Below are 120,955 nucleotides of genomic sequence, written 5' to 3' on the forward strand. Positions count from 1 at the left end.
TGAGCCATGAATTTTTGGAATTTATGTGTAGATAGATGGTAATGTGCACAAATGGTATAATATTCACAAAAATTTTGTAAAGCTTTAACTTTGTTTGGAAAAGCTCTCCTTTTTTCTTTTTCTTTTTTTTTTACTTCAAAGTTCAAAGACATTTCCATTGATGAATTTTGTTTAAAATGGCTCAATTTGTTTGTTACATAATGCTTTGGATATTTGCTCATGCTCTATTATCTTATTTATTTTCCATTTTTTTCAAAGATTTTATATTCGTTGAATAACTTAAACCAAATCTTTGAAATTAATATAAATAATAAAATTAGTTTTTTGAGAACTAGTTCAAGTATTTGGAAAAAGCCCAAACTATTTCCCTTGCGTCTATAATGCCTGAAATGTAATTTGTAATTTAATAAGTGGATGCTACTTGTCAATATCTCAGCCAAAGTGACAATACTTGGCAGTATATGAGTAAATGTAAAAATGAGCTGAATAGTAGAAGTCATTAGCCATTGACACTTTGCACGAAGAAAAATAATTGATTTGAACTTCTAGAGTTTCTCTTGTACTATGAATATATAAAACTAGCTTAATACATCTATAAATAGATATCCTGTGTAATGAACTAGTAATGGGCAATGGGACAAACAAACAATATCTCATAAATTTTGACCCAAAGTGTTGGTGAGAAGTGCGATTAAAAAATCTAAGACGATCATCAAACTTTAACAATATCAATTGGAAAAGTGCTAGAAGAGACAAAAATCCGCTTAAGGAACATATTTTATAATATGCTCATTTTATTTTATATTTTATTTTATATGAATGCTCTTTTTACTAACATTGGTTAAATTTTGGTAAAAATAATCTTTTAAAAAGTTGAAATATTCTGTTATTAATATTAATAGAAGGGGGAGTGTTATTTTTTTCAAATCTCAAAGGAAGGAAGTGTTTTTTCCGTTCAAATTTGAGGGTGAGTATCATTTCCCCAAACCTTAAGAGAATGGAGTGTAATTTGCCCTAATTTTAATATAGTAAACTATAAATAGTGAGTCTATTTGAAAGTGTCAAACTACTATCCACAATCTGCCCTATAGGATTCGTATTATGGGCCGAAACAATGAACCTATTTGAAGTGACTTATTTCGTACCAGAAAAGCCTATGTAGTGGGTCTGATCTCCTAGTCAGTAATATTATACCAGGAATACTGCGGCCTTTGAGCAAACTAGATGGGCCAAAATTCAAGATTAAGAAACAACTTATAGAACAACAAACAAAATCATTGATTCTTTAGAAAAAATATTACAACAGCAGAATTAAGATGCTATAGCAACGGTTATAGGAAGTATTTTTCTTATCAGTAATTACACAAACAACCCATGCTTCTTAAACCCACGATCTTACACTCTACCTTGTTCTTACAATGCAAGGAACAGCTATATGAAGCATTATATAGGTCAAATATCTAAATGTTGGACACAATCATTCCACTTATAGATATCAAGTAATAAGCTTTCTTCTAAACTGACTAACTCCAAACACTTCAACTGATAGAAAATTACATAATCAAAAAATATATATTAGTCCTGTTCAATGTCTTAGGCAGCCTACTGCAATGTGAATCTAACCAGTTTGAGAACAGAGCGCCTGAAAACCAAATCTAAGAAATAAAAATAAAAAATAAATGGCAGTGATATTGGAGGAAAGAAAGCCACATTGCATATTTATGTCTAGCACAATGTTAAGTTTTCACAGACACAAAATTAAGCACACAAGTAACCCGCTAGAGAGGGAGGACAAAAAGTCAATTTCTGCAGCCCCATTTTGGCATAGATCAGCAAGTCCACATTTTTCTTATAAAGTAAGCAAATCAGGTAAAATGAATTTCCTTTTACTAATTCTCAATTCCATTGTATGACAGAGCAAACTTAGAACACCAAAAAAAATAAGGGACTTAGAATCCCAATCAAAATGTTTTCTCACACTTTCTCAGCCACCAGACACAGCAGAACTTAATGATATCACCCAATCCCGATGCATAGATCCTATCAATTGCAAAACTTTCCTCACTGATCTCTACCAAATACATCAAAATCAACAAGACCCATATGAATTTTCTCAACCATATCACAGAATTTGAGAGATCAAAAGTTATAACTCCTAAATTAGAACTAATATCCAAATGGGTTTTCCGAATCCAATCCAAAAGACCCATTTGCAAGTCAGAATCGATAAGTCCTCCAAAACCTTCATTATGAATGTTTTAAGCAAATGGGGTTTTGAAGTATGAAGGAAAATTGAACCAAACAAGAGTGAGAAAATTAGAAATGAGAAAACTTGGGCATACCCTTGAACATTCCTGAGGGTCTGGTTGAATCTGGAATCAAGGCTTGTGAGAGTGCTCTCTTTCTTCCTCTGATCTTCTGGGCTGTTATTGTTGTTGTTGGTGTTGGTGTTCCTCATGGTTGCTATGCAAAAACGATGCTCTGTATTTCTGTTTGTGCTTGTATTTATTAGTCCATATTTTTGTTCTCTCACGACCAAAGAATAAGAAAGCCTCAACAACAGGCGTTAATAATAATAAAAAAAAGCAAATGATGTACTTGACTTTAATAATGATTTTTTATATGTATTATTGGAAATAATAATTATTGAGAGAAGATGTTTTTGTTAGATTAGATATATCTGAATTATGTTCATAAAAAAAAAATATATATATATATATATATATCTGAATTATAGAGAATGGGGGAAACTTTAAATTAAGCAAAAAAAAGAAAAAAGAAAATCTTTTTTGTTCTTTCAGGGTTTAGTGTAAATTATTTATATTGACTTCTTTTGCTTAAAAATAGAGTTTTATCCAAAATAGAAAGATTTAAAAAAATTATACATAAACATCACATTTGTGTTAAAAAATAAGGAAAATAAATGAAAAAGAAATGCGTATACAATATGTGAATAATTATCCTAGCTCTGTCAAAATTTTATAATCAAAATGTATTATATTTGACAAGAAATTATAGAGAGGAATCCTAATACTCAAGGGTTCGACCAAAGATGGAGTTGTAATGTGATTATAAATTCATGAACAGTTCTTTGACTCCTATAGTTCTATGTAGATGATTAACTAAACTAGACTGTAAGTTCGAAGTTATGGTACATGCTTAAAAAATGAACATCTAAGGCCCTGTTTGGATTTTATTTTTTTATTACTCATCACTTCTCACTCAATTTTCGTTACTCATCACTCATTACTCAAAATACCCCATCACTCTACACAAGCCTATTTGGCTACCATTACTCAACTTATCATTACTCAATATTTTTTAACTATTTGTGGGCCACATACCTGTCACTTGGTGTAGCTTTTACTTTTTCTTTTTTTTCCTTCAACCCCCAGTACTTAAACTCACCCAACCCAGTGAAAAAAAAAAAAAAAAAAAACCTAGCCAACGGAGACCAGTGAAAGAAGAAGGAAAAAAAACTGAGCGAAGACCAAAAATATTATGTGATGAAGAACAAAAAAAAAAAAAAAAGGAAGAACGAACTGACAAGAGCGAAAAGGAAGAAAAAAGAAAAGAAAAGAAGAAAGAACAACGAAAGAACAATGGAGAAGAAAGAAAACTGGGGAAAAAAATTGAGCGAAGATCAAAAATATTATGTGATGAAGAACAAAAAAAAAAAAAAGAAGGAAGAACGAATTGACAAGAGCGAAAAGTAAGAAAAAAAAGAAGAAGAAGAAGAAGAAGAAGAAGAAAGAACAACGGAAGAACAATGGAGAAGAAAGAAAAGTGGAGAAAAAATTAAAAGGTCAAAAGTTGCGGCTGACCCTAACTAGTGGGTCCCTCCGTGTGTGTTTAATTACCAAAATGTCATTGGAAACTGAGTTTTGGAAACTGAAAACACCTAAAATGTGTTTTCAGTTTCTATAACTCATAACTCAAAAATCAGAGAATTGAGTGATGGAAACAAAAACTAGAAATAGAGTTATAAAAATCTAAACAAGCTTTTGAGTCATGGGTCCCACTATTTTTGAGTTATGAGTTATGAGTTATGAAAACAGAGTTATGAGTTATGGAAACTAGAAATCCAAACACTCCCTAAGTTTGCATAATCTAGGGGTTGTTTGGTAGACTTGTTTAAACACATGTTTTCAGTTTTTAAATAACATTATACATATTTCCACATACTTTTTCACTTATACATATTTTCACACGTTTTCAAACAACAAAACACTTGTTTTCAAACATATGTACCAAATACCCCCTTAATGGCCCAAATTCCAGTTATACCTCTTAACCATATTCTAAATAAGCATCCCCCTAAATGTGATCTATCCTAAATATACATAATATTTTTAAATAAACAGATTAAATAGTCACTCAAAGTTTCACCTAAATGTTGGGGTTTATACCCTAAAATCCAACTTATTGGCATGCCATAAATAATTAAATTGTTTAATTATATGAAACTGTTTATAAATGAATTAATGGGACATTATCACAGTCCATGAGATACATTGTATGTGATTTAGTCACATAATATGTAAATCACAAGTTCTTTGTAAACTCAAAATGTAGTTCGTAGTCAGTGATGAAATTAGGCGTTTTATCTGCGAAGACTAGAATACATCAACTAAGATGATTTGTCTTGATCATGGAAATGGAGACTTCTAGTTGATGTGTCTTAAGAGTTAAGACATATTGAACTGGATCGTTGTGAGATTAGTTATTCAATCAACAACTGTCATCTGAATAATTAATCTCACGACTTCTAATTTCATAGACTCTCAATCTTGAGAGGGTAGTAAACCCGATCATGAAATGTAGGTTACTTTGATATATCAGGAGTGAGATCTAATATCCACAGTCAAAATCTCAGTATGTTGGGTAACCACACGTAATGTTAAGGGAACACATATTCTCAAGATGGAATCCATAATTTCTTTTTGTAGAGACATGAAATATCCTCTTGAGATAAGTTTAATGGGAACTAGTTATTTAGGGCGTCTACTTTAATAAGGAGTTACTAAAACTTATATTTATTAAAATTAGATTTCAATAAATGTGAATAACTAAAAGATTAAATTGGGTACTCAAGGATAAAATAGTTGTTTATAAAGTGACAGTTTATTATGACTTTGTTCACTATGGATATTTCATGGAGGGGTCAAATGATATTATTAGAGACTTGAGATATAATTTATTTATAAGGCCTAAAGTGCAATTATATTTATATAGTGGTATTAAATATAATTAATGGTAACTTTGGACTTGTCAAGAGTTAATATAAAAGCCCAAAATCCATTGGAACTAATGTCTTATTGGTCCTTTTTGGTCCCAATCCAAACCACACACTAAAGCCCAATTGGAAAGGCCCAACAAGCTAGCCCAATTAGATAATCAATTAGTTATAAATGGAGAAACATAAAGAATTTTTTTATTAGAAAAATACATCATTGTGAAATGGTGTGTATGTGTGGTTAGAAGCCATTCAATTATTCTCCCTTGGAAACTGATTGAGAGACCATACTTCTTGAACATAAAGTGGAATTGGAGTGAAGATTAAAAGTGTTCCTAAGTACTTCTAATATTTTGTTTTGAATTTCACAACACTAAGGTACGCTATCTTGTTCTTAAATTCTGAAATTTACATGGTGCATGTTATCAATCATGAATGAAATAGATCCATGTTTGTTGTTTCTGCTATGTGTTTTGTATGAGATACAAAACCAGATTTTTCAACACTAAAAACTAACGTTATTAGGGTGGGTGTTCCTAATTCTAGTGCTCAACCTCTTTTTTTTTTAGGGGATAATTCTAGGGCTCATCCTAGTTGTATGTGTTTATCATTTTTAAACATTTACCTTAAGCATGTGATTGTACAATAATTAAAAAGAAGGAATTGGGAACATACATGTGATCAAAATATTAAAATGGAAAAATCAATAAAATATGAGAGCATTCACATTGGGTATAGCCAAATTGGCAACTCAAAACACTATTTTATCCGTTTTAACACTCCACTTTATAATACGCCCAACATCAAAGGTTTTATTTTAATATTCAACACATTAAAATAATATAAACAATAAATTAAAATAATATATCCAACACAACAACCACGACCATCAACACATTACAATACTATTTTTTTTAACACCCCTGTGGGGTCATGGATTTTGGGATTTGGCCGAGAGCATGTGGTTTTGGCTGAGAAGTATGGGTGGTCCGAGTCCGAGGAGTACTATCTCCTCGGATAAAACTAAACGCAAATATGGTATAGATCCTAATGATTAAGGATGACCTTTCAGGAAATTCTAATGATATCAACAAGCATCATGAACGTACAAGAGGGATAAGGACTCAAAAATATCTAAGGGAAAGCTGCTACCACCGCATTAATGAGGAAGTGACCTCTGAACAGTATTATGGTAGCCTTACAGCCACCCCAAAAGACTTTTAAAGGGGGCTGATGGGACAAGTATCAGCATAAACCATCAACTGTCCACATGTAGTCCACGTGTAGGGTAAAAATGAAGGGAGAGATGTAATATAAATAAGGGTAGAGATCCCAGAGAAAGGGGGGGATGAAAAAAGGAGAAGAGAAAGCACTATAGCAATCTCAACAACTCCTGTAACCATTTTTATCCAATATATACTAGAACAGAGCTCCTCGGACTGTGTCGAGGACAAACTTTCTCGCACAAACCGGGTTCAATTTTTGTTGGCTCATTATCTACAACCATATTAACTGTTATCCATGCACTAAACCCTAGTTCTTTGACTCACTCTCTACAAATTTATTGTTCTGGGTTCACTGGGCCAAGATCCCTTACATTTTGGGCTTGATCTGAAAATCGTGTCCCTACAACCCCACATTTATTTATTTTTATTTTTTTGCGTTTTAAGCTACAGTAAGCAGCTAGAGATAGTAGCTCACTATAGCTCAAGCTCAATTTTTTTTTAAACTTTGGCTTCTTTGCTGTGAATGCTCTTAGTAGTTACTATAGCAACTAGTTAAACATAAACCTAATTTTTTAATTTAATTTTCTCTCTCTCTTTCATGCATAAAGAAAGAATATTTAAATAAATTGTTAAAAGAATAGAGTATGAGAAGTAGGGTGTATTGTTAAGTAGTATGCTAAAATAGGTAAAATAGATTTTAGATGTATTAAATTTTAAATTTTTTAACGCATCGAATGTGTTTGTGGGCTTTAGTCTTTAGTGGGAATTCTTTTTCATTTCTTGTTTATTTTCTGAGAGGACTATTAGCAGGACTTTTTTTTTTTTTTTGGGAGAAGAGGCAGGAATTAATTCTAAATTGACTACATTAAACTGTACACTTTTCTACTATACTCAAACATAAAGGAACGAAAACAAAGCAGAAAAACTAAAAATAAAAACTTATAGACCGAAAATAAAGAAAAAAGTTTGAAAACTAAAGACAAAATGTTAAAGCCTGATATTAAAAAATAAAAAATAAAAAAATATTGAAACTAAATAAAGAGACTCACCCAGATGATTTCACTGATACTCTAAGTATCAGAGAAGAACCTCCTTACTAATTATAGCACAATAATGCAAGAAAAGAAAATTTTAAATAAAATGATAAAAATCATGTCTGAAACGATTGTAAGCACTAAGGTTGTCAAGTCTTCACTCTTAATTAAACATTTTTTATTCGCTTTATCTATGAATTTTGCATCAATTTTCGTGGTTTTCGTCAAAAAATTCCTGTGTAGGGATTTTTGGCCAACAGCTACTTATGCAAGATTATGAGTTCTTAAAATATTTTGCCCATCTTGTGTCCCTTTTTTTTTTTTTTTGAAAGGGGCCCATCTTGTGTCCTGTTTGGCTGATGCTTGCTCCTTTAATGTTGTCATTAAGGATCAATAACTTAAGTTATAAGGTGTATGTGGTTGTTCCTTTATTGACTTTGCTCGTGAATATAAGTCAAAATCCTAAAGAGACAATGGCTCAAAAAAAAAAAAAAAAAAAAAAAAATCCTAAAGAGACAAACCATTTTATTCAACCTGCTGCGGCTTGAGCCCACACACTTGCACAATAAGGATACCAAGCACACATGGGGCTTAGTGCTAGCAACATGTCACATGTTAAGTCACTTGCTAGGGGAAAATAAGCCACTTCTTGGGTTGAATAGAAAAATAGTCCCCGACTCACTTCTCAAATTGTGGAGAGAGAGAAAATTCTAACAATTCAAGGTTTAATTTGTAGGTGAATTCTAAGGATGTAGTTCAAGGCACTGCAACAAACAAGACTTATGGTGATGAAACTTTTTCATCACAAAATGTTTTTATTTCGTCATCTAAGACATATGGTGACGAAATATCATTCATTACGTGATCTAGGCCACAAAATGTCTTGGTGGTGAAAATTTTCGTCACTAATTTGTTTAATTTATTTTAATAAAAAAATTAAAGTTGATGAAATAATATTGTCACCTAATATCTTCCCCACTTATTTTTAATTTGTAATTTCTTTTTATTTGACCATATTAGGTGACAAAATATTTCCTCACCAATTTCTGTTTATATTCAAAGTTCAACCTATTGGTGACAAAAAATTTCATCACCATTTGTTTTTTAATTTATTTACAATCTTTACATTAACTGGTTATTACATTACATTAACTTGTTCATTTCCAATCACATTTATAATTAAACAAATCATTCATACAATCTTTTCTAGCCACATTCATAAAAAAATCATCCATACAATCTAAAAATTAAATAAAAAATCATTATACTATTAAATCCATTAAAATCGTTTACAAAACAATTACAAAAATATATAGATGAAAGATGTCTTCCATACATTAAAAAAAAAATTAGTGAATAAATAAAATTTGAGTTCGAGTAGCACCACAAAAAATGTTTTTTTGCCACCAATCTCATATCTGCACACACACACACACACACACACACACATATATATTTTTAAAAAAACATCAATACCTTCAAGCAAAAACATTAATTATGTTCGACGACTCATAAAAGCTAAGTTGCATAAAACAAATATATATTTTCAAGTATTATGTAATTCACACTTACATCTAACTCTCTAACCGTGAGTTCTATTAATTTTAACCATTCATGGTGTAATTCCTTAAAGGTATAATGCAAGGGTGGATTCTAACCATCTAAGCCACTAAGGTGTAATTTAAGAGTGGATTTAATCATTTAATGTATCCTTGTCTTGTGCTCTCAAAGGATGCCCAGGCTACTGGTCTTATTGATCACAAGGCATATTAGTGATGTATGGATTTGATTGAAGAAGCCTTTGGCCATTATGAGGCACTGTTGATCTGAAGCATTCCCATGAGTTACTGGTGACGAAGGGAGATATTGATTTGGCTTGGCACGGCTAACAAATTGTTTGTTATGAAGAGAACATTTGGTTCGCCGTGATATTACATTAGGCCGTAATAGTACATTATTGTAATCTTATATTAATATAATCTCAATATAAGAATATAACATTACATTATTTAATTAGGAAGGTGATGAGATTAAAATGATGTGATATATTTTGTAATTTAAAATTATGGTAATGTTAGAAAAAATAAAATGAACCAAAAACCTTAATGTCACATCATCATAATATGCATCACATTAAGAGCACATCACAACGAATCAAACGTTCCCTGAGAGTGCTTAATATTTTATGATGGACAAAGTTTAGGTATAGTACCTTAAGTGCTGTTCCTTAAGTTCCCCTTCTTAAGATTTAGCCATATGGTTATTTAATTAAAAAATACACTTAATTTCATTCTATAAGAAAAAATCCAAATGATAAACTCTTAAAAAAGAAATTTAAGGAACAACACCTAAGTACTATACCTAAGTTTTGCCCTTTTATGATAGAGGAAAGGCAGCATTGATTATGTGTAAATTAATTGTGGGCATTATGAAACAATAATTTTCTGGGGAACTTTTACCATATTGACCGATGAGATATGGTTGAAAGAGTGTATCACTTATTTATACCAAAATGTATTGTTGTAAATGTCTCATGATGACTACCTTTTACTAGCTCCTACCAATTAGCCGAGTCACCAAAGTTAAAAAAAATAGTCTGTTTGTAGATTTGTTATAATAAAATGTGTGATATGAATAATTTATGAGATATATATACATATAATAAAAAGTTTTTAACCTTTTATTGGCATCTTTTAATATTGTCACATAATTTTTTTGAAAATTCACATTTTTTTTAATGTCATCATTAAAAAAAAAAAACTCTCACTTTCAAATTTTTAAATAACAAATAGTGCAAAACTATAGTTTTTGAGAGGAAACAGTTGTAGACTTTATTCATTCAATATCACGGTATACAACGGGGAAAGAAAAGTGGTTCAAAACAATGGTCTCTTCATTCTCTTTTGCAAGTTGCAACACTAGTAAGAGCTAGAGCAATATAATTACATCTTAAAAGAAACAAAAAAAAAATAAAAAATAAATAAATACTAACAAACTGTTCGCAAATCAGCTTAATATCCTTCAAGATCCAGCCAACCTCTTCCAAAGAATACAATCTAATCTTGATTGTATTGACCTCCATGAACTCCATAGTGTAAGTAGTAGTACGAGACCATAGACTTCAAAGATCAATTCATTTAACTTCTAAAAACTAAACATACATGACCGGCCTAAATGAATTCCAATTAGGAGCATGAAGCCAAACGACTTGTGCGAAGGAACATTCTCATAGCAAATGTATACATGATTCAGTTGGATTAGAGGTTGAAGTCATGTTGTCTTTGGAAGCATCATCAATGGTTGTGAAGTCTAGTTTTCAATTTTTTTTCTCTTTTTTTTTCATTTATTTTTTTCAATTTTTTTTATGAACAAATCTAGTTTTCACATAGAAACAAAACTTGGAGACTTTCTTCAGTTGATAAACAACAAAAGTTCTAAAACTACCTTTGGGATCCCAAGCCATGGTAGTTGAGGCCGAGAATTTTCATGGATTGGATTGGGGTTGAGTACCAACCCTAGTGATGGGAACAACCGAATGGATGCTAAGTGAGTTTGTAGCTTCTACAGTCAAAGACTAATGAGAGCCTAAGAGAGAGAAGTTAACATTGAGGAGATTAATAAAAATAATTATAGGTTTTTTAAGGTTTGTTATTAACTTATTATTAACATATTTGCTACTTTTTGGTTGAGTGATTAATTAAAATAATGTGTAATTTAAATTAGAAAAATGCAATTTGAATAAAAACGTGTCCTAGAATTTCTGTAAGTTGATCATGTGCCTATCACTTGACAAACTTTCCCTCATAAAAATAAAAAAATCTCTTTCTCTCTCTCTCCCTCTCTCTTAGGGATGGCAATAGGGCAGGGCGGGGCTGAAGGATGGGATTTTCATCCCCGTCCCGTATGATTTTGTCTTGCCCCATCCCTGCCCCGCCCTGCGTGACAGGGAAAATTTTCTCATCTCATCCCCGCCCCTTGGGGCCCCGTGAAGCCCAGCTCCACCCCGTAAAACTCTACTTTTTGTTAATTTGCCCTACAACTAGTACAATTGTTTTAATGAAACCTATTTCATTAATAAAAATATACTTGAAATTACAACTAAATTTATCTCATCAAATCAAATCAAATAAATTTTTAGAAAAAAAAAATTGAATAATACATCCAAGTATTTAACAAGACAATCATAAAAAAAAAAAAAAAAAAAAAATCTCATAGTATAACACATAACAAAATAAAGGCAAAGAACCACATTGGGTAGAAAAAATAAGCTACTATTGATATGATTGTTTAAATAGTAGGGTTTTAAGGTATGAAAAATTTACAATTATAACCCTTAATAATGCGGGGTGGGGCGGGGACGGGGAGGGGCAGGGCGGGGCGGGAAAAAATTGCCATCCCTACTCTCTCTCTCCCTCTCCTAAACCCAATTATTGCCATCATAGCCAATCAGAGCCCATAGCTTTGAAAGAAAACCTATATCCTTACCTTCTCAATTTTTTTCTCTATTTGTTCTATATCTCTTTGCCATTGTTATTGTTAATGATTCTACCAAAGTACTTTTCTTTGTTAGGGTTTTTCTTTTGAGAAGAACCATGACGACACTTAAAACAATGTTCAATTTCACAACTTGCTTAGGTGTCATTTTGTGATTAGATTTCAACACTTACACATGAGACCTATGTAGGAACTTAATAAAAAATATATATTTAGGTGCACCAATCACAAAGTGACACTGAAACATGTTATGGATTTGGGCATGGAGTTGGGTGCGTCCCCTAGACTTTCTTTCTTTTCTTTTCTTTTTTCCTTTCAAGCCAAACCATGGCTTTGGATAGTACGTACCTACATTGATCAATCCCACAAGCCATATTACTCTCGTCAATCCAGTCCAAAAGAAAAAAAATACAAGTCCGATAAGAAGAAGAAGAACCACAATTTTCTAAGAATTACAAGAAGACTAGCACTTGAAGCATTTATGGCTTGAGACAAGTCTACCAAAGTGGAGAGATATTTGATTAAATTTGACAGTCTGCAAATTTTTTTTGTGAGGCTTGATTCATTTCAAAGGCAAGGTGGAGATTTATCAAGTACGACTTGAATTGCACGCCTCTATTAGATGCAAGATCAGATTTGTTTCTCCACACTTGTGTTGCACACCTTTATAAACTGCAAGATTAAATTTTTATGTTAAGACTTAAGGTTAAATGCTTGACTTTCTTGCATGGATCATTTTGCTGACATTGGTTAGGTTCTTTTTTTTTTTTTTTTTTGGGGGGGGGGGTAGTATATATATAAGATGTAGCTTGTTATTCTGAGCGTGTGTAGAGAGCTGAATATTAATTTGTATTTAACTTGGTTTGTTGGTTGAGTTAGAGAAAAATTATTTGGGTATATCTTTGGGTTTTGGTAAAGTACCTTTACATCATTTTGTATTCTTTAAATTTGCTAGTGAAATTTCTTCTTATTCTCATTGCTATCCATGAAGGTGCTAAAAGCGGACCATATAAATCTTTGGTGTTCTGTTATGTGTGTCCTAATTTATTTTTAAGTTTTCTTTGTTTTTATTATTTGTTTGAAGGTTTTTCTAAAGCCATAATATTTTCACAATCAATCTCATGCAAGAGTGACATTCAGAGGTATTTTTCTACCACAACTGGTAGAAAAATAAAGACATATAATGAAGAACTCTGAAAAAATGTATATATTGTATAATATATGATAGATTGACTCGGTAATTAGCTAACTAGCCTAAACCATTTTCCTGCATTTATGGAGGGGTGGCATCGGATCATATATACACCTGCCTATGTTACAGCAATTGTCAATTAATTAATTACAAAATTGCTCATAGTTGCTCAAACATTTGATAATCAAAATTATTCTTATTAAATAACCACACTGAGTCAACAGAATTTAAATAGTCTTACAAGGAACAATTTGAAAAATTAATCAAAGCGTGAGGATGCAATAACTGAAACAGTTGTACCAACTACCAAGTAAGTAATAGTCTCCGGATGCTACACTGGCTCGCAAGCACGTGGAAATGGAAAAACTAAATCCGTCTACAGAAATTTAAAATATACTTACAAAAGACCAAGCAAGCAATGGCAATATGATCACCAATGATACAATCACCAATGATACAATCACCAATGATACAATCACAAATGCCATCGCAACGATCGGCAATACAATTAGAGAAATGCGACAACCTGCAAAAAATCCAATACGAACCAATTCTCAATATTTCGAGTAAATAACGTGAACATCCAATACTTACGAAAAAGAGGGGGATGAAGAAGAACAATCCGATGACAGAATTGGCAATGGCAAGACCCAATGAATGCATTAACACAGCGTATGTGCCCATAACAAATGCCAGCACCATTGCTCCCATGGCAGATATGGAAAGGCAGAAGGCCAGTGAGGCAAGTAGGAAAGAAAAGTCTCCAGGATCTTTGTCCTGAAACAATAGTGGCATGAATAGTTGGATAAAGGCAGCAGAACAAGATTGCACCATGGCAATGGTATTTGTAATAATAAATGCTTTGAAAGTAGTGTTTCTCATCAGAACTGGAGAGCCTAAGTGTGGGCCGTCTTGACCTATGAAACCCCCAGGCATGGTAATACCAGCGGTAAAAGTCACGGTTGCAATGAGTGTGTCCACTACCAAATGGTATTGGGATGTTTCTTTCATGATAGAAACAAATCGGTCTTTACGGACTCTCCATTCAGCTTGGAAGGCTTTCAATTCATCTTCATAATCTTTTCTCTTTGGAAGGATATCATCTCCAAAGGGTTTTCGTAATCCCGCACGACAACGGTTGTCAATAAATGCACGTGTAATCTGCATAAACTGTGCAACATGTAGAACACTAATAATTAGGATTTGAGAAAGGGAGTAGCCAGCAAAGGACAAGAATGCACACATTTTAAAGGATGAGGTTTGACTGCTGCCTTGAGTGCCAGAATTATTCTTGCAGCTCCTAATATGGCAGCAACTCAGTGCTCCGCCTTAATATTGGGATACAGGGTCACATAGTTTTAACATTTTTTTAATTTCTTTCTTTGCTAAATTACAAATGACACCATTCAACATTAATCTATTTATAATTTAGACTTTTTTTAAAATATATATATTTTTCTCATTTCAATTTTCTAGCTTTAATTTATTTTCAAGTTATTCTTTCCATTTAGTGTTCCGTCAAATCTTCCCATTAATTTTAGGATCTTATACTTTGCAAAATAACATAGTTTTGGTGAGCTTAACAATACATATTGATATTGAATGAAAGTACATGGAAGGGTTACATTTAAAAATTATGAAAGTTAAAGGTATAGGACTGAATTGAAAATAAGTCAAGTCAAAAGAAGTTATTTGGCATTTATATCTCTTTTATATAATATCTTAATTGATTTGTTTAATAAATATAAATAAGAAATAAATATGCAACATCGGAAAGGAAAAAAAGATGCAATGTCCTCATAGTTTCCGTTAGAAAAAAATATCCCATGAAATAAAGTAAAATTTTCTTTTACCTTTTTATCTGATAATTCTTCACTAGTTAAAGCGATGTCGTAAGCATTGAGGTTTTGTTTGTTGAAGGCCATCCGATCAACTCTATTGTTACACATGACATCCTTTAAATAATGCAATGATTTGGAATGGTGATGGAGAGGTGTATTCCCGCGGGCATCCTTTTCATTTAAAAGATTGCTGAGTAATGATGTCTTTAGGATGCTCTCACTTCCATACTTAGCCCAAAAACTACTATCATACTTTGCCCACTTACTACTAGATGAGTTCACGACAAAATGGAGTGCATTCCAGCCTCTCTCATCAACTAGTTCGCAACAATCAGGACAATATTCTAAAATACGTTCCATTACCCAATGATGGCCTCGATGAGCTGCAATGTGAAGAGCCGTCATGCCCTTTGCATCTTTCATGTATGCAATAGATCTATCAACTTTCAACAATTCTCTTGTTCCTATACAATTGAAGTATGCTGCACAATGAAGCGGAGTCCAACGTTGTTTGTCAACTTGTTTAATCAAAGCACTTTTTTGTTCTTGTGTTTTCCCTTCCAGAATTTTTTGTATCATTCCTAAGAGAATTTAAATATGTTAGACATAATAATTTTCTAAAAGATACAAGGAAGACATTTAGAAGACAGAAAAAGCATTCATAAGGATAATTGAGTGAGTATATAATGAAAATCCATTTTATGCTTTACGTACTAATCGCAGTCTATTGCACATTCATTTATTTTTTCTTACAAAATAGCAAAATTTTTATCACAAAAAAAAAAAAAAAAAAAAAACCCACACATGATATACTATAATTGGAGCATAAAATGTAACATTAAAAATGAGTTCGATGATTTTATTTTGGTTTCTTTACTTTCTTTGTATAAGTGAAATCAACAATCGCACACATGTAACAATTTTACTCAAACCATTTGCAAGTAAAATTATATGACTTCCTTTAGTATTATACATCTTTTACATGAGTTTAAATGTTTAAGTGGAAAGGAAAATGTAAAGCAAGATGACATAAAGTTTAACTTAAATCTTAATTTAGTTGATAAATATGATTAGTAAAATGGTGTATAACATTGCTTTTTCACTTATTAATATTCACTCACCATATCAGAAAATTGTAAAAAAGTTTGTAACTTTAGCATTGGAGCTGTTTCATCTATTTTGGGAATGATGTTCTTTTCCTTTCTACTCATATTTTTTTTTCAAGAACTTCTAGGAATGACTCTGTTACATAGATTCAAACTCAAATAACAATTAGCATTAGTAATTAATTAGGACTTTTTAAATTTCAATAACTTTTAAGTCAAATAACATTTTCTTTTTAACTAAGACATTTATAATAAAAAATTTTCCATCCACTTTTCAATTAAAATGTATTCAAAAAAGAAAATATATAGTTTAGGATTTGAACTTTGGTCCATGATAATTTTCCTCATCACCAAGGCAAGAGGCCTAAGACACGAGTGAGATTTTTTTGGTATAGGCAAGAAAAATTAATTAAGAATTTAAGGCTTAAAAGAGGTGTCATTCCCCATTGCACCCGTGATAGTGAATCATTGCACCCGTGATAGTGAAATAATTTATAGAGTTGTAGTCCATTGTTGTCATTTTATTAGCAATAGAAATTCTTGTATAATAATTTTTGTAAGAGAGAAATATATCATATCATTCTCCATCGGTGACATAACTATTATTAAACTAACGGAACCATAGTCCCAGAATTTGAAGAAAAAAAAAAAAACTCAAGCTTAAATGTATGGTTGGTTCCTAAAATTAGTCCACGAGTAATTTTATTCCCTAATATTTAAGTGATCACTATTATTGAGTTGTCTTATTATCAACTTGTTTATAGTATGATTAAACTTGTACTTACTCTTTTAGTTCTACAAAACTACAAAATGAAATTTTTTGTTATGAATATTGTCTAAACTTGAATTCATGAGAAAATGTAAGATGATTTTTAACAGAATTTTTGACTTTGTACATTGAAAGGAAAATTTCCACAAAATACAATAAATAATCAATCATAAAATATTTTAGAGTTTCAAAAAACATCAAATTTTATTTTGATAGAACATAAGTGATTGAATTGAAATGTATTATGACATAGTTTTTTAGTGCTTCTTTATTTGTTTTATATTTTGTTAGTACTGAATTGATGTTAATTAGTTTTATTTTTCGCATATTAATTTGATTTTTGAGTTTTAGTATATTTCTTATTTTTGAATGATCAATTATTTTATTCATGATTTAACGTCCCAAACTAAAATTCTAGTTCAATCCCATTCTTGACTTCACTTCTATAATCACATATAAGGATTAATTGCATATTTCACTTTGATCATTATTAATAAATAGTTATAATGTTACTGAGAGTACAAAAGTTGAGTAATCCAAGCCTTAATTTGTAAATATATATAAAAATTTTGTTATATATATCTATATATCTATCTTACTATCTATAATAAGATCCACTCTTTGTTCTAGACTTTTTTGAAGGCCATAAATTCTCTTCAATAACCAATAACTTCTTCTACAAATGTTTTAAGAATAGTTAATAATGTCACAAGATTTCCTATAAAATTCTCTTTCTTGTACTGGACTTTTATGCGGTTTAGAAATACTCTTAAATCTTACGATTAAGTAGGAACAAAACTTGGAGATAAATACGGAAAATAAAGCCCACTAATCCCACTACATCACTTTCAAATACACGTCAAATCTATATAAAAAAATACACATTTAAAAAAAAAACCGTTTTACAATTCAATCCATTTGAATTCAATGTCTGTGTCCTATTTAAATTCAAATACCAAGCCTTTACTTACTGCTCCTTTAAATTCAATCTCCTATTCTTTAAACTTACCCAAAATTTTATCAACTCTAAAAAACAGTGCACTTGTGTTATTGTTTTTGGGGGAAAAAAGCGCACCACCTAAAATCCATCCACCTCTTTACCCATGTACAACTTTAAACTCTCCATGTATCTAGCACACACTTCTTTGATCAACTCCTTTATTTGAATTCAAATTTCTTATCTCATCCCCTATAACTTAGTTACAAATTTACAGTGCACTTAGTTACAAATTTTTCCCCTATATCTCATCCCCTATAACTTAGTTACAAATTTTATCAACTCTAAAAAACAGTTACAAATTTTTATAATTCCAAAGATTACTCCTATAACTTGGTTACAAATTTATTTAATTGTTTTTTTTATGAGAATTTTTATTTAATTGTTGAATTGTCATTTTAGAATATATTACACATTCTTATATTTACAGATCTGATCGAAATACAAAATACATAATCTTCGGGTGTCGAATTTATTATAAAAATATGATAAATCTTTGGCTGTCGCATTTTACGTTTGGTTCCACTAGTTTTCATCAATCTTATAATGTATATCTAACTTTATATTTATATAATAATATAAAATAAAAGTTTGATTTTTATTGATTTGTTCTAATATTTGTCACATGAATGTTTGGAAGCCATATTTATTCACATCATCATTCTATTAAATATTTTTTATTTTTAGAATTACAAATAATAATAAATTATATATATTTAAATTAATTAGTTAGAACACAAACTTTGTTTTAATGGTATAAAAAAATCCAATAATTAATAAATTCTTATTAAATTAGGTTTGATCATTATGTAAATTTTAATTAAATTGAGTGTTATTTTCTATAAATTTTCAATTTGATTTTTTTTATTAATACTTTTTAAATAAATATATTTCACAGGAAAAAATATGATATCAAACTTCTTGTATATTAAATAGTCGATTGCTAATAGCAAAATTTATGGCATTACTTTCTACTCAACTATGCATGCTGGAATGTTGAAAAAAATAAATAGACATTACCATGATCATTTATTGCAGCATGCAACATTGTTCTAACAAAATTCTTATTAAATTAGGTTTTATCATTAAATAAATTTTAATTAAATTGAGAGTGTTATTTTTTTACAAATTTCCAATTTGATTTTATTTATTTATTAATACTTTATAAATAAATATATTTCACAGAAAAATATATGTTATCAAACTTCTTGTATATTAAATAGGCGATTATTGACAGCAAAATCTATGGCGTTACTTTCTACTCAACCATGCATGCTGGAGTATTGAAAAAAATAAATAGACATTACCGCAATTGTGTACAGTTACTGCAGCATGCAACGTTGTTCTACCAAGGGGACCATCATGAGCCGGTGATGAACAGGTTTCCAAAATGTGAAACGCCACTTCTTTAAATCCTCTCTCCACAGCCATGTAAAGTGGAGTCTCACCGGCATCATTCTGAGAATATGAAAAATCTGGGCCCTTTTCAATCAACCGTTTCACTACCTCAAGATGATTACCACGTACAGCCTCATGCAATGCCGTATCTTTTTCATTATTCGTCATCTCCAGCATCTCCTTGACTGTTTTATCAAACCCACTTTCGAGATCCTGTCGGGGAGCATTTGCACGTCCAATTAAAACATCCACGATGACAGCATGCCCATACCTTGCAGCGATATGCAAGGGAGTTTCACCTTTGACATTAGCTTGCCATAGCAGTGATGGACACTTTTTAAGAATTCCTTCGACGAAGTCTGTTGATGATTTTGAATCTCTTGATTTTGAGTCTTTTGCGTGGAAGAAAATACATGCATCTTTTGATTTTGAGTCTTTTGATTCTGACTCTTTTAGGCTTGTGAGGTAAATATGAAGGACTGTGTTTCTATTTGGGGTTAGTAGTTGGTCAAGAGGATTTGGAATATCTTTGAAGTCCCCGATATCGCCTTTTGCTGCAGCGTGATAGTACTTAGCCTCCATGCCAATGTTGACCTCTGCTTGAGCAGGCTCACCAGATTCTGATTTTGAATCTTCTGATATTTCAATTGGGCTAGTGAGGTGAGTATGAAGGACTGTGTTTTTATTTGGCGTTGAAAGTTGGTTAAGAGGCTTTGGAATATCTTCTATTTCGATTTTTGCTGCAGCGTTGTAAGAAACAAGTTCCATGCCAATGTTGTCCTTTGTTTGCGAAGACTGACCAGATGCTTGATCAGCTTCAAACGAACCGGAGGGTTCCATTCTCTCTCAGTGGCTCCAATATTTCTCTCTTTAAACAATATGACGGTCTACCTCGTTTTGATATTTTTGAGAGAGCGAGGAGAGAGTAAAGATAAAGGCAACTAACGCGTTAGAACAAAGGGGCTTTATAAATCGGAGGAGCCAATTAAATCCTGCCATGTACAAACTCTTGTCTATGTACCACGTTTCTATGCCATAGGGCCATAGGGCCCTTAACAGCTACCTGGCTTTCGCTTCGATGAAGCTAGGGGAATGCGCAGTGGGACAGAGACAATAAATTATAAATGAGCCTTAATTAAAAGTAGGCAACATGCTTCTCAAAAAAAAAAAAATAATAATAAAATAAAAGTAGGCAACATTTGTTATTTTCTATGCTCCTGACACACTTCAATTAAGTGGTGTTTTTCTTGATTTCTCAATTAAAGTAGAGCTAATTTAGTAAAATCATGCAGACTTATGCGTGCTGTCCAGCACTATTTTTTCACTTTTTTGGATTATTGGTTGACTAGCATAGTGTAGATGGTATGATTTGTGCCTTCGAGGCTTTCACGTGATCTGCATCTCCTTCTCCCTTTTTTGGGAGGTGTAAACGGGTACCGTGTGCGTTCGCATCTCCTTCTCCCTTTTTGGGACGTGTGAATACCCAGCGTTTTTGCGTCTTTTTATCAGACGTGGGTCAGCTTTATAGGAAAAAAGAAAAATGAATAAAGACACCAAAATACCCTTTTTCACGTCTCTCCCAACTCAAGCCTAGTCAAGCGTCTCACACAGGAAAATTTGAAAACTCATGCTTCTTTCACAGGAAAACACCAAACATCTTACAGAACAGAAAAAACTGAAATCACAATCCTCTCACAGGAAACAACCAACATATAAAAAAAAATAAAAATAAAAAAAAAACTAAAATCACAATCCTCAGAAAACAACGAAGTATCAGTAGATCCCAAAAAAAAAAACCCTTCCTTTGTTTGCGAAGACTGACCAAATGCTTGATCAGCTACAAACGAACCGGAGGGATCCATTCTCTCTGTGTCTCCAATATTTCTCTCTTTAAACAATATGACGGTCTACCACATTTTGATATTTTTGAGAGAAAGAGGAGAGAGTAAAGATAAAGGTAGGGGTGTGCAAAAAACCGAAGAACCGAACAAACCGATTAAAACCGACCGAACTGTTGCCAAAATTTCGGTTTGGTTTCGGTGCGGTTCGGTTTTGGTTTCATTTTTTAAAAACCGAAATTTTCGGTTTCAGTTTCGGTGCTAGATTTTTTACCTCGAAACCAACCGAACCGAACCGATATATATATATATATATATATATATATTTACGTAACTTTAAAACATAATTTTTCAGTGGCTTAGTGGTATGCTCCTTAAGTTTTGGCTAGCAGTTCCAGAGATCGAGTCTTCGCGTGAGCGTGAGTGATTTTTTTGCTATTTAATTTTTTAAAACCCTAGAACTATAGCATGATATAAATATCCCTACTTTCTTCTTCTTTTTCATTTCTTTCCAGCCGCCCCTATCCCTAATTTCTTCTTCTCTTTTCTTTTTTTCCAGCCGCCCCTATCCTTCTTAATTTCTTCTTCTCTTTTCTTTTTTTCCAGCCGCCCCTATCCTCCCTAATTTCTTCTTCTCTTTTCTTTTTTTCCAGCCGCCCCTATTCTTCTTAATTTCTTCTTCTCTTTTCTTTTTTTCCAGCCGCCCCTATCCTCCCTATTTTCTTCTTTTCTTTTCTTTTCATCAGCCCTTCTCACGTCTACCTCAGCCTCCCCATTTTTTTCATTTCTTTTTGTTCTCTATGAGTCCCATGGACCATGGCCATGCCTTTCTCTTCTCTCTGAGTCACATCTCTATACAGAGAATGAAAAATCACTGGTAGGCTCAAGCATGGTGGTAGGCTCTTGCTATGGTGTGGTAAAATTCAATTTTTTTTGTTTGAATCTATGTGTAAATTGTTGAACAAATATTGTTGGAAATTTTTCTTTCTTTGTCGTTCTGATTTGTTCAATAGCTCCCTCTCTGTTGCTCTATTTATTTGTTTTTTTATATGTGATTAAAGTTAGGATTTTGAAAATCTCAATAACTCTTTCTTTGAAAAACTGAAAACCGACCGAAACCGAAATACACCGAAACCATTCAGATTCCAGCCATTTCGGTCGGTTTCGGTTGAGAATTTCACAAACCGAAATATTCAGTTTCGATTGGCCATACCCATAAAAACTGACCGAAATCGAACTGAAACACCCCTAGATAAAGGCAACTAACGCGTAAGAACAAAGAGGCTTTATAAATCGGAGGAGCCAATTAAATCCTGCCATGTACAAACTCTTGTCTATGTACCACGTTTCTATGCCATAGGGCCCTTGACAGCTACCTGGCTTTGGCTTCAATGAAGCTAGGGGAATGCGCAGTGGGACAGAGGCAATTAATTATAAATGAGCCTTAAATTTACTTAACGCGTCAAAACAAAGGGACCTTATAAATCTGAGGAGCCAATTAAATCACGCCACGTACAAACACTTATCTATGTTACTATGCCATAACAGCTACCTTGGCTTTAGCTTCATTCACGCCATGTCCACACACTTTTCTTTCGATGCATTGGAGTTGTCACATTCAAACGCTTTATCTACATTACTGTGGTAACAACTACCTTGGCTAGATGCTTGATCAGCTATAAACAAAGTGGAGGCATCCATTCTTTATTAGCGGCTCCCATATGCCTCTCTCCAAAACATATGATCCTTGGATGAATTGGAAGTTCCAACTTCCTATTCGTCGTTTCATACTGACTTGACCTTGTTTTGATGTTTTTGAGAGATAGGAGAGACCGAGGGAGATGAGATGAAGGCAACTTACGTGTCACAACAAGGGGACTTACAAATATGAGAAACGAATATAAGTTTTTAAGCCAATATGGGAAGCCAATAAATTAAACCATACCACGTTCAAAATCTTATCTATCCATATATGTCTACCTACACATACCCAAACTTACACCCAATTTCATATAACATGCTTGAGTGTTAATTAGCAATTAGAGTTCAGCACTTACATAAGAGACCACTACAGGCACTTGCTAAAAAAAAAAAAAAAAAGGCACCAATCACAATATAATACTTGAGTCTACTGTGAATTAATTTGAGTGTATTACTATTATTTCTCATTTAATATCCATCATTTCAAGTTGATTCACCAGTAAAAAGTACCTCGTATATTCAATCGAATTTATATCACATGTGGAATAATGACAAATGCAAGTTACAAAGACAATTCTATATACAAAGTCGCAAGTTGCAATTCGATAAGTATGGAGTTGTTATTGGCTAGAAAAGATGTGTTCTCAATGGTGGACTAAGTCAAAACCAGTAAAAGTTTGTTATTTATTATGAAAATTATTATCTAAGACATAAATTATTGTGAATTGTTATACATTTAACATTACTCTTTCAATATACAAAAAATTTGTATACCTAATAGGATTTTGTTAACAAATTAATGTGCAGTAGTTAAAATGCATTTAAACTTTATTAAAAAATATTTTGGAAAAGTTAATGAATACCCTAAAGACATTAATTTATGTAATATTTTTAGAAAATTTTGATGGGAAAAGAAAAAAAAATTTAATAATATTCTATATTTCACATAAAAGTGGCATAAAAAATTTCCTAAAATAGTTCATTCACAAATACCCCTAAGGGCTTCTTGATCCATAATATATATATATATATATATATTTATTTTAAAGTCAAACCATACACGTATATCCAAAAAGACAACCACAATATGTGTGTGTTAGCCAATGAATCATTAATATGTGTATTTTATTTTTTGAAAAAAGTGTGCATTACAATTTATAATTAAGCATTTATTAATCTTTGACCAATGCCCTTTGGACACTCAATAAAAAAAAAAAACCCCCTTCATAATAAGGCAAAGACTCTTATATGGCATCCACATGGCATCATTCATGGTGAAATGACAAAATACATCTAAAAATATATATATAACTATCATCATACTTAATTAAACAGTGATATTTCCATAATTATGGAAACAGATTAAGTACCAATTTAATGTAACTTTGTATACCAAAACATCAAGAAACTGGCTAAGAGAAACCTTAACTTCATTGAATACTTGGCACGAGTCTACAGTGCCAGAAGCTTCCCCCCCAAGAGATGGAGGGAAAAAGGGAAATGAGACATGTAGAACTAGCTGAAGGACACAAGACCCATAATCTTACTGCAGGTAGCATATACGCATAACCATTAGCTATATTTGTCTACGTATAACTGTGAATGACTATGAAACAAAAATTATGTGTTTTGGGCCTATGTCCATTCAACCCTATACACACAACTCACAGGCAAGGGAAAAACCAAGCCTAGAATATAAGTATAATGGCGTAAAGCAGTTAATATCACACAAAGAAAGGGTCTCTAGATAAAGTGTTACTATCAATCCGCCTGACTAATTCCTTCAATTTAAACACAAGCCTCTGAATTCCCGGTGGAGCAAAAGTGTAATGGTCTTGCATACCATCAAGCAACTTCGATAGACACCAGTAGCAAACAGCCTCTAAGTTAGAGATATTTTCCAAAGATAAATCAGAGATTGACCAGTTATCCGCACCCCCTTCTAAGTATTCTGACAAGAAAACAACTAGAAAGGGTGTAGCCAGATCATTTATTCCCTGAACATATCCACTTGCAGGATGCCGAATGGCCCTGGAAAGAAATCAGGAAAGATAGTAAAGATATAGACAATTAATTCAATCAAAATATAAGGAAACTATTCTAATGATAACACTTACACAACCCTACACCACATCCCCTTTTTTTCCCTTCTTAAAGTAGTAATTGTGGGATATAAAAAAATTTCAGCCCAAGGTATGCAAATTAACAAAAATATACAATGACTTATGGATGTGGAATATGGTAATTCCAAAAAATATGGACACAGGATTAAAATTATATGTATTTTGACATATAGGATTAGAACAATAAATTTTCTTTTAATAAATAAAATACTTTATTGAAACCAAAGATAAGAAACCTACCAATCATATCAAATTAAAATTGGAGATTCAACAATTCAATGAATTCTAAAAAAGATACAAATGGGAAAGTGCCTAAGGCATTCATCCAATCATACAATGAGCTCAAAAAGGATAGTTTGATAACATGAATGAGATGTTCAACACCATCAAAAGTTCTACTATTCCTTTCTCACCATATGAGTTATGACCACATGATAAATAAAGGCCTTCTTTACAAGCTTTTACACCCTGGTGATTATAAAACCTACCATGCCAACAAGCCAACAGTTCACGTACTGACTTGGCATAACTCAAGATACTCTAAATAAAGAAAACACCAAAGACCAAGATCTCTATACACAAAGCAAAATGGTAAAAGATGTCCACTGTCTCTCCAAGTTCTTATCAAAACAACACCAACCCAAATCACCATACGACGCTTCCACAGATTACCAATAGTCAAAATCTTGCACAAGGCTGGTGTCCAAGTGAAAAAAGTGATCTTACAAGGCACTCTAGCACCCAAATGCTTTGCCAAAGAAAGGAATATTCCTTGAACTCCTCAATTCATCATAAGATTTAACATCACATTTTCCATTCTTTCTTAAGGTCCATGGTAATCTATTCTCACCTTGAGTAGAGGGGAATTTAGAATACAGCAAGTCAAATAAACAAATCAGGAAACAAATATTTAAGGCAAGAATCTCCACAGTCCACGCCATTTGTCATACCAAAACAGAACCCTAGTGCCATTCCCATTCCCCATGCCAAAAGTAACATTTCTAGAAAAGGAATCCCATCCTTCTCTAATACTCATCCGAAGACCCGTGCAATGAGAACCTCACACCACCTTTGCTGAACATCACCCCAATCCTGCCCATATTTGATGGATATAACACATCTCCAAAAGTGGGTGTAGGAAAAGCTAAAACAATGCACATTAAAATTGAAAAACAGAAAATTAAAGATAGAGAACCTTGGGGTTAGGACCAAGGCCTGCTTGAAGTAAGCACCAAGAAACCCTCTAGGAGTTAGCATCTAGGGTTGGCTGGAGTTAGTGTCATACCATTGGGACAATTGCAATTAGAAATTTTATTTGTCAAAATAATCCCCCACAATAGGAGTACGATACTTTGCTTGTACAGACTTCTAAACTCTAATCTTGACTATCATAGGAAACCCTAATTCTAATAGACTTGGGAAATCCCAATAATTGAATTACAAAAATATCTGACTCTAATAAAATAATAACCTAATTAAATACTAGGGCCTAAAAATAAAATAAAATAAAATAAAATACAATTTACTCCAAAATCAAATAAAACTTAATCAAATAAAGTGTCTATGTAACTTTTCCAATCAGTTAGCTTTATGGATGGGTATAGCGAAAAGAGACATAAATTTCACAAAATATCTTTTGTTGGTGACCAGAAAAGTGTTGATAAGAGGTGCCATTAGTGTCATGTCCACAAATTTTTCCATATTGAAGAAATTTCCCTAGAAATAATAGAAAACATACAATGAAAAAGTCATCAAGTCAATGCATCTTTGCATACTGAACTTGAGCAGGAGATGATGCATGTAGTATATGTTGTTGTTCTGCCATAATTCTGAGAACTCTTCACAATATAATTTGAGTTACAGTGCTAGAACAGGAAAGTGGCAAACAATTCATGGCGGCTACAAAGAGAGCTTTGTCATGATGTCACTGCCTATCATCCATATTTACACATTTCATAGGTCAAGTCCAGTCATTCAAATCCCATGGAAGATCACCCGTAGACCCAAAAACCATCCTGATCAGCCAATCCCACATCTCTAATTCGTCATAAAGTTTGAGTCGAAAAGAAAACAATCTAGGTAACAAAGATGTTCCATTAAGTGGCAACCACGGTGGGAGTTCTTTTGTCAATCACATCCTACCCTGGGAATATATAAAACAAAATATCATATGACAACAAAAGTTAACAACCTTAATTATGCAACAGGCCAGGCCGGTCCGTTTAGTTGAAACTGGGAACTACTCAGAAAACCTACATAAAGGAGACAGAAATTCAATGAACCACTTCAACAAATTCAATGGATTGAATGTTCTGCAGTAAACAATACACCTACTGGTTTAGACTATTGGATGATTCAAGCTGAGCACAACAGAAAGGATTACAGGAAATTTATATTCCACAGAGGCACCAAAAAGCAGTAAAAATTTTTTTTTTTTTTAAATCAAATACAGGTTGTGCTATCAACAGAGAATCCCAGGTGCAAAACCAGCAACAGATACAAAAGGTCCAAGTTCAAAAACTCTATCTAAGACTACTGACCCCATCAGTTCTCTCTCCCTCCTCAAACTTTCCAATTTACTTTTAAGTATATAGATTCTGGAACTAAAACGGTATGTTGGTATCAAAAGCAAATTCTTGAACTAACAATATATTTTATTAATTTGTTAAGCATAGGAAACAAAATATAAACACATGATATTAATACTTTGATATGATTAACAGGAAATTTAGCTGAATGTAACTGACAAAGCATTCAGCAGAAGAAATCACAAACAATGGAGTGGTGACTATTCTACCTATATTTGGAAATGTAGCAAAGCAGTAATCCAATTCAAAAGCAAAAATTATGTCATAAAATTATTGACTAAATAGTCTAAATTGATTGATAAATAATTTAAGCTTAACCTAGTGCAATCTAGTTTGATACAACTGGTGCATTCATTTCTTCCTTACCCTCAGATGCACATATTACTTGACATATATTTCTTCCAAGGATTTCTGAACTTGTGGTTCTAGGAAGAAAGAGACATCTGCTACGGTGCATGGACAATAATCAACGGCAATCTAACATGAATGTCATCAGCAATTCATCAAGAATTGGGCAGAAGAGATTTATAAAAATCAAGATGAGAATTCAATAGACACAAAAATACCTGGCAAAGAATATTGATCTCGTCATCCGATCTTTCTGTATCTGGAATGTCATAATACTGAGAAACACAGCCAAGATACTCAAGGAGCTTCCTTCTTAAGACTCCCTCCTTTCTATCTGAATTAGGTGGTGCATATCCCTGTTGTCAGTTCATTTTAAATTTCAAACAAGCAACAAACTTGATTTCAATAGGAGAATTCAGGGGACAAGCCAGATTTGCTTAGCCTCTGATCTTAGATGTGATGGTCCATCCAATGCATGCACTACAAATGAGACTTTTTGTTCCAAGCAATAGATAGATGACAACTTAAACCCCATGGATTTAAAAAAGGATAAAAAACACATGTAAAGCTTGTCCAATCGACATAGTAATTTCTTCCAACTCAAGACTCAGCCCCACTTAGATTAGGTTGGTCTCTGAACTTAAATTTGATGGTCCATCCAATAAATGCACTAAAAAGAGCTTTTTTGTGATATAAGACAACTGAAACCACATTGGGTAAAAGGGGGAACTAACAAATACATAAACCCTGTGAAATCCATTTGGTAATTTCTTCCTACTCAAGATTCAGTCCCACAGAGACAAATAGAAAAAAGGCAACACATGCTAAAAGCAAATAAGATAAACGATAAATCTCAGACTGTAGATTCACTAAAACATTCCAAATCTCACAATGTTTCCCAATGTTACTCATAAATGTGTCCACCAGTGTTTGCGTTAATGTGTTTATCAAGCTCACTGGCTCTTAAAAATTTTACTTAAGAAGGTAACTACCTACCAGAAAAAAGAAAGTTCTTATAATAAATTACAGGGTAAAATACTATTTTGGTCCCTAAGCTTTACCAAAAGTTTGTTTTTGGTCCCCAAACTTTAAAAAGTTCTTTTGGTAAAGTTTAGGGACCAAAATAGTATTTTACCCTAAATTATATAACAACAACAATGCCTTAGTCCCAAAACTATGGAGTGAGCTATGGATTATCAATAGACTAATCAAGGTTGTTTACATGTATTCTTTTATGCCATTCTATCCAATCAAAAATCATACTCTTAGTTACCCCCTTATTAACAGATCCTTTTTTACTACTTCTACTAGCGTAAAGTTTTTCAAATAAATGATCTTCAGCAAAATTGGATAAGGATAGAAGCATGATCAACAAAAGGTGCCATCACATAAGAAATAAAGGAGCATTTACTAGCCATATTATAACTTTATAAGGCAAAAACAAGGTCTAAACTTTTGTAACATAAGAATGAAGGGAGCATTTAATAGCTAATATTACCCTTTGTGAATTATCATCTATGTAGCACTAACATCTTCTATAAAAATGTTTTCATTATCAGTCTAATAAAACCAAAAAATTTTAAATCCAATTTGAAAGCTTTCCACTGAAACCAACATCTCTAATTGTACACCAAGAAACATTTGATTATAAGTCTGAAATTTACTTCTAAGACTAAGCAACTTTGAATTACAAGCCCTATATTTCCAGTCATCATGCTTTTTAAAACTTATAGCTAATATTAGAGAACTCAAACTTACCAAAAGAAGCCTCCACACATCAGGGCGCATATAATCTGGTATTCCACTCCAAGCTAACTCACGTAACTTCTCTACAAAATGAATTTCAAAAAGGAAATGTTATAGCTCTCAAATTGTACTTAACATTAAAATTATGGAACTTCTAAACCCCACAAGCAAGAGAGAGGGAAAATTAGAGAGATCCTAACCTCTATTATAACCAAATTGAAATTTCTACAGGTATTTCGTACAAAAATTCAAAATAGAAACATCCGCTTCCCAGAAAATTACAATTTGAAATTTAAGAAATCAAAGTCTACAAAAGAGGAGATGGTGGCAGTGCTATGAGTGCTCAATCACCAGTAAACTGTGCACAACAACAATAAACTCAAGCTCAAACAGAGGCAACTGTACAATTTCAAATGTACAGTAACAAGTATGCCAAAAAGTGTAATGTTAAGATAAAGAGAATGTCACTATCTATTAAGATGGGATTGTGTTAATGACATTTGTGTTATTATTTGGCTTGCTAATACTCTGGGCTTCTTCCTACATTACGAGTAAAATTCAAACTTATTAAATTCTCAATAATTAAACTTTTATACATCGTGTGTTTAAAAAATAAAAATATAAATAAAGAGCACAAGAATGAGGGAAAATGGATGTCACTATTACCTCTGCTGCCTTGGCCAAGCAATCACTTAGCCAGCTTCATTGTATGAGAAGCTCCTTTCATACTCTGTAGACTGTTCCTGTGAGCTTGAGTCATCTAGTGGATCTGATCTCCTAGTCAGTAATATTTTAACAGGATTACTGCAGCCTTTGAGCAGCCTAGATCGGCCAAAAATTAAAGATTAAGAAACAACTTATAGAACAACAAACAAAATCATTGATTCTTTAGAAAAAAAATTACAACATCAGAATTGAGATACTAAAGCAACAGTTTTATGAAGTATTTCTTATCAGGAATTACACAAACAACCAATGCTTCTTAAACCCACCATCTTACCCTCTACCTTGTTGTTACAATGCAAGGAACAGCTATATGAAGCATTTTTTTTTTTTTTTTTTTTTGATAGGTAATCAGAAAAAATAATATTAATGAAAAAACAATATGAGAAAAGTACAAGATGTTCATGATGGAAAAAAAAAAAAAAAAAAAAAAGAGCAAACAGCACAACACAAAGAGGGGAATCAGGAAACTAAACTGATTCCATTTATATGAAGCATTATATGGGTAAAATATCCAAATATTAGACACAATCATTCCATTTATAGATATCAAGTAATAAGCTTTCTTCCTAAACTGACTAACTCCAAACACTTAAACTGATTGAAAATTACATAATCAAAAATATGAGTCCTGTTCAATGTCTTAGGCAGCCTACTCCAATGTGAATCTAACCAGTTTGAGAACAGAGCGCATGAAAACCAAATCTAAGAAATAAAAACAAATAAATAAATGGCAGTGATATTGGAGGAAAGAAATATGCATTGCATATTTATGTCAAGCATAATGGTAAGTTTTCACAGAAACTCAAAATTAAGCACACAAGTAACCCACTAGAGAGAGGATAAAAAGTCAATTTCTGCAGCCCCATTTTGGCATAGATCAGCAAGTCCACATTTTTCTTATAAAGTAAGCAAATCAGGTAAAATGAATTTCCTATAACTAATTCTCAATTCCATTATATGACAGAGCGAACTTAGAACACCAAGAAAAATAAGGGACCTAGAATCCCAATCAAAATGTTTTCTCACACTTTCTCAGCAACCAGACACAGCAGAAGTTAATGATATCACCCAATGCCAATGCATAGAACCTATCAATTGCAAAACTTTCCTCACTGATCTCTACCAAATACATCAAAATCAACAAGACCCACATGAATTTTCTCAACCATATCACAGAATTTGAGAGATCAAAAGTTATAACTCATAAATTAAAACTAATATCCAAATGGGTTTTCCGAATCCAATACAAAAGACCCATTTGCAAGTCAGAATCGATAAGTCCCCGAAAACCTTCATTATGAATGTTTTAAGCAAATAGGGTTTTGAAATATGAAGGTAAATTGAACCAAATAAGAGTGAGAAAATTAGAAATGAGAAAACTTGGGCATACCCTTGAACATTCCCGAGGGTCTGGTTGAATCTGGAATCAAGGCTTGTGAGAGTGCTCTCTTTCTTTCTCTGATCTTCTGGGTTGTTGCTGAGCAAAAACTGCTGTGCAAAAACCATGCTCTCTATTTCTGTTTTGCCTTGTATTTTTTTTTTTTTTTTTTAAGAAATAATTACAAGGTGCTGCTAACAGCTGCTCTAGCCCTTTCTCCTAGAGCCCTTTCTCCTAGATCCAAGTGCTTTCTGCATAAGGAAGATAAGTACTTTGTCTATGTATGGGAATGTGACAATTCATCTTCAAGCTTTTGGCTTTTGGCTTGTATTTATTAGTCCATATTTTAGTTTTCTCTTACGACCAAAGAATAAGAAAGCCTCAACAACATGCGGTAATAAACTAATAATAAAAATAAAAAAAAGCAAATGATGTACTTGACTTTAATAATGATTTTTTATGTGTATTATTGGAAATAATAATTATTGAGAGAAGATGTTTTTGTTAGATTAGATACATTTGAATTATAGAGAATGGGGAAACTTTAAATTAAGCAAAAAAGAAAATCTTTTTTGCTCTTTTAGAGTTTAGTGTAAATTATTTTCATTGATTTATTTTGCTTAATAATAGAGTTTTATCCAAAATAAAATTAAAAAAAATAAAAGTTATACATAAACATCACGTTGTGTTAAAAAATAGGGAAGATAAATGAAAAAGAAATGCCTATATAATATGTGAATAATTCTCCTAGTTTTATCAAAATTAAGTAAATCTCAAACAGATCCTTTATAATCAAAATATATTATATTTGACAAGAAATTATAGAGAGGAGTCCTAATACTCAAGGGTTTGGGCAAAGATGGAGTTGTCACGTGATTATAAATTCATGAACTGTTCTTTGACTCCCATAGTTCTATGTAGAGGTTTAATTTAACTAGACTGTAAGTCCGAAGTTATAGTACATGCTTAAAAAATGAACATCTGAGTTTGCATTATCTAATGGCCCAGATTCTAGTTATACCTCTTAACCATATTCTAAATAAGCATCCCCCTAAATGTGATCTTTCCTAAATATACATAATATTTTTATATAAACAAACTAAATAGTCACTCAAAGTTTTACCTAAAAACTAACATTATTTGGGTGGGTGTTCCTAATTCTAGGGCTCATCCTCTTTTTTTTAGGGGATAATTCTAGGGCTCAAACCTAGTTGTATGTGTTTATCATTTATTAAACATTTACCTTAAGCATGTGATTGTTCAATAATTAAAATGAAGGAATTGGAAATATACACGTGACCAAAATATTAAAATGGAAAAATCAATTAAATATGAGAGCATTTACATTGAATGTGCCAAAATAGCCAAAACACTATTTTAGCAACTGAAACACTAAAAAAAGATCTACATCCAATGAGCTATATCTAAAAAATTTTAACAACCCACTGTAGTAAACTACTAGCTTTAGTGCTATAGTAAACTACTACCTCATCTGCAATAGGGTTGTTAAATTGACTTTTTAGTCAATTTAGCAACCAATACTAAACAACTTCTACAGCAAAGAAGCCAAAATTTTAAAAACATTTTGAGTTTGAGCTACAATGAGCTACTATCTCTAGCAGTTTACTGTAGCTTAAAACACAAAACAAAAAAATAATTTTTTAATGTGGGGTGTTAAAAAAATAGTATTGTAATGTGTTGATGGTCGTGATTGTTGTTTATTGTGTTAAATATATTATATTATTATATTATTAATATTATTTTAATGTGTTGGATATTAAAATAAAACATTTGATATTTGTTGTATTATAAAGTGAGATGTTAAAATAGATAAAGTGATGTTTTGAGTTACTAAAAACTATATTTTTTAGCAACTTTGCTATGAATGCTCTTAGTAATTACTATAGCAACAAGTTAAACATAAACCTAATTTTTTTTATTTAATTTTCTCTCTCTCTTTCATGCATAAAGAAGGAATAGTTAAATGAAATGGTAAAATAATAGAGTATAAGAAGTAGGGTGTATTGTTTTTTTTTTTTTTTTTTTTTTTTATACAAGATAGAATTCTACTTTATCCTAATCTAAGTGTATATGTGTGTGAAGCTCCCTCTTGGAGACTTGAACTCCGGCCCTTGCCCCCTACACTCCACAAGTATAACCCCACAAGTACTTATACTTGTGGAGTGACTATCGCACCAAGGATGTACTGTTAATAGTATGCTAAACTAGATAAAATAGCTTTTAAGTGTATTAAATGTTAAATTTTTTAACACATTGAATGTGTTTGTGGGCTTAGTCTTAAGTAGGAATTCTTTTTCGATTCTTGTTTCTTTTTTGAGAGGACTATTAAAAGGATTTTTTTTTGGGAGAAGAAGCAGGAATTAATTCTAAATTACTACATTAAACTAGACACTTTACTACTATACTCAAACATAAAGGAACGAAAACAAAGCAGAAAAACTAAAGATAAAAGCTTAAAGACCAAAAATAAAGAAAAAGTTTGAAAACTAAAGACAAAATATTAAAGCCTAAAATAAAATAAAAATAAATATAAATATTGAAACTAAATAAAGAGACACACCCAGATGATTTCAATGATACTCTTGGTGTGCATTTGGTTGAGGATAAAAAATGAAAAAAATTTCACTATTCAGTTTATTTTTACTACTATTTATGAGTTCCATTGCATTTTTTGGCACTATTTATGAGCAACCCCACTACATTATTTCAACTAATTTTTACTTTTATCTACAGTATTTTTAGCAATAATTTTTCAATTTTAGCAAAATAAACAATATTTAGGCCTCATAGAAGAACCTCTTTACCAATTATAGCGCAATAATGCATGAAAAGAAAATTTTAAATAAAATGACAAAAATCATGTTTGAAACTATTGTAAGCACTAAGAACATTCACATCAAGAATGCTAAAAACTATAGCCTTTAATAATTTAAAAGCTTACTTTATTTATTTTAACACTTTATTTTACAATATACCTAAAGGTTTTTTATTTACCCCCTTCATTAAAATATTATTTCTTTATTTATTTTTATTCTCAATGCATTTCTTCCTCTCTCTTTCTCTGTGCATTTGTCTTCTCCCTAACAAAAACAACCAACCACCACATACGGCTACTGCCAACCACAACCGTCATCGGAAAACCCAAGCCACCATCAAAAAACCCAAGCCACTACAAAACAGAAACCCATTGCAAAACTGAGACCATCGAAACCCAATCCACTGCAAAATCGAAACCCACTGCCACTGCCCACACCCACTGCCACTACCACCACCACCTACAACCTCAAACCCCAACCACTAAAATCACAAACAATTCACAAACCCAAAACCAAATCACAAACCTAAAACCAAATCATAAAACTCAAACCCACAACCGCCGAACCAACTAAGAACAAACAAATCACAAACTCAGATCCACGAAGAATAGAAAAAACAAAAACAAAAACATCAAAATGCATGAAGCACCACGGTGAGAGAGAGGGACAAGCTAGAGAACCAATTGGTCAACGATAGGTGGTGAGGCCAAGTGGAGTCATTGGGATATGGCGCCTCTGCCGGGTTTTGATTCGGAGTCTAAGTTCTTCAGGTGGACTGGAGCTTTGAGAAGATTGAGAGAGAGAGGCATGGGTTGAGGGGAAGAAGAGCGTTGGTGGCGTGAGTTGAGGGAGACGCAACAAAAAAAAAGAGGACACTCAGCTACCGTTGAGAGATTAAAATATATTATTTGGTTTTAACTCTCAGCTACCGTGAGTTGCTAAAGATAGCAGCTCAGTATAGCTCAGTGTCAAAATTTTTAAAATTTAAAATCTTTGATGTAATGCTGTTTTTAGTGGGTTGGGTGCTATTATAGATTTTTAACACTTTTTAGCATTCTTAACGTGAATGCTCTTGTACTCAAGATTATGAGTTCTTAAAAATATTTTGGCCATTTTGTGTCCTGTTTGGCTGATGCTTGCTCCTTTTAATGTTGTCATTAAGGATCAGTAACTTAAGTTATAAGGTGTATACATTTGTTCCTCTATTGACTATATATGCTCGTAAATATAAGTCAAAATCCTAAAGAGAAACCATTTTATTCAACCAGCTACGGCTTGAGCCCACACACTTGCACAATAAGGATACCAAGCACACATGGGACTTAGTGCTAGCAACATGTTACATGTTACATGTTTTTTTTTTTTTTTAAATTTTTTTTTTACAAGATAAAAATTCTATTTTATCTTAATCTAAGTGTATATGCGTGTGAAGTTTTTTCCTAGAGACTTGAACTCCGGTCCTTGTTCCCCTCACACTCCACAATCACTTATACTTGTGGAGTGACCATCGCATTAAGGGTGTGCGATTGTACAGCATGTCACATGTTAAGTCACTTGCTAGGTGAAAATAAAGCCTTTTCTCGGGTTGGATAGAAAATAAAATAGTCCCCAACTCACTTCTCAGATTGTGGAGAGAGAGAGAGAGAGAGAGAGAGAAAATTCTAACTATTCAAGGTTTAATTTGTAGGTGAATTCTAAGGATGTAGTTCAAAGCATTGCAACAAACAAGACCTATGGTGACGAAACTTTTTCATCACAAAAATGTTCTTATTTCGTCACCTAAGACATATGGTGACGAAATGTCATTCACCACAAGATCTTGGTCACAAAATGTCCTGTGGCGAAAATTTTTGCCACTAACTTGTCTAATTGTTTTTAATAAAAATTATAGGTGATGAAATTATTTTGTCACTTAATATATTTTTCACTACATTATATTCAGAGATGAAATAAATTCATCACCAATTATTTTTAATTTGTAATTTTTTTATTTGACCATATTAGGTGATGAAATATTTCCTCATCAATTTCTGTTTATATTCAGAGTTCAACCTATTGGTGACAAAAAATTCCGTAACCATTTAAAAAAAAAATTTATGTTCTTTATGTTAACGGGTCATTACATTAAATTAACTTGTTCATTTTCAATCACATTCATAAATAAATCATTCATACAATCTTTCCAGCCTCATTCATAAACAAATCATCCATACAATCTAAAAAGTAAATAAAAAATAATTATACTATTAAATCCATTAAAATTGTTTACAAAACAATTACAACAATATATATATATATATATATATATATATATATATATATATATATATATATATATATATATGTGGGGGGCAAAAAGATCCTGATGGGAACGTGGGCCTTTTGGGCCGTGTTAAGGAAGGCCGACCTGATCCTGGGTTTAGAAATTGTTAGTACTATGGGTCGGCCCATACGCCGAGGATCCGAGGATCCAGCCGAGGGTGACCTTATCCTCAGATGAACACCGAAGAATTCGGGATTTCATAGTAAAGATTAGGGGATGACATGGTTAAGACCAATGGTTAAAAGAAGGAACCCTAGAACGCCCCAGAAGTACCGATGTTGAAGAAATGTCAAAGATAAAGGCTACTACCTCCACATTAAAGACCCTGCACCTACCACCCTGGCCGCATTTATGGGAAAATGACACCTGAACAGTAGAAGAGAAGCTTCTGGTTACTATTCAAAGGCACTGAGAAGGGAAATATCTAGGCTAAGGGGGAGGTGGGGCAACACGTGTACAAAGTGTTCAAAAGAGGAGTATTTAAGGAGGAACCTGGAAGAGAAATAGGGAGACTTTTTGTAACCTAAAAAGAAAGAAAAGACTAAGAAAGGGATATAATATAAGAACAGCTCTCGGCTTACGTCCGAGGAGGCCAATTTACAATATTCCTTATTGTTTCCAAGTATTCACAATCCTTAGTTTGTCATTTAATCCCCACATACTTCTAACCTGGGTTTCAAGCCCACACTCTACAAATTCATATTGTTTAAGGCTCATTGGGCCTGGGCCCGTAACTGTTCTTGGGGCCAGGTGCACTTGTGCACTTACAATTGGCGCCGTCTGTGGGAATCTAGTCTAGAAGAGGTAGGGATATTATGGCAGGCTTAGGCTCTCACCATGCAGAGCCACAAGGATCACAACCGGAAGATCATTTCCAACGTCTTGAACATCGTAGGGATCTTGAGGGAAGCGTCCATACAGAATACCCAGGGGCTAGCCATACTCATGGAGGGGGTAGCACTACCCATGATGGGGTTCTAAATCCATGCAGAGGGAAATCAATCGTTTGAAGAGGAAGTTACGCCGCGCGAAACGTAAGGTTTCCCCGTCCTCGTCTAGTTCTTCTTCAGAGAAGGATAGGGGACCTGGCTACAGTTCAAGGTCATGTTCCCCCACCAGCGCAACATCCTCCGGTGAGGAGGACGACCAGCCAACCCGCAGACGTAAGAAGCTTCGTTCTAGGGGCTTAGGCAATGATACCATGAGTAGGGCGTTGCACCAACTCTCTAGATCTCCGTTTTCACGGAGGATTGAGAGGGGGAGGCTTCCCAGGAGGTTCACCCAGCCCACCTTTACCATATACAATGGCCGGACTGATCCGGTGGAGCACGTGAGTCACTTCAACCAGAGGATGGCAGTGCACTCTCACAACGAGACTTTGATGTGTAAAGTCTTCCCCTCTAGCTTGGGACCTGTGGCTATGAGATGGTTTAACGGTCTCAAATCAGGATCTGTAGGCTCATTTGGGGAGCTAACTAGGGCATTTGCTTCGCGGTTCATTACGTGTAGCAGAGTCCCTCGGCCATTGGACTCGTTGCTATCCATGGTCATGAAGGAAGGGGAGACACTGAAAGCATACTCCGACCGATACTGGGAGATGTTTAATGAAATAGACGGCGACTTTGATGAGGTGGCGCTTAATACCTTTAAGGTGGGTCTCCCTACTGATCACGACCTAAGAAAGTCCTTGACGAAAAAGCCTGTCCGCAGCGTACGTCGTCTTATGGATCGTATTGATGAATATAAAAGGGTAGAGGAAGACCAGCAGCAGGGAAAAGGAAAGGAGAAGGTTATCCCACAGGAGAGAAGGGATTTCAGGTCGGACAGATATCACAACAACAAGCCGATGAGGGATTATTTCGGACAATCCGGCTCGGCAGCACCTCAGGCTGTAAATACTATGTTCCGAGAACCAGTGCATCAGTTATTAGAAAAGGTTCGTAAGGAACCCTTCTTCAAATGGCCCGGCAAGATGGCAGGGGACCCTGCGAGAAGAAATCAAAACCTTTTCTGTCAGTATCATCAGGATGTGGGTCACACTACTGAGAACTGTCGGACCCTGTGGAACCATCTAGAGCAGCTCGTCGGTGAGGAAAAGTTAAAGCAGCACTTGTGTCAGCCCACTGGGCAGGTCAGTCAAGTTGGTTCAAACAACCAGAGGAACAGTTCATCTCAGCCAGCATTGGGGACAATTAATGTTATCTTCGCTGCACCTGGTAGGACCGGCTCAGGTCCCACTAGGGTGATGGCGGTTTCCCATCCGCAGGCCGAGGATGGGGGTAGCAGGCCGAAGAGATTAAAGGGCACTTTACCTGTCTTGGGTTTCTCCGAGGAGGACAAAGTAGGGACTATCCAGCCCCATGACGATGCTCTTGTGGTTACCCTCAGGATAGGAAACTATGATGTGAGGAGGGTGATGATAGATCAGGGCAGCGGTGCAGATATCATGTACCCCGATCTATTTAAAGGGCTAAGATTGGAGTTGGAAGATTTAACCCCTTACGACTCCCCACTTATAAGCTTCGAAGGAAGGGCCGTTGTGCCGAAGGGACAGATCCGTTTACCCGTTCAATCCGGCACAGAAACGGTTGAGGTAGATTTCATTGTGGTTGACGCGTACTCTCCATATACAGCCATCCTCGCCAGGCCATGGCTGCACGCTTTGGGAGCTGTCTCCTCTACCTTACATGTTAAGGTGAAATTCCCCTCGGGGGAGCATGTTAAGGAAATCCTCGGCAGCCAGGTAGTGGCTAGGCAATGCATATCGGCTGCGGTGCTTCGTCAGTCGGAAATTGAGTCATCAACCTTGCCCAACCAGGAGTCATAGCAATTAACAGCTCCGGAGGCATCTGGAGCGATGACAGGAGACGAGGCTGTTTGTGAGGAGTTAGAGAAGTTTATAATAACAGACGATCCAGAGAGGTTCTTCCAAGTTGGCATACTTTTGCCACACTAAGAGAAGATGGAGTTGTTGAAATTTCTGAAGGATAATTTAGATGTTTTTGCGTGGGACCCCTATGAGGCTCCAGGCGTAGATCCGAATTTTATTTGTCATCGATTAAACGTCAATCCTGCCGTCGTTCCGAGAAGGCAGCCACCTCGGCGATCTTCCCGAGAACATTCTGAGGCTGTGAAGGAAGAGGTTCTTAAACTCAAAAGGGCGGGGGCTATCAAAGAGGTTTTCTACCCTGAATGGTTGGCTCATACTGTTGTTGTTAAAAAGAAGAACGGCAAATGGAGAGTATGTGTGGACTTTACTGATCTGAACAAGGCCTGTCCTAAAGATTCGTTCCCAATGCCACGGATTGATCAACTGGTAGATGCTACTGTTGGACACCCTCGGATGAGTTTCTTGGACGCCTTCCAGGGTTACCACCAAATTCCCTTGGCGTTAGAGGATCAGGAGAAGACTGCTTTCATTACTCCAACCGGGAACTATCATTATAAGGTCATGCCATTTGGATTAAAAAATGCTGGGGCTACTTATCAAAGAATGATGACCCGAATGTTTGAACAGCAACTGGGGAAAACCATCGAAGTGTACGTGGATGATATGGTGGTGAAGAGTAAGACAGTACCTTCGCACATGACAGATCTGGCCGACACCTTCTAGATGCTAAGGAAGTATAAATTGCGCCTTAACGCCTCCAAGTGTTCTTTTGGCGTGGGATCTGGGAAGTTCTTGGGATTTATGATTACTCATAGGGGCATAGAGGTAAACCCAGTGCAAGTTAAGGCTATTCAGAATTTGCAACCGCCTAGGAACCCAAAAGAGATTCAGAAATTGACTGAAATGATTGCTGCGTTGAATAGATTTATTTCTCGGTCAGCTGACCGGTGTCGTTCTTTCTTTCAGTTGTTGCACAAGTGGAAAGGATTTCAATGGACCGAGGACTGCGAATTAGCTTTCCAACAGCTTAAGCAATATCTTTCTCGGCCACCTATTTTATCTCGCCCTGAGATGGACGAGGTTTTATTCGCTTATCTGGCCGTGGCTATTCACGCGGTGAGCTTAGTCCTTATAAGGAATGAAAGCGGAGTACAGAGACCGATCTACTACGTTAGTAAGTCCTTGAATGAGGCCGAGGTGCGCTATCTGCCCTTGGAAAAAGCACTTCTGGCTGTAGTCCACGCCACGCGCAAACTTACTCATTATTTCCAATCTCATACTGTGGTTGTTTTGACCCAGTTGCCTCTTAAGGCTGTGTTGCGTAGTGCTGATTATTCTGGCAGGGTGGCAAAATGGGGAACCATTTTGGGAGCCTTTGATGTTAAATACAGGCCTCGCACATCGGTAAAGGGACAGGTCCTCGCTGATTTGGTGGCAGAGTTTACTGAACCATTGTTAGAAGAAACTTCAAAAGAAGCACACATGGGTGAAAAATCAGTTGGTGTGATCACAGACGTATCGCCCTCGGTTTGGAGAGTTTATGTGGATGGGGCTGCTAATCAAAAAGGGTCTGGTGTTGGACTTGTTCTAATGTCCCCTGAAGGAATTGTCTTCGAAAAATCTTTGAGATTGGCCTTCTCGGCTACTAATAACGAGGCCGAGTATGAAGCAGTCTTGGTAGGCATGCAAATGGTACATAAGTTGGGTGGCAAGGAAATCCACGTGTTCTCGGACTCTCAGTTAGTGGTCGGCCAGGTCATGGGAACCATGGAGGCTAGAGACCCCAGAATGCAGGAATATTTGGCCCAGGTCAAACGCCAGCAGGCTGAATTTGACTCCTTTGCCTTAGCTCACGTTTCTAGGAGTGGAAACACTCATGCAGATTCCTTGGCTACGTTGGTAACATCCTCGGCTCAAGGTTTACCAAGGGTTATCCTCGTTCAGGATTTGGTAGAACTTTCTCTTGTAACTGCTAACGCACCTCGCATCCATCTAATAAAGCCTGGTCCTAGTTGGATGGATTCGATCATATCTTTTCTTAAAAATGACATTCTTCCCGAAGCCAAGGTTGAAGCAGAAAAGGTACGTCGAAAGGCGCCGCGTTTCTGGTTGTCCGAGGATCAGAAGCTATACAAACGATCCTTTTCAGGACCGTACTTGTTGTGTGTACACCCTGAATCAACAGAAGCATTACTGGAGGAATTGCATGAGGGAATTTGTGGGAGCCACACTGGGGGAAGGTCCTTAGCCCATAGAGCCCTGACTCAGGGTTATTGGTGGCCCAATATGCAGAGGGAGGCTCAGGACTATGCCAGAAAATGTGATCAATGTCAGAGGTTCGCCCCTAATATCCACCAACCTGGAGGGGTTCTTAACCCTCTCTCCAGCCCTTGGCCTTTCGCACAATGGGGCTTGGACATTGTAGGGCCATTTCCGAGAGCTGCTGGCAACAAAAGATGGTTGCTCGTGGGAACAGACTACTTCACTAAATGGGTTGAAGCTGAGCCCTTAGCCAATATACGAGATGTTGATTCCAAGAAATTTATATGGAAAAATATTGTCACTAGATTCGGAATACCACACACACTCATCTCTGATAATGGTGTCCAGTTCGATAGTAGGGCTTTTAGGAAGTATTGTGGTGACATGGGTATCATAAACAGCTATTCCACCCCAGTTTACCCTCAAGAAAATGGACAAGCCGAGGCAGTTAACAAGGTCATAGTTAACGGGCTCAAGAAGAGGTTGGACGATGCGAAAGGCAGATGGGTAGAAGATCTCCCTCATGTCCTGTGGACGTATCGGACCACACCGCGCAGGTCCACTGGAGAAACGCCATTCTCTATGACGTATGGTGCCGAGGCGGTGATACCATTGGAATCTGGTTTTCCTACTCTAAAGACAAGTTCTTTTAGCCCAGAGAATAACAAGGGACTTCTAGAGAAAGATCTTGATTTACCTGAGGAACGACGTGAGGCAGCTATGGTCCAAATGACTTATTATCAGCAGAAGCTAAAACGAGGATATGATGCCCATGTGAAGCTAAGACCACTTGCACCTGGTGATCTTGTATTAAGGAAAGTTGTAGGCACTTCTAAGAACCCAGCTTGGGGTAAGCTGGGACCTAACTGGGAAGGCCCCTATCGCATTGTTTCAGTAGCAGGCATAGGGTCATATAGGCTAGCTGATCTAGACGAACGAATTGTGCCACGTCCATGGAATGTAAATAATCTTAGAAGGTATTATTATTAATGAAATGAGCTTTTGTCAGTTCGTATTTCAAAGTTATGAGTAGCTCTGACGCTCGCAGTTATCAATTTTAAGAATCAAACAGAAACTTGGTTAAGTGCAGTCCTCGGACCACAAACCTTGTGGAAATTGATGTCTTGTCATTTGTTAAACAGAACCTTAGTTATGTCGGGTCTTCGGACCTCCTACTTTGGGAAAATTAACGTTTGAAGTTACAATTTTAAGAATCAAACAGAAACTTGGTTAAGTGCAGTCCTCGGACCACAAACCTTGTGGAAATTGATGTCTTGTCATTTGTTAAACAGAACCTTAGTTATGTCGGGTCTTCGGACCTCCTACTTTGGGAAAATTAACATTTGAAGTTACAATTTTTAGAATCAAACAGAAACTTGGTTAAGTGCAGTCCTCGGACCACAAACCTTGTGGAAATTGATGTCTTGTCATTTGTTAAACAGAACCTTAGTTATGTCGGGTCTTCGGACCTCCTACTTTGGGAAAATTAACATTTGAAGTTACAATTTTAAGAATCAAACGAAACTTGGTTAAGTGCAGTCCTCGGACCACAAACCTTGTGGAAATTGATGTCTTGTCATTTGTTAAACAGAACCTTAGTTATGTCGGGTCTTCGGACCTCCTACTTTGGGAAAATTAACGTTTGAAGTTACAATTTTAAGAATCAAACAGAAACTTGGTTAAGTGCAGTCCTCGGACCACAAACCTTGTGGAAATTGATGTCTTGTCATTTGTTAAACAGAACCTTAGTTATGTCGGGTCTTCGGACCTCCTACTTTGGGAAAATTAACGTTTGAAGTTACAATTTTTAGAATCAAACAGAAACTTGGTTAAGTGCAGTCCTCGGACCACAAACCTTGTGGAAATTGATGTCTTGTCATTTGTTAAACAGAACCTTAGTTATGTCGGGTCTTCGGACCTCCTACTTTGGGAAAATTAACATTTGAAGTTACAATTTTTAGAATCAAACAGAAACTTGGTTAAGTGCAGTCCTCGGACCACAAACCTTGTGAAAATTGATGTCTTGTCATTTGTTAAACAGAACCTTAGTTATGTCGGGTCTTCGGACCTCCTACTTTGGGAAAATTAACGTTTGAAGTTACAATTTTAAGAATCAAACAGAAACTTGGTTAAGTGCAGTCCTCGGACCACAAACCTTGTGGAAATTGATGTCTTGTCATTTGTTAAACAGAACCTTAGTTATGTCGGGTCTTCGGACCTCCTACTTTGGGAAAATTAACATTTGAAGTTACAATTTTTAGAATCAAACAGAAACTTGGTTAAGTGCAGTCCTCGGACCACAAACCTTGTGGAAATTGATGTCTTGTCATTTGTTAAACAGAACCTTAGTTATGTCGGGTCTTCGGACCTCCTACTTTGGGAAAATTAACATTTGAAGTTACAATTTTTAGAATCAAACAGAAACTTGGTTAAGTGCAGTCCTCGGACCACAAACCTTTTGGAAATTGGTGCCTTGTCATGTGTTAAACAGAACCTCAGTTATGTTGGGTCTTCGGACCTCCTACTTTGGGGAATTTTACTTTTGAAGTTATAACCTTTAATAATCAAATGGAGAATTGATTGAGTCTTATTTTCTGACCACAACTTTTATCAAAGTCATTCCCTTATTATGTCTGGATGTTAATGCGTTACTGTTTATTAACTCGGATCTTACATCTTACTAGAAACAGAGCTACGCATTACAAGGGTTTAATCGTTATATGAGGCCCTCTCTTCTTCTTAATCGAGGCATTGTTCAAATATATTAACCATGTCACCTTTTATTGAATCTTTAATAATATACGCATGATTATGTGGAAGTTATGATTGTGCAATCCTTGGAGTTAGATTTGTGTACTCTGAGAAACTTTTGCTATGACTTAATGAGAAGCTTTTGTAATAAGTACAAAAAGAATAAAGTAAAAATAGATATAACCCAAGTGAAAAGCAAACGAAATTGTTCTTCATTAATCTGTTAACTGTACATTACATATATAATTCAAAAATGGAAAAAGAGAAGCCCTAAGCTAAAGTCCTAAGCTTGTGGAGGAGGATCTTGCTGAGAGGTACTGGTGCCCTCGGTCTTTCTCAACTCCAGCTCAAAGGGAGTCAAGACTTGCTTTCCCTTATCTGCTGTCTTCGTTGAAAGGACGTTGGGTTCCGCTGTCTGGCTCAAGTCTTTCTCTGCATCCCCTCCTCCTTCCTTCTCTTTGTGGGAACCAGAGGGTTCTGTAGGATCAGGAATCTGCTGTGGGACCACCGGAGGAAGGGCAGAAAGAGTTGTCTCGGGGGTAGGAGTTGCAGCAGGAGCCTCTTCAATCTCCTGTATTTCCAGAGGAAGCCAAACGTTCTCGGACTTCCTCAGATCCGAAGATGGAGGAACTCCTGCTACGTTTAAAACTTCCCCCCATACTTTTTGACAGTATTCCCGGCATAAAGCCGCGAATTCCTCTGTCAGCTGCTCCTCTGCGGTTGCTACCCCTTTATCGAAACTTGCCTGCTTGGCAGCTTGAAGAGAGAGTTGGAAGGAACTGGCTTCTTCCTTCATCAGCGCCAGTTGCTTTTTCAGATCCGAGCACTCCCTTTGAGCTTGGGAGAGCTCTTCATCTCTTTCACGAAGGAGCTGGCGCTGTCCTTCTATCTGGGTCTTCATGGTCTTCAAGTTTGACTCGACCCCATTTTTCTCTCTCCTCAGATCAGCCACCTCCGAGGTCAACTTCTCATTCTCAGCAAGGGCTGTGCCTAAGGACTTCTCAGTTTCCATCCTGATTTCGAGCTCAGTTCTGGCTATTTTCCGAGTGTCTTCAATAAACTTCTCAGCTACGAAGACCTCCTGAATAGCCTGTAATAAGTATGATGGAGTTAGGAACAGTAAAAAACAAATTTACTTATAAATATTGTTAAAAGGAGAAACACTTACCAGCGCTAAGTCTCTTTTTAGGGAGAGGAATAGTTGTGGCTGGCCCATTTTTTCCAAGGTCTCCATGTCCTTGGGCAGCAAGAGAGGGCGTTCCAGGACCTCGGCCAGGTGGTGGGCATGGCCTTGTTGAACCGCCCTTATACTGGACTGGCAGGAGATGGGTGCGCCGTCCAGTCTTAGATCGGGGGACCAGGTGGTCGGTGCTCGGCGCACTTCAGCCTCGTCCCTGAATTCCCCGATTTCAACCGAGCGGGCCCTACCCTTGCCCTTGTCCACCTTCTGCTGCTGGGCCGGGGGGAGTTGTTGTCGTGATTTCTTGGGGTCTTTATTAATCGTTCCCTCGTTGTCCCCCTTCCTCTTCTTCTTTGGATCCTCGGCTGGAAATTTTGGCTCAGCTGGAGGAGGGGGAGGTGGTAAGGATGGGGGAACTTGGGACGTCCCCTTCTTTTTCTCTGCCACTTTAGCAGCCCTATTCGTAAGGAGACCCTCCATTCTTCCCATGTCTTCTTCAAATTCGTCCTCGGGAAGGGCAACCACAAACCCTGCAATTCCAGAGGCCTCGGTGGCTTCTTCCTCCTCGTCGAAAAGTACCACAAACTGGTTCCCGCGAGGTCTCTCGGTGTCTTCGAGATGGAATTGATCTATCTCGTCGTCAAGTGTGTGTGAAGAAGACACCTGCTCTTCTGGAATGACAGTTGCTTGTGAGTGCACAGCAAGGGGGACTGCTGCTATTGGCCGGTTGTACAAAATGGTGTTAGGAGCGTCCGGGAGGTCGCGGTCGTCCAGAAAGTGGGGCCGAGCTACGTTTATTTTCCTTCGTCTTCGGTCGCCCGTAATTATGGCGTTCTCTATCTCCTGGAAGTCTTTGGAAAGGGGGGTGTACCCTAGAATAAGGTGAGCAGCCCGGAGTTGTAGGTCTTCACTAACGAACACCTCGGAGCGAAGTACTCGGTTTAGATCAGCGATGCTATAGTGACTCAGACGAGGACGCACGTGCTGCTTATCTGCAAAAAAGACGTCAAAACAAACAAACCTGGTCAGATTCACACAAATATTTAACAAATTTAAGTAAGTACGAATACGCATTTCTGTGTGTGTTAGGAGAAGTTGTGTTGTGGGGAGATTAATCCTACGGCGTCGCACCTGGATCCCCCCACTCAACTGGGCAGTGGAAGCCGTCGTGCCAGTTCCCAGACACGATCAAGTAGTCGTCCTTCATGCCTTTGTTTGATTTGGGCAGACAGGAGATTAGCCTAACGGTGCTGGACCGAGATTTAATGTAATAACCTACTTTAGAAAGTTTATGGGACTCATATAGGAACACGACATCGTGCCATGTGAGGTTTAAACCCATCTGCTCGTTTAGAGCATCTACACTACCTAGAACTCTAAAAACGTTTGGGAGGCATTGATCGGGACACAACCGGTGGTTGCGAAGGTACTCCCTAGTTACAGGTTTCATTGGAAGGGTCATCCCACCCTCTAGAAAGGCTATCATAGGAATGATAACCTCTCCCTCTTTCCTAGAACCGGCCACGGCTGTTGCCGGGCAGTATTTTAGTCCTACATCGCTGGGAATACGGTATTTGGCCCTAAAGCCTTCCATCCCAGTGGCGGTATCAACTAGACACTTAAACTTACCCATTGGAAAAGAACGAAATGTTAAACTCTAAAGGGGAGAGTGTTTACGAAGACAGCCGAGGACTGTATCCGAGGAGAAAGGGTTAAGAATAGAGAGAGCAAGAACTTACAAAGTTGAAGGTACAGATTTCCACGGTTTTCTGCTGGTAAAGGATGATTGTTGGTGTTTTGATGGGATTGATCCCTGAGGAATTAAATGAAGGCGCAGGTTCCCGAAGCGTCACGACGTGCGAAAAGGCGGCCTCAAAATTATATTTGTCCCGCCTAAAATTTCGTGGAGTAATGAGGGCCGTTGGATGCCCATCTCACCGTTGAACGTGAGGGACAAAGTGTAACTGGCAGTATTAAATACGCGCGTTGTTCAAAATAAAACCGCCAAATGGCATCTTCTGGGACGCGAAACGATTTCCACACGTGCCATTACTCACAAAATGATGGGAGTAGGTTCTCGTCGGATCAAAACCCTATTTTTCTCCTCGGACGTTGAAAATTAGAGTTTTGAGGGGCTATTGTGGGGGGCAAAAAGATCCTGATGGGAACGTGGGCCTTTTGGGCCGTGTTAAGGAAGGCCGACCTGATCCTGGGTTTAGAAATTGTTAGTACTATGGGTCGGCCCATACGCCGAGGATCCGAGGATCCAGCCGAGGGTGACCTTATCTTGGGATGAACACTGAAGAACTCGGGATTTCATAGTAAAGATTAGGGGATGACATGGTTAAGGCCAATGGTTAAAAGGGGGGAACTCTAGAACGCCCCAGAAGTACCGATGTTGAAGAAATGTCAAAGATAAAGGCTGCTACCTCCACATTAAAGACCCTGCACCTACCACCCTGGCCGCATTTATGGGGAAGTGACACCTGAACAGTAGAAGAGAAACTTCTGGTTACTATTCAAAGGCACTGAGAAGGGAAATATCTAGGCTAAGGGGGAGGTGGGGCAACACGTGTACAAAGTGTTCAAAAGAGGAGTATTTAAGGAGGAACCTGGAATAGAAAGAGGGGGACTTTTTGTAACCTAAAAAGAAAGAAAAGACTAAGAAAGGGATATAATATAAGAACAGCTCTCGGCTTACGTCCGAGGAGGCCAATTTACAAGATTCCTTATTGTTTCCAAGTATTCGCAATCCTTAGTTTGTCATTTAATCCCCACATACTTCTAACCTGGGTTTCAAGCCCACACTCTACAAATTCATATTGTTTAAGGCTCATTGGGCCTGGGCCCGTAACTATTCTGGGGGCCAGGTGCACTTGTGCACTTACAATATATATGAAAGATGTCTTCCATATATTACCAAAAAAAAAAAAAAGAGTTTATAGTGCCACTAAAAATGTCTTTTCGCCACCAATCTCATATCTGCACAAATATAAAAATAAAAAAACATCAATACCTTCAAGCAAAAACATTAATTATGTTCGACAACTCATAAAAGCTAAGTTGCATAAAGCAAATATATATTTCCAAGTATTATGTAATGCACACTTAAATCTAACTCTCTAACCGGAAGTTTTACTAATTTTAACCATATCATGGTGTAATCCCTTGGAGGTGTAATTCAAGGGTGGATTCTAACCATCTAACCCACTAAGGTGTAATTTAAGGGTTAACCGTCTAATGTATCCTTGTCATGTGCTTTGCCTCTCAAAGGATGCCCAGGCTACTGGTCTTATTGATCGCAAGGCATATCAGTGATGTATGGATTTGATTGAAGAAGCCTTTGGTCATTATGAGGCACTGTTGATCTGAAGCATTCACATGAGTTACTGGCTACCAAGGGAGACATTGATTTGGATTGGCATGGCGAACAAAATGTTTGTCATTAAGAGTGCTTAATATTTTATGATAGAGGAAAGGTAGCATGGACTGTAAATTAATTGTGGGCATTGTGAAAAAATAATTTTCTGGGGGACTTCTACCATATTGACAGTCGAGATATATGGTTGAAAGAGAGTTTCACTTATTTATACCAAAATGTATTGTTGTAAATGTTCCATGATGACTACCTTTTACTAGCTACCAATTAGCCGAGTCACCAAAGTTAAAAAAAAATAGTTTGTTTGTGAAGCTATATTTGTTATAATAAAATGTGTGATATGAATAATTTATAAGATATATATCTATATAATAAAAGCGCGAATGCGTGTAGCTACAGTTCCTTCGCACGTAGCTACAGTGCCCTTTGGCTTGTTCAATTGGCATCTATATAATAAATGGCAATTTTTTATAGGTTGAAATAAAATAATAAAATATAAGACTGTGATCAACCACAATAGAAAATAAATATTTTGTGAAAATGTTGTGATACTTGTTATGTGAGTGTATAAAAGCTACGTTACTTTTGGTTTGTTCAATATGTATTGTTCATCACTTCTTTGGCTTTTTTTTTTTTTTTGGTTCAGGCATCGGTTTGAGTTTTTTTTTTTTTTTTTTAAGTATTTATATGTTTTGGCATATATATATATATATATATATATATTGTTATTTTGACACAAGAAAACATTTTTTTTTTAGTCATTGGTTTGTGCTTTTTTTTTCTTTTGAATATTTATATGAGTTAGCATATATACTGTTATACTGACACAACAAATTTCACAATTATTGATATGTCAATTTCTTATAGGTTGAAATAAAATATGAGATTGTGATCAACCACAACTAAAAATAAATTTTTTTGTGAAAATATTGTAACGTGATGTGAATGTTTAAAAACTACCGTTCTTTTTGGTTTGTTCAAATAGTTCCTTTCACCACCTCATTGCATTTTTTTTTAGTCATTAGTTTGTGTTTTTGTTTTAATATTTATATGAACTGACATATATATTGTTATACTAACACAACAATTTTTATCAGTTTGTGTTTTTTTTTTCTCCTTTTAAATATTTATATGAGCTGACATATATATTGGTATACTAGCACAACAAATTTCATAATTATTGAGGTGTCAATTTCTTATAAGTCGAAATAAAATAATAAAATATAAGACTGTGACCAATCACAATTGAAAATAAATATTTTGTGAAAATGTTATAATACTTGTGTGTGAATGTGTAAAAGCTACAATACTTTTTAGTTTGTTCAATATGTACTGTTTATCACTTCATTAGTTTTTTTTTTAGTCATTGGTTTGTGCAATTTTTTTTATTTAATATTTATATGAGCTGACATATATATTGTTATACTGGCACAACAAATTTCACAATATTTTCACAATTATTAAGGTGTCAATTACTTATAGGTCGAAATAAAATAATAAAATATGAGACTATGACCAACTACAACTGAAAATAAATGTTTTGTGAATATGTTATAACACTTTTTGTTATCACAATATTTTCATAATTGTTGAAATCTCAGTTTCTTATATATCAAATAAAAAAAATGCTAAGTCCACAACATTTTCTCATTAATTTCACAACCAATAATAGGTAAGCTACTATTGATGGATAAAAAATTGATATTAGTCGTGGATCCATTTTAAAATCAGTAACAATTGCCATTTAGAATTTGTTATGAAAATATTATGGAGATAACATTTCTATAAAATAAATAATAATATATCAAACTGAGACTTACCATGGTTGAAAATAAAGGTATTGTGAAAAAATTGTGACATTTTTGTGTTCCTAGACTTCTTTTTTGGTTTAGTCAAATTTGGTGAGCAAAAATTCACTATTTTTAGGCACAATTTTCTTCTGCTGGTTTATTGTCTGTTGTTTTTTTTTTTTTTTTTTAATGCATAGTTTAAAGTAGTTGTCCCAATTAAAACCAATAACAATTTACCACCTTAGATTTTTTGTGAAAATGTTGTGAATGTAGCATTACTCTAAAATAATATTATATAATATCATACCAAAGCCCACCATATGTCATAGTGAAATTATAAAATAATTGTAGGTATTTAATTTGATGAAGAGTTTCAATTGTATCATATGTCATTATTTATTGTGAAAATTTAAATATTATGATAATATTTTATAAAAAATTAGTTATTTATTGTTGGAAGATGACGACATTTGTTACCATTCTTAGTAGAATTTTTTTGTAAATAGATACTGTTTTTGATAAATAGGTTCTAAGAAATGAAAACGTATTTTAAATCAAATGATACCACGTCATCTATATCAAATCCAATGAACAAGAGACATGTGTGCAAAAAAAAAAAAAAAAAACTTATCCACTAACACATGTCTTTCAATTGTTAGCGTGTTAATTATTTTTTGCTGACATATCTCACATTTATTATATTTTGATTCCGTTGACATGGTGTTTTTTTTAAAATTTATTTATTTATTTTATACAAGATAAAATTTCTACTCTACCTTAATCTAAGTGTATATATGTGTGAAACTCCCTCCTGGAGACATGAACCCCGGCTCTTACCCCCCACACTCCACAAGCATTATATACTTGCGGAGTGACCATCGCATCAAGGGTGTGCGGTGGTGACATGGTGTTTTATTTGATACCAAATACATTCTCCTAAGAAATTATTATACTAAATAGATAGTCATATGTTAAATAAATATTCTAAATTTAAATACATGGTTTGATATTACTTCAAAAAAAAATTCTATTTTAAATTTTCTCACTCAAGGGGCAGCACATGCAACCCTTGCTAGTATATATATATATATATATATATATATATATATATATATACACACACACACACATAAAATAAATAAATATATATGTATATATATACACACACATAAAATAAAAAAGGTTTTAACCTTTTATTGGCATCTTTTAATGTTGTCACATAATTCTTTTGAAAATTCACATTTTTTTTAATGTCATCATTATTATTTTTTTTAAATCATCATTATTTTTTTTATAAAATAACTTTCACTTTTAACTTTTAAAATTACAAACAGTGCAAAACTGTATTAGTTTAAACTAATCAGAATTCATCTTCTCTTTAAATATAGCAATCGCACACTAAACAAATTTAATAAAAAATCTAACTATAAAAATATTTTAAAAAAATTTATCAAGAAAAATCCTTCCTTCAGGTCAAGGGAGGATAAATTTCTATGTGAAAATGGCTTTTCTTGAACAAATTGCATGATCTTCTACCACATATTCTTTCAATAAGTACTAATCAACAAACTTTTTGAATATTGATTACTATTATTTTCCTTAATAACTCCCCTTCCCCTGGGCAAAAAAAAAAAAAATTAATAGGTTTTTTAGGGTTTTTTATTACTCCGTATTAACATATTTGCTTCTTTTTGTTGTGTGATTAATTAAAATGATGTGGAATATAAATTAAAAAAATGCAATTTGAATAAAAGCGTGTCCTAGAATTTCTGTAAGTTGATCATGTGCCCATCACTTGACAAACTTTCCCTCATAAAAATAACAAAATGTCTCTTTCTCTCCCTCCTAAACCCAATTATTGCCACCATAGCCAATCGGAGCCGCCCATAGCTTTGAAAGAAATCCTATATCCTTCCCTTCTCAATTTTTTCTCTATTCGCTGTATATCTCTCTGCCATTGTTATTGTAAATGATTCCACTAATTACTTTTCTTTGTTAGGGTTTTTCTTTTGAGAAGAACCATGACCACACTCAAACTCATGCTCAATTTCAAAATTTACTTGGGTGTCATTTTGTGATTGGATTTTAGCACTTACTCATGAGACCTATATAGGAACTTAATAATAACAAATCTTAGGTGCATCAATCATAAGGTGAAACTTAAGCATGTTGTGAATTTGGGTATGGAGTTGGGTGTGTCGGGTGTCCCTAAACTTTCTCTTTTCTTTTCCTTTTTCCTTTCAAACCAAACCATGGCTTTGGATAGTACCAACATTGATCAATCCCACAAGTCATATTACTCTCGTGAATTCCGTCCAAAAGAAAAAAAGAAAAAAGGCAGATAAGAAGAAGAAGAATCACAATTTTCTAAGAATTACAAGAAGACTAGCACTTGAGGCATTTATGGCTTGAGACAAGTCTACCAAAGTGGAGAGAAATTTGATTAAATTTGATAGTCTGCAAATTTTGTTTGTGAGGCTTGATTCATTTCAAAGGCAAGGTGGAGATTTATCAAGTATGACTTGAATTGTACGCCTCTATTAGATGCAAGATCAGATTTGTTTCTCCACACTTGTGTTGCACACCTCTATAAAATGCAAGATTAAATTTTTATGTTCAGACTTAGGTTAAATGCTTGACTTTCTTGCATGGATCATTTTGCTGACATTGGTTAGGTTTTTTTTTTTTTTTTTGGAGGGGGGTGTAGTATATATATAAGATGTAGCTTGTGAAAAGCTTTGAACTAAGCTTGTAAACACTATAACAATGGAGATTTTACAGTAAACACTCAAAGAAAAGAAAAGGATTTGGAGAGAAAGGTTAGAGAGAAACAAAGAGAGAATTGGAACTTTTCTGAGATAATACTCACATAATGATTTCATTATACACTAGAATCTTTATATATACAGCCTAAGCTTGTGTTAATTACCTAACTAACAATCTGTAACTTACGGAATTGATCTATAAAGAGTGGAACTAAACTAGAGATAAATAACAGACTAATGCCTAAACACAGTTAAGCAAGCACCCAAGCACTATGAGGAGAAACGACAGGGTTCTAACTTAAATTCAAAAACACATCAGCTCTTAAGGTAGAACGACACCGTTTCCTTTAATGAATTAAAAACAATCCTAGCCGTTGAGGGAAACTAGCCGTTGCTCTTTAATACTCTGTGATTGCTCCTTTCCCTTAACAGCTTGTTATTCTGAGCATGTGTAGCTAGAGAGCTGAGAATTAATTTGTATTTAACTTGGTTTGTTGGTTGAGTTAGAGAAAAATTATTTGGGTATATCTTTGGGTTTTGGTAGTGTGCCTTTACTTCATTTTGTATTCTTTAAATTTGCTTGTGAAATTTCTTCTTATTCTCATTGCTATCCATGAAGGTAGGCTAAAAGTGAACTATGTAAATCTTTGGTGATCTATTGTATGTGTCTCTAATTTATTTTTAAGTTCTCTTTGTTTTTATTATTTGTTTGGAGGTTTTTCTAAAGTCATAATATTTTCGCAATCAATCTCTACCAAGAGTGACATCCAAAGGTATTATCCTACCACAACTGGTAGAAAAATAAAGACATATATAATAAAGAACTCTGAAAAATGTATATATTGTATAATATATGATAGATTGACTCGGTAATTAGCTAAGTAGGCTAAACCATTTTCCTGCATTTATGGAGGGGTGGCATCGGATCATATATAGTATATACCCTGCCTATGTTACAGCACTCAATTAATTAATTAATTATAAAATTGCTCATAGTTGCTCAAACATTTGATAATCAAAATTATTCTTATTAAATAACCACACCGAGTCAACAGAATTTAAATAGTCTTACAAGGAACAATTTGAAAAATTAATCAAAGAGTGAGGATGCAATAACTGGAACAGTTGTACCAAAGTACGTAACAGTCTCCAGATACTACATTGGTTCGCCAGCACGTGTAAATGAAAAAACTAATTCCGTCTACAGCGATTAAAAATATCGTCAATACGATAACGAATTTAGTCGCAACCTTCAAGAATACAGTCAAGAGCAATACCAAGGAAATCCTTGAAATCGCACAACCAAGACAAACCCACTCTCAATATTTCGAGTAAATAACGTGAACATCCAATACTTACAAAAAAGAGGGGTGATGAAGCAGTATCTCGTTGATTTGCTTGGATTCGTCCAGACGACTCCTGTAAGTACTCTGACGACCCTGTGGAGGCAGGAATTTACTCAAATGGTCACCGGTGTGGTGCCTGCCACAACGCCTCCGATGATAAAGTCAGTATTGAAGAAGATAATGATTGAAATACCAGAAAAAATGACTCAGGTGGTGATGTTGTTTTTTTGTGCCTTGTATTGGTGTTGTGAGGGTTTTATATACCCTTGGGGATTGTAGCCGTTGGAGTGTTAATGCCTCCCTGATAACGTCTCTGGTGGAGTTATGGACTTTAATGTGTTCCCGTCGGTTCGTCCAGCTGGTCCTGTAACGGTTGGAGCTTTATTGGCAGCATTGAATGGCATTAATTCTTTTTGATGACGCAGATATTGGTCATGTTCGTCCGTGAAGGCAACTTCGTCTATAATTATACTCGTCAGCTACGTATTCGTCAGTACCATCAAGGGGGATGAAGAACAACAATCCGATGACAGAATTGGCGATGGCAAGACCCAATGAATGCATTAACACAGCGTATGTGCCCAAAACAAATGCCAGCATCATTGCTCCCATGGCAGATATGGAAGCGAAGAAGGCCATTGAGACCACTAGGAAAGAAAAGTCTCCAAGATTCTGTTCGTGAAACAATAGTGGCATGAATAGGTGGATTAAGGCAGCAGAACAAGATTGCCCCGTGGCTATGGTATTTGTAATAATAAATGCTTTGAAAGCAGTATTTCTCATCAGAACTGGAGAGCCTGAGTGTGGGCCTTCTTGACCTATGAAACCCCCAGGCATTGTAAATTTGTAATACCTGCTGTAAAAGCCACGGTTGCAATGAGTGTGTCCACTACCAAATGGTATTGGGAGGCTTCTTTCATGATAGAAACAAATCGGTCTTTACGGAATTTCCATTCAGTTTCATAATCTTTTCTCTTTGGTAGGATATCATCTCCTACGCGTCTTCGAAGGTCCATAAACTGTGCAACATGTAGAACACTAATAATTAGCATTTGAGAAAGGGTATAGCCAGCAAGGCACAGGAATGCACACATTTTGAAAGGATGAGGTTTGACTGCTGCCGTGAGTGCCAGAATTATTAACGTACGTGGCAGCAACTCAGTACTCCACATTAATATTGGCATATATGCAGGGTCACATAGTTTTAACATTTTTTTTAATTCCTTTTTTTTGCTCAATTACAAATGACACCATATTCAGCGTTAATCTATTTTTAATTTAGTCTTTCTTTTTAGCTCTATTTTTCTCATGTTAGTTTTCTAAATTTAATTTATTTTCAAGTCAATCTTTCCATTTAGTGTTCCGACCAATCTTCCTATAAATTTTAGGATCTTATACTTTGCAAAATAACATAGTTTAATTTGGTGGACTTAACAATACATATTGATATTGAATGAAAGTAGATGGAAGGATTATATTGAAGAATTATAAAAGTTAAAGTTATAAGACTAAATTGAAAACAAGTCTCTCAAAAAAAAAAATTGAAAACAAGTCAAAATAAAAAAAATAGTTATTTGTAATTTATATCTCTTTTATATAATATCTTAATTGATTTTTTTAATAATTATAAATAAGAAATAAATGTGTAACACCTGGAAGCCAAAAAAAAAAGGATACAATGTCCTCATAATTTCTGTTAGAAAAAAATATACCATGAAATAAAATGAAATTTTCCTTTACCTTTTTATCAGATAATTCTTCACTAGTTAAAGCGACGTCGTAAGCATTGAGGTTTTGTTTGTTGAAGGCCATCTTAGCAACTCTATCATGACACATGACTTCCTTTATATAATGCAATGATTTGGAATGGTGATGGAGAGGTGTGTTCCCGTCGGCGTCCTTTTCATTTAAAAGGTTGCTGATTGATGATTTCTTTAGGATGTTCCTCAGTCTATACTTAGCCCAATAACTACCAGATGAGTTCACGACAAAATGGAGTGCATTCCAACCTCTCTCGTCAACTAATTCGCAACAATCAGGACAATATTCTAAAATACATTTCATTACCACTTTATGGCATCGATGGGCTGCAATGTGAAGAGCCGTCATGCCCTTTGCATCTTTCATGTATGCTATAGATCTATCAACTTCCAGCAACACTTTTGTGATATTATAAGTACTACCAAAGTATGCAGCACAATGAAGCGGAGTCCAATATTGTTTGTCAACTTGTTTAATCAAAGCACTTTGTTCTTGTTGTGCGATCCTTTTCAGAATTTTTTGTAACATTTCTAAAAGAATTTAAATATGTTAGACATAATAATATTTTAAAAGATACAAGGAAGACACGTGTTTAGAAGACAGAAAAAAGCATTCATAAGGATAATTGAATGAGTTTATTATGTTGAATGAAAATCCATTTTGTGCTCTATTTATCAATTGTAGTTTGTCACACGTTCATTTATTTTTTTCTTATAAAGTAACAAAATTTTAAAATCACAAAAAATAAAAAACTACACATGATATACTATAATTGGAGCATAAAGTGTAACATTAAAAATGGGTCTGGCGATTTTATTCTGGTTTCACTACTTTCTTTGTATAAGTGAAATAAAAAATCATACACATGCGGCAATTTTACTCAAGCTATTTGCAAGTAAAATTATATGAATTTCCTTCAGTATTATACATTTTTTCCATGAGTTTAACTGTTTGAGTGCAAAAGGAAAATGCAAAGCAAGATGACATAAAGTTTAACTTAAACATTAATTTAGTTGATAAATAAGATTAGTAAAATAGCATATAACATCGTGTTTTCACTTATCATATCCACTCATCACATTAGAAATTTGTAACCTTAGCATTTTCTATTATTATATTGTTACTAGTATTATCATCATCCATTATTGAGTGCGTAGATGTGATTTGTATTTTTAAGGAAATAACTATTTTTCTTTTACTTACTAATTTGCAACTAGTGGAGCTGTTTTATCCATTTTGGGAATGATGTTCTTTTTCTTTCTATTCTTTTTTTTTTTCCAAGAACTTTTGGGAATGACTCTATGTTAAATAGATTCAAACTCAAATAACATTTAGTATTGATAATTAATAGGACTTTTTTAAGTTTTTCCAAAAACTTTTAAGTCAAAGAACATTATCTTTTTAACGAATTAGACATTCAGGATTTAAATTCTCCCTCCATTTTCAATTAGAATGTATCCAAAAACGAAAATATGTAGGTTAGAATTTGAATCAATGACATTTGATCCATGATAATTTCCCTTATCACCAAGGCAAGAGGCCTAAGACACAAATGAGATTTTTTTGGTATAGGCAAGAAAAATTAATTAAGAATTTAAGGCTTAAAAGAGGTGTCATTCCCCATTAAGAAGTCATTTTTAATTGCACCCATAATAGTGAAATAATGTAAAGAGAGAGCCGTAGTTCATTGTTGTCATTTTATTAGAAATAGAAATTCTTGTATCACACACACAAAAAAAAAAAAAAAAAAAAAATATATATATATATATATATAAATGTATGGTTGGTTCTTAAAATTAGTCCATGAGTAATTTTATTCCCTAATATTTAAGTGATCACTTTTAGTTACTTAGATGACACGATCAAAATAAAAAGAAACAATTGACAAATCACCACTCCATTATGAAATTTGACTAGTTCTCATATATTTAGCAAGTTCCTTACGGGGTTATTCCCCTTGGTAAACACAAAAATCAGGTTTGGTCAATGAATTACCGGAAATAATCGTTAAAACAACTAATCTTATTATCCAACTAAGAACAAAGCTTAAGGTTGCCATTTTTTTAAACATCTAACAACCAAAAGCTTTGATTCTTATGAAGAGATGGATAATAAGTTCATCCCTAATATGTTAGAAATCCCAAAACATGGAATCAAAGAGGGGGAGAATTCAATTCAACTCTCAATTCTTGAAATTAACTCAATAACCATATTTACTACTTTGACTTGGGAAATAGTACGTACACATGAATCTATATTAACCATATTAACTCAACACAGTAGTGGTACGATTAATGTCTATTAATCACCTCCCTCGTTCTCCCCACTTTGTTATGTAGCATTGAAGAAAATTATATGTACCATTTGCTCAATACTTTAATGGATATTCTCTTTGCCTTTATTATGAATCTATATCCTTGCATTTCTTTCTTTTGCACCACTAGCCTCTAATTAATACTAGAGTGAGTTGTGGGCTTAAATCCCCTTTATTTTGATCCTGGGTTAGTAGGCCCAAACAATAGCAATTATATGGTTATTGTATTTTTATAAACAATTTTGCAGGCTTAACATAGACGATTTTTTTTTATAAGAACTAAAATCGTTCAGGGGTTAAAATTTAGGAACTAACATTGTATTTTCCCCAAAATTTTAGTCGTATGTTGTGTTTATATATATATAAGACATATGAAATTCAGCCCAAAAATCCCAAATATAAAATAGCCAGATGACAACTTAATTATATCTATGCTTGACGGAACACTTTGACATTTGTTTGCTGTTTGGAACCCAAAATTAAAATAGTTTAGTACTTTGCAATTTGGGTGTTATCGAGTTGTCTGATTCTACCTAAAGAATTGTTTGGTGCTTCTATTTTTTTTTTAAGAGTTATTTTGTATGTGTTTAGATTTTTTTAACAATTTTTATTTAGATTATCTACAAGACTTTAAAAATCATGAGAAAAATACTTATGAAAATAAAACTTCGCTATTATAAGGTTCAACATTTGAACTTCAAAAAATTTTCAAAGATTTTTTAATTGTGCTAGTGTCCGTTAAGGATTAGAAAATCAATAGTTCATCAACTTGTTTATATTATGGTTATACTTGTACTTACTTTTTTTATTTCTACAAAACTACAAAATGAAAATTTTTGTTATATATAAATATTTTCTAATTAAACTAGGATTCATGAGAAAATGTAAGATGATTTTTAACAGAATTTTTGAGTTTGTACATTGAATGGAAAATTTCCACAAAATACAATCCAAAATCAATCATAATATATTTAGAGTTTCAAAAAACATCAAATTTTATTTTGATAGAACATAAGTGATTGAATTGAAATGTATTATGACATAGTTTTTTAGTGTTTTTTTTTAATTTGTTTTATATTTTGTTAGTACTTAATTGATGTTAGTTTTATTTTTAACATATTAATTTGATTTTTAATTTTAGTATATTTCTTATTTTTGAATGGTCAATTCTTTTATTCGTGATTTAAAGTCTCAAACTAAAATTCTAGTTCAATCTCATTCTTCACTTCACTTCTATAACCACATAAGGATTAATCGAAAACTTTCACTTTGATCATTATTAATAAATAGCACCACCGCACACTCTTGGTGTGATGGTCACTTCACAAATATAAGTGCTTGTGGAGTGTGGGGGTAAGGGCCGGAGTTTAAGTCTCCAAGAGGGAGCTTCACACACATATACACGTAGATTAGGCTGAGTAGAAATTCTATCTTGTATAAAAAAAAAAAAAAAAAGCTATAATGTTACTGAGCGTAAAAAAGTTGAGTAATCCATAACCTTAATTTATTAATATATATTAGAAAATTGTTGTGGATATATGATATAAGATTACTCCTAAAACTCAGTTACAAATTTATTTAATTTTTGAATTGCATTTAGAAGATATTACACATTCTTATATTTTAGATCTGAAAGATAAAGTGCATAATCTTTGGGTGTTGTATTCATTATAAAAATATGATAAATCTTTGGCTGTCACCTATCGCATATCACGATTTGGTTCCACTAGTTTTTATCAATCTTATAATGTATATATAACTTTATATTTATATATATAGTTTCTCCAAAAAAAAAAAACTTTATATCTATATAATAATATAAAATTAAAATTTGATTTTTATTGATTTTTTTCTAATGTTTGTCAGATAAAATTTTGGAAGCCAATATTTATTCACATCATCATTGTATTAAATATTTTTAAAATTTTATTTTTAGAATTACAAATAATAATAAATTATATAAATTTAAATTAGTCAGAACACAAATTTTTTTTTTTGGACGAAAAAAAATTCAATACTTACTAAATTCTTAATATATTAGGTCTGATCATTAAATAAATTTTAATTAAATTGATTGTGTTATTTTCTATAAATTTTTAATTTGATTTTATCAAACTTCTTGTATATTAAATAGGCGATTATTGACAGAAAAATTTATGGCCTTACTTTCTACTCAACCATGCATGCTGGAGTATTGAAAAAAATAAATAGACATTACCGCAATTGTGTACAATCACTGCAGCATGCAACGTTGTTCTGCCAAGGGGACCATGATGAGCCGGTGATGTACAGGTTTCCAAAATGTGAAATGCCACTTCTTCATAATTTCTCTCAACAGCGATGTAAAGTGGAGTCTTACTAGCATCATTACGAGAATATGAAAAATCTGGGCCCTCTTTAATCAACCGTTCCACTACCTTAAGATGCTTACCACGTACAGCCTCATGCAACGCGGTATCCTTTTCATTATTCATCATCTCCAGCATCTTTTGGACCCCATTTTCGAGGTCTTCTCTCGCACGTTTAATTAAAACATCCACGATGGCAGCATGCCCATACCTTGCTGCGATATGCAAGGGAGTTTCACCTTTGACATTAGCTTGCCATAGCAGTGATGGACACTTTTTAAGAATTTCTTCGACGAAGTCTGTTGATGATTTTGAGTCTTTTGATTCTGACTCTTTTAGGCTTGTGAGGTAAATATGAAGGACTGTGTTTCTATTTGGGGTTAGTAATTGGTCAAGAGGCTCTGGAATATCTTTGAAGACCCCGATTTGACCATTTGCTGCACCGATGCAGTAATCAGCCTTCATGCCAATGTTGACCTCTGCTTGAGCAGGCTCACTAGATTTTGATTTTGAATCTTCTGATATTTTAATTGGGCCAGTGAGGTGAATATGAAGGACTGTGTTTCTATTTGGGGTTAGAAGTTGGTTAAGAGGCTTTGGAATATCTTTTAAGACCCCAATTTCGATTTTTGCTGCAGCGTTGTAATAAACAGGTTCCATGCCAATGCTGTCCTTTGTTTGCAAAGACTGACCAGATGCTTGATCAGCTCCAAACGAACCAGAAGGATCCATTCTCTCTCAGTACCAATATTTCTCTCTCTAAACAATGACACTCTACCTTATTTTGATATTTTTGAATGAGAGGTGAAAGTAAAGATATAGGCAACATAACGCGTAAAAACAAAGGGACTTTATAAATTCGAGGAGCCAATTAAATCATGCCACGTACCAACTCTTGTCTATGTTAGTATGCCATTAGTAGCAGCTACCTTGGCTTTAGCTTCAATGATGCTATGGGGGCCACCGGCCATGGTGCCCTGAGTTTTTGAAACTTCCGTTAACAGAGGCAATAAATCATAAATGGGCCTTAAATTTACTTACTGCCCCTCCTAAGATTTTGGGAAAAATTAATTCCTCTCTAAATTCATTTGGGCTTCCTCATATTTGAAAATTGATTAAAAAAAATAACCCAAAAGAAAATTTAGATACAAATCCCTCCAAAAGCAAATCCTTATTCAATATAAATATATAGCTCATAACTTTCCTTTACTTAAAAAAAATCTCCCCTTGTGCCGACGGATGTGCAAATCTGGTCCAACCATAGGTCACCACCCCGATTGGTTGTTTGTTGTCCATTCAAATCTACCCCTTGCCGTACAATCAGCTCTAGATGATGACCAGTGTCGCTGTCGAACTCCCTCCAGATATGATGTTGTGCCGCTTTGAGCAGTGCTATTTTTCTCTCAATCTCTCCCTCTCTATGCGACTGTGTTTATTGAGGATCTATGGTATTAAGTCTCTTACCTGAGCTATATGATTTGGTTCTGTAGTTGTTTCCAGAAGCTAACAAAAGGTCCCAAAAAAAAAAAAAAAGGCTAATGGTTTACAAATTGCTCACACTTGACTTAAGAATTTTTTTTTAAAGTATTAGAGGTGTCACTGTTTAGCTTCTTCTTTTTTTTTTTTTTTTTTTTAAGTATTAGAGAGGTCACGGTTTACCTTTTTGCTAGTTTCATTTGAAGTGACCAAATAAAAACAAAATTATATTAAAGTGTTATCAATAAATAAAGGAAATTAATCAATCATCTAGAGCTGATTGTACGGCAAGGGGTAGATTTGAATGGACAATAAACAACCAATCGGGCTGGTGACCTATGGTTGGACTTGGAGCAGATTTGCAAATCCGTCGGCATAAGGGGAGATTTTTTTTAAGTAAAGGAAAGTTATGAGCTATATATTTATATTGAATAAGGATTTGCTTTTGGAGGGATTTTTTTTATATGGAATTTTTATATGGAAATTTATGGGAAAAAAATTAAAAAAAAGAAAAAGATTTGCGGAATGTATTTGGAGGGACTATGGGTATATGCTAATCAATACTTTAGAGACACTAATTTAAGAATTCTGTTTCTCAAAAAAAAAAAAAATTTAAGAATTCTTTATGAAACTAACGTTTTTTATAGTATTTTTTTTAATATATATTTATCATAAAAACAATATTAAATTTTTTTTACAATTACCCAGTAACAAATGTCTTAAAAGTTATCCAACTCGTTTTATACTCACTTTATCACCTCATTTGACTTTTGGAGAGACAGGGAGAGAAAAGATGATAGCAATTTTTTTTTTTTTTTTTGGGCGGAGGCAATCTAACTGCATATATTTAATATCGTGTCCGTAAAGAGTTAATTTACCGGTGAAAAGTACCCCGTACGTTCAGGCAAATTTATTATATCACTTGTCGTCTAATTACAAATGTTGGTTACACGATTATCAAAAAAAAAAAAAAATGTTGGTTACACGACAATTTTATTTACAAGTTGAAAGTTACAAATTGCAATTCAGTAAAGGTGGAGTTGTCATATATTAGCTGGCAAAATGTCCTCTCAACGATGGACTTTTAAGTCAATACCGATAAAAGCTTGTTATTGTTAGGAAAAAAATTATTGTGTATGTACTATGTAGCATTTCACATTACAATTTCTTTCTATACATTATTATGAGTACGTAGACTATTTTGGCGTCCATATGTCATCATTCATTCATTCATTCATTTATGTGTGGATTGCACTAAAAAGAAAAAAATTTGCCTATTTTAAACGTCGATCTATGCATTTTTTACGGGACTAACAAATATGAAAAAATATAAAAATTAAGTTAAAACTGGGTTCTATGATACTATTCACATATTTAAAAATTATTTTACTACAGTGTTTTTAATTTTTAATAATAAATGGTATCCAAATAGACCCATAACAAATTAGTGACTTGGTTGTCATGAATTCTCAAACCTACACCCGCCAACCTCCAACTACCACCTTAAAATCTAGAAAAATTCTACTTCTATCATCTTTTTGCGTTATAACTCTACCCACAATTTTAATATAGTAGACTAAAAATAGTGAATGCATATATTTGAAAGTAACAAATAACTAATCATAATCTGCCACATAAAATAGTTGTGAAAAAAATATAACAAAATTATGATCCAATAATAACTCTAAAACCTATGCAAGGAAACTGGTTTGTAAAAATTTAAGCGATATATTAGACATATTAGCATAATAGCATAAGTCTAAACTCATTCTACTTTATGTATAAGACAAGTCTAAACCTTAAATTAAAAGTTTAGGATTTAGCATACTATATATGCTCATGTATGGTTCTTTTTTTTTTTGCTAAATTAAAAATGGGTAGGGTGCGACTTGAGTAAACTGGCTTGTAAAAATTTAATACAGGATTTGTACTACACTTTCATATAATAAAGATATATTTCTTAAGAATTTTCTCTATGGATATATATAGGTTGCTAGACTAAACCACATAATCCTCGTATTTTTGTATTCTCTATTTTATGATTTCACTTCCATATATATTTTAGCATATTCAACACTACCCGTAGGAAACTGGCCTGTAAAAATATAAGCGATTATTTCATTAAATCCATTATAGTTCGTGGATGAATCTTTAGATATCATAATTTTTTTTTTTTTTTTTTATTTCACAACACATGATTACTATGGAACTCTAACCAATGCAAAAAAAAAAAAAAAAAAAAAAAAAAAAAAAAAAAAATTGCTCATTTTGTCCTACAACGTTAAAGGTTGTGTGACACTTAAAGTGAAATATTGATAGCATTTTCAATGCTTGCATTATGCGCTTGTGTCTATCAGTGGGTTCCGTACACTGTTTACGAGACCCACAAACCTCTTTTTTCAGCAAATTTTTTATTAAAAATGGGTTCCACAACATTATTCACACATTTAAAATTTATTTTGTTACACCGTTTTCAGTTTTTAGCAATAAGCGGTATCCAAACAGATCCTTAACGCACGATAAATTTCTCCCAAAAATTAGTTATCTTACTATATAATTTTTGTTGTTATCACATTGATTAATGGTTAAAATTTTTGTTTTTATTTGATGGATTAAAAATTTTATGCATTTTATGCTAGGCATATTATATACATATTTTTATATTATGTTTCAAGTTGATCATTGATTCTTATAAAAAATTTTCCTTTGAAGAATTTGGATTAAACATAGTATTACTTAATTATATTTTACATGATATAAACATTTGTTCATTTAATGTTAATATATATCTCTGGCATAGATAATGTCCAAATTTTCAAAACTTGAATTCATTGCCCTTATATTTCAAGTAAGAATTATTAATCATGGATCCTTGATGCTGAGATCAATCTTGAGTCAATAAACTTCGGAAATATTCTCAAAGATGGCAACAAAGCATCATAATAGAATTACACAAAAGCAATGATTTCTATATGCCTTCGACTCTATGAAGAATTAAAAATTGAATAACTTGTCATAAAATTAAGATCTCAAACTCGATTCATCTCAAACTCGGATTGAAATTTGAGTTGAAATAAATTTGTTCCCACCTCAGCAATCTGGACAGCTTCCTCCAATCCCCATGCCCTCTTTAAAGTATTTATGGCTGCCTTCTTATTGAAGGGACGACCAGTAAGGAATTTCCCAATTAAACTGAGTGCACAACTCTCCAGCCCTTCTTTTCTTCCCTCATCCGGAATCTCAATAATCTCCTCTTCCTCCGAAGTCAATCTCATGTTTTCCAGTGTACTCGTAACATCATCTGCCATGATAGCTAAACTATGAAAAGAAAAGGAAAAAAAAACAAAACGCAAACCCTTAGAAGAACCTAAGGGAGGATATCTGGTAAAAACGAGAGAGAGAACTCCTACTAGCGAGGAGAGTTGTCTTACAAATTGTTAGCCGTATATTCAAAAGAATTCAACTGCGGTTGCGCTTAGGTTGCTTTAACCATGCAGGCTGCAGCCTGCAGCTGGGATAGTAAAGAAAATCAAGCTGGCTTGGTCTACCCTCCAATATCTTCAAGAAGACAGCTCTTATCAAGGACATGTTTACTTTTCAAATCTCGAAATAACTCGGTTTGAAGTTGCAGCTATTCGAACTGTCAGCGGGATCCTGGTCAGGTTAAGAAGGTATGCTTTTTTAATGAAGAACTTGTATTCATATTGTTTCATTCAGAATTGTCCTCTTAGACTAAAATGCTATATCAATATAAAGAAGTATTTTACCTTTTAAATTAGATTATTCAAAATAAGCATTGCCAACCTTTATTTAATTTCTACTGGGAAGTTTTTATGTAACAGTGATTACAGATCAATATATGGATGCACTACTCATAGTTGATGTCTAGGCAATATGTGGATATAAAAAGGTATTAGCATGGCTGTTGTTATACCCTAGAGAAGGGATTGAGAGGTGTGCCTTTGCTTTGAGGATAAGATGAAGATGAGTGACATTGTTTTCTTTTGTGTATGGACTCAAATCCTGGCAATCTGCTCTCCCGTTTGCGTCTAAGGCTAAGGATATACCTGGTTGGAAATGTCCTCTTCTTGAAAATAGAAGACTAGCTGTTGTCATGGAGCATCATGAGCAAAAAGTTCATGCTCTTGCTCAACATCTTAAATTGTCATGGAGCCTCATGAGCAAAAAATCAATAATACCCTGTTACATATCATTGATGATGAAAGCATATTCATTTTAAGCAACTGTTTAGTGCTATTTGAAATGAAAATTTGCCTAAGAAGGTTGAAAGTATTTCGTGTTCATAACTCTGGCGTTTGCAGATTAAGAAGCGAAAGCTTAAGGAAGAAAAGAGGAGAGGAAGGAACATTCCGAGAAATTGGGAGCAGGAGAAGTTGTTTAACATGCAATTGCTGTCGTGGTTTAGTGGCCCCTACACTGCAATTCCATAATTACTTGTAATGTTTGATTGTTTATAATATTTTTTTTAGCCAATTAGTAATTGCAAATACCTGCCATAGTTTTGATAATTGATACAGAGATTTACAAAATCAGTTAGAACTTGTTGCAAACTTAAAGTTAATTAGTAATTTCTATCTTTCAACTTGGCCATCGTAGAGTTGATTTCTAGGGAAATAAACTCAAAAGAGGATATATTTTGTGGCTGGCAATGATAATGGGAGCTTTTGGGCCCACACATGTTATGAGGTGATGTTTTATGAGTCTATTTCATAAAATAATTTTTCTAATTACTTTGAATAAGGTCCTCTTTATTTCAATTGAAATATAGAAAATTTTGAATTTTATATTTCGGATCATGTAACGGTACACTGTCATATTATTTGAATTTTGAATAATTGAATCGATGAGGCACACAATGACAAATCCATTAAAGCATTTATTATAATTTGAAATTATTACATTTTTCAATCACAAAAAAATCTAAGAATGTGATGAATAAATTATTTCATCCAAAATGCAAAACACTCATCACACTACTATGTATTTCTATGATTGAAATACATAGAGAAACATATCAAACCACACACATAAAGAAAAACGTAAACCAAAAGGAAATAATTATTTTTTCTACCAAAACAGATAATAATAATAATTATTTACAAAGGTAATAGTTTATCCCAAAAAAACCACCAAAGTAATAAGTATTTAGAATGTAAGAACTATGAACAACCTCAACCAAACATAAAGAAAAAAGAAAAATAAAGTACCAAATATATAATACTAATTCTGTTGCTACTCAAACTACTGCTGCTAGTCAATCCCTTTGTCTCCTAATCCTACTTGGAACACCACAATGATGTGGTGATTTGGTGTTGCACGCAGGCCACTGGTAAAGCTGAGATATTTCATATTCATTTCTGAATAGGTTTTAAATATGGGCTTCCTGTATCTAATTCTGCTGTGAATGTAGCACTTTCAGAAAACCAAAAGCAATCCTGATAAAAAAGAAGAAGAAATTATCAAAGAATTACGTGTAAATATTAGTGTAAAATTTAACTATTACTTAAATTTATTGAAAATACATACCTCCTGTCCCGAGCAATACTCCTCTTCAAGCTTCAAAGTTTTCCACAATTGTCAAAATCGAAAATGAATTTAACGTGGAAGTTGGATAATAAGCGTTGTGTTTTTGGTTAACTGCTTGTTGTGGTTGATTTATCAGATTGACTTTTATGTGAATAAAGTAATTTGAAAACCAACAGGAAAGTGATCTTATTTTGTAGGCAATATTTTAGTAAGAGTTAGACATGTATTTTTATCAAACTATCCTTTAGTTTTGTCTCTACTTAAACTTAGGGGTGTAGGGGCATTTTGGAATAAAAAAATCCGGTCCAAGCAGGTGCAGCCGCTTAAATAGTAGTATAGATAAAAAAACAATTATTTTTTATCTGTTAACAACTAGACTCATTCTATACTCACTTAATTATCTCGTTTTGATTTTTTGAGAGACTGGAGAGAAAGAGAGAAGATGAAGGCAAGAAGACACAGGGAATGGGGAAAGAGGGGTGGAAAGACAAGACTTACAAAAATAGTACTTACAAAATGACCTAACATTTATAAGTATTAGTGAGACTTATAAACCAAAGACCATGATTTTGAAACCTAAACCGTTTAATGAACCAGAAAAGGGAGAGGTTTAAAGATTTTGAGGTCGAATCGAAGTTCAACCGAAGTCAGACCATGACGTATCATTTAATATTTTTAATATATTTGATACTTAAATTGGTTTATATTTATTAATTTTTTATTCCTGACCAACAAGATATACGTGACCCAATGGTTTGCATGCTGGAGATGTTATTTTACTTGCTGACAGAAAATTCCAGTCCTGCTAGCAGCATATTTTCATCAATATTTACCAAAATAATGACATAGATGAAATAAGTTCTTATAGATATGGTCTAAGGACCGGTTTTTAGTTAACCCGGTTGGACTAATTAAAGCATGTCACGTTAAAACTCCTATCTATCCATATATTTAATATTGTGTACGTGTAACATATTTTCATCAATTTTTACCAAAATAATGACCTAGATGAAATAAGTTCTTATAAAACCGATCTAAGGACCAATTCTTGATTAACCTAGTTGGACCAATTAAAAGCATGTCACGGTAAAACTCCGATCTATCAATATATTTAATATTGTGTACGTGTCGAGTTAATTTACCCGTGAAAGGTACCTTGTACGTTCAGGCAAATTTATATCCGACTAATGACAGATGCAGGTTACAACCACAATTTTATTTACAAGTTGCAATTCAATAAATAAAGGTAGATTTGTCACACATTGGCTGGAAAAATGTTCTCTCAACAGTGGACTTTTAAGTCATTCAGCAAAACAAAAAAAAAACGGTGGACTTTTAACTTCTAAGTCAATACCAACAAAAACTTGTTATTGTTACGAAAGTTGAGTATGTACTATGTAGCATTTCTCATTACAATCTCTATATATTATTATGAGTAGGTAGACTATGGCATCCATCTGTCATCATTCACAGCCAATCAATGAATTTCGTTGCCATCAATTCCCAAACTTACCCGCCAACCTCCAACTACGGCATTAAGGGTCCGTTTAGATAGAATTTATTGCTGAAAATTAAAAACTGAAAACACTGTAGCAAAATAATTTTTAAATATGTAAATAGTGCTGCGAGACCCATTTTTAATAAAAAATTGCTAAAAAAGTACATGAACAATGCGCGCACTGCGCGCTTGTCCCCCGCAGCAGTGAAATAATAATAAAAAAAAACAGCAAAACGTGGACGCAGCAACTTTAAGCTGAATCCAAACGCCCTCTAAAAGTTGTAGATTTAAGTACAGAATTAACTCTCTCTTTTTTTTTTCTTTTTTTTAATTTCACAAAAATTCATTTCGTTCTCTAATTTACTTTTGGTTAATTCATTTTGTTAAGTACCTATTTAATATCAGCTTATTTAGTTAAAATTAAAAACATTTTACTGAAAGTACTGTAAATAAAGGTAAAAATTAACTAAATAATATAATAAAATTCATGAATAATAGTAAAAATAAATTGAAATTGCAAATAAATGTGTGTTTAAATACCGTTTATTTTGCTGAAACTGAAAAATTATTAATGAAAGTAATGTAAATAAAGATAAAAAATAGTTGAAATAGTATAATAAAGTCCATAAATAGTGCCAAAAAGTGCAGTAAAACCTATAAATAGTAGTAAAAATAAACTGAGTAGTGAAATAATTTTAATTTTTATTTTACACTAAGTTGAAAATTTCAAATTGTCCCAAACGGACACTAAGTTTCAAAAGTGTTCAATTTAGGTTTTTCACAAGTTATATTGCTATTTTTAGCACCATTAAATACCAAAACATGGCTACATTAGTTGAACCTTTGGCTCCGCAGCTACTGTACACAGCCAAAAATAACAGTATACTGTAGCTCATATGTAAAAAGATATATTATTAAATTATTATGCTCACACTGCTTTTAAATAGAAAAATTTCTTTTGATTGTGTTCCCACGGCTTTTTACTGAATTTTTTTTATAGTGTTTTAATCAAATAGCTAAAAATATAAATTTATTGATTTTGGAGTACTGTAAAAAAAATTTTATAGCGTTTTAATCAAATAGCTAAAAATATAAATTTATTGATGTTGGAATATTGTAAAGTGAGAATGTAAAATAAACAAAGTAATTTTTTTGTGAAACCAGCTAAATTTATGGCACCTATGTGGACGCTCTAACTTCCGCCAATGCTATGACGTTAAGTCCTTTTTTTTTTTTTCCCATTTTTCTATATTAAAAATTGCAAAAAGGTCATTTAAAATTTTTAAAAAAAATTTAAGAAATAACACACAGCAAACCCAGCACACCAACAACAAAAAAAATTATTTACATCGATCGCAACCAATAATGGCATTGATATACAAAATTTCAATACACAAATTCAGAACAGAGCACAACAACCCGAAAAAGATGATCAACATCAACCATCAGTACCCATACAATTTACAAATTCGCTACCCACAAACAATGATTATTTATTAAACAATGAAGTTCTGATACAACGTTTCTGAGTTTTTCTTTTTTGCGGTTCATTTGGTTTTTACAAACAAAATCATCAGAAGTAAGAAAAGATTTGTCTAAAAATTGAACTTGAACCCAAATCAGATCAGTGAGAGAAAGAATCCAAGGAGACCCAGATTTGATTGGAGAGAAATAATCCAGAGACCCAAAGAAGATCGGAGAGAGAGCTTAACCGGGTTGTTCAACAAATCCAAAAAACTCTGAAACCAACCAAAACAAACAACCAAACACAACAGCCCAGCCGTGGGTTGAAACTCCGATGAGGGTTTGACGTGAAAACGGAGAGAGAGGGAGATTGGCCTAGTTGAACCGAGCTAAGAGAAGACGACCACCGCCGAGCAATGACAATTAACAGTGATAGGTGAGGAGTGGAGAGCGGCTGACCTTGGTTGTCGGCCATGAACGAAGCTTGCAAAGGAGCTCCTTGGGTCCGGCCTAGAGAGAGAGTGAGAGATTATAGAAAGAGGGGAGAGAGAGGAGAAGATGAGAACTGAGATAGATTAGGATTTCTTAAGGAATTTTTTAAACGGAGAAATTAACAAAAAAAAAAAATTAAAAAAAATATGAAACTAACTGTGTAGTTGACAGAATCAAACGGAAGAACTTGATTGAATATTTTTTAAATTTATAGGACTGAATTGATTGAACTTAAAATTAGAGGACTGCAATGAATTTTGGTGAAACTTAAAAGGTCAGTTTTGCATTTTGATCAAAATTGTACGATTATAATCTTTTGTGTCATAATTCATTTTAGAATAATAAGGGCAAATAACATTCTCATCTTTTGAGGTTTAGAAAAATGACACTCAACCCTAAACTCAATAAAATAAAATAAAAAATTCCCTCTTTGACATTTATTTGACTAAACTCTATTAAATTGAGGTTAAAAACATTATGTACTAACCTATCCTTTGGTTTAAAACATATTTTCAAAATTACACTCCATATATTCTTAAAAGTTTTACAAAACCCAAAATTTTGGCAGCCATCCCTTCTCGCCCATCCTTTCCCACTTCTTTGAAAACCTAGATTGATGTTGAGGACTTTTATTTACAAATTCACATTAACACATACATCTCAATTGGTCCCCCACAACTTTCCATCCCATGGCCCAACAATGATTCCACAGTGAATACAACAAAAGCTAAATACCCAAATAAATGCCAACAAAACCCTCAAAATTTCTTGTATTTTAACCTAACTGAGCCATGAATTTTTGGAATTTATGTGTAGATAGATTGTAATGTGCACAAATGGTATAATATTCACAAAAAATTTGTAAAGCTTTAACTTTGTTTGGAAAAGCTCTCTTTCTTTTTCTTTTTTTTTTTTACTTCAAAGTTCAAAGACATTTCCATTGATGAATTTTGTTTAAAATGGCTCGATTTGTTTGTTACATAATGCTTTGGAATTTGCTCATGCTCTATTATCTTATTTCTTTTCCATTTTTTTCAAAGATTTTATATTCGTTGAATAACTTAAACCAAATCTTTGAAATTAATATAAATAATAAAATTAGTTTTTTGAGAACTAGTTCAAGTATTTGGAAAAAGCCCAAACTATTTCCCTTGCGTCTATAATGCCTGAAATGTAATTTGCAATTTAATAAGTGGATGCTACTTGTCAATATCTCAGCCAAAGTGACAATACTTGGCAGTAAATGAGTAAATGTAAAAATGAGCTGGATAGTAAAAGTCATTAGCCATTGACACTTTGCACAAAGAAAAATAATTTATTTGTACTTCTAGAGTTTCTCTTGTACTATGAATATATAAAACTAGCTTAATACATCTATAAATAGATATCCTGTGTAATGAACTAGTAATGGGCAATGGGACAAACAAACAATATCTCATAAATTTTGACCCAAAGTGTTGGTGAGAAGTGTGATTCAAAAATCTAAGATGATCATCAAACTTTAACAATATCAATTGGAAAAGTGCTAGAAGAGACAAAAATCCGCTTAAGGAACATATTTTATAATATGCTCTTTTTATTTTTTATTTTATTTTATATGAATGATCTTTTTACTAACCTTGGTTAAATTTTGGTAAAAATAATCTTTTAAAAAGTTGGAATATTTTGTTATTAATATTAATAGAAGGGGGAGTGTTATTTTTTTCAAATCTCAAAGGAAGGAAGTGTTTTTTCCTTTCAAATTTGAGGGTGAGTATCATTTCCCCAAACCTTAAGAGAATGGAGTGTAATTTGTCCTAATTTTAATATAGTAAACTATAAACAGTGAGTCTATTTGAAAGTGACAAACTACTATTCACAATTTGCCCTATAGGAATCATATTATGGGCCGCAGCAATGAACCTATTTGAAGTGGCTTTATTTCGTACCAGAAAAGCCTATGTAGTGGGTCTAATCTCCTAGTCAGTAATATTATACCAGGAATACTGCGGCCTTTGAGCAAACTAGATGGGCCGAAATTCAGGATTAAGAAACAACTTATAGAACAACAAACAAAATCATTGATTCTTTAGAAAAAATATTACAACAGCAGAATTGAGATGCTATAGCAACGGTTATAGGAAGTATTTTTCTTATCAGTAATTACACAAACAACCCATGCTTCTTAAACCCACGATCTTACACTCTACCTTGTCCTTACAATGCAAGGAACAGCTATATGAAGCATTATATAGGTAAAATATCTAAATGTTGGACACAATCATTCCACTTATAGATATCAAGTAATAAGCTTTCTTCCTAAACTGACCAACTCCAAACACTTCAACTGATAGAAAATTACATAATCAAAAAATATATATTAGTCCTGTTCAATGTCTTAGGCAGCCTACTGCAATGTGAATCTAAACAGTTTGAGAACAGAGCGCCTGAAAACCAAATCTAAGAAATAAAAATTAAAAATAAATGGCAGTGATATTGGAGGAAAGAAAGCCACATTGCATATTTATGTCTAGCACAATGTTTAGTTTTCACAGACACACAAAATTAAGCACACAAGTAACCCGCTAGAGAGAGAGGACAAAAAGTCAAATTCTGCAGCCCCATTTTGGCATAGATCCGCAAGTCCACATTTTTCTTATAAAGTAAGCAAATCAGGTAAAATGAATTTCCCTTTACTAATTCTCAATTCCATTGTATGACAGAGCAAACTTAGAACACCAAAAAAATATAAGGGACTTAGAATCCCAATCAAAATGTTTTCTCACACTTTCTCAGCCACCAGACACAGCAGAACTTAATGATATCACCCAATCCCGATGCATAGATCCTATCAATTGCAAAACTTTCCTCACTGATCTCTACCAAATACATCAAAATCAACAAGACCCACATGAATTTTCTCAACCATATCACAGAATTTGAGAGATCAAAAGTTATAACTCCTAAATTAGAACTAATATCCAAATGGGTTTTCCGAATCCAATCCAAAAGACCCATTTGCAAGTCAGAATCGATAAGTCCTCGAAAACCTTCATTATGAATGTTTTAAGCAAATGGGGTTCTGAAATATGAAGGAAAATTGAACCAAACAAGAGTGAGAAAATTAGAAATGAGAAAACTTGGGCATACCCTTGAACATTCCTGAGGGTCTGGTTGAATCTGGAATCAAGGCTTGTGAGAGTGCTCTCTTTCTTCCTCTGATCTTCTGGGCTGTTATTGTTGTTGTTGTTGGTGGTGTTCCTCATGGTTGTTGCTATGCAAAAACCATGCTCTGTATTTCTGTTTGTGCTTGTATTTATTAGTCCATATTTTTGTTTTCAAAGAATAAGAAAGCCTCAACGACATGCGGTAATAATAATCAAAAAAAGCAAATGATGTACTTGACTTTAATAATGATTTTTTATATGTATTATTGAGAGAAGATGTTTTTGTTAAATTAGATATATCTCTCATCAAAAAAAAAAAAAAAAAGATATAACTGAATTATAGAGAATGGGGAAACTTAAAAAAAATAAAAATAAAAAACTTTTTTGTTCTTTCATGTTTTGGGTCTAGTGTAAATTATTTTTATTGACTAATTTTACTTAAAAATAGAGTTTTATCCCCATTTTTTTTTTTAATTATACATAAACATCATGTTTGTGTTAAAACTTAAGAAAGATAAATGAAAAGAAATGCGTATACAATATGTGAATAATTCTCCTAGCTCTATCAAAATTTTATAATCAAAATATATTATATTTCAAAAGAAATTATGGAGAGGAATTCTAATACTCTAGGGTTCGGGCAAAGATGGAGTTGTCATGTGATTATAAATTCATGAACTGTTCTTTGACTCCTATAGTTCTATGTAGAGGTTTAACTAAACTAGACTGTAAGTCCGAAGTTATGGTACATGTTTAAAAAATGAACATCCAAGTTTGCATAATCTAATGACCCAGACTACCTCTTAACCATATTCTAAATAAGCATCCCCTAAATGTGATCTTTCCTAAATATACATAATATTTTTAAATAAAATAAATAAATAGTCAATCAAAGTTTCACCTAAAAACTAATGTTATTGAGGTGGGTGTTCCTAATTCTAGGGCTCAACCTCTTTTTTTTTTTTTTTTTTTTTTTTTTTTGAGGGAATAATTCTAGGGCTCATCCTAGTTGTATGTGTTTATCATTTTTAAACATTTACCTTAAGCATGTGATTGTTCAATAATTAAAATGAAGGAATTCGGAACATACATGTGATCGAATTATTAAAATGGAAAAATCAATGAAATATGAGAGCATTCACATTGGGTGTGCTAAAATAGCCAAAACGCTATTTTAGCACCTCAAATACTAAAAAAAGATCTACATCCAATAAGCTATATCTAAAAATTTTTAACAACCCACTATAGTAAACTACTACCTTTAGTGCTACTACTACCTTTAGAGCATCTACAATAAGGTTGCTAAATTGACTTTTTAGTCAATTTAGCAACCAATACCCTAAAAACAACTTCTATAGCAAAGAAGCCAAAGTAAATTTTTTTTGAGTTTGAGCTACAATGATGAGAATCAACAAGCATTCAAGGATCCATTGCATGTTCCTGTTGGGCCCATTACAAGAGCAAGATCCAAGAAGATCAAAGAAGCACTTAGTGGGCTGATTCAAGAGATTTGGGCTGATTCTAACGCAGGACATTCCAAGCTTGGCCCAAAGGAAGCTGAAAACGTAATAAATTTAATTCAAGCTATTTAGGGCTGATCTGGCTTAATTGCGAGTGATTTATGGCTTGAATTAATGGCTGATTGACTTTCCAGCTCTATATCAGTTAAGGCAGATTTTTTCTTATTTTGGATCTGCTAATTTCAGACCAAATCAACTTTTATTTAGGGTTTTATTATTTAGTATGTTTTTTAGGTATTTTCCTTGTTTTTAGGTGCATTTAATGTTTTTTAGGTCAAATTTGATTCTTGATATGGTAAGGTATTAATTAGGAGTTATTTTAGACTATATTTTCTTGTCTATCAAGTTTTATGAAGCCCTTAAATAGGTTCTGAAGTTTGTAAACGTTTTTATAGAATATTATTGAATAGAAATCAGAAAATGTGAGGCTTTGCTCTCTTTTGGTTCTTCAAGAACTGTGAACTTATCAAGGATTCTTCCTTGTGGCGTTCAAACTTTATACCTTTGGTTCGTGATTCTTTATAATCATTGGGTCAAGGTCAACTTATACCTTTGGTTCGCGTTTCAATTATAAACGTTGGGTCAGGGTTTCTATCAAAAATCTGAATTTTAGCTTTCTTGGGCAAGTATTCCAATATTTTTGTTGGGTCTCAAAGCGTGTCGATTGAGGTTCGCATCATACAATGAGCTGCTATCTTTGGCAGCTTATTGTAGCTTAAAACGCAAATAATAATAATAATAATAATAATAATAAAATATTGTGGGGTGTTAAAAAAATAGTATTGTAATGTGTCAAAGTTCGTAGTTGTTGTTTATTGTGTTGGATATATTATTTTATTTTATTATTTATATTATTTTAATGTGTTGAATATTAAAATAAAATCTTTGATGTTGGGTGTATTATAAAGTGGAGTATTAAAACAGATAAAGTAGTATTTTGAATTGCCAAAAACTATATTTTTTAGCAACTTTGCTGTGAATGCTCATAGTAGTTACTGTGCGGAGTAAAAAGACCTTGATAGGAATATGGGCTGTTGGGTCATGCTAAGGAAGGCCGACCTGCTCTTGGGTTTAGGACTTGTTAGTACTATGGGTCGGCCCATACGCCGAGGGTCCGAGGATCCAGCCGAGGATGATTTTTCCCTTTGGAGTTAGGAAAGGACACGGACAAAACTAATGGTTGAAGGGGGTGAACCCTTGAATGTCCTAGAAGCACCGTTGTTGGAAAAATGTCAAAGATAAAGGCTGCTACCTCCACATTAAAGATCCTGCACCTACCACCCTGGCCGCATTAATGGGGAAGTGACACTTAAACAGTGGAAGGGAAACTTCTAGTTACTGTTCAAAGGCACTAAGAAAAGAAATATCGAGGCTAAGGGAGGAGTTGGGGCGACACGTGTACAAAGTATTAAAAAGAGGAGTATTTAAGGAGGAAACTGGAACAGAAACAGGGACGGACTTTTTGTAACCTAAAAAGAAAAAAGACAAAGAGAAAGATATAATATAAGAACAGCTCTCGGCTTACATCCGAGGAGGCCGATTTACAATATTCCTTGTTGTTTCCAAGTATTTGCAATCTTTAGTTTGTCATTTAATCCCCACACACTTCTAACCTGGGTTTCAAGCCCACACTCTACAAATTCATATTGTTTAAGGCTCATTGGGCCTGGGCCCATAACTGATCTTGGGGTCAGGTGCACTTGTGCACTTACAATTGGCGCCGTCTGTGGGAATCTAGTCTAGAAGAAGTAGGGATATTATGGCAGGCTTAGGCTCTCACCATGCAGAGTCACAAGGATCACAACCGGAAGATCATTTCGAACGTCTTGAACATCGTAGGGATCGTGAGGGAAGCGTCCATACAGACTACCCAGGGGCTAGCCATACTCATGGAGGGGGTAGCGCTACCCACGATGAGGGTTCTAAATCCATGCAGAAGGAAATCAATCGTTTGAAGAGGAAGTTACGCCGTGCTAAACGTAAGGTTTCCCCGTCCTCGTCTAGTTCTTCCTCAGAGAAGGATAGGGGACTTGGGTACAGTTCAAGGTCATATTCCCCCACCAGCGCAACATCCTCCGGTGAGGAGGACGACCAGCCAACCCGCAGACGTAAGAAGCTTCGTTCTAGGGGCTTAGGCAACGATACCATGAGTAGGGCGTTGCACCAACTCTCTAAATCTCCGTTTTCACGGAGGATTGAGAGGGGGAGGCTTCCCAGGAGGTTCACCCAGCCCACCTTTACCATCTATAATGGCCGGACTGATCCGGTGGAGCACGTGAGTCACTTCAACCAGAGGATGGCAGTGCACTCTCACAACGAGACTTTGATGTGTAAAGTCTTCCCCTCCAGCTTGGGACCTGTGGCTATGAGATGGTTTAACGGTCTCAAATCGGGATCTGTAGGCTCATTTGGGGAACTAACTAGGGCATTTGCTTCGCGGTTCATTACGTGTAGCAGAGTCCCTCGGCCATTGGACTCGTTGCTATCCATGGCCATGAAGGAAGGGGAGACACTGAAAGCATACTCCGACCGATACTGGGAGATGTTTAATGAAATAGACGGCGACTTTGATGAGGTGGCGCTTAATACCTTTAAGGTGGGTCTCCCTACTGATCACGACCTAAGAAAGTCTTTGACGAAAAAGCCCGTCCGCAGCGTACGCCGTCTTATGGATCGTATTGATGAATACAAAAGGGTAGAGGAAGACCAGCAGCAGGGGAAAGGAAAGGAGAAGGTTATCCCGCAGGAGAGAAGGGATTTCAGGTCGGACAGATATCACAACAACAAGCCGAGGAGGGATTACTTCGGACAATCCGGCTCGGCAGCACCTCAGGCTGTAAATACTGTGTTCCGAGAGCCAGTGCATCAGTTATTAGAAAAAGTTCGTAAAGAGCCCTTCTTCAGATGGCCCGGCAAGATGGCAGGGGACCCTGCGAGAAGAAATCAAAACCTTTTCTGTCAGTATCATCAGGATGTGGGCCACATTACTGAGAACTGTCGGACCCTGTGGAACCATCTAGAGCAGCTCGTCGGTGAGGGAAAGTTAAAGCAGCACTTGTGTCAGCCCACTGGGCAGGTCAGTCAAGTTGGTTCAAACAACCAGAGGACCAGTTCATCTCGGCCAGCATTGGGAACAATTAATGTTATCTTCGCTGCACCTGGTAGAACCAGCTCAGGTCCCACTAGGGTGATGGCGGTTTCCCATCCGCAGGCCGAGGATGTGGGTAGCAGGCCGAAGAGATTAAAGGGCACTTTACCTGTCTTGGGTTTCTCCGAGGAGGATAAAGTAGGGACTATCCAGCCCCATGACGATGCTCTTGTGGTTACCCTCAGGATAGGGAATTATGATGTGAAAAGGGTGATGATAGATCAGGGCAGCGGTGTAGATATCATGTACCCTGATCTATTTAAAGGGCTAAGATTGGAGTTGGAAGATCTAACTCCTTACGATTCCCCACTTATAAGCTTCGAAGGAAGGGCCGTTGTGCCGAAGGGACAGATCCGTTTACCCGTTCAATCCGGCACAGAAACGGTTGAGGTAGATTTCATTGTGGTTGACGCGTACTCTCCATATACAGCCATCCTCGCCAGGCCATGGCTGCACGCTTTGGGAGCTGTCTCCTCTACCTTACATGTTAAGGTGAAATTCCCCTCGGGGGAGCATGTTGAGGAAATCCTCGGCAGCCAGGTAGTGGCTAGGCAATGCATATCGGCTGCGGTGCTTCGTCAGTCAGAAATTGAGTCATCAACCTTGCCCATCCAGGAGTCATAGCAATTAACAGCTCCGGAGGCACTTGGAGCGATGACAGGAGACGAGGCTGTTTGTGAGGAGTTAGAGAAGTTTGTAATAACAGATGATCCAGAGAGGTTCTTCCAAGTTGGCATACTTTTGCCACACCAAGAGAAGATGGAGTTGTTGAAATTTCTGAAGGATAATTTAGATGTCTTTGCGTGGGACCCCTATGAGGCTCCAGGCGTAGATCCGAACTTTATTTGTCATCGTTTAAACGTTAATCCTGCCATTTTTCTGAGGAGGCAGCCACCTCGGCGATCTTCCCGAGAACATTCTGAGGCTGTGAAGGAAGAGGTTCTTAAACTCAAAAGGGCGGGGGCTATCAAAGAAGTTTTCTACCCTGAATGGTTGGCTCATACTGTTGTTGTTAAAAAGAAGAACGGCAAGTGGAGAGTATGTGTAGACTTTACTGATCTGAACAAGGCCTGTCCTAAAGATTCGTTCCCAATGCCACGGATTGATCAACTGGTAGATGCTACTGTTGGACATCCTCGGATGAGTTTCTTGGACGCCTTCCAGGGTTACCACCAAATTCCCTTGGCGTTAGAGGATCAGGAGAAGACTGCTTTCATTACTCCAACCGAGAATCATCATTATAAGGTCATGCCATTTGGATTAAAAAATGCTGGGGCTACTTATCAAAGAATGATGACCCGAATGTTTGAACAAAGAATCGGGGAAAACCATCGAAATATACGTGGATGATATGGTGGTGAAGAGTAAGACAGTACCTTCACACATGACAGATCTGGCCGACACCTTCCAGATGCTAAGGAAGTATAAGTTGCGCCTTAACGCCTCCAAGTGTTCTTTTGGCGTGGGATCTGGAAAGTTCTTGGGATATATGATTACTCATAGGGGCATAGAGGTAAACCCAGTGCAGGTTAAGGCTATTCAGAATTTGCAGCCGCCTAGGAACCCAAAAGAGATTCAAAAATTGACTGGAATGATTGCTGCGTTGAATAGATTTATTTCTCGATCAGCTGACCGGTGCCGTCCTTTCTTTCAGCTGTTGAACAAGTGGAAAGGGTTTCAATGGACCGAGGACTGCGAGTTAGCTTTCCAACAGCTTAAGCTATATCTTTCTCGGCCACCTATTTTATCTCGCCCTGAGGTGGACGAGGTTTTATTCGCTTATCTGGCTGTGGCTATTCACGCGGTGAGCTTAGTCCTTATAAGGAATGAAAGCGGAGTACAGAGACCAATCTACTACGTTAGTAAGTCCTTGAATGAGGCCGAGGTGCGCTATCTGCCCTTGGAAAAAGCACTTCTGGCTGTAGTCCACGCCACGCGCAAACTTCCTCATTATTTCCAATCTCATACTGTGGTTGTTTTGACCCAGTTGCCTCTTAAGGCTGTGTTGCGTAGTGCTGATTATTCTCGGTGGTGGCAAAATGGGGAACCATTTTGGGAGCCTTTGATGTTAAATACAAGCCTCGCACTTCGGTAAAGGGACAGGTCCTCGCTGATTTGGTGGCAGAGTTTACTGAACCATTGTTAGAAGAAACTTCAAGAGAAGCACACATGGGTCAAAAATCAGTTGGTGTGATCACAGCCGTATCGCCCTCGGCTTGGAGAGTTTATGTGGATGGGGCTGCTAATCAAAAAGGGTCTGGTGTTGGACTTGTTCTAATGTCCCCTGAAGGAATTGTCTTCGAAAAATCTTTGAGATTGGCCTTCTCGGCCACTAATAATGAGGCCGAGTATGAAGCAGTCTTGGTAGGCATGCAAATGGTACATAAGATGGGTGGCAAGGAAATCCATGTGTTCTCGGACTCTCAGTTAGTTGTCGGCCAAGTCATGGGGACCATGGACGCTAGAGACCCCAGAATGCAGGAATATTTGGCCCAGGTCAAGCGTCAGCAGGCTGAATTCGACTCCTTTGCCTTAGCTCACGTCTCTAGGAGTGGAAACACTCATGCAGATTCTTTGGCTACGTTGGCAACATCCTCGGCTCAAGGTCTACCAAGGGTTATTCTCGTTGAGGATCTGGTAGAACCTTCTCTTGTAACTGCTAACGCACCTCGCATCCATCTAATAAGGCCTGGTCCTAGTTGGATGGATTCGATCATATCTTTTCTTAAAAATGACATTCTTCCCGTAGACAGGGTTGAAGCAGAAAAGGTACGTCAAAAGGCGCCGCGTTTCTGGTTGTCCGAGGACCAGAAGCTATACAAACGATCCTTTTCAGGACCGTATTTGTTGTGTGTGCACCCTGAATCAACAGAAACATTAATGGAGGAACTGCATGAGGGAATTTGTGGGAGCCACACTGGGGGAAGATCCTTAGCCCATAGAGCCCTGACTCAGGGTTATTGGTGGCCTAATATGCAGAGGGAGGCTCAGGATTATGCCAAAAAATGTGATCAATGTCAGAGGTTCGCCCCTAATATCCACCAACCTGGAGGGGTTCTTAACCCTCTCTCCAGCCCTTGGCCTTTTGCACAGTGGGCTTGGACATTGTAGGGCCATTTCCGAGAGCTGCTGGCAACAAAAGATGGCTGCTCGTGGGAACAGACTACTTCACTAAATGGGTTGAAGCTGAGCCCTTAGCCAATATCCGAGATGTTGATTCAAAGAAATTTATATGGAAAAATATTGTTACTCGATTTGGTATACCGCACACACTTATCTCAGACAATGGCGTTCAATTTGACAGCAACGCCTTTAGGCAATATTGTGGTGACATGGGTATCATAAATAGATATTCTACCCCAGCTTATCCTCGAGGAAACGGGCAGGCCGAGGCCGTTAACAAGGTCATAGTCAACGGGCTCAAGAAGAGGTTGGATGATGCGAAAGGCAAATGGGTAGAAGAGCTCCCTCACGTCCTGTGGACGTATCGGACCACACCGCGCAGATCCACTGGAGAAACGCCATTCTCTATGACTTATGGAGCCGAGGCGGTGATACCATTGGAATCTGGTTTTCCTACTCTAAAGACAAGTTCTTTTAGCCCAGAGAATAACAAGGGACTTCTAGAGAAAGATCTTGATTTACTTGAGGAACGGCGTGAGGCAGCTATGGTCCAAATGGCCTATTATCAGCAGAAGTTAAAACGAGGATATGATGCCTACGTGAAGCTAAGGCCACTCGCGCCTGGTGATCTTGTATTAAGGAAAGTTGTAGGCACTTCTAAGAACCCAGCTTGGGGTAAGCTAGGACCTAACTGGGAAGGCCCCTATCGCATTGTTTCAATAGCAGGCATAGGGTCGTATAGGCTAGCTGACCTAGACGAACGAATTGTACCACGTCCATGGAATGTAAATAATCTTAGAAGGTATTATTATTAATGAAAATGAGCTTTTGTCAATTAATATTTCAAAGTTATGAGTAGCTCTGATTTTTGAAGTTATAATTTTTAAGAATCAAACAGAAACTTGGTTAAGTGCAGTCCTCGGACCACAAACCTTGTGGAAATTGATGTCTTGTCATTTGTTAAACAGAACCTTAGTTATGCCGGGTCTTCGGACCTCCTACTTTGGGAAAATTAACATTTGAAGTTATCATTTTTAAGAATCAAACAGAAACTTGGTTAAGTGCAGTCCTCGGACCACAAACCTTGTGGAAATTGATGTCTTGTCATTTGTTAAACAGAACCTTAGTTATGCCGGGTCTTCGGACCTCCTACTTTTGGAAAATTAACATGTGAAGTTATAATGTTAAAGAATCAATCCTAAACTTGGTTAAGTGCAGTCCTCGGACCACAAACCTTGTGGAAATTGATGTCTTGTCATTTGTTAAACAGAACCTTAGTTATGCCGGGTCTTCGGACCTCCTACTTTGGGAAAATTAACATCTGAAGTTATAATTTTTAAGAATCAAACAGAAACTTGGTTAAGTGCAGTCCTCGGACCACAAACCTTGTGGAAATTGATGTCTTGTCATTTGTTAAACAGAACCTTAGTTATGTCGGGTCTTCGGACCTCCTACTTTAGGAAAATTAACATTTGAAGTTATAATTTTTAAGAATCAAACGGAAACTTGGTTAAGTGCAGTCCTCGGACCACAAACCTTGTGGAAATTGATGTCTTGTCATTTGTTAAACAGAACCTTAGTTATGCCAGGTCTTCGGACCTCCTACTTTGGGAAAATTAACATTTGAAGTTATAATTTTTAAGAATCAAACAGAAACTTGGTTAAGTGCAGTCCTCGGACCACAAACCTTGTGGAAATTGATGTCTTGTCATTTGTTAAACAGAACCTTAGTTATGCCGGGTCTTCGGACCTCCTACTTTGGGAAAATTAACATTTGAAGTTATCATTTTTAAGAATCAAACAGAAACTTGGTTAAGTGCAGTCCTCGTACCATAAACCTTGTGGAAATTGATGTCTTGTCATTTGTTAAACAGAACCTTAGTTATGCCGGGTCTTCGGATCTCCTACTTTGGGAAAATTAACATTTGAAGTTATAATTTTTAAGAATCAAACGGAAAATTGGTTAAGTCTTATCTTCGGACCACAACTTTGATCAAGGTTGTCTCCTTATTATGTCTGGATGTTAATGCGTTACTGTTAAGTTTCATATCTTTGGTTGTTAAGCAATTTTGTGTAAGGAACGGTCCTCGGATCTTACATCCTACTAGAAACAGTGTTATGCATTATAAGGGTTTAATCGTTATATGAAGTCCTCTCTTCTTTTTAATCAAGGCATTGTTTAAATATATTAACCATGTCACCTTTTATTAAATCTTTAATAATATGCGTGTGATTATATGAAAGTTATGATTGTGCAATCCTTGGAGTTAGATTTGTTTACTCTAAGAAATTTTTGTTATGTGCTAATGGCAATCTTTATAACAAATACAAAAAAAAAGTAAAGTAAAAACAGATACAACCCAAGTGAAAAACAAAATGAAATTGTCCTTCATTAATTAGTCAAAAATACATTACATATATAATTCAAACATAGAAAAAGAGAAATCCTAAAGATAAGTCCTAAGCCTTTGGAGGGGGGTCTTGCTGAGAGGTACTGGTGCCCTCGGTCTCTCTCAACTCCAGCTCAAAAGGAGTCAAAACTTGCTTTCCTTTATCTGCTGTCTTCGTTGGAAGGACGTTGGGTTCCACTATCTGGCTCAAGTCCTTCTCTGCATCCCCTTCTCCTTCCTTCTCTTTGTTGGAACCAGAGGGTTCTGTAGGATTAGGAACTTGCTGTGGGACCACCGGAGGTAGAGCAGGAAGAGTTGTCTCGGGGGTAGGAGTAGCAGCAGGAGCCTCTTCAATCTCCTGTATTTCTAGGGGAAGCCAAACGTTCTCGGACTTCCTCAGATCCGAAGATTAGGGAACTCCTGCTACGTTTAAAGCTTCCCCCCATACTTTTTGACAGTATTCGCGGCATAAAGCCGCGAACTCCTCTGTCAGCTGCTCCTCTGTGGTTGCTACCCCTTCATCGAAACTTGCCTGCTTGGCAGCTTGGAGAGAGAGTTGGAAGGAGCTGGCTTCTTTCTTCATCAACGCCAGTTCCTTCTTCAGATCCGAGCACTCCCTCTGAGCTTGGGAGAGCTCTTCATCTCTTTCACGAAGGAGCTTGCGATGTCCTTCTATCTGGGTCTTCATAGTCTTCAAGTTTGACTCGACCCCATTTTTCACTCTCCTCAGATCCGCCACCTCCGAGGTCAGCTTCTCGTTCTCAGCAAGGGCTGTACCCAAGGACTTCTCAGTCTCTAGCCTGATTTCGAGCTCAGTTCTGGCTATTTTCCGAGTGTCTTCAATAAACTTCTCAGCTACAAAGACCTCCTGAATAGCCTGTAACAAAGTATGATGGAGTTAGGAATAGTAAAAAACAAACTTACTTATAAATATTGTTAAAAGTGGAATCTTCCTAAAAAAGGAGAAAAACTTACCAGCGCTAAGTCTCTTTTTAGTGAGAGAAATAGTTGTGGCTGACCCATTTTTTCCAAGGTCTCCATGTCCTTGGGCAGCAGGAGAGGGCGTTCCAAGACCTCGGCCAGGTGGTGGGCATGGCCTTGTTGAACCGCCCTTATACTGGACTGGCAGGAGATGGGTGCGCCGTCCGGTCTTAGATCGGGGGACCAGGTGGTCTGTGCTCGGCACACTTCAGCCTCATCCCTAAATTCCCCGATTTCAACTGAACGGGCCCTACCCTTGCCCTTGTCCAGCTTCTGCTGCTGGGCCGGTGGGAGTTGTTGTCGTGGTTTCTTGGGGTCTTTATTAATCGTCCCCTCATTATCCCCCTTCCTCTTCTTCTTGGGATCCTCGGCTGGCAGTTTTGGCTCAGCTGGAGGAGGAAGAGGTGGTAAAGCTGGGGGAACTTGGGACGTCCCCGTCTTTTTCTCTACCACCTTAGCAGCTCTGTTGGTGAGGAGACCTTGCATTCTTCCCATATCTTCTTCGGATTCGTCCTCGGGTAGGGCAACCACAAACCCTGCAATTCCAGAGGCCTCGGCGGCTTCTTCCTCCTCGTCGGAAAGTACCACAAACTAGTTCCCACGAGGTCTCTCGGTGTCTTCGAGATAGAATTGATCTATCTCGTCGTCAAGTGTGTGCAAAGAAGACATCTGCTCTTCTGGAACGACAGTTGCTTGTGAGTGCACAGCAAGGGGAATTGCTGCTATAGGCTGGTTGTACAAAACGGTGTTAGGAGCGTCCGGGAGGTCGCGGTCGTCTAAAAAGTTCGGCCGGGCTACGTTTATTTTTCTTCGTCTCCGGTCACCCGCGATTATGGCGTTTTCTATTTACTGGAAATCTGAGGAGATGGGATCGTATCCTAAAATCAAATGGGCGGCTCTAAGTTGTAGGTCCTCGCTGACGAACACCTCGGAGCGAAGTACTCGGTTTAGATCCGCGACGTTACAGTGACTCAGACGAGGACGCACTTGTCTCTTATCTGCAAAAAAGGCATCAAAACAAACAAACTTGGTTAGATTCACACAGATATTTAACAAGTTTAAGTAAGTATGAATACGCATTTCTGTGTGTGTTAGAAGAAGTTGTGTTGTGGGGAGATTAATCCTACGGCATCGCACCTGGATCCCCCCACTCAACTGGGCAGTGGAGGCCGTCGTGCCAGTTCCCAGACACGATCAAGTAGTCGTCCTTCATGCCTTTGTTGGATTTGGGCAGACAGGAGATTAGCCTAACGGTGCTGGACCGAGACTTAATATAATAACCTACCTTAGAAAGTTTATGGGACTCATATAGGAACACGACATCGTGCCATGTAAGGTTTAAACCCATCTGCTCGTTTAGAGCATTTACACTACCCAAAACTCTAAAAACGTTTGGGAGGCACTGATCGGGACACAACCGGTGGTTGCGAAGGTATTCCCTGGTTACAGGTCTTATTGGGAGGGTCATCCCACCCTCTATAAAGGCTATCATTGGGATGATAACCTCTCCCTCTTTCCTAGAACCGGCCACGGCTTCTGCCGGGCAATATTTTAGTCCTACATCGCTGGGAATACGGTATTTGGCCCTAAAGCCTTCCATCCCAGCGACGGTATCCACTAGACACTTAAACCTACCCATTAGAAAGGAACGAAAGGCTAAACTCTAAAAGGGAGAATATTTACGAAGACAGCCGAGGACTGTGTCCGAGGAGAAAAGGTTAAGAATAGAGAGAGCAAGAACTTACAAAAGTTGAAGGTACAAGTTTCCACGGTTTTCTGCTGGTAAAGAATGATTGTTGGTGTTTTGATGGGATTGATCCCTGATGAATTAAATGAAGGCGCAGGTTCCCGAAGCGTCACGACGTGCGAAAAGGCGGCCTCGAAATTATATTTGTCCCGCCTAAAATTTCGTGGAGTAACGAGGACCGTTGGATGCCCATCTCACCGTTGAACATGGGAGACAAAGAGTAACTTACAGTAATAAATGCGCGCGTTTTTGAAAATAAAACCGCCAAGTGGCATCTTCTGGGATGCGAAACGATTTCCACACGTGCCATCACTTATAAAGTGTGTGGAGTGGATCCTCGTTAGGTCAAAACCTTATTTTTCTCCTCGGATGTCGAAAATTAGAGTTTTGAGGGGCTATTGTGTGGAGTAAATAGACCTTGATAGGAATATGGGCTGTTGGGTCATGCTAAGGAAGGCCGACCTGCTCTTGGGTTTAGGACTTGTTAGTACTATGGGTCGGCCCATACGCCGAGGGTCCGAGGATCCAGCCGAGGATGATTTTTCCCTTTGGAGTTAGGAAAGGACACGGACAAAACTAATGGTTGAAGGGGGTGAACCCTTGAATGTCCTAGAAGCACCGTTGTTGGAAAAATGTCAAAGATAAAGGCTGCTACCTCCACATTAAAGATCCTGCACCTACCACCCTGGCCGCATTAATGGGGAAGTGACACTTAAACAGTGGAAGGGAAACTTCTAGTTACTGTTCAAAGGCACTAAGAAAAGAAATATCTAGGCTAAGGGAGGAGTTGGGGCGACACGTGTACAAAGTATTAAAAAGAGGAGTATTTAAGGAGGAAACTGGAACAGAAACAGGGACGGACTTTTTGTAACCTAAAAAGAAAAAAGACAAAGAGAAAGATATAATATAAGAACAGCTCTCGGCTTACATCCGAGGAGGCCGATTTACAATATTCCTTGTTGTTTCCAAGTATTTGCAATCTTTAGTTTGTCATTTAATCCCCACACACTTCTAACCTGGGTTTCAAGCCCACACTCTACAAATTCATATTGTTTAAGGCTCATTGGGCCTGGGCCCATAACTGTTCTTGGGGCCAGGTGCACTTGTGCACTTATAGTTACTATAGCAACAAGTTAAACATAAACCATATTTATATGAAGTGATAAACGAATAGAGTATGAAAATAGGGTGTATTGTTAAGTAGTATGCTAAAATAGATAAAATATCTTTTAGGTATATTAAATTTTAAATTTTTTAACACATCAAATGTGTTTGTGGGCTTAGTCTTAAGTGGGAATTTTTTTTTCGTTTCTTGTTTCTTTTTTGAGAGGACTATTAGCAGGACTTTTTTTTTAGAGAAGAAGTAGGAATTATTTCTAAATTGACTACATTAAACTATACACTTTACTATTATTGTATATATAGGTATATACAAGGATATGTTGTAATAATGATGTTTGAGTTTGGAGAATATGATTATATAAAGTGAAAATTCAAGTTCTGGAATTTTCTAAGTGAAAATTTGAAAATTTGAATTTTCTAGAATTTTCTGGTGACTATTCCTAAAGGTTGAAGAGGTTTCAATCTTTGTTAACCGTTTGATGAAAAAATAACTAACTCTCCATACGTGCATTTTCATGAAATATAACCCTATGGGTATGAATAGAGGTTTATGTTCACTTGAAAAATAACTAACTCTCCATACGTGCCTTTTTTATGAAACATAACCTTATGGATATAAATAGAGGCTTATATTCACTTGAATAATAATAAAAAAAACTCCACAAAAAATAAAAAGTTTGAGAGAAACACAAGAAATTCTGTGGTCATTCTCCCAAATTGCTATTTGTAGAACCCAACATCTTGGTTATATCTTGGAAACAAATTTGCAATAACCCTTTAGCAACAAAAGTGTAGGGGACAAATATTGTTTAAGGAAAACAATATAGTGCCTCCAAGTTATTTATTTTCTGTTTGTGTTTTATGTTAACATTGTTCTTCCATTATTATTTTGTGTAATATTCCCCAACAACTACTATATACTCAAACATAAAGTAACGAAAACAAAGCAGAAAAACTAAAGATAAAAACTTAGAGACCGAAAATAAAGAAAAAGTTTGAAAACTAAAGACAAAATATTAAAGCCTGAATTTAAAAAAATAAAAAAATATTGAAACTAAATAAAGAGACTCACCAAGATGATTTTATTGATACTCTTGGTCTCAGAGAAGAACCTCTTTACCAATTATAGCACAATAATGCAAGAAAAGAAAATTTAAAAGAAAATGATAAAATTCATGTTTGAAACGATTGTAAGCACTAAGGATGTCAAGTGTACACGTTTGTTCCTCCATTGACTATGCTCGTAAATATAAGTCAAAATCCTAAAGAGACGAGCCATTTTATTCTACCTGCTACGGCTTGAGCCCACAAACTAGCACAATAAGGATAGCAAGCACACATGGGACTTGGTGCTAGCAACATGTCACTTTTTTTTTTTTTTTTTTTTAATTTTATTATCCAAGGGTGTGTGATCGTACATGTCACATGTTAAGTCACTTGCTAGGTGAAAATAAAGCCACTTCTTGGATTGGATAGAAAAAAGTTTCGTCACCATAAGGCACTACAACAAACAAGACTTATGGTGACGAAACTTTTTCATCACAAAATGTTCTTATTTCGTCACTTAAGACATTTGGTGAAGAAACGTCATTCATCACCAGATCTCAGTCGCAAAATGTCCTATGGCAAAAATTTCTGTCACTAACTTATCTAATTGTTTTTGATAAAAAAAAATTATAGGTGAAGAAATTATTTTGTCATTTAATATTTTTTTCATTAATTATTATAATCAGAGACGAAATAAATTCATCACCAATTATTTTTAATTTGTAGTTTTTTTTTATTTGACCATATTAGGTGACAAAATATTTCCTCACTAATTTCTGTTTATATTTGGAGTTCAACCGATTGGTGACAAAAATTTTCGTAACCATTTAAAAAAAAATTATTTATGTTGTTTACGTTAACCTGTTCATTTCCAATCACATTCATAAACAAATCATTCATACAATCTTTTCCAGCTACATTCATAAACAAATCATCTATACAATCTAAAAAGTAAATAAAAAATAATTATCCTATTAAATCCATTAAAATTGTTTACAAAACAATTACCACAATATATAGATGAAAGATGTCTTCCATACATTACAAAAAAAGAAAAAGAAAAAAAAAAAGAGTTCAAGTAGCACCACAAAAAATGTCTTTTTGCTAGTAATCTCATATCTGTCATGGAAAGCATCCCCTAAAATAAATCAAAGGTTAAGTACAGTAATTTGACATGGTTAAAGGTGATTAGAATTTAATTACTTAGCATAGATTTTTGATTTAGAATTATGAATAACTTGTTTAGAAGTAGCTCTTTCACCAGCTCTCAATCGTCCATTCCTGAGATTCCAAAAGACATTGTGATTCTCAATTCAGAGCCTTTTGAAGCTTCAGATTTAGATTTAAACTTAGGAGATTGGAATATCCCTAAGGTCTCCACCCCTTCATTTATTTCTATATCTGTTATATCTTCATTCTCATCCTTGCTTATATTTCCTCTTTTCTAAAATATTTGTGGTGGTAAGCTTCTTTCTTTTCTCCTGTTCAAAAATTCTGTATTATCAGTATATGTTAACCATTTATCTTCCAATCATCTGCTTTTATATATATACCTTCAAGCAAAAACATTAATTATGTTCGACAACTCATAAAAGCTAAGTTGCATAAAGCAAATATATATTTCCAAGTATTATCTAATGCACACTTACATCTAACTCTCTAACCGTGAATCCTACTAATTTTAACCCTTCATGGTGTAATCCCTTGGAGGAGTAATTCAAGGGTGGATTCTAACCATCTAAGCCACTATGGTGTAATTTAAGGGTGGATTTAACCATCTAATGTATCCTTGTCATGTGCCCTCACAGGATGCCCAGGCTACTGGTCTTATTGATCACAAGGCATATCAGTGATGTGTGAATCTGATTGAAGAAGCCTTTGGCCATTATGAGGCAATGTTGATCTGAAGCATTCCCATGAGTTACTAGCTACCAAGGGAGACATTGATTTGGATTGGCACGGCTAACAAAATGTTTGTCATTAAGAGTGCTTAATATTTTAGATAGAGGAAAGGTAGCATTGACCGTGTAAATTAATTATGAGCATTGTGAAACAATAATTTTCTGGAGGACTTCTACCATATTGACCGTTGAGATATGGTTGAAAGAGAGTATCACTTATTTATACCAAAGTGTATTGTTGTAAATGTACCATGATGATTACCTTTTACTAGCTACCAATTAGTTGAGTCACCAAAGTTTTTTTTTTTTTTTTTTTTTTTTTTTTTAAAGTTTGTTTGTGAAGCTATATTTGTTATAATAAAATGTGTGATATGAATAATTTATGAGATATATATACATAAAAAAAAAAAGATTTTAACCTTTTATTGGCATCTTTTAATGTTGTCACATAAGATCTTTTGAAAATTCACATTTTTTTAATGTCATCATTAAAAAAAAAAAAATCTCACTTTCAGCTTTTAAACTTACAAATAGTGCAAAACTGTATTAATTTAAACTAACCAGAATTCATCTTCTCTTTAAATATAGCAATCTCACACTAAAAAAATTTAATAAAATATTTAACTATAAAAATATTTTTTTAAAAAATTATCAAGAAAAATCCTTCCTTCAAGGTCAAGGGAGGATAAATTTCTGTGTGTAAATGACTTTTCTTGAACTAATTTCATGATCTTCTACCACACATTCTTTCAATAAGTACTTATCAACAAACTTTTTGAATATTGATTACTATTATTTTCCTTAATAACTCCTCTCCCCCTGGGAAAAAATAAAATAAAATTAATAGGTTTTTTATGGTTTGTTATTATAACATATTTGCTACTTTCACTACAAAAAACGGGGTCTATGGCCGCGTTTCAAAAACGCGGCTATAGACCCCAAAAACGCGGCTATAGGCTATAGCCGCGTTTTCTAGAGCCGCGTTTACAACCGAGGCCTAAGCGGCGCAGCAACAGCCCTGCGGGTCTATAGCCGCGTTTTTATAACCGCAGCTAAAGGTCAAGCCTAAAGCCGCTTTTTTTAACCACGGCAATAGGCATTGGGTCTATAGCCGCGTTTTTTAAAAACGCGGCTACAGACCCACTTTAAGCTGCGTTTGTAACCGCGGCTATAGGTTTTATTAAAAACAAAAAAAAAAATTCTGGGTTTTTTTTTTTCCTCCGAAAATTCAAAATTCAAACAAAAAAAAATTCAAAATTAATCACAAACCCAGAAAATCCAAAACCAAACACAAACCCAAAAAATTCAAAATCAAACACAACATACCCACAATACAAACACACCCAAAAAATTCAAAATCAAACACAAACCCATTTAAAAAATTCAAAATCAAACACAAAAGAACAACCTCAAGAACACAAACCCATTTAAACATAAGCACTATAGCACAAATTCAAGCACATATCCAAAAAATTCAAAATCAAATAATTCCACCAATGTAAAACCCATACATATAAACACATAAATATTACTCTCAATGCTCATAAAGTTTAAATAAAAATAAGCTCTAGCAAAAGTATAATACCCATAAGAAGAATAGAAATTTTTTACCTTAAATAGTAGAGATAGATGAACCTTAGCTTCTCCAATGAATATTTCCGGTCATCTTTGCTGGAAAAATGAAAAGAACCATTGTGTTGTGTTGAGAGAAAAAGAAAACAATGGATGTGTTTAGAGAAAAAGAAAAGACAAGAAAAGAAGAACACGGGCATAGAGAGAAAAGATGAGATATTTTGAATTGAGTGGTAGGGATTAAATGGGGTAGGTGGGGGGTCAGGTCATTACTTTTTTATTTTTTAAAAAGTAGACCTATAGCCGCGTTTTTAAAAACGCGGCTATAGGTCCTACTTTGTTAGAAATATAATATTTTATTCTTCTACATATCTCAGGAGTAAAAACGCGGCTATAGGTCCTACTTTGTTAGAAATATAATATTTTATTCTTCTACATATCTCAGCGTACTCTTGTTTTGTTTTTTGTGTTACCTATGGCCGCGTTTTAAAAAACGCGGCTATAGGTCCTCCATTTAAAAAAAATAATTTAGTCCGCTCAAAGCTCATGCCGAATGTGTATTTGGCCTGTTACCTATAGTCGCGTTTCTAAAAACGCGGCTATAGCCCCAAAAAAAAATTTATTGGGCTGTACATGCTATGAAGGTGAAAAGTAAAATTTGGCTGGACCTATGGCCGCGTTTTCAAAAACGCGGCTATAGGCCCTTAAAAAAACGCAGCTACACACATACAAACACGGCTATAGACCTTACCTAGAGCTGCGTTTTTTAAAACGGAGCTATAGGTTATGTCTAAAGCTGCGTTTTATAAAAAACGCGGCTAGAGGTTAGGTCTATTGCCGCGTTTCCTAAAAACGCAGCTATAGGTTTGGTCTATAGCCGCGTTTCTTTGAAACGCGGCTATAGGTCAAGTGTAGCTGCGTTTTTTTTTAAACGCGGCTACAGCCCGCGTTTTTTGTAGTGTTTTTTGTTGGGTGATTAATTAAAATGATGTGGAATATAAATTTGAAAAAAGCAATTTGAATAAAATCGTGTCCTAGAATTTCTGTTAGTTGATCATGCCCATCACTTGACAAACTTTCCCTCATAAAAGTATCAAAATATCTCTCTCTCTCTCTCTTGCCTAAACCTAATTATTGCCCCCATATATAGCCAATCAGAGCCCGTAGCTTTGAAAGAAAACCTATATCCCTACCTTCTTAATTTTTTCTCTATTCGCTTTACATCTCTCTGCCATTGTCATTGTAAATAATTCCACCAATTTCTTTTCTTTGCTTGGGTTTTCTTTTGAGAAGAATTGTGACCACACCCAAACTCATGCTCAATTTCACAACTTGCTTAAGTGTAATTTTGTGATTGGATTTTAATACTTACACATGAGTCGACCTACATAGGAATTTAATAATAAAAAATCTTAGGTGAACCAATCACAATGTGAAACTTAAGCATGTTATGGATTTAGGTATAGACTATAGAGTTGGGTGTGTCCCTAGACTTTCTCTTTTCCTTTCTTTTTTCCTTTCAAGCCAAACCATGGCTTTGGATAGTCCCAACATTGATCAATCTCACTAGTCATATTACTCTCGTCAATCCAGTCCAGAAAAGAAAAAAAACATGCAAGGCCGATAAGAAGAAGAAGAATCACAATTTTCTAAGAATCACAAGAAGACTAGCACTTTTGAGGCATTTATGGCTTGTGACAACTCTACAAAAGTGGAGAGAAATTTGATAGTCTGCAAATTTTGTTTGTGAGGCTTGATTCATTTCAGGGCAAGGTGGAGATAATTGTCAAGTATGACTTGAATTGCACGTCTCTATTAGATGCAAGATCAGATTTGTTTATCCACTAGTGTTGCACACCTTTATAAAATACAAGATTAGATTTTTGCGACTTTAACTGCCGCTAGTAGTTTTGGAGTTGGCGTGTTGTTATATGTTTGTGTGTTATCAAAAAAAAAAAAAAAAAAAGATTAAATTTTTTTGTTTGGACTTAAATGCTTGACTTTCTTGCATGGATCATTGTGCTGACATTGATTAGGTTTTCCCTTTTTTTTTTTCTTTTTTTTTGCAGTGTGCGTATATATATAAAAGATGTGGCTTGTTATTCTGAGCGTGTGCAGAGAGTTGTGAATTAATTTGTATTTTTGGGTTGTGTTAGAATACGTCTGCATTATTTTGTATTCTTTAAATTTGCTAGTGAAATTTCTTCTTACTCTCATGCTATCCATGAAGGTAGGCTAAAAGCGAATTGTGTAAATCTTTGATGTTCTGTTGTGTGTCTCTAATTTATTTTTAAGTTCTCTTTGTTTTTATTATTTGTTGGGAGGATTTTCTAAAGCCATAATATTTTCACAATCAATCTCATGCAATAATGACATCGAGATGTATTTTTCTACCACAACTGGTATTGAAGCTTTTGCTTTCACAACACTAAGGGGGTGTTTGTTACTGTTGTTTAAACAACAATTTTTCAGTGTTTAAACAACATTATATGTATTTTCACACAATTTTTCACCTACGCGTATTTTCACAAAATAACAACATGCTAAAAATCTCTTACCAAACTATATTGGATACCATATCATAGAGACATATACAATAAAGAACTCTGAAAAATGTATATATTGTATAATATATGATAGATTGACTCGATAATTAGCTAACTAGGCCAAACCATTTTCCTGCATTTATGGAGGGGTGGCATCAGATCATATATACACATGCCTATGTTACAGCACTACTTGTCAATTAATAAATTATAAAATTGCTCATAGTCGCCCAAACATTTGATAGTCAAAATTATTCTTATTAAATAATCACACTGAGTCAACAGAAATTAAATAGTCTTACAAGGAACAATTTGAAAAATTAATCAAAGCGTGAAGATGCAATAACTGAAACAGCTGTACCAAGTACGTAACAGTCTCCGGATACTACCCTGGTTCGCAAGCACGTGGAAATGAAAATACTAATTTCGTCAACGACAATTAAAAATATCGGCGATACAATCCCGAATATACTCGCCAAAGACGGACAATAAAGAAAAGAGCATCACAAAGGATTTCCATGAAATCGCCCAACCTGCATAAAATCCAATACGAACCCACTTTCCATATTTCGAGTAAATATTTCAAACATCCGATACTTACGGAAAAGACCGGGATGAAGAAGAACAATCCGATGACAGAATTGGCAATGGCAAGACCCCAAGAATGCATTAACACAGCGTATGTGCCCATGACAAAAGCCAGCACCATTGCTCCCATGGCAGATATGGAAAGGCAGAAGGCCAGTGAGGCCAGTAGGAAAGAAAACTCTCCAGGATTTTTGTCCTGAAACAATAGTGGCATGAATAGTTGGATAAAGGCGGCAGAACAAGATTGCACCATGGCTATGGTATTTGTAATAATAAATGCTTTGAAAGCAGTGTTTCTCATCAGAACTGGAGAGCCTAAGTGTGGGCCTTCTTGACCTATGAAACCCCCAGGCATGGTAATACCTGCTGCAAAAGTCACGGTTGCAATGATTGTGTCCACTACCAAATGGTAATTGGATGTTTTTTTCATGATAGAAACAAATCGGTCTTTGCGGACTCTCCATTCAGCTTTACGGGCTTCCCGTTCAACTTCATAATCTCTTCTCGTTAGTAGGATATCATCTCCTAAGGGTTTTCGAAATCCCGGACGACAACGTTTGTCAATAAATGCACGTGTAATCTCCATAAACTGTGCAACATGTAAAACACTAATAATTAGGATTTGGGAAAGGGAATAGGCAGCAAGGCACAGAAATGCACACATTTTGAAAGGATGAGGTTTGACTGCTGCCGTGGGTGCCAGAATTATTCCTGCAGCCCCTAGCGTAGCAGCAGCAACTTAGTGCTCCACCTTAATATTGGCATACAGGGTCACATAGTTTTAACATTTTTTTAATTTCTTTCTTTGCTAAATTACAAATGACACCATTCAACATTAATCTATTTATAATTTAGACTTTTTTTAAAAAATATATTTTTTTTCATTTCAATTTTCTAACTTTAATTTATTTTCAAGTTATTCTTTCCATTTAGTGTTCCGTCAAATCTTCCCGTTAATTTTAGTATCTTATACATTGCAAAATAACATAGTTTTGGTGAACTTAACAATATATATTGATATTGAATGGAAGTAAATGGAAGGGTTACATTTAAAAATTATGAAAGTTAAAGGTATAGGACTGAATTGAAAACAAGTCATAGTCAAAAGAAGTTATTTGTAATTTACATCTCTTTTATATAATATTTTAATTGATTTTTTTATTAAATATAAATAAGAAATAAATATGCAACATCGGGAAGGAAAAAAGATACACCGTCCTCATAGTTTCCGTTAGAAAAAAATATCCCATGAAATAAAGTAAAATTCTCCTTTACCTTTGTATGTGTTAATTCTTTACTAGTTAAAGCGACGTCGTAAGCATTGAGGTTTTCTTCATTGAAGGCCATCTTATCAACTCTGTTGTGACACATGACATCCTTTATATAATGCAATGATTTGGAATGGTGATGGAGAGGTGTATTCCCGCGGGCATCCTTTTCATTTAAAAGGTTGCTAAGTAATGATTTCTTTAGGATGCTCTCCCTTCCATACTTAGCCAAAATACTTCTATCATACTCTGCCCAAAAACTACTAGATGAGTCCACGACAAAATGGAGTGCATTCCAGCCTCTCTTATCAACTAGTTCGCAACAATCAGGACAATATTCTAAAATATGTTCCATTACCCAATGATGGCCTCGATGAGCTGCAACGTGAAGAGCCGTCATGCCCTCTTCATCTTTCATGTATGCAATAGATCTATCAACTGCCAACAAGTCTATTGTTCCTATACCATTGAAGTATGCTGCACAATGAAGCGGAGTCCAACGTTGTTTGTCAACTTGTTTAATCAAAGCACTTTTTTCTTCTTGTGTTTTCCTCCCTTCCAGAATTTTTTGTATCATTCCTAAGAGAATTTAAATATGTTAGACATAATAATTTTCTAAAAGATACAAGGAAGACATTTAGAAGACAGAAAAAGCATTCATAAGGATAATTGAGTGAGTATATTATATTGAATGAAAATCCATTTTATGCTTTACGTACTAATCGCAGTCTATTGCACATTCATTTATTTTTTCTTACAAAATAGCAAAATTTTAATCACAAAAAAAAAAAAAAAAACCACACATGATATACTATAATTGGAGCATCAAATGTAACATTAAAAATGAGTTAGATGATTTTATTTTGGTTTCTTTACTTTCTTTGTATAAGTGAAATCAACAATCACACACGTGTAACAATTTTACTCAAACTATTTGCAAGTAAAATTATATGACTTCCTTTAGTATTATACATCTTTTACATGAGTTTAAATGTTTAAGGGGAAAGGAAAATGTAAAGCAAGATGACATAAAGTTTAACTTAAATCTTAATTTAGTTGATAAATATGATTAGTAAAATGGTGTATAACATTGCTTTTTCACTTATTAATATTCACTTACCACATCAGAAAATTGTAAAAAAGTTTGTAACTTTAGCATTGGAGCTGTTTTATCTATTTTGGGAATGATGTTCTTTTCCTTTATATTCATATTTTTTTTCAAGAACTTCTAGGAATGACTCTGTTACATACCTATAAAAAAAAAAAGGAATGACTCTGTTACATAGATTCAAACTCAAATAACAATTAGCATTAGTAATTAATTAGGACTTTTTAAATTTCAATAACTTTTAAGTCAAATAACATTTTCTTTTTAACGAAGACATTTAGAAGTTAAATTTTCCATCCACTTTTCAATTAAAATGTATTCAAAAAAGAAAATATATAGTTTAGGATTTGAACTTTGGTCCATGATCATTTTCCTCATCACCAAGGCAAGAGGCCTAAGACACGAGTGAGATTTTTTTGGTATAGGCAAGAAAAATTAATTAAGAATTTAAGGCTTAAAAGAGGTGTCATTCCCCATTGCACCCGTGATAGTGAATCATTGCACCCGTGATAGTGAAATAATTTATAGAGTTGTAGTCCATTGTTGTCATTTTATTAGCAATAGAAATTCCTGTATAATATTTTTTGTAAGAGAGAAATATATCATATCATTCTTCATCGGTGACATAACTATTATTAAACTAACGGAACCAGGGTCCCAGAATTTGAAAAAAAAAAAAAAAAAAACTCAAGCTTAAATGTATGGTTGGTTCCTAAAATTAGTCCACGAGTAATTTTATTCCCTAATATTCAAGTGATCATTATTATTGAGTTGTCTTATTATCAACTTGTTTTATAGTATGATTAAACTTGTACTTACTCTTTTAGTTCTACAAAACTACAAAATGAAATTTTTTGTTATGAATATTGTCAAAACTTGAATTCATGAGAAAATGTAAGATGATTTTTAACAGAATTTTTGACTTTTGTACATTGAATGGAAAATTTCCACAAAATTCAATAAATAATCAATCATAAAATATTTTAGAGTTTCAAAAAACATCAAATTTTATTTTGATAGAACATAAGTGATTGAATTGAAATGTATTATGACATAGTTTTTTAGTGTTTCTTTATCTGTTTTATATTTTGTTAGTACTGAATTGATGTTAATTAGTTTTATTTTTCGCATATTAATTTGATTTTTGAATTTTAGTATATTTCTTATTTTTGAATGATCAATTATTTTATTCATGATTTAACGTCCCAAACTAAAATTCTAGTTCAATCATATTCTTGACTTCACTTCTATAATCACATATAAGGATTAATTGCATATTTCACTTTGATCATTATTAACAAATACTTATAATGTTACTGAGAGTACAAAAGTTGAGTAATCCAAGCCTTAATTTGTAAATATATATAAAAATTTTGTTACATTTATCTATATATCTATCTTACTATCTATAATAAGATCCACTCTTTGTTCTAGACTTTTTTGAAGGCCAGAAATTCTCTTCAATAACCAATAACTTCTTCTACAAATGTTTTAAGAATAGTCAATAATGTCACAAGATTTCCTATAAAATTCTCTTTCTTGTACTGAATTTTTATGCGGTTCAGAATTATCCTTACATCTTACGATTAAGTAGAAACAAAACTTGGAAATAAATATGGAAAATAAAGCCCACTAACCCCATTACATCACTTTCAAATACACGTCAAATCTATATAAAAAAATACACATTTAAAAAAAAAACCGTTTTACAATTCAATCCATTTGAATTCAATGTCTGTGTTCTATTTAAATTCAAATACCAAGCCTTTACTTACTGCTCCTTTAAATTCAATCTCCTATTCTTTAAACTTACCCAAAATTTTATCAACTCTAAAAAACAGTGCACTTGTGTTATTATTTTTGGGGAAAAAAAGCGCACCACCTAAAATCCATCCACCTCTTTACCCATGTACAACTTTAAACTCTCCACGTATCTAGCACACACTTGTATGATCACCTCCTTTATTTGAATTCAAATTTCTTATCTCATCCCCTATAACTTAGTTACAAATTTACAGTGCACTTAGTTACAAATTTTTCCCCTATATCTCATCCCCTATAACTTAGTTACAAATTTTATCAACTCTAAAAAACAGTTACAAATTATTATAATTCCAAAGATTACTCCTATAACTTGGTTACAATTTTTTTTTTTTTATGAGAATTTTTATTTAATTGTTGAATTGTCATTTTAGAATATATTACACATTCTTATATTTACAGATCTGAAATACAAAATACATAATCTTTGGGTGTCGAATTTATTATAAAATATGATAAATCTTTGGCTGTCGCATTTTACGTTTGGTTCCACTAGTTTTCATCAATCTTATAATGTATATCTAACTTTATATTTATATAATACTATAAAATAAAAGTTTGATTTTTATTGATTTGTTCTAATATTTTTCACATAAATGTTTGGAAGACGTATTTATTCACATCATCATTCTAATAAATATTTTTTATTTTTAGAATTACAAATAATAATAAATTATATTTATTTAAATTAATTAGTTAGAACACAAATTTTTTTTTATTGGTATAAAAAAAATCCAATAATTAATAAATTCTTATTAAATTAGGTTTGATCATTATGTAAATTTTAATTAAATTGAGTGTGTTATTTTCTATAAATTTTCAATTTGATTTTTTTTAATACTTTTTAAATAAATATATTTCACAGGAAAAAATATGATATCAAACTTCTTGTATATTAAATAGTCGATTGCTAATAGCAAAATTTATGGCATTACTTTCTACTCAACTATGCATGCTGGAATGTTGAAAAAAATAAATAGACATTACCATGATCATTTATTGCAGCATGCAACTTTGTTCTAACTAAAGTCTTATTAAATTAGGTTTTATCATTAAATAAATTTTAATTAAATTGAGTGTGTTATTTTTTTACAAATTTCCAATTTGATTTTATTTATTTATTAATACTTTATAAATAAATATATTTCACAGAAAAATATATGTTATCAAACTTCTTGTATATTAAATTGGCGATTATTGACAGCAAAATTTATGGCGTTACTTTCTACTCAACCATGCATGCTGGAGTATTGAAAAAAATAAATAGACATTACCCGGATTGTTTGCAGTTACTGCAGCATGCAACGTTGTTCTACCAAGGGGACCATCATGAGCCGGTGATGTACAGGTTTCCAAAATGTTAAATGCCACTTTTTCATAATTTCTCTCAACAGCGATGTAAAGTGGAGTCTCACCGGCATCATTCTGAGAATATGAAAAAGCTTTGCCCGTTTTAGTCAACCGTTCCACTACCTTAAGATGATCACCACGTACAGCCTCATGCAATGCCGTATCTTTTTCATTATTCGTCCTCTCCAGCATCTCCTTGACTGCTTCATCAAACCCACTTTCGAGATCCTGTCGGAGAGCTTTTGCATGTCCAATTAAAACCTCCACGATGGCAGCATGCCCATACCTTGCAGCGATATGCAAGGGAGTTTCACCTTTGACATTAGCTTTCCATAGCAGTGATGGACACTTTTCAAGAATTTCTTCGACGAAGTCTGCTGATGATTTTGAGTCTTTTGCGTCGAAGGAAATACGTACATCTTTTGATTTTGAGTCTTTTGAGTCTGACTCTCTTAGGCTTGTGAGGTAAATATGAAGGACTGTGTTTCTATTTGGGGTTTAGTAGTTGGTCAAGAGGCTCTGGAATATCTTCGAAGACATCGATTTCGCCTTTTGCTGCAGCGTGATAGTACTCAGCCTCCATGCCAATGTTGACCTCTGCTTGAGCAGGCTCATCAGATTCTGATTTTGAATCTTCTGATATTTCAATTGGGCTAGTGACGTGAGTATGAAGGACTGTGTTTTTATTTGGGGTTGAAAGTTGGCTAAGAGGCTTTGGAATATCTTCTTTTTCGATTTTTTCTGCAGCGTTGTAAGAAACAAGTTCCATGCCAATGTTGTCCTTTGTTTGCGAAGACTGACCAAATGCTTGATCAGCTTCAAACGAACCGGAGGGATCCATTCTCTCTCAGTGGCTTCAATATTTCTCTCTCTAAATAATATGTCACTCTACCTTGTTTTGATATTTTTGAGAGAGAGAGGAGAGAGTAAAGATAAAGGCAACTAACGCGTTAGAACAAAGGGGCTTTGTAAATCGGAGGAGCCAATTAAATCCTGCCATGTACAAACTCTTGTCCATGTACCACGTTTCTATGCCATAGGGCCCTTAACAGCTACCTGGCTTTGGCTTCGATGAAGCTAGGGGAATGCGCAGTGGGACAGGGCCACAGAGGCAATAAATTATAAACGAGCCTTAAATTTACTTAGTGCCCCCTCCTAAGATTTTGAGAAAATTTTAATTTCTCTCTAAATTCATTTCGGGCTTCCGGAAATTTGAAAATTGATTAAAAAACTAACCCAAAAGAAAACTTTGACACAGAATCGAATAAAAAAAATTAGCATATGCCCATAGACCATCCAAATACATACGGCAAATCAAATATTTTTTCAAAAATTTCCATATATAAAAAGGTCAATTTAATTAGGTGTGTAATTATTAATAAACTAAATTAAAAAAAATTTAATACTATTTTCATGAAAAATATAAAAACTGCAAAGTTAATTCATTGTTTTATCATTTTTTAATAAAATATTGTAAAAAATGATTCTTAAACCAGTGCAGCATTTGTTAATATTTCCAAAAACAAAATAAAATTTCCTCCAAAAGTAAATCCTTATTCAATATACATATATAATTCGGCTAAAATGACCAAATATCACTATTGGCCAAAATTATTAGTATTTGAGAAATATTTAGTAATATATCATTTTTTTTTAATTCGAATTTGACCAAAAGAAGTATAAAAAAAAATGCCAACTCGAGTACTTTAAACTCGAGTTCTGTTTTGTACTCCTTACTTCCACCTTCATAACCATTTACTGTATTCATTTACTGTATTTCTTTTTTGATAAGTATTCATTTACTATATTTAAATAAGGATTTTGTTAACGTGTGTTCTAAAAATACACAATAATTATTTATTTAAAAAAAAAGTTCTCAAAAATTAAAAGAATATTAACAATTTTTTCAATTCTCAAAAAGATTTTACCATAAATAAGTAGTTTAACGTGGGCTAACCGGACCTTTTAAGTAAAAGCATGCCACCTTTGTTATTTTCTATACTCCTGACACACTTCATTAAGGTGGTTTCCCAATTAAAGTAGGGCTAATTTTGTAAAATCATGCCGACTTAAACAGTGCCTATGCGACTGATGGGGTGCTGTCCAGTACCATTTTTTCACTCTTTTGGATTATTGGTTGACTAGCATAATGTAGATGGTATGATTTGTGCCACTTAACGTAAGGTGCCCGTGAATACCCAGCTTTTTTGCAGTCTTTTACACAGTTTTATGCGTCTTTTTATCAGATGTGGGTCAACTTTATAGGAAAAAAGAAAAAAGAAGAATGAATAAAGAGATCAAAATAACCTTTTTCACGTCTTTCACCAACTCAAGCCTAGTCAAGCGTCTCACACAGGAAAATTTGAAAACTCATGCTTCTTTTACAGGAAAACAACACCAAACATATTACAGAAAAGAAAAAATTGAAATCACAATCCTCAGGAAACAACAAAGTATCAATAGATCCAAAAAAAAAAAAAAAAACCCATCTCACAATAAACAATTAACATCAATACATCCAAAAAAAAAAACCATCTCACAGAAAAACAACCAACATCAGTACATCAAAAAAAAAAAAAAAAAAACCCCGTGGGAAAATAGATACAATGCCCGTAGTACGACTTGAGCAGTGCTATTTTTCTCTCAATCTCTCCCTCTCTATGCGACTGTGTTTATTGAGGATATATGGTATTAAGTCTCTTACCTGAGCTATATGATTTGGTTCTGTAGTTGTTTCCAGAAGCTAACAAAAGGTCCCAAAAAAAAAAAAAAATGCTAATGGTTTACAAATTGCTCACACTTGACTTAAGATTTTTTTTTTTTTAAGTAATAGAGATGTCACTGTTTAGCTTTTTTTTTTTTTTTTTTTTTAAGTAATAGAGATGTCACGGTTTACCTTTTTGCTAGTTTCATTTGAAGTGACCAAATAAAAACAAAATTATATTAAAGTGTTATCAATAAATAAAGGAAATTAATCAATCATCTAGAGCTGATTGTACGGCAACGGGTAGATTTGAATGGACAACAAACAACCAATCGGGCTGGTGACCTATGGTTGGACTTTGGAGCAGATTTGCACATCCGTTGGCATAAGAGCATCTACATTAGTGGAGCTAAAAATTTAGCAATTTAGTTTCACCAAAAGTTATTTTATCTATTTTACCTACACACATGTTGTAGCAGTGGATCTATTTTAGTTTTCAACACAATAAAATAATATAAACATCACAATAAAATAATATATCTACCACAATAAAATAATATATCTCACTACAATAAAAACACCACAATAAAAAGGTAATGTGAACACAAAATAAAAAATTAATTTTTTTTAGCTCTCATGAACAGTGCACATCTATCTATAGATGTGCACTATAGCAATGAGCTAAAAAAATATAGATTTAGCTCCACTGCTGCATGCTTCTTTTTGGTATTTTGGTGGAATTAAAATAGCTATATAACTATTTAGCTCCACTGCTGCAAGTGCTCTAAGGGGAGATTTTTTTAAGTAAAGGAAAGTTATGAGCTATATATTTATATTGAATAAAGATTTGCTTTTGGAGGGATTTTTTTTTTTATATGGAATTTTTATATGGAAATTTATAGGAAAAAAATTATAAAAAAAGAAAAAAGATTTGCGGTATGTATTTGGATGGACTATGGGTATATGCTAATCAATACTTTAGAGACACTAATTTAAGAATTCTGTTTCTCAAAAAAAAAAAAATAGTTTAAGAATTCTTTATGAAACTAACGTTTTTGATAGTATTTTTTTTAATATATATTTATCATAAAAACAATATTAAAATTTTTTTACAATTACCCAGTAACAAATGTCTTAAAAGTTATCCAACTCGTTTTATACTCACTTTATCACCTCATTTGACTTTTTGAGAGACAGGGAGAGAAAAGATGATAACAATTTTTTTTTTTTTTTTTTGGGCAGAGGCGATCTAATGGCATATATTTAATATCGTGTCCGTAAAGAGTTAATTTACCGGTGAAAAGCACCCCGTACGTTCAGGCAAATTTATTATATCACTTGTCGTCTAATTACAAATGTTGGTTACACGATTATCAAAAAAAAAAAAAAATGTTGGTTACACGACAATTTTATTTTCAAGTTGAAAGTTGCAAATTGCAATTCAGTAAAGGTGGAGTTGTCATATATTGGCTGGCAAAATGTCCTCTCAACGATGGACTTTTAAGTCAATACCGATAAAAACTTGGTATTGTTAGGGAAAAAATTATTGTGTATGTACTATGTAGCATGTCACATTACAATTTCTTTCTATACATTATTATGAGTAGGTAGATTATTATGGCGTCCATCTCTCATCATTCATTCATGTTTGGATTGCACTAAAAAGAAAAAAAATTGCCTATTTTAAACGTGAATTTATGCATTTTTTACAGAACTCACAAATACAAAAATATGTAAAAATTAAATTAAAATTGGGTTCTATGATACTATTCACACATTTAAAAATTATTTTACTACATTGTTTTTAACTTTTAATTTTCAATTTTTAACAATAAATGGTATTCAAATAGACCCGTAACAAATCAATGACTTGGTTGTCATGAATTCTCAAACTTACACCCGCCAACCTCCAACTACCACCTTAAAATCTAGAAAAATTCTACTTCTATCGTCTTTTTGCATTATAACTCTACCACAATTTTAATATAGTAGACTAAAAATAGTGAATGCATATATTTGAAAGTAACAAATAACTAATCATAATCTGTCACATAAAATAGTTGTGAAAAAAATATAACAAAATTATGATCCAGTAATAACTCTAAAACCTATGCAAGGAAACTGGTTTGTAAATATTTAAGCGATAGATTAGACATATTGGCATAATAGCATAAGTCTAAATTCATTCTACTTTATGTATAATACAAGTCTAAACCTTAAATTAAAAGTTTAGGATTTAGCATACTATATATGCTCATGTATGGTTCTTTTTTTTTTTTTTTTGCTAAATTAAAAATGAGTAGGGTGCGACTTGAGTAAACTGGCTTGTAAAAATTTAATACAGGATTTGTACTATACTTTCATATAATAAAGATATATTTCTTAAGAATTATCTCTATGGATATATATAGGTTGCTAGACTAAACCACATAACCCTTGTATTTTTGTATTCTCTATTTTATGATTTCACTTCCATATATATTTTAGCATATTCAACACTACCCATAGAAAACTGGCCTGTAAAAATATAAGCGATTATTTCATTAAATCCATTATAGTTCGTGGATGAATCTTTAGATATCATAATTTTTTTTTTTTTTTTTCCTTTTAATTCACAACACATGATTACTATGGAACTCTAACCAATGCAAAAAAAAAGAAAAAAAAAGAAGTGCTCATTTTGTCCTACAACATTAAAGGTTGTGTGACACTTAGTGGAGTTTTGATAGCGTTTTCAATGCTTGCATTATGCGCTTGCGTTTGTCAGTGGGTTCCGTACACTGTTCACGAGACCCACAAACCTCTTTTTTCAGCAAATTTTTCATTAAAAATGGGTTCCACAGCACTATTCACACATTTAAAAATTATTTTGCTACAGTGTTTTCAGTTTTCAGCAATAAGCGGTATCTAAACAGACCCTTAACGCACAATAAATTTCTCCCAAAAATTAGTTATCTTACTATATAATTTTTTTGTTATCACATTGATTCATGCTTAAAATTTTTTTTTTTTATTTGATGGATTAAAAATTTTATGCATTTTATGCTAGGCATATTATATACATATTTTTATATTATGTTTCAAGTTGATTATTGATTCTTATAAAAAATTTACCTTTGAAGAATTTGGATTAGACATAGTATTACTTAATTATATTTTACATGATATAAACATTTGTTCATTTAATGTTAATATATATCTCTGGCATAGATAATGTCCAAATTTTCAAAACTTGAATTCATTGCCCTTATATTTCAAGTAAGAATTATTAATCATGGATCCTTGATGCTGAGATCAATCTTGAGTCAATAAACTTCGGAAATATTCTCAAAGATGGCAACAAAGCATCATAATAGAATCACACAAAAGCAATGATTTCTATATGCCTTCGACTCTATGAAGAATTAAAAATTGAATAACTTGTCATAAAATTAAGATCTCAATGATCTTGTTGAATAATTTGAAGGAAAGATAACCCACTCCCCTGTGTGTGCGTGTGAGAGAGTCTAGGTCTCTTCTCAAAAAAAGCAAAGAAGTAGTTTATCCCAAATCGTCCAAGTGTGTGTTCCTATTCGGGTTTAAAGCCTTCACACAGCATTCAAGAGTTACCAGCTTTTGTAAGTTGTGAGTTGTGTGATATTAAACCTTGGTCCCTACTTCCCTGTGTGTGTGTGTGTGAGTGAGTCTAGGCCTTTTCTCAAAAAAAGCAAAGAAGTGGGTTATCCCACATCGCCCAAGTGTGTGTTACTATTCAAGTTTAAAGCCTTCACACAACATTCAAGAATTACCGACTTTTGTATGTTGTGAGTTGTGCAATATTAAACCTTGGTCGCCACTTCCCTCTGTGTGTGAGTCTAGGTCTTTTCTCAAAAAAAAAAAAAAAAAAAAATAGGGCTTACCTAATTCCATAGCATAGTACAACAAATTAAATTTACAATTAATTCCTTAAAGTATTTTGGTTATGCAAGAAGACAAGGAACACAATGATCAAATTTTATTTCTTGGACGTGATTTGAAAATTGTTATTGTTTTTCTAATTTTTATTTCTTGGATTTTGGATTTTAATTTGAGTTGGGCTTCAGTGTCCATTAGTTCATGATATGATGGAAGTGGATTATTTTCAACACGGGTAGGTTGAAGGTGTTGGGTGGGTCTGTTATATATATGTTGGGTTGAGATCTTAAGGTTGGGCTTCGGCTATATGGCTTTATGAATTTCAAAGTGAAATTATTTTGTTTCAATGCTGGTTTAAGCAATTATGTCTTCTTAGTCTTTTGTCTGCAGGGTGGATCATTTCAAAGATTCCAAACCCATAAGTAGAACTCACCCTTGAAAATCGGTTTATAAGGGAGGGTATCTAAGAGCTTATAAACACATGATCAAGTTTATATTTAACCAATGTGGGACACTAAGATCATAATACATTAGAAAAAAAAAAGAAAAGGGAATAATGATATGCTTTTGGTGTTCCTTCGGATATATTTTGATTGAACCATATGCTTCATTTTGATCATAGCTATCAAAGTTATGTATTTTTAAAAGCACAAGAAGATTATAAAAAAATGTTATGTTGATGCCTAAGTTTGGTGTGTCAAGCTACATTTGTTTGGACGTGAAATAGAGTGGATGAAAAATTTTGGAGAGAAAATGGGAAGGAAAACTTTTTTGGTGGGTGTTTGGTTGGAGGGAGGGGAGCAAAAAAAATTGGTGAGGCTCAGATGTTTTCTCTTTAAAATGGAGAGAAAACTGAGTGTGAAGAATTTAATTGATAAATGACAAAAAATGCCTATGGGCACTTGCCCATGGGCTTGTCTATTCCGTTCATTTTTTTTTCGTTGCTTCTTACTTTTTTTTTTTTTTTTTTTTGATTTCTTGGGCAAGCTTCATTGCTCCCCTTCTTTCTTTCTTTTTTTTCATTTTTTTTGTTTTTGTTTTTGTTTTTTGTTTTTGCTTTCTTTGGTGATTTTTTTGTTTTTGTTTTTTCTTTAGACGTGATTTTTTTTTCTAGATATGATTTTTTTTTCCTAATAAATTTGGGTGATTGCTTTTTTTGTCATTTTTTTTAATAGGGCATCATTTTTTAACAATGGTATATGAGTAAATTTATATAAATACATTTTTTCCATCCTTCCACTTTTCCACTCCCAACCAAACAAAAATGAGAGAAATTAAAATCTTTTCTATCCCCTCACTTTTCCACTCTCCCACCATTTTCTATCCTCCCACTTTTCCACTCCTCCAATCAAACGGACCCTTAGGATTTTGCTAGGATGACTGCAACTGCGGTTGTGCTTTTTTTTTTTTTTTGAAAGCCCAAACAAATTTCATTCATTTAAAAAAGATGAGTCAAAATACAAAGCATCCTGGGTTGGTGGTGGAGAATCTTCCAACCACATAACTTCCTCATTTAGGAATTTAGCATAACGAGCTAAGGAATGGGCCACCGAATTGGCACTACGCCGAATACAATTAAAAGACACATAGCAAATACCTGCTACTAAACAACCAATATCATCATAAATCACTCCCAGGCGAGACCCGTTTGGAGTAGTGGAGGAAACAGCCGCTTCCGCCTCCTCACTATCAGCCACCACTTCACCCCTTTCCAATAAGGCTGCCATAACTTCCCCAGCTACATTGCGAATTACTGCACCTACACCTGATCCATTTGCAAATATAGCCATGTCCAAATTCAGCTTATAGAGCTGACACGTTGGAGGCTTCCAATTATGCAAAAGACCAGGAGAGACCGCACCTACTGCAAGGGAACTTTAGGCTTCTCTATAATCCCTTAAAAAATCTGTGGCTCTCTTATTTAACTGCCCTGGATGTTGCTTGCTTCCGCCATATAACAGTGAATTCCTACGTTGCCAAATGAGCCAGCTTTGAACTAAAAATGTCTCGAGCTCCTCAACTGATAGTTTGGCCATCATAAATTGAAACAGCTGCATAAAATCATCCTTCTCCCCTCCACATCTTTGTATCTGAGCAATAGACCCAACCCAAACATCTTGAGTGGCCCTACATTCCCATATCGCGTGGACCACCATCTCCGAACACCGTTGACATAATTCACATGTCTTTTGTTAGCACTTGTCTTCGAACTAGATTCACCTTTGATGGCAGAATATTAAGGCAAGCCCTCCAACCAAAAACTTTAATTTTGCTAGGTACACGGAGTTGCCAAAGCTGATTCCAGACCCTGTGTTCTACCCTCTGTCCAGAGTTCTCTTCTCTCCCATTGGTGTCTCCATCTAACATGCAAGCAACATGATATCTCGATTTAACAACGTACTTTCCATTGCGACAATACTTCCATATCAACTTATCTTGCACCTGTCTCCTACTCAACGAAATTCTTATAATTGCCTCTGCATCAAACGGATTAAATAACAAGTGTATCCTCTCCCTATCCCATTGGTGCACACTCCAATCAATTAAATCTGAGACTCTCCATTTCCATTCATCATATTTAGTAGGAAACAAAATCTGATTGCCAGGATGATTCGGTATCCACTTGTCCTCCATCACTCGTAATGAAGAACCTGTGTCCACCCTCCAATAGCAACCTGTTTTTAGAATATTTTGAGCAGCCAACACACTCTTCCAAACATAGGAACTATTTGGACAATCTGCTGCCTCCATGAAAATACATCTTGGAAAATACTTGGCCTTGAAACACCTAGATAAGAGTGAGTTCTGGTCTTGTATCATCCTCCAACCTTGCTTTGCCAGCATTGCTAGATTAAAACTCCTAATATCCTGGAAACCCATACCACCATCCTTCTTAGGTTTCGTCAAAAAATTCCAACTCTTCCAATGAATTTTCCGTTCATCACCAGTTTGCCCCCACTAAAATTGTGCACATAGGGCATCTAACTTATTGCAAAGCTTTACCGGCAACAAAAACACTTCCATAGTATACGTTGGAATTGATTGGGCCACTACTTTGATAAGTACTTCTTTTCCAACTTGAGATAGTATTCCACCTTTCCACCCTTGAAGTTTTTTCCAAATCCGCTCCTTAAGATATGCAAATTTTTGGTACTTGGCCCTCCAAACCAAAGTCGGCAAACCCAAGTAGGAATCAAATTTGTCCACCTCCCTTACTTCCAAAGCTTGTTTAATCCACTGTTTCTGTCTTTGAGATGTGTTACGACTAAAATATATTGACGACTTCTCAAAATGAATACATTGTCCAAAAGCTTTAGCATACAACTGCAACGTATTAGAAATTTCTTGCACTTCTTCCTGATTTGCCTGACAGAAAATTAAAGAATCATCTGCAAAAAGCAAGTTAGAAATACTAGGTGCCCTTCTGCAAATTTGGACACCATGGAGTCGCCCCTTATATTCCGCTTTGGAAAGCAAAGAAGTGAACCCTTCTACACATAAAAGAAACATATTAGGTGATAAAGAGTCCCCTTGGCGGAGCCCTCTCGAAGGGATAATATTTCCATATGCTTTATCATTAATCCAAACCAAGAAAGAAGGAGTGGTGACACAACTCATCACCATATTAATCCAATCCTCCAGAAATCCCAGTCGAACCATCATACCCCTCAAAAAAGCCAACTCCACTCGGTCGTACGCTTTATTGACATCTAATTTCAAAGCTAGAGCTCCTTTCTTTCCCTTTTTTCTCATGTGCATAGCATGTAAGGTTTCATAGGCTAGCAACACATTATCAGTGATAAGTCTACCTGGCACAAAAGCGCTTTAGGTGGGGGAGATCAACTGGGGTAATATAGCCTTTAGTCTATTAGCTAGCACTTTAGAAATTATTTTGTAAATAACATTACACAAACTAATAGATCTGAAGTCTGTCATTTTCTCCGGTGACTTAACTTTTGGAATAAGAACAATATGAGTATAATTTATTTCAGGTATCATATTTCCAAAATTCAGAAAATCCAACACAGCAGAACTAACATCATTACCCACAATATGCCAAACCTTTTGATAAAAAAAGAGCATTCATACCATCGGGTTCAGGAGCTTTTGTAGGTCTCATTTGAAATAATGCTGCTTTTACTTCCTCCATACTATACGACCTAGACAACTCTTCCATCATATCTGTAGTCATCCTTTGGGGAACAGTGTTACATTCTTCCATCCTTTCACATGTACTTGAGTGAAAAATTGTCTCAAAATAATTAATAGCCACATCCGCCACCTCTCCCATGTCCTCCACCCAATTACCATGTTGGTTTGTAATACCATTAATAAAATTCCTCTTATGCCTTTGGGAAGCTTTTGAATGAAGAAACTTTGTATTACCATCTCCATGCTTCAACCAGGATACCCAAGATCGTTGCACCCAAAAAATTTCCTACTTAAGAAGAAGATCATCTAATTTTTTACTTGTTGCCAAGACTTCCTCTCTACTCTCCACCGTTAACTCTTCTTTATTCATCTTTTCAGTTAAAAATTTTATCTCATCTGTAGCTGGGCCTGTTTTGGCCGAACCCCAAGCTAACAAATCTGCCCCACACCCCTTAATTTTTTCCACTGATCCATGTAGACCAGCTGCCACTCCACTCGAAATTGTCCATGAGTTCATGAACTCTCCCTCACAATCATCCCACATCAGCCAAGATTCTTCCAACCTGAAACCATAAAGCCCTCCTCCTCTAAACTCACGGCCTGTACTAGTTTGAAGAAAAATCGAAACATGGTCAAAAGCATGGCTGAAACTATGGCTGAGAGTACTAGCAGAAAAGTTTTCCTTCCAATCACGGTTTGCAACGGCTCGATCCAATCTTTCTCTAGTATTATCTACCTCAGGTCTTTTGTTATTCCATGTAAATTTGTACCCTTGAAAACCCAAATCAAATAACTTACATAGCTCCAACGCTACCTGAAACTCTTCCATCTGTTTATACGGAGGCGGATGTCTACTTTGCTTTTCTGACTGATGCAAAATCGCATTGAAATCTCCAACACAACACCACAGGCCATCCACAAACGAGGAACTATGTGATAATAGCGCCTAGGATTTCTATTTCTCACTTGCTTCTGGCCACCCATAAAAACCTGTCAAAAACCACGTAAAACCATCCTCCTCGACCACCTTCGCTAATATATGATTCTCTGTAAAGTTAATAATATCTAGTTGAACCTCAGCTTTTCATAACAATGCTAAACCTCCCCCAGAATAAGGCTTTTTTACAATGAACTTATTCGGAAAAGGTAACTCTCTACCATGTTTTGCAAAACCTTCTTTATCCAGTCTTGTCTCCATTAAGAAACAGACTGTGGGAGCTTGATCCCTCGCTAACTTGTGAAGCCTTTGAACTGTCCAAGAGTTCCCAAACCCTTGGCAATTCTAACTTAGAAGCTTCATTGCGTTCGGCAAGGGTGCATGGACACCCCCGCCATTTCCTTTGAATTAGATTCAGTACTGCTTTTTCCCCGCTTCATCACTTCAATTTGCTCATCCTCAATCAGGTTGCTGCCCTCTCTGCTTGTACTTCGTTTTCCCAAAACTGACTTAGCCCCTTCCTTAATAAGTTCCACAGGCCCAATTTCCATGCGCCTTAGCCTAGCCCATGTTGCCTTTGGTTTTGGGTTTTGAGGCCCACTTCCCCATCAATTGAATTTTGCCCTGTGACTTTAGTATCAGATACACCAAATCCCACCCCTTCCTTGTATGTCGCCTTAATCCCATTAATCTTGGTTGCCACATAGTGCACTCCACATCTGTTCCTTGTTTTCTGTTAGTGCTTTCCTTACGTAACTCATCGTGATCCTTAGGACTAGATACAGTTGCCCCGCCATCCGTCGCCTCTGTTACACGACTGGCCTAAGCAGTCCGAACCTCCTCTCGTTGAAACTCCCTACCAACTTCTTCCCTAGTAGAATTCCTGCGAGGAGGTGAACGATTCTTGCCACCCGTAGCCTTCAACCAGTCCCCATATTGACAACTTACCTCTCCCTCATTCTTAGTTAAAGCAAAATATGAAGCACAATGCTTTAAGTCATGTCCCAGTAAACCGCAATAATGGCAAAACAAGGGAAGTCGCTCATACTTAAAAGTAACCCAATGACTCATACCCTCTGAACCAGCCAAGAACGCACCTCTTCGGATAGGCTTTGCCAATGGAATAGCAACTTTAACCCTCATAAAATAGCTCGGACCCTTAGGTTTTTGTTTTTTCTCCACCTCAACCACCTTCCCCAATTTATTTCCCACAGCCTCTGCAATTTTAGGCGACACCAAGTCGAAAGGAGTACCCCATATTTGCACCCAAATGGAAACTGACTCAAACTTGACATTGTCAGCTGTCATCCCAACTTTCCATTGAAGCAGCATCAAAACCTGGTTATCAAAAGTCCACGGCCCCCCTTAAACACTCGATTCATCTCAAACTCGGATTGAAATTTGAGTTGAAATAAATTTGTTCCCACCTCAGCAATCTGGACAGCTTCCTCCAATCCCCATGCCCTCTTTAAAGTATTTATGGCTGCCTTCTTATTGAAGGGACGACAAGTAAGGAATTTCCCAATTAAACTGAGTGCACAACTCTCCAGCCCTTCTTTTCTTCCCTCATCCGGAATCTCAATAATCTCCTCTTCCTCCGAAGTCAATCTCATGTTCTCCAGTATACTCGTAACATCATCTGCCATGATAGCCAAACTATGAAAAGAAAAGGAAAAAAAAACAAAACGCAAACCCTTAGAAGAACCTAAGGGAGGGATATCTCGTAACAACGAGAGAGAGAACTCCTACTAGCGAGGAGAGTTGTCTTACAAATTGTTAGCCGTATATTCAAAAGAATTCAACTGCGGTTGTGCTTAGGTTGCTTTAACCATGCAGGCTGCAGGCTGCAGCTGGGATAGTAAAGAAAATCAAGCTGGCTTGGTCTACCCTCCAATATCTTCAAGAAGACAGCTCTTATCAAGGACATGTTTACTTTTCAAATCTCGAAATAACCCGGTTTGAAGTTGCAGCTATTCGAACTGTCAGCGGGATCTGGTCAGGTTAAGAAGGTATGCTTTTTTAATGAGGAACTTGTATTCATATTGTTTCATTCAGAATTGTCCTCTTAGACTAAAATGCTATATCAATATAAAGAAGTTTTTTACCTTTTAAATTAGATTATTCGAAATAAGCATTGCCAACCTTTATTTAATTTCTACTGGAAAGTTTATGTAACAGTGATTACTGATCAATATATGGATGCACTACTCATAGTTGATGTCTAGGCAATATGTGGATATAAAAAGGTATTAGCATGGCTGTTGTTATACCCTAGAGAAGGGATTGAGAGGTGTGCCTTTGCTTTGAGGATAAGATGAAGATGAGTGACATTGTTTTCTTTTGTGTATGGACTCAAATCCTTGCAATCTGCTCTCCCGTTTGCGTCTAAGGCTAAGGATATACCTGGTTGGAAATGTCCTCTTCTTGAAAATAGAAGACAAGCTGTTGTCATGGAGCATCATGAGCAAAAAGTTCATGCTCTTGCTCAACATCTTAAATTGTCATGGAGCCTCATGAGCAAAAAATCAATAATACCCTGTTACATATCATTGATAATGAAAGCATATTCATTTTAAGCAACTGAACTGTTTAGTGCTATTTGAAATGAAAATTTTCCTAAGAAGGTTGAAAGTATTTCGTGTTCATAACTCTGGCGTTTGCAGATTAAGAAGCGAAAGCTTAAGGAAGAAAAGAGGAGAGGAAGGAACATTCCGAGAAATTGGGAGCAGGAGAAGTTGTTTAACATGCAATTGCTGTCGTGGTTTAGTGGCCCCTACACTGCAATTCCATAATTACTTGTAATGTTTAATTGTTTATAATATTTTTTTTAGCCAATTAGTAATTGCAAATACCTGCCATAGTTTTGATAATTGATACAGAGATTTACAAAATCAGTTAGAACTTGTTGCAAACTTAAAGTTAGTAATTTCTATCTTTCAACTTGGCCATCGAAGAGTTGATTTCTAGGGAAATAAACTCAAAAGAGGATATATTTTGTGGCTGGCAATGATAATGGGAGCTTTTGGGCCCACATATGTTATGAGGTGATGTTTTATGAGTCTATTTCATAAAATAATTTTTCTAATTACTTTGAATAAGGTCCTCTTTATTTCAATTGAAATATAGAAAATTTTAAATTTTATATTTCGGATCATGTAACGGCACACTGTCATATTATTTGAATTTTGAATAATTGAATCGATGAGGTACACAATGATAAAGCCATTAAAGAATTTATTATAATTTGAAATTATTACATTTTTCAATCACAAAAAAATCTAGAAATGTGAAGAATAAATTATTTCATCTAAAATGCAAAACACTCATCACACTACTATATATTTCTGTGATTGAAAAATGTAGTAATTTCAAATTATAATAGATGCTAATTATTAACACCTTTACAAAAAAAAAAAAAAAAAAACCAAACATATCAAACCACACACATAAAGAAAAACGTAAACCAAAAGGAAATAATTATTTGTTCTACCAAAAAAGATAATAATAATAATTTTTTACAAAGGTAATAGTTTATCCCAAAAAAACCACCAAAGTAATAAGTATTTAGAATGTAAGAACTATGAACAACCTCAACCAAACATAAAGAAAAAAGAAAAAGAAAGTACCAAATATATAATACTAATTATATTGCATTACAAAAGATAAAATTGAATGGTACACAAATATTTTTGTTTATTGCTGAGTAATGGTACACAAATAAGAAGTGAGACTTGCACCTTCAAAGTTCAAACCACTCGCTAGTACTCACTACCCAGTATTGCAAGTTTTCTTTTGTCTCGATGTTGCTGTTGCTACTCAAACTACTGCTGCTAGTCAATCCCTTTGTCTCCTAATTGGAACACCACAACGATGTGGTGATTTGGTGTTGCACGCAGACCACTAGTAAAGCTGAGATACTTCATATTCATTTTTGAATGGGTTTTAAATATGGGCATCCTGTATCTAATTCTGCTGTGAATGTAGCACTTTTAGAAAACCAAAAGCAATCCTGATAAAAAAAAATAGAAATTATCAAAGAGAGGGTACACATTACGTGTAAATATTAGTGTAAAATTTAAATATTACTTAAATTTATTGAAAATACATGCCTCCTGTCCTGAGCAATACTCCTCTTCACGCTTCAAAGTTTTCCACAATTGTCAAAATCGAAAATGAATTTAACGTGGAAGTTGGATAATAAGCGTTGTGTTTTTGGTTAACTGCTTGTTGTGGTTGATTTATCAGATTGTCCTTTACGTGAATAAAGTAATTTGAAAACCAACAGGAAAGTGATCTTATTTTATAGGCAATATTTTAGTAGGAGTTAGACATGTATTTTTATCAAATTATCCTTTAGTTCTGTCTCTACTTAAACCTAGGGGTGTAGGGGTATTTTGGAATAAAAAAATCCGGTCCAAATAGGTGCAGCCGCTTAAATAGTAGTATAGATAAAAAGACAATTATTTTTTCTTATAAAAAATTTATAAGATAATATGAAAAGAAAAATTAATCATTAAAATATTAATAGATATTAATAACAAAATATTTATGCAGTTAAAGTGAAATTTAATTGTCATACAACAAATCATATAAAGGCTAAATTACAAAATACATCCTTTAATTTTTTTTTTTTAAAATTGAATTCAATTCTGTAATTTTTCTTTCGTCTAATTCAATCATCTAAGTTGTAACATTATTCAATTTAGTCCTGCAGTGACACCCCAAAAAGAGTTGTTGTTTTGATTTTCTTTAGTTTTTATAATTGAAAATTAATAAAAATATTTTGTAAAAATAATTTATTATTTATGGAAAAAAAATAAGAGACCCACAAGCCAAAACACCGATCCATCCTCCTCTTCTTCTTCTGGCTCTTGCCTAATCCAAATCAATGATGCCTCATGTTTGAATTGGGTTTATACATCGTTGATTGTTAAGCAATTACTGAATATTGATAATCAATCCCCAAAGAAATAGAGATTCCTAAAACAAAAGAAACAAAACCAATATGTTAAGAGAGAAGAAGGTGTAAAAGAAAAAGTAAACCCCTCCGGCCTCCACATTCAATTCAAATAAATACTTAACCAAAAAATTCATTGAACCCAACAAATACACAAATGGCCTCACTGGGTCTTATAATTTACCAACACAAACAATGTTTGACCGTGACAAACATGACAGATTTTTACCAATTATGGTCTTATTGATTTTAGAGCTTTAGAATGATGGGATATAAGTATGAGGATGAGAGCAATCCATTCTGATTGGTTTAGAAGAGGATGGAAATGGCTTGGTATAGGAGGATGCATGTACTGCCTAGGAGAAGGTTGCTAATTTGGAAGGGAGAGAAGGATAAGATAATGCTTGAAATTGATTTGAAGTGGGCATTGATACTGGACTTGGACTTTTATGCTTCATTTAGAAGTTGATTAATAAATGGAATGGAAGGAAATTAGTAAATTATAAAGATTGAAAATGAATGAAATTTATTTAAATAAGAGTGATAGATGAAAGAAAGGAATTAAATGAAATTAAGTAATATTGTTTTGACGTTTTTAAATAAAAGAATAGAAGGTAAGTAATCTTATTTAAGAGTAACATAGAGAAAAATGAAAGAAATAGTTTTATGACAAATTACTATTAGATCCATATTTTAAAATAAATAGCTGAATTTATAAGGTATTTTAAGAGTTTTAGTGTAAAATTCATTAAACTTAATTACATTCTCTTAAATTCCTCTTTGGAGAAATGAAAATTTAAAGTTTGGAGGAAACAGAGAAGTATGAGTATTCATATCTATCAATTTCATTCACTCTCATATAAATTTTCAAATAAGGGAACAGACTTCCATTGAAACTCTGTAGGGAAATGGAAGGAATATTTCAAAATAACTTATTTCATTCTATTCTATTACTTTCACTTCCAAGAGGTCATAGGTCATAGGAGCTTTAGGGAAAATGAAGAACTTTTGGCCTTTGAAATATTTCCTAATATTTGAATAGAAGAAGAAAACTGATTGACTGATACAGATTTAGAAGCAGATTTTGGAAGAAAATGACTGATTCACGGCATATTTTGTCACATTTTGATATGCATCAAGGAGATAGTCATTTTTACCTATGAAAATTCATAAGTTCAAATATCTTTTCAAATATAATAATAAACTTTAAATCGATATGTCAAAACCCTTGTAACTCAACTGATTGATATTTTTTATTTTTTTCAATTAAGACATGTAAAATTCAAATTTACACCTTTAATTATAAATTATTATAAAAAAAATTGTAAATTGATATGGATTAATAATAATAATAATAATAATAATAATAATAATCGATTATTATTTTTATTATTAGATTTGTCTTTTTTTTTTTTTTTTATAAAAATATTTTAATTGACTTGCTGTTTTGTTTATTGAATAGTAGGTGGAGGAAGCCTCGGAGCAGAAAAGTAATCGTAAAAAAACAGTTCGCCACTAGAGAAAACGCGTTAAAAAGTGAATTACTTTTAGCCCCCATTACTCTCAAAATTTTCTTTAATTTATTAGTTTAAGCTTGTTTGCATTCTGCAACTTTCGTCCTTTTTTGGTTCTTCATTCTCGTACCCAAACAGATTTTGCCCGAAGACTGGGCTTTATTTTTCTCTCAGCAAAAGCTCAGTTTGAATTAATAATTTCAGCCTTTCTGTTTTTGTTCAAGTCTTTATAGTAGAAAAGGTTTTTGTGAGTTC

The 120,955-nt window shown here is 34.6% G+C and overlaps 3 protein-coding genes and 1 pseudogene across 9 annotated transcripts; all 4 read right to left on the bottom strand.

The window, feature by feature from the left end:
- Nucleotides 1–13,540: 13,540 nt before the first annotated feature.
- On the bottom strand, nucleotides 13,541–20,226 carry LOC142631063 (protein ACCELERATED CELL DEATH 6-like). The gene is made up of 3 exons (XM_075805136.1): nucleotides 19,203–20,226; nucleotides 15,036–15,604; nucleotides 13,541–14,352 (listed from the first exon to the last, which is right to left on the bottom strand). Exons 1-3 carry the CDS (start codon nucleotides 20,131–20,133, stop codon nucleotides 13,549–13,551), a joined length of 2,304 nt encoding a protein of 767 aa, XP_075661251.1. The 5' UTR covers nucleotides 20,134–20,226; the 3' UTR covers nucleotides 13,541–13,548.
- Nucleotides 20,227–24,192: 3,966 nt separating this feature from the next.
- LOC142631087 (uncharacterized) lies at nucleotides 24,193–75,465 on the bottom strand. 7 transcript variants are annotated; one of them, XM_075805161.1, is made up of 6 exons: nucleotides 31,754–32,039; nucleotides 30,304–30,459; nucleotides 29,650–29,720; nucleotides 28,110–28,247; nucleotides 27,910–28,020; nucleotides 24,193–27,207 (listed from the first exon to the last, which is right to left on the bottom strand). In XM_075805161.1, the coding sequence occupies exons 3-5, from the start codon at nucleotides 29,677–29,679 to the stop codon at nucleotides 27,925–27,927; spliced, it is 264 nt and encodes an 87-aa protein (XP_075661276.1). In that variant the 5' UTR covers nucleotides 29,680–29,720; nucleotides 30,304–30,459; nucleotides 31,754–32,039; the 3' UTR covers nucleotides 24,193–27,207; nucleotides 27,910–27,924. The 7 variants fall into 7 exon arrangements, 4 of the variants coding, with proteins under 4 accessions (XP_075661276.1, XP_075661275.1, XP_075661277.1 ...); XM_075805162.1 differs by having other exon boundaries at nucleotides 24,194–27,098; XR_012843505.1 differs by having other exon boundaries at nucleotides 24,207–24,863; nucleotides 27,147–28,020.
- Nucleotides 75,466–96,846: 21,381 nt separating this feature from the next.
- LOC142632371 (uncharacterized) lies at nucleotides 96,847–97,659 on the bottom strand. The gene has a single exon (XM_075806795.1). The coding sequence runs from the start codon at nucleotides 97,657–97,659 to the stop codon at nucleotides 96,847–96,849; it is 813 nt and encodes a 270-aa protein (XP_075662910.1).
- Nucleotides 97,660–98,156: 497 nt separating this feature from the next.
- Nucleotides 98,157–103,441, bottom strand: LOC142632372 (uncharacterized; annotated as a pseudogene).
- Nucleotides 103,442–120,955: the final 17,514 nt, after the last annotated feature.

This window comes from Castanea sativa, chromosome 4 (assembly GCF_040712315.1).
Source record: "Castanea sativa cultivar Marrone di Chiusa Pesio chromosome 4, ASM4071231v1".
Lineage (NCBI taxonomy): Eukaryota > Viridiplantae > Streptophyta > Magnoliopsida > Fagales > Fagaceae > Castanea > Castanea sativa.

What these genes read in the sequence shown, in the direction of transcription:
- LOC142631063 (XM_075805136.1), bottom strand. Translation starts at nt 20,133, where the DNA reads ATGGAACCCTCCGGTTCGTTTGAAGCTGATCAAGCATCTGGTCAGTCT. An exon ending in AGTAACTGTACACAATTGCG is followed by an intron (nt 15,605 to 19,202) that starts GTAATGTCTATT and finishes AAATTCTCTTAG; the next exon opens with GAATGATACAAAAAATTCTG. An exon ending in AAGAATTATCAGATAAAAAG is followed by an intron (nt 14,353 to 15,035) that starts GTAAAAGAAAAT and finishes CATGTTGCACAG; the next exon opens with TTTATGCAGATTACACGTGC.
- LOC142631087 (XM_075805161.1), bottom strand. Translation starts at nt 29,679, where the DNA reads ATGCGCCCTGATGTGTGGAGGCTTCTTTTG. An exon ending in ATGTGTGGAGGCTTCTTTTG is followed by an intron (nt 28,248 to 29,649) that starts GTAAGTTTGAGT and finishes AACTGACAACAG; the next exon opens with GGATATGCACCACCTAATTC. An exon ending in AGATCAATATTCTTTGCCAG is followed by an intron (nt 28,021 to 28,109) that starts GTATTTTTGTGT and finishes CATTCATGTTAG; the next exon opens with ATTGCCGTTGATTATTGTCC.
- LOC142632371 (XM_075806795.1), bottom strand. Translation starts at nt 97,659, where the DNA reads ATGTGTGCATTTCTGTGCCTTGCTGCCTATTCCCTTTCCCAAATCCTA.